Below are 144,179 nucleotides of genomic sequence, written 5' to 3' on the forward strand. Positions count from 1 at the left end.
CCCTCTTTCCCTCTGTTTGTTTGTTTTGAGACAGGGTTTCTCTGTGTTGCCCTGGCTGTCCTGGAACTCACTCTGTAGACCAGGCTGGCCTCAAACTCAGAGATCCACCTGCCTCTGCCTCCCAAGTACTGGAATTAAAGGCATGCTCTATTATTTTAAAAAATCAGTTACAAGCTCCATATTATTTTTAGAAAACAGAAGTTGGGTTTCATTTTATTTTTATATATATTTTAATTTAAAAATTTAATTAGCATACACAGCATTAGGTTTGATTACAGGCTTTTTAAATAAAATTTTTGTTGATTCTCCTCTCCCCATTCCTTCTCTTTTCTCTCCCCCCCGCCAACTTACTTATTTTATTTTATTTTTTAGCATTTTAAGGCAATAATCTCATTCTGGCTTCTAGGCTGGCCCTGAACTCTACACACTTATATGTAAGTCTTGCCTCAATCTCTCCAGCAGGTGTGACTACAGGAGGTGCATGCTACCACTTTCTGACTCAGAAAAACATTTTCTTTTTTTTTTGGTTTTTAATGAAAGGTGTCCACGTTCCTTATTGATACCGAAGATAGACACCATCTCTAAACCTTAAACTAAATATCGTCTCTTTTTAATTCTCATAGCTACTGTTGTGACGCTGGGCAAGTGAGACCTTGGCAGGTCAGGGTGAGGACAGAATATGCCCTGCAAGAGAGAGCTTGAGTGGAGTTTATTGAGGTTTATTGGGAGAGTAGCAGGGAGGGTGGGGAGGGAGAGGCAGAGGGGGGTGGGGGAGGGGAAATGGGAGTGGACGGAGCTTGTCTTTTAAAGGGACCTTTGCACCTGCATACAGTCAGTAAGTGTACTTGCCGTATGCAGAGAGGTGCCATGTTCCCAAGGGGCAGGCCAAGGTATGCCTGGATACTAACAACTACTGCCTTTGTAAAAAGTGCTCTTTACACTTGAAAATGTTTTCCATTGCCATGTGTGTGTTGCTCACCTGTAATCCAGCACTTAATAGGCACAGGTGAGTAAAGATTTAAGACCAGGCTGGGCAGTGGTGGTGCAAACCTTTAATCTAGCACTCGGGAGGCAGAGGCAGGTGGATTGCTGTGAGTTCGAAGCCAGCCTGGTCTACAAGAGCTAGTTCCAGGACAGGCTCCAAAGCTACAGAGAAACCCTGTCTCGAAAAGAAAAAAAGAGAGAGAGAGAGATTTAAGACCACCCTGGGCTACATAGAAGGGTCTTTGTCCAAAAGAAGGCAGTGCTGGTGTTGAGGTGTTCTCATACATGAGCCCAGCAGGTCACAGAACATCTTTCTTTTGTCGATTTTTAGCGTCCCTCAGACCCTCCCTGGAGATCTGTGAGGTTCTGGCTTTTCATAGTACACTATCATGGATTGTTTTGTCTCAGCCCTCAAATGCATATTTTTCAACATGTTGACAAAAGAAAAAACCACACACAGCACTTCTGCATGCGCGGTATTGCCCTGTGTCCAGGGGGCGCTCTTGGGTACCGTTGGGCTGAGGGTCTGTGCTCATCTGTTAAAAGCATTTGGCTGTGCTTACTCACCTGATGAAGTAGGATTTTACTTCATCTTGGGTTTTTTTTTTGCTGAAAGGAGACAAATCACTATGTAGCCCAAATTGGCACCCCAAAGCCCTAGTTGTCCCAGTTTAGCCTCCCGAGTGCTGAAGTTACAGCTGTGTGCCAGCAGGCCTGACAGTATTGAGAACAGAACAAAACTGCTAAGCCTCTCTATTGAAGGTAGCAGACCTTAAACAAGAGAAGGGTTACAATAGATGCTACATTTGATCTTAACCCAGAGGCCAAGAAATGATAGAATGAAATAAATGGATGTACGCTAGTTTAGGTACCAAGGACAAAGCTGAATCTGGGGCTGGAGATGGAAAATATAAAAGGGGGATATGATTTTAGAACAGGTGACCAGGGCTAGCCTTACACTGACAAGGTGACAAGTGCATCAAGGTGAACCTTGGAAGACGTGACAGTGTGCTCTCTCCAAACAGAGGACATCTCGGGTCAAGGAATGGTGCAAAGGCCTCCAGACAGCATCCTACTTAGGGTTGGAGCCAAGTGGACCTGAGGGAAAGTGGAGACATCACAGAGAAAGTGGGCCAGATACCGTAGGGTCACAGCTTCGATTTCTCTCCCGGGTTCAATGAGAAGGCTTGGAAGGGTGTTTTGTTGTTTTAAGTAACAATATAATCTAGGTTACGGGGAGGGGGGCTTTTCAAAAGCAGTCATAGGTTCAAAGCAGAACAGCGGAAAATACACAAAGCTGGACGGTCGGTCGGAACACTGGCAAGCTACGTGCTTTAGGTCCAGCCTCCAGCACTGGAAAGGGTCAGAGAATTGTTGTTCCTGCTCTGCCCCAGGTAGTCTTCTCATCTTCTGAATCCACCACACACACACACACACACACACACACACACACACACACGCAATGCTACATTGGTTGTGCCCCATGAACCTGCTAGTACACCTAGAAATCTGAACTCCATAGTCTATGGACTGTGACAAAGGCCAGTTAAATAACCCCCCCCCCACTCCCCTACCCTCCCCGCCCCCAGCCCCGGTGAATAGATAACTGAGTTTGTCAAAAGCCTCTTCTGGTTTACCTTTTCAACAGTTGGATGTTCACGCATGAATCAATAAATTGACCCTCTGGAGCATATCTGTGTGTCACAGCCTCTGCCCTGCTATGACCTGCTCTTGCCAGAGAAGACAGAGCCACCCTCCTCTCCCAGTGCCCCTCTACCCGTGTTGTAAGAGTTCAAGTTGGTTCCTTTCTCTGTCTCTTTGTCTTTGGTGCTGAGAATGAAATCCAGGGCTTTGCACAAGCTAGGCCGGTGTTCTGACATGGGACTCTGCTTAGCCCCTCCCACTTAAGTGAGATGACCCACTTGGTTCGGTGCTTGTTGCCATTTCTTTGGTGGAAGACTGGCCACACCCTGTTTCTTCCTAGAGAACTGAGGACATCTGTGTGACAGACTCCGGCAAGGATGGGACCAGATCCCCAAGAGGCGGAAGAGATTGCTTTGCCCCTGTGTTGGTGAAGACAGAGCACTCACTTCCTCCTGGGTTGGCTAGATCAGCAGTTCTTACCACAGTGGCGAAAAAGGAAATGGGTTTGTCCATTTGGCAGTTACACAGCTGTAAGTAAATCCGGATTAGCCAGCCAGTGGGTCTGCACTAGAAAGAGACGCTTGTGGGATAAGAAAATAAGATTGTGGCCGGCTTGGTGACAAGTACCTTTGATCCCAGAACTTGGAAGGTAGAGGTTCAAGGCCAACCTGGTCTACAGGTCAAGTTTCACAAGTTTCAGGCCAGACTATATAGTGAGACCCTGCCTACACACACACACACACACACACACACACACACACACACAGAGAGAGAGAGGGGGGGGGAAGGAGGGAGGAGAGAGAGAGAGGAGAGAGGAGAAAGAGTACAAAACAAAAAAGAAGATACGATTATTGAACAGCATTTCCTTGAAATAAAGTACCCTCAGAGGGCCTCACTTCGTGGGTGTGGGTGCTTGAGACATGTTTCTCAGTGCATGCTGGCCTCAGACTTGTTTTGCTTTAGCCCCAAGTTCTGGAGAGATGGGTGTGTCCCACCAGACCAGCATCATCCTTTTTCATTCATTTGTTTGTTTCTCTGTGTAGCCCTGACTGTACTAGAACTCTCTCTATAGACCAGGCTGGCCTCACGCTCACAGAGATCTGCCTGACTCTGCTTCCCAGCTAGCATCATCGTTTAAAAAGAAAATGTATTATTAGGACTTGTAGATTCTATCAGCAAATATTTCTCAGGTCATGATGCTTTTCTCTCTGCCAGCAGTAGCCTCAGAATTATCTGTTTCTACAGCCAAAAGTCTTGAGAATTCAAAGCCAACCTCCCCCTCCCCTCTTCCCCCTTTCCTTCCTCCCCCTCTGGCTTCTGGCAGGGGTGTTGGAGGGGAAGGGCTCAGTTTTAAGGGGCAGGCCACTGGAGTTTGACCATGCTCTGGCGAGTGGGCATAACCACTGTTTTTCATAAGGAAACCAAGCACAAGTTTAACTCATCCAGAGCCACACAGCAGCAAATGGTAGGTAAGGAAGGAGGCCTAGGCTGGGAACTCTGGCTACAGTTGTGTTTGTTTGTTTGTTTTGCTATAGTTGAGATAGATGGGGTCTCCCTAAGTACCTTAGCTAGCCTAGATCTTAGTATGTAGACCAAGCTGGCCTAAAAAATATCACAGAGATTCACCTGCCTCTGCAGGCACCAGGCATACATGTGATATACATACACACTACACACATGGAGACAAAACACACACATAAATTTAAATTTTTAATTTAAAAAATGTAAATATTTTTATTTATATTTTTGTCATGTGTATACAGGCTCCTGTGGAGGCTGAAAGCAGATGTCGAATCCTATGGAACTGGGCTACAAGCCGTTGAGTCCTTGGGGGCAGAAGCAAGTACACTTAGCTTCTGAGTTGTTTCTGTTGGCCCCGACTTGAAAAAGCTTTAGTCATTGCTGGGCGGTGGTGGCACACGCCTTTAATCCCAGCACCCGGGAGGCAGAGGCAGGCGGATCTCTGTGAGTTTGAGGCCAGCCTGATCTACAGAGTGAGTTCCAGAACAGACTACAAAGTTACAGAGAAACCCTGTCTCAAAAAAAACAAACTTTATAGACATCTATTTTTATGTGAGTTTATGATTAAAAACAGCTTCTCTATCAAGTTTCTGACTTCCTACGTGTATCATCTATTCTCACGAGAACAGTGCCTACTCTACAAGAAGACACAGTACAGGTTTTTGTTAGTTTGCTTCCTGGGTGACCTTGAACTCACTCTGTGAACCTACACGAGTGTAAAATGAAATGTATAACAGGTCTGAGTGACCAGCTTAACAGCCGTCCTTACCATTAAAAATGCTGTTCTGTGAAAGTGGTGGGCAAGTGACAGCCAAGACATGGCGATGCTTTGGCATGCAGAAGTGCTGTATGTGGACTTCCCTTTTATCAGACTGGAGCGATGGCTCAGTACTGGCTGCTCTTCCAGAGGACCTGGGTTCAGTTCTACAAGGTAGCCCACAGTTGTTTGTAACTCCAATTCCAGGTGATCCGACACCCTTACATAGATGTGAATGCAGGCAAAACACCAATGCACAAAAACAAAACAAACAAAAACATGTACTTGAGGGCTGGGATTTTCCTCAACTCAGTAGTTGTTGCTGCTGCACCAAGGAAGCAGGGAAAACGGACACTGGTGTTTTCTCCTGGCTTACTTGCAAATTATATAATGGTGACCACTGAGTTCAGTTCATCCAGGTTTCTCCCAAGGAGCCAGGAGTTTCACAAACCACTTCTTGCATGCTTTCATCTCAGATATTGGCACAATAAAAAAAAGCAGTTTATTTGTCTATACTGCTATGAAAATATATTTGACTTCACACAACCCCTGGTACCATCTTGAGGCCTCCAGGATTCCTCAAAATCCATAAGCTTTTTTTAGCACCTTAATTTTATGGTTTTGCCAGGCAGTAGATGCTCACGTCTTTAATCCTAGCTTTCAGGAAGCAGAGGCAGGTGCATCTCTGAGTTTGAGGCCAGCCTGCCTGGTCTACAAATCCAGTTTTAGAACAGCCAGGAGTGGTAAACAGAGAAACCCTGTCTTAAAAAATAAAATTATGATTAAAATAACATATTTTTGGGTTATTGAGACAGTGTCTTGCTGTGTAGCTCTGGGTAACCTGGACCTTATAATCCTCTTGCCCCAGCCTCGCCAATACTGGGGTTGCAAGTATATACCACCACACCAAGCTCCACTTCACAGGTTTGTGTATTTGAGTATGTCCTAGGCAGAAACAGATGAATCTTTGTGAGTCTGAGACCAGCTTGCTCTACAGAACAGTCAGGACTACTTTAAAGATCCTTTCTCAAAAAAAAAAAAAAAGAAAGAAAAGAAAGAAAGAAAGAAAAGAAAAGGCCAGGTGGTGACGCCCACCTTTAATCCCAGCACTCAGGAAGCAGAAGCAGGTTTGTCTCTGAGTTCGAGGTCAGCCTGGTCTATAGCATGAGTTCCAGGACAGTGTTGGGGAATATTATTTTCAGGTGAGTGACTTTTGTTTACGCTGTATTTGTTTAACTCTGTGAAGCTGTGATTCTTTGCCTGTCTAAAACACCTGATGGTCTAATAAAGAGCTGAACGGCCAATCGTGAGGCAGGAGCAAGGACAGGCAGGGCTGGCAGGCAGAGAGTGTAACCGAGAATGAGGGAAAGAAGAGCAACAAGAGAACAAGGAGAGGAGGACCTCAGGGGTCAGGCAGCCAGCCACACAGCAAACCACGGAGAAAGAAGAAAGGTGTACAAAATAACGAGAGATAAAAGCCCAGCGGCAAAAGGTAAACAGGTTAATGTAAGTTTAAGAAAAGCAGGCAAGAAACAAGCCAAGCTAAGACCGGGCATTCATAACTAAGAATAAGCCTCACCTCCATGTGTGATTTATTTGGGAGTTAGTTGGTGGACCCCTCAAAAAAGCAAAAGAGTAAAATGTCACACAATAGCCAGAGCTGCTGTACAGAGAAACCCTGTCTTTAAAAAAAAAAAAAGACAACCAATAAATATTTAATGTGAAATAATAGATATGGCTTGGTAATGGTGGAAAATTACAGCCTGCCCTAGAAGTGTTCCAATTGGCATAATAGCCTCAGAGATGCTATATAGACTCCCTTAGAGCAAGGAGCTGCTACATCATTGGGCCACAGCTATCAGCTTCTTCGGGACCTCAACATCAGGCAGCAGCTACACCCATCCATTAGGAGATGTATTGTGGAATGTTTGTACACGGTGCGAAGATATAGTGCTGTGATTGGTTTCACAAAGAGCTGAATGGCCAGTACCTAGGCAGGAGATATAGGTGGGATTTCCAGGCAGAGAGAGAGGAAATAGAAGATGAATCTAAGAAGAGGTCATGGAGGCGCAGAAATGAGTTGGACACAAATTGGGAAAGAGGTAAAAGCCACGTGGTAGAATGTAGATTAATAAAATTATGGGTTAATTCAAGTTATAAGAGCTAGTGGGGAAAGCCTAAACTATAAGCCAAGCTTTCATAGTAAGAAGTCTCCATGTCATTATTTGGGAGCTGGCTGGAAGCACAGAAGAAGACTCGTTACAGATACGGGCTCAGTGCTGAACAACAAGTGACTTGTTTGTTTTTGTTTTGTTTTTCAAGACAGGGTTTCTCCATGTAGCTCTGACTGTCCTGGAACTCTTTAGTTTGGCCTGTCTCTGCCTTCCAGTGCTGGGATTGAAGGTGTGCACCACTGTGCCCAGCAGGCTCCCAGTTTTTTGCTTCAGAACTTTCTGCTTGGGAGGTTCTCCTTTGGTCAAGCTTGTCATACATCTTTCCTCAGTTCATTTCCGTTTCTACCATCATCCAGTGGTGGTAAGCCCTCAATGTCTACTTTCAGAGAACTGAACCTTGGATGCTGTTTGATCATTTCAGTAGATCTTTGTTTTATAAGAGAAATCTAGATATTTGTGCTAAGGATTGATGCCAGGGTGTTGTGCACGCTAAACAAGTGCCCCTACACGTGCCCTCCTTAAGAGTTATTTATCATATTTATCAGTGTTTTCCCTACCTCTTACTTGCATGTATGCACATGTATGCCTGATGCCCACAGAGGTCCAAAAAAAGGCCCCAGATCCCTGAAACTGGAGTTAGAAATGATTGTGAGCCAGGAACCAAACTCTGCTCCCCCCGTAAGAGCAAGAAGTGCTCTTAACCACTGAGCCCCTCTCTATTTTTTATTTTAAGACAAGGTTTTACTCGATCTCTCAGGCTGGTCTTCTGACCCTCCTGGTATCACTGGATTCTGCCACTAAGCCTAAACAAAGATTTTTTTTTACATATTTTGATGGCGTATGTCTTATTTTTTAAAATTCTAACAAATTAATTACTATTAAAAATGTTTTATCCTTTTTAAACTAAACAATAGCATGCTTAATTTTTTAAAAATTTGAAATGTCTCTATTTTTCTTTCTCTTTTCTCTCTACAAATAGTATTTATTTTAATGAAACTGGTACAATGTCCCTAAACCCATATCCCAAGCCAAATAAAATTAAAAGATAGTGTTGTTTTTGTAGATACTTCTACATGAATAACAATTTTGTTTTGCTTTTCAAGACAGAGTTTCTCTAGGTAGCCTGGTTGTCCTCAAGCTCGCAGAGATTGACTTGCCTCTGCTCCCGAGTGCTGGGATTAAAGACGTGCGCCATCACCACCCAGCTTAAAACTTTTTAAACTGATAAAGATAGAACTTTGCTGGCATCTTCTGACAGGATTACATATCTGTGTCTGTGTGTGGGAATGTGCATGTGAGTATAGTGCCTCAAAAGTCCAGAAGAGGATGTCAGATCCCCAGGAGCTGGAGCTGTTAGCTGCCCGATGTAGGTGCTTGGTACCAAACTCAGGCCTCCTGCAAGAGCAGCAGTGTTCTTAACTGTCAAACCCAGCCCTTTGACAAGACTTAACTTTTACATGCTTCCTTGCCCTCTGGACCCCCTCCACTTTAGGCTAGATCATTGCAAAACCCTCATCAGAGAAGCTCTGTGTGCAGTAGATGATGACGAACACAGAACCCACAATTGGCCTAGATAAAGAGAATAAGAGAATTTGAAACGCTCCGTCCAGAATGGAACATGTACATCACACCCCTCCACCCAGAGACTCAGGGACCATTGCAGAAGAGCCAGAGAGGGTGGGTGTGTTCTGCACAGCAGAGAGAACAGTGTGTTCTGCACAGGGCAGCTGCACAGCATGCACAAGACCTCCACATCCCCAAGCAAGACCAAATCCCAACATGAAGAGGGACACTGGACAGACATTTCTACTTCTAGCAGAGGAACAATTGGTGACTGACAGCTGCTGATTCGGTGGGAAGGGAGGTGAAGAAGGGTAGATCTGGATGAGCTGGGGGAGGGAGGGCTAATGTGATCAAAACACAGTGTACTAAATTCTCAAAAAACTAGCAAAAGTATAGAAAATAAAACATTTTCAGTGAAGCTATCTTTGGAGTTAGTCATTTGTCTTAGCCATTGCTGGCATCATGGTGTCAAACTCTTTGGGTTCAGGCATTCAGGCTTTAAAAGCAGCTTCAGTTTGGGGAACATTCATTTTTTCCAGGGTTTGTTTCTATGGCATCTTCCATCTCCCACTGAAAATTATAGCCAAGGAGTGAAGCAGTTGTACTAGAACTCCAGGGCCAGTTAGAAGGTCCCTGCGAACACACTCCAGGGGACCTTCCTGCTCACCATGAACCTGGAAATTTACAATTTTGAAAACAGTGGCCTCTCTGTTGTAATTTTTCAAAGGAGAGGGAAGTATGGAGGAGACTGTGGTCTGACCACCAAACAGCAGCTCAGTAAGAAGAGAAGATAATTAATACTCAACCCTGAAATTCAAAGGACCAGATGTGTACAGTGCCAGTTTTGAGTTCCATTTTGAATATAACATTACAAAGAAACTATTTTCAACAGTAAAAATACAATTGAGAGGAAGGGGGAAGACTAAACAGTCGAATGACACCACCCATACACGTTAGTTCCTGATGAACTTCAATCGTATCTTTTCCCTCTATCCCTGGTTCTTTTAAAGTATCGTCAGCAATCCTCTGACCTTCAGAGAAACCCAAGTGAGTGAGCTGGAACCATCTGTCTTTAACAGTTGGGTTTGGGGTTTCTTGTCCTTGTCATTTCCTGTCCTGTTCAATGACCTTAATTTAATATAACCCCCCCCAAGTCTTTGGTGGAAGGTTTTCCCCTCCCAGACAGATATATTGAAGATGCTTCATGTGGGGTTTTCTGTACAGCAAAGGTCTCAAGTGATGATGTTTGTTTGCAAATATTCTTTTTGTTTGTTTGTTTGTTTGTTTGTTTTGTTTTTCAAGACAGGGTTTCCCTGTGTAACAGTCCTAGCTGTCCTGGAACTAGCACTTACAGACCAGGCTGGCCTCAAACTCACAGGGATTCACCTGCCTCTGCCTCCCGAGTGCTGGGATTAAAGGCGTGCGCCAAATATTGGCCCGGCTCAAATATTCTTTATTTAAACCCTTATGAAAACGTTGCCTGTCTTGTGAAACAGATATTTTTTGAGCTAACAAATATGGCAATGGTAAAAGTAAGCCACTTGTATTGTGAAATGAAATACTCAAATTATTGTTTTATTTATATGTTACATTTTTAGGTTTTTTTTTGTTGTTGTTGTTGTTGTTGTTTGCTTTTTAAGATAGGTTCTCTCTATGTAGTCCTGACTGTCCTGAAACTTACTGTGTAGATCAGGCTGGCCTCTAATTCACAGAGATCCACCTGTCTCTACCACTTGAGTGCTGGGTCTAAAATCATGTGCTCCCAAGCCTGGCTTCATTGGGGATTTGCTCTAGGGTGCCATGCATACCAAGCAGACAAGTCACACCCTACAGATACAATGTTGGTGTAGGAGGTCCTTCTGTTTGTGTGTTGTTTTCAATGGTTAATGAATGAAGAAACTGCCTTGGCCTTTTGATAGGACAGAACTTAGGTAGGCATGGAAAACAGAACTGAATGCTGGGAGGAAGAAAGGAGAGTCAGGGAGAAGCCATGGATTCTCTGCCTGAGATGAACACTGGTTAGAATCTTTCCCGGTAAGCCACTGCCACGTGGCAATATATAGATTAATAGAAATGGGTTAAATTAAAATGTAAGAATTAGCCAATAAGAAACTAGAGCTAGCCGGGCGATGGTGGTGCACGCCTTTAATCCCAGCACTCGGGAGGCAGAGGCAGCTGAATCCCTGTGAGTTCGAGACCAGCCTGGTCTACAGAGCTAGTTCCAGGACAGGCTCCAAAGCCACAGAGAAACCCTGTCTCGAAAAAGAAAAAAAAAAAACTAGAGCTAATGAGCCAAACAGTGTTTTAGTGAATACGATTTCTGTCTGGTTATTTTGGGGCTAAGCTAACCAGGCAGCCAGGACAAACAAGCAGGCCCCCTCCCTACAACACAATGTCAACATTGTATCTGTACTTACCTAGACTGAAGTTGATTACTAATATCATTTTATAAGATTTGTTTATGCTGGGCATAGTGGCATTCACCTGTAATTCCAGCAACTGGAGGATGGACACAAGAGGGTCACGTACGCCGGGGGGTGATGGCACACGCCTTTAATCCCAGCACTCGGGAGGCAGAGGCAGGCGGATCTCTGTGAGTTCGAGACCAGCCTGGTCTACAAGAGCTAGTTCCAGGACAGGCTACAAAACCACAGAGAAACCCTGTCTCGAAAAAAAAAAGGGTCACGTAGGCCAAGATGGCCTTGAATTCTTTTCCTGATCCTCTTGCCTCCACCTCCCAAGTGCTGGGATTATACCAGCATTTTGTGGGGGAGAGAAACAAAAATGGGTGAGGAAAAAGTTCACATTATTTTGTGTGAGAGAGTGTGTATGTGTGTGGGGGCACACATATGCTACCATATGCACATGGAGGTCAAAGGGCATCCACAGGAGTTAGAGGAGTCCTTTCCTTCCACCTTGCAGGTTTAGGGGATTGAATTCTGGTTATCAGACTTGGCAGTAAGCACCTTTCCTTCTAAGCCGTCTCTTGGCTCCTAGGCTGCCTTCTTTTAACTTCTTCACATCCAGCCTTTGTTAGTTGCTACCTACATAGTCCTAATTAAACATCCTTTTAGCAAAATTTTTCCTGCTTTAAGCCCCACCCACTTTTTAAAATCATGAACCTCAAGGTCAAACTATATGTTACAGCATGAATTCTAATTGGTCATAATAATAAAAACCCAGAGTCAGATATAGGGGTTTATGCTGAAGATCAGAGAAGCAGAGAGGCCAGTCACTAGAGAGTTTTTTACCTCTACCAATGCTCAGACAGAAGGGGCGATCCTGTTCTCAGACAGCATCTCCAGACTCCATCTGTCTCCACCAAGCCTCAGACTTCCCTGAGCTCCCCGTCTCCTTCCGCCTTATATTCCTCTCTCCACCCAGCCTTATCACTCCTGTAAAAACATAAACAAGAGATCACTATAGTACGTGCAAGCTGCATAAGTTTGGCCTGTGGATACAGGCGTGATGAAGTTTCACAATAAGAACCCAGAAGTGGCTTGTTGACACTTTCGAAATGTCCTAACGTGGGAATGTATCTTCAATGACGTCATACACAGACATCTTAATTCTCCTGTGTTGATGGATTGGTTCCCAGCTGGATCTGATCATTGAGAGTCAGTTGAGCAATAAGAGCTCCAGCCTAACCAATTGCTTGGTCTGCTGATGGATTTATAGCTTGAAGGTATTACTAAGGTTATGGGAACTCGATGTTTAGACCAAGGAGCTCTCTGGACACACATTTGTGAGGACTGCCCCTGGTCCTTCCTTTCCTTTCCTTGTTTGCTTCCACACCCTTCCACCAGAATGCTCTGCCTCATCGAGAAACAATAGAGCCAGCCAGCCGCCCACCAAGTAGAACCTTGAAAACCAAGAGTCAAACATAAACCTCTGCCCTTTGAAGTTGGTTGCTGGGTCTTTGTCACAGTGATAACTGGCTAACGCTGGGAATTTAGAGGATCTTTGCTAAGGACTTGTGATTTGTATCCCAGATGAAAGCAAAGATAAAAGCGTGTGTTCACAGTGCGTTCGGCCAAGTCAGTGTGGCCTCATCTGGACAGGGAGGTGAGCAGCAGGAAGGCTCTGTGCTGTTCCTGGAGAGGACGGAGGCCAAAGGGAACAACTCAGGACACTGCACTGAAGCTGGCTGTTCTGGGTACAGGGTGGGTTCTCTGTGCTATCACACTCTGTGGGAGCTGCTGCCAGCCCCACGCTAGCTGTGTCATCTCCACCCTGGGTTAGTGACTTTCCTATTGCTGTGGTAAAATACACTGTTAGCTGTCGACTTGGCATAATCTGGGATCGCCTGGGAGATGTGCTTCAGGGGCACACCTTTGAGCCGTTGATGTGGGAAGACTGAAAATGGACAGAATCATTCCCGGGCTTGGGGGCCTGCACTGATTAAAAGGAGAAATCGTGATGGCCGCATGCATTCGAGCTTTCTGCTTTCCAACGTGGATGCAATGTGTGACTGAATAGCTTCCTCAGGCTCCCTCTGCCGCAACTTCCCTGCCATGATAACGGTAGCCTAGAACTGGGAGCTACGTAAAGCCTTTCTCATGTGGCATCTTCAGTCGGGAAGCAGAGAGTGACAAACGCTTATGCCCTGCTGCCTTCCTCCTTTTGGTGCAATCCAGGAAACAGTGCTGCCCACTTGAGAGTAGTCGCCTCCCTTCAATAACCCTAATCACCATACTCAGCTAATCTAACCTAAAAGTTCCTTCACTGGTGTGCCTAGAGGCTTGTCTCCTAAGTGATGCCTATGCTGTCAGTTTGATCACAATACGATCACACTCCCCCATTGCTTCCCTGCACTCGGATACCTTACACTCATTGTCTCTTCAGAGTTTATAGATAGCGACCTCTCCAGGTTAGTAAACTGCCCGTGGTCTAGCTACAAAGCTAAAATATTTGGGCTCAGTTCACTTGAAAACCACCTGGGGAGTGGTTGGAAAAGTGGGGAAATCTTGAGGGCCCCGGTCTCTGTTGGGGAGATGCTGCATAAAGGTGGCTTTGATACTTTATTTTTAAACAATCTTTAAATAAGACTTTGTATGTACTAGATAATATTCCAAACAGTTATGCTTTATTTCCCTTTTATTCTCTCTCTCTCTCTCTCTCTCTCTCTCTCTCTCTCTCTCTCTCTCTCTCTCTCTCTCTGTGTGTGTGTGTGTGTGTGTGTGTGTGTGCCTGCAAAGGCTAAAAAAGAACATCTGATCCCCTGGAACTGAAGACACAGGCAGCTGTGAGTCTCCTGGTGTGGGTGCTGGGAACTGAACTTGGATCCTCTTGCAAGAGTCTTAGAGTCTCTTGAGTGGTCTCTCCCGCTCCTGTTATTTAATCTTCCAAAAGGCCAGGCAAATAGTGGCTGTCCTTATCCCCAAATTATAGATGAGGAAGCCATAGATTGGGAAGTTGAGGAGCTTGTACAAGGTCCCACAGCCTCTCAGAACAAACATCTCCCACTTACTGAGTGCCGTCATGTTAAACCTACGTCTTCTGAAGTGCTCACATTTAGAGATAAACTGCAGAGTCTTTCAGTGAGGTAAGGAATCCACTCCATTTTTTTATTTTTTATTTTTTTAAATATTTATTTATTTATTATGGATACAATATTCTGTTTGCATATATGCCTGCTAGAAGAGGACACTAGACCTCATTACAGATGGTTGTGAGCCACCATGTGGTTGCTGGGAATCGAACTCGGGTCCTTTGGAAGAGCACACAATGCTCTTAACCGCTGAGCCGTCTCTCCAGCCCCCTCCATTTTTTTTTAAAATGCAAGTGTAGAGTTGTTTAATTTGCCCTCAGCTTCTGAAGGCTAATTTTTGTGTTGAACACAACCACTTGGGCCAGTTTTTGTTTGTTTTGTTTTTTTTCTGTAAGGATAGAAGTGAGCAGTCAGGGAAGCAGGAATCCAAAGGCCTGCACTTTGATGGCTGGAGGAAGAAAGGTGCCACGGCCTGAGTATAGTTTGTTCCTTCTCAAACAGGAGATTTGGGACCAGGACCAGGGTCTGTGAGAAGTGACTATGGGACTGTCCTCATGAACAGACAAATCCACTCATGAGATTTTCAGACTAATATGTTGCTTTCAGAGTGAGTCTGCTATAAAAGCAGTTAGGGAGGGCCCATGAGACGGGTGCTGTCCTTGTCACCAAGTCTGTCCACTTGAGTTCCATGTCTGGGTCCTGTATGGCGGAGGGAGAAAACTGACTCCTGCAAGTTATCCTCTGACCGTCTCGTAAGTGAGCAAAATCACAATAAAGACATAACTCAGTGTGGGAGCACTTCACTTAGTGTGTGTTAGATCCTGGGTTTGATCCTCAACACGGAGAGAGAAGCCCAGGTCCCCTCAGTCGTCCCTGGATCTCATCTGAGGGTGCCTTGTGGTCGCACACTTCATGACTCTGCCAGCAAGAAAGCCATCACCAGATACAGCCCCTCCACTGCGGACAAGAACTACAAGCCAAAATAAACTTTTATAATTTATTGCATTGGTTTGGATGGTTTGTGTCCCTCCAAGTTTCTTGCGCTGGATGCTTGGTCTTCAGTGTGTGGTCGGAAGGAGTTGAATCGAGAGATCATTACGGGCAGTGCCCATGAAAGGGATTAATGTAGGTCTCCTGGACACCATTTCTTTCCAGGGTTGTTATAAAAGAGCCACGCCCTGGTCTCTTCCCACACTCTGGCTTCTTGGTGGTGTGATCTCTCTCTGTCCCCTAGTCCCCTAAGAAGCCTTTCTCCACTAGCCCTTTGTCAGAGCTGGCGCTTTGCTGTTTGGAGTTTCAGCCTCCAAAGTTGTGACCTAAGTAAATCTCATTACTTCATAAAGTGCCCAGCCTAGGGCATTTTGTTCTGACAATGGAAAATGGACTTACTGAGCCTGTGGTATTGTGTCCTTAGGAACAGAAAATTGACTAAGAGACATTGCTTTCAGATCCCTGAGCTGTCTCAAAGTGGGAGGTTTTTAGGGTCTCTACCTGGTTGTCAAGATGAGTTTCGGGGGGGGGGGGCTGGAGAGATGGCATAGTGGTTAAGAGCACTGGCTACTCTTCCAGAGGCCCTGAGTTTGATTCCTAGCACCTACATGGTGGCTCACATCTGGCACCAGGTACACCTGTAGGGCACAGACATACATGCAGGTAAAATACCATTACACATAAAAGTAAAATCTGTTAAAAAGAGAGATGGGAATTAAAAAAAAAGAAGAAAAAGAGAGATGGGTTTCGGGGACAGGTGATGAAACTGAGATAACTGGACAACAGCATCCCAAAAACCTAAGCTACAGGCTCACCCATGTTATTTACCATAATTTTGTGAGATACTTTCTTGAGCAAAGTTGACAATTATTTGTCACCTGAACAATCATCAAAGGCGGGGAGGGGCTGAGGAAAACTGGTAGATGGTTCTCTTTAGAAAGGTTCTCTTTATTGCCGGGCAGTGGTGGCGCACGCCTTTAATCCCCGCACTCGGGAGGCAGAGGCAGCCGGATCTCTCAGTTCTAGGCCAGCCTGGTCTACAAGAGCTAGTTCCAGGACAGGTTCCAAAGCTACAGAGAAACCCTGTCTCAAATAACAACAAAAACAAACAAACAAACAAAAAGGCACACAATATTGGATAACCAGACAATCTCTCAAAGGAGGTTCTGAACCCCTTTCCTCTTGCAAAAGGCGCAGATCCCTGTCAGACTCTCTCCCTTCACTGGGAAGTCTGGCGGCGTGTCCTCTGGATTGAAAAGGCGTGTCCTTGGAGTTTTTTGTCTGTTTGTACTAGACAGACCCTTGGTGTCTTCAGCGCAGTAGCGGCTCCCCCGGGCTGGGGAGTTCAAGATCCGCCCCTTAGAGGGCGGCTTCGGGTCAGGGCGGGGCAGGCTCCAGCCAGCCCAGTCGCTGGCGCCGAGTCCGCAGCCGCCGGTAACTAACCAGCCGTGGCCTCACCCGCTCGGCAACTCTCTTCAGCTTCAGCGACGGTGGCCTCTCCCTGGTGCCTGGCGCCGCGTCCCGGAGCGCGCACTCCTTTTCTCGGCGGAGGGAGCAGGCCTGGGGCGCGTCGTCCTACAAGACGCGCTGACGTCGCCCTGGGCCGGTAGTCGGCGCGGAGCGGCCGGCGCGCGCGCGTGCGTTAGGCGCTCCCGCGAAGCAGGCAGGCGCTGCCACCGCGGCTGTGCGGGTTCCAGGGCGGCGGCCGCCACACAGCAGCGCCGCGGACGCACCGAGCCGAGGCGGTCGCACCTGCGGGGATGGCGCGGCCCCTGCCCTGCACCTCTGCCAGGCGCGCGGGTAGCTCCGGGGACGCCCAGTGACGGCGGCGGTGCCCTCTGCCCGGCAGCGCCCAGGCCGCTTGGCCAGAGCCCCGCGGCCGACGGCGGCCCGGGCCATGAGGAGCGGTCGGGCCCAGGTCTCGCTGACCCCAGCTCCGCGCGGCGGCCTGCCCCGTTTCCGCTCGGGTCTCTCGGCATGAGCGTCAGTCCGGGCCCGGGGCCGTGGCTGCCCCCGTCCCGCCGCCCCTGGGCGCGCTCCGGGCCCTCGGGCCCGCGGTGCTGATCCCGGCTCTCCGCCACGCTGCCCACCCAAGCGCTCTATGTCCCGGGGGCGCGGCCATGGAGGTGGTGGGCGACTTCGAGTACAGCAAGCGGGACCTCGTGGGACACGGGGCCTTCGCTGTGGTCTTCCGGGGGCGGCACCGCCAGGTGAGCGCCGCTCGCCCGCTGTCTGGGGAAGGCCGGGGAGCCGACGCCCCGGTCCCGGCCGCAGGGCTGGGCACCCCGAGCCGGCCTGCCTTTGTGCTTGCTGTCACTATCTCAGGGTTTGTTTTGGAGGCCGGAGCCGCTAGGCTGAGCTCCACCTACCGACCGGCGGCGAGCCACTGCTGTGCTTCTCTGTCAGTGTGCTGGGTAACCGGAGTACGCCCAGGAAGAGCAAAGCCAGTGGTCCCGAGGCGACTAAGACCCGAGTGCTTGCATGGTGCAATGTGCTTGTTCGGGTTCATGCTTGGTGGACCTTTGTCCCCTCTCCCCCGCCACGGGCTTTCCGTAGCTTGTCACCTTTAAGGTGGATAATTGCACGCCCAGTGGAAAACGGGCGAGTTTCCCGTTAGCCTGCGACTTTCTCGGACTAGGATGGTATCGCTTTCCTCTGTGTCCGGGGTGCCCTGTACAGTCTCTCCCCTTCTTGAGTTAGACGAACTCCAAGTGGGAAAGATAGTTTGACTCTAATCTAATAATACAACGTGGATGCAAGCTCAAGCCTCAAACATGTTTTTTTCTATCCGCTGTTTCGCAAGTAGGGTCACACGAGGTTTTAGAATCTAAAGAATTTGAGAATGGCACATAGGGAGTGGAAATAATTTTTTTGTAAAAGGCCTTGGTTGTTTTGATTGTTGTCAAAGGGCCTGTTAAAACGTACTGTCTGTTTCTCATTCATTATGAAATAACTTAAAATTAAAGAAAAACAGAACAAACAAAAAGTGTAATCCAGCCAAGCTACTTTTCGTTGAACCCTATCACTTCCCAAGTTTATATACACATTTCTCCATAATGCCATATAGTTGTAAACTTTTTTCAACTAATGCTATATTGTTTTTACTACTTTTACTATGTTGTAGGACATTGCTTTGGTATTGTGTCATTTATCAAACCATTTTTTTGTTTGAGACTTGTGATCTTTATCATGTTTCCCTAGTACTGTATGTACATTGATTTGCTAAAAATATATTTACACTTAACACGTTTTTATTGTTTTTGAATCATTTCTGTATTATAATTTTCAGGCATAACACTGTTTTTCCTTTTCAGAAAACTGATTGGGAGGTAGCTATTAAAAGTATTAATAAAAAGAACTTGTCAAAATCACAAATTCTGCTTGGAAAGGAAATAAAAATCTTAAAGGTATGCTATTTTATAGTACAGTTACATACTAGGTTAAAAGTTAGCCCGAGTTAAATGAACATGAACATTTAAAGTTGGGTAAAAGTTTGGTAATTTTTAGTTGCTGCTCATTTTTGCATGCTCAGTTTTGTTTTTGAAATATTGAATAGTCTGAAGCTATTTTTCAAATATGTGTTTATTTATTTTGAGGCAGGGTCTTACTACATAGGCTTGGTTGACTTGGAACTAACTGGGTAGCCCAGGCTGGTCCCAAACTCACAGGGATATGCCAACTTCTGCCTCCTGGTGACTAGGAAAAGTTTGTTTTTGTTTACGTGTGCAAACATACATGTGAATTCAGTGGCCATTGGAGGCTTTTGGAATCCAGGGAACTGAATGTAAGCGCTAGGAACTGATCTTGAGTCTTCTGCAAGAGCATCAAGTGCACTCAGCCATTGGGTCTTTTTGCAGCCCCCTTTGAAGCTATTTTTAAGAATAGATATTTGTAACTCTTGGCCAAACAGAGGGATTCTGTAAAGAATGATTTTAACTTCTTATGATTTCTTCTAGTTATTGTTTGAATGCCACACAGGTACAATTGGTATCTCGTTATCTTCTGTTGTACCCTTAAGTGTTAGGGAGAAACAGGAGAACTTGGTGTGTTCACAGCCCCTTATAAATAGAAGAAAGTTATTTTTAATATTCATTATTATTTCAGACTTGTTAATTTTATTGCCTTATGTGTATAAGTATTTTTACCTACATGTAGGTATGTAAATGTACTGTGTAAGTGTCTGGTGCCCAAGAAGGCCAGAAGAGGTTTGTTGAATCTCCTGAAGTGGAGTTATAGGAAGTTGTGAGCTACCATGTTTGGTCTGGAAATTGAACTCAGGTCCTCTGTAAGAGAAGCCAGTGCTCTTAAGCACTGAGCCAGCTCCAGAAGGAAGTTAATTTTTAGATTTGCTCACAGCCTGTAGCATTATCAAAGTGAGGCACTTTCAGGGGAAAAGGAAAAAAAGAGTCCATAGTCAAATAGATTTGGTGAACTTTGTTTAGTGACTGTCTGTACAAACATTTGGCTCAAATTTTCTGCTGGTTTTGATATCCTCACCGCAGTGTTTCCAGACTAATTTGATCGTGTAAATTTCCTCCAGCATCTGCTTTCCTCAAAAGCATCCCGCGGAGAATTTTTGATAAGAATTACAGTTCGTGGGATGGGAGAAACGATGCAGAAGTCATGATTCCCAAGGAAAAGTTCTCTGAGTGATGAATTATATTTCAGGCAGATAGTGTTTTTTTTTTTATTTTTTATTTTTTTGGTTTTTCGAGACAGGGTTTCTCTGTGGCTTTGGAGCCTGTCCTAGAACTAGCTCTGTACACCAGGCTAGTCTCCAACTCACAGAGATCCGCCTGCCTCTGCCTCCAGAGTGCTGGGATTAAAGGCGTGCGCCACCATCGCCCGGCTCAGATAGTGTTTTTTAAAAGCACTTTGGAATTTATGTCTTTATTACTATTTGAAATGTTAAAAATTGAAGGCTAGTAGGCAGTCTGCCACCATACTAATTGTGGCCTTTTTTTGGAAAACAACACTTATTGGAAGTCTAAGAAATGAACAGTGATGGGCTGCAGAGATACTGCTTCTCAGAGGATCTTGGTTTAGTTCCTGCCACCCACTTGGCAGTTTGCAGCTGTACTTAACTCTAATTCCAGGGACACTGACACCTCTGGCCTCTGCACCACACGGTGCACAGACATACAAACAGGCAACAACTCCTATACATGTACAGGTAAATAGATAAATAAGACACATCATTAAAAAAGAACTGGTGGTAAAAACAAAATTTAGTTCTCAAGTAAAGTCTGATCAGATACACATATTTTTATTCTGTAATTTGTTCTAAGCTGTTAATAAAGGTATCATGTGCTACAAATAGTATAGGTGTATATAGAAATGAGTTGTATTTGTATACTAGAAATATATTAAGATTATCAGACTATGTAATAATATTTTAAATTCTTTATATCCTTACCAGGAACTTCAGCATGAAAATATCGTAGCACTCTATGATGTTCAGGTACTTTATTTTGGATATTTTTTAACTTAAAATTAAAAAAAATTCATGTGAATTTAAGTTAATTTTATTGGAAATTTAAGATTTCCTTAATTTGTTTTGAAAAAACATACAATCAGAGTTACAATAATTTTTTTTATTTTTAAAATTGGATTTATGTGGGGTAAAGAGACGGCTCAGTGGTTAAGAGCACTGTCTGCTTTCCTGAGGACACAGGTTGATTCTCAGCACCTACATGGAAGCTTACAACTGTCTGTAAACCGGGCGGTGGTGGCGCATGCCTTTAATCCCAGCACTCGGGAGGCAGAGGCAGGAGGATCTCTGTGAGTTCGAGGCCAGCCTGGTCTACAAAGGGAGTTCCAGGACAGGCTCCAAAGCCACAGAGAAACCCTGTCTCGAAAAAACAAAAAGCAAAACAAAACAACTGTCTGTAATTCCAGTCTCAAGGGATTCAGAGTTTTCTTCCTGCCTCTCTGTATGCCACCTGGCCACTAGGCAAAGACATGACACACAGGCATGCATACAGGCCAAACACCCATACACATAAAATGAATATAGGTATAGCAGACTTCCTTGTTGGACTATCTTTGGACCGCCAGCCTGCAAATAATGACCTGGAGACTTATTATTAATTATGAAAGTTTGATCTTAGCTTAGGCTAGTCTTAGTTAGCTCTTATAACTTGAATTAGCCCATTTATATTAATTTATGTTCTGCCATGTGGCATTACCTCTTTTCTATCTTGCACCTTTTCTTTCCTCTCCTTGTCTGACTGGCGACTGCCTTTCTTCTTCCCAGAGTTTTCTCTCTGTCTGAAAGTCCTACTGATACCTCCTGTCTAGCTATTGGCCATCCAGCTTTTTTATTATACCAGGAACAGCACTACATCTTCACACAGTGTACAAATACTCTGCAACATTTACGTTTTTAAAATTGTATTTGGTTTTTTGTGTGTGTGTGTGTGTGTGTGTGTGTGTGTGAATTCATGGTGTGGTGTACAAGAAACAGAAGTTAGATCTTTTTTTTTTTTTTTTTGGTTTTTTTGAGACAGGGTTTCTCTGTGGTTTTGGAGCCTGTCCTGGAACTAGCTCTTGTAGACCAGGCTGGTCTCGAACTCACAGAGATCCGCCTGCCTCAGCCTCCCGAGTGCTGGGATTGAAGGCGTGCGCCACCACCGCCCGGCCTGAAGTTAGATCTTGAGGTATGGTGGTCAGTACTGTTAGCATCAGAGCTATCTCACCAGCTCCAAGAATCTTTTAAAAATAACATAGACCCCTAGATTAAAATAAATAATGTGTTGCATGAATAAATACAAACACACTGTGGAGTAGTATTGCTTTAGGATAATTTGTGGTTTATAGCAAATCTAGCATTTGTGTACTTGGTTTTACAAAACAAGGTTTCTCTGTGTAGTCTTGGCTGTCCTGGAACTTACTTTGTAGACAAGGCTGATCTTGAACTCACAGAGACCCAACTGCGTCTGCCTCTGCCTCCCAAGTGCTGGGGTTAGCTACCACCAATGACTCTGAGCATTTCTTTAGTAAATGTAAAGACTGTTGTGGTCTACTTAAATTAGGTAAAAACCTTTTTCTTATGAAAGCAGAATTTTTAAGTCATAGTAGTAGGAAATAAAACTAAGAATGCGTGCATGTTTACCGTGTGTGTGTGTGTGTGTGTGTGTGTGTGTGTGTGTGTGTGTGTGTGTGTGTGTGTTTCAGCATGGCATATGCTAGAACTGTGTTTTATTTAGAGATGATATCTGGATTCTAAGGTCATATTTTTGTTTGCTTTTTAGAGACAGAGTCTAAAGTCATCTAAATCAAACTTTGTAGTCAGAATCATTCTTAGAAATCTTTGGAGAAAAGTAGTTTTCTGATGAAATTGTTGGCTTGCATTAGAGGGATTATGATGGTATTTTAAAAGTCATGGTTTATATACTAGAATCATGCGTGGCTAGTATGTTCAGTGTGAGAGTATCTTTAAAGGGACAGAATAGCATTTTCTTAAAATCTTTACTCCGGGGAAGACCGGTATTTAAAGTTTGCCTTTCTTCTTACTCTTTTGCTTCATCTGGACAGTTGAATTCCAGTAAAGTAAATGGATGGTTAGGGGATTTTATTTTATTTCTAGTTAACAACTTTTCTTCATTAATTTTTTAAAAATTATTCAGATGATTCATTTTGCAAACTTTTTGAGTGGTTGCCATATACCAGGCATTTTCTCAGTCTAGAAATAAAGTGATGGACAAAGTTCTTGACTTTGGTGTGGGATGATACAGAATGAGCTGTTATACATACATGCTTATCTAGTCATATCATATCACAAGATATTTAACTAAACTCATAAGATGTTTAAGTTTTTAACTTTTACAGAAGCAACAGAAATATATCCATTCTGAAAGTATCTTTGACTTTGGGGTTTGGAATGTCCAGCTCAAATACCATGAACAATGTTACAAATTTTGATTATACAGTATGATTGCTTTCCAAAAAAGTCTGCAATATAAACTCCAATATACAGAAAATATGAGTATCAGCTTGCATAGATATAATTCATTCCTTCATTTGTGAAATTCAAAGCAATATAGAAAGAAAAGACCAAAAGATTCTCAAGTCAAAACTAAATTCATATCCCCATCCCTAGCTGAAATGTCCATTCTCCTCGGGCTGTTTGTGTAACTTGTACTCTCTGTGGATAGAAGGCACTGGGCGGTGCAAGTTGGTGCCTAGTACAAAAATTGTTAAATGATATTGACTTCTAGTTTACCATTCTTAGAAGGGTTAGAAAACCCTGGGAATAGCAGAGCAGGTTTTGCTTTCAGAGTAGTTTTACTTATATGCTTTTTTTCTCAGAATGAAAAGCATTTTGTAGTAACAGTTTTGATTGTGGAATGAGCTATCATTAGAAATAATGTAAACAAAATCCAAGTTCTTAATCTTTGAATTCCAAGTGTCTGGATGAAAATGTTTAATCACCACTTTGTACTCCTAGAACTAAGATATGAAATAAACTTAAGAATAGTTTTGGCTACCAAGTAAACAATCTTTACCTAATAGTTTAGATTTGCTTCTTTGATTCTGTTAGTTCATAAAAGGGACTAGTATGTTTAGAGACTAGTATAAGACTTTATATAAACAGAAATGTCACTTTTATTGACCAGTTTTAGAGAGCTAAGTAAATTTTGTGTGTGTGTGCTGTTTCTGTTTAAAAAGTGTTTTTACATTTTTATTTATTTGTATGTGGGGGATGAGGTGTTATGGTGGGGGGTTGTAAGTCAAACTTTGAGAAGTTGGTTCACTTCTGCCATGTGGATCTCGGTTTACTTTACTCACTGAGCCATCTCATTGGCCTGTATATGCTTCCTCTGCCCCCGAGACAGGGCTTCTCTGTGTGGCCCTGGCTGTCCTGGAACTAGCTCTTGTAGACCAGGCTGGCTTCAAACTCACAGAGATCCACCTGCCTCTGCCTCCCGAGTGCCACCATGACCGACTATATTTGCTTTCATAAACTGCATAATTTCCTTGCTTCATTCAATTCATTGCACCCCATCTTTTTCTTATTCCTTGTTGTGCTGGTGTTCAAACATAGTAGGCTTGCCCATGCTGTGTGTATGATCTACCCCAGGTCCTAAAGAACTTCTGACATTGTTATAGTTTAGATGACACATAAAGAAAACACGAAAACACATTTTCCCTCTAGTTATGTTAGAACCATCAGACATTGTTAGAATAACAAATTAGAAAAATTCTCAGATGTAAATATTGTTTAGTTTTTTTTCTTAGAATTCTTATAGACTGGCAGTGGTAGCACGTGCCTTTAATACCAGTACTCAAGTTAGTTGGTGGATCTCTGTGAGTTCAAGGCCAGCCTGGTCTATAGAGTGAGAAAGATACACAGAGACCCTGTTTCAAAGGAAAAAAAAGATTTTTTTTTATAAATAACACATGTTAATCTTTAGTTTTTATGCTTTTGTTGTTGTGTTTTCATAGTACTGTTTACTAGTGATTTCATTAGGGTTAAACCTCTAGGAATGAGGGGGTCCTAGTTAGAAGCCGCCTCAGATGTCATATTGAACCATCAGCTCAAGTTCAGTAGTAGGATCACCGCCTTGTTCCAGGTACAGATTATTGTAAGGCTGCTTTGGTTCTACAGGTTGGCAGGGCATTGCCCCAACCTAGAACATGAAAACCATTAAGGCCATGAAGCCAAAGAGCTATTTGCACATGACTTCCCATGATTCTTGATAAACATGTTTAGGTTCCAGTGCATCAGTTCACCCTAGTTCAACCTCACATCCGGGTGGTCCCATTCATTCTATGGATACCTCTCATACCGTGAGCGGCCGGTCATGGAGCTTCCAGTAGTCACCATGCTCCATTAGTACATATTATACTTCTTGGCAGCTGCAGCCCATTCTTCGGGGACCAGCAGCATGCCTTGGTTGTGTGGAAGGCTGCCGTGCCCCCAGTGGCACCATGCTGCCTGTTATCATTTGCAGTCATTGGACTCCCAGGGCTCATCCTGCCCACAACCATCCTCATCTTCTGTCATTTTTTTTATACTTTTAACTGTGAGAAATTTATTAACAGTTTTTGTACAGAAATACAGTGTATGTTTGTTAAGTGTTGTCCTCCCTGTTTGGAGACAAGAACTCTCACCAAGCTCTCATGAGATAGGAAAGGCTCATTCCCTAGGTAGCAAACCCTCCCTGTTGTTGCTTTCTCTTTGCACTTGGGATTACCACGTCTGTGCTGTGTGGGTTCAGCAGCTCGGATTCAGGTTCTAGTACTTCTAAGGTACTTTAACAACTGAGCCACTCCCCAGCTCACTTTTTTTTTTTTTTGCTCTCACTGTGTAGCTCTGGTTAGCTTGAAACTCACTATGTAGACCAGATTTGTCTTGAAGTCCTAGAGACCCACCTTGCTTCTGTCCCCCTAGTGCTGGACTAAAGGTGTGCATTGATTACCATGTCTGATAGGGTTCCTAGCTTTCTTTATTTTGGTTTGGTTTGATTTGGTTTTTGAGACAGGGTTTCTCTGTAGCTTTGGAGCCTGTCCTGGAACTAGCTCTTGTAGACCAGGTTGGACTAACTCACTGAGATCCACCTGCCTCTGCCACCCGAGTGCTGGGATTAAAGGCGTGCGCCACCACCGCCCGGCTGCTTCCTATCTTTCTTGAAGTGAAATTAGTTGTTAAAAATTTTTATCATGTTGACTCTGCAAAGGCTATGTCAGTTTATTTCAAGCAAAAAGAGCCCCCATACTTAACAAATCTCATATGAGAAAAACTCCTGAAGTTTAAATTTTTTTTTTCATAAATCATTAGTAAATGAATCATCTTGTTATATTTGGTGATTGTTCGTTCTCTCTCCCTCTGCCTCTCCCTTCCTTCCTTCTCTCCCTCCTTTCTTTTTCTTTCTTTCGTTCTTTTGGGATTTTGAGACAGGGTTTCTCAGTGTAACAGCTCTTAGCTGTTCTGGAATTCCCTTTGTAGACCAGACTGGTCTCAAACGCACAGAGATCCACCTGCTTCCCAAGTGCTGGGATCAAAGCCCCGTGCTACCGCTGCCTGGCTGCCCTTTGTTATTTCTTTTCTGACTTTCTCGTTGCTGCCTCTGGTGTGTTTGTTGTGAATTGCTTTGTAATTAGTATTTTCTTGAGGCAGTTAAAGAAAGCAGTGGCGAGCAGAGAAGTGGTTCTTGTTTATGGTTTTTGTGTGGACGATGACATCAAGCAAATAGTTGTAATTTTAAGCATGCAAGGCTGTGTGCAGAGCTGCTGCAGAGCTTTGGAGGAAACAATAGAGGAGCCAGGATGGGACTGGGGGAAGGCTCCCTGAAGAAATTATTTGATAGGTGGGTGGGAAGGCTAGGCTAGGAGGTGGTGAGCGAGCAGCAAGCAAGTGTCCCAAGGACTTCCCTTGTGAGGGTCACAAAAAGGAAGAGTTATTGAGCTGTTCAGCTTGGTGGCCAAGGAGAAGGTTTTCCTGAGCAGAATACAGACACGAGAGCTGGTGGTGCTCGAGAGGTTAGAAGGAGCCTGGTGGTATGATCTTTATTCTTTAAAAAAAATCTGGTTATGTGACTTTGAAGAAGCAGCAGGCAGAGTGATAGGAATGAGGAAAATCAGGACAGTACTTGTTGGTAGGAGGTGATGGCAAAGAGATGTTAGGGAGTTTTATGGTAAATGGGAATGTTACATGTCTTGATCTCAAGGGGACACATTTGTCATAATTAATTGAACTGTAAGGCTGAATAAGACTATTTAATGTTAGTGCATATAAAGTATATGCCAGTTAAATGCAAAAGAAGGTGATTGGCATTCATACTTTGAAACAATACTTATAACAAAAGTAAATTTCTATTACTAAACCACCCAGACTATAATTGGTTGTTATAACAGCCAGAAATGACCAAACATGATAAGCCCTGAATGTAAGAAAACTTAAATTAGAGTGTTGTTTTTACGGCAAACTCATTTAGGATCTTGTCCAAGTTAGCACTATTACCCTTGTCACTATTCTGGGCATGACTGTACCCTATAGGGTACCCTGAAGTTGTCCAGTGCCAGTTAATCATAAGGGAAATGACACTACGGACTATAAGAATGACATTATTATTTCTTCTTTTCTGTGAGATATCTCATAGAAGTTACCTAAAGATTGAAGAATGAATTTAAAAATGTAGCAGAGCCAGATGTGGTGGTGCACATCTTTAATCCCAACACTAGAGGCAGAGGCAGAGGCAGAGGCAGAGGCAGGTAGATCTCAAGGAGTTTAAGAACGCCTGGCCACCGGGTGGTGGTGCACGCCTTTAATCCCAGCACTCGGGGGGGGGGGGGGGGCAGACAGGTGGATGTTTGTGAGTTCGAGGCTGACCTGGTCTACAAGAGTTAGTTCCAGGACAGGCACCAAAGCTACAGAGAAACCCTGTCTCGAAAAAAAGAAAAACAAAAAACAAAAACAACCAAACAAAAAAAGAGCGGCCTGGTCTACATAGCCAGATCCAGGATAGCCAGAGAACCTGTCTCAAGACAAGCAAGTGTAACAGAGAAATTGAAAGATTGGGTTTTAGGAACTATAAATTTTTCTTTTAATCTTCCTTTGTTAGTAAATAGGTTTCTGTTACTTTTGTATCCTACTATTGTTTTCTTTATTTCTGCTCTGAGTCATGTAAAGTCTGCCACAAAGAACCACTTGGTACTGCTGCTCAACTTGTAAAGACTCACTTTTTTAAAAGCTAAGTTAATAGATCCTTAGTGTAAAAACAAAACTATGTAACAATATATGAAGCAAAAATGAGATACTTTATTCTCGACTTATTTACTTCTAGAAGAAACCTCTGGTATATCTTATATATAACTTTCTATTTTTTATATTTATTTTACTTTATGCGTATGTTTGCTTGTAGTGCACATATATGCTCCACTTGTGTGTCAGGTGGTTGTGGAGGTCAGAAGAGGATGTCGGATCTCCTGGAACTGGAGTTATAGGTTTTTAAACCTCCATGTAGGTGCTGGGAACTAGACCCAGGTCCTCTACAAGAGCAATAAGTGCTATTAGTGAGCCATTTCTTTAGCCCCAGCTTTCAAACCCTTCTGCTGTCTTCTGTTGGCTCTTAATTGAAGCTATTTTTCCAAGTCAGGAGTACCTCATTAATTGTATATTACCTTCACATTCTTTCTACCAAAAGCTTCCCCTTAGAGGCTGAAAGAAGTGGAAAAGTCTTCTTGTGGTTTCTCCTTTCATTGAAATAGGTCTTGCAAAGGCATTCTATAAAATGCCTAGTTGGTAGGGTAAATATAGATCCTTCAGTAGACACTGCCAGTGAATCGCTTCACACTTCTACCAACAGTGTGTGAAGGTTCCTCTTGCTCCACCTTCTTGCTAAGGTTTGGCAATTTTAGTTATTCCGGTAATTGAGTTGGGTTAGGATTTTTTAATTTTATTTTTTTGAGATGGGCTTAAATAGTCCAGACTGGTTTCAGACTTGCTGTGTAGCTCAGGATGACCTTGAACTTCTGATCTTCTGCCTCTGTCTCCCAAGTCCTAGGATTACAGGGGTGGACAACTTTGCCTAACTTCTAATTATGATTTTAGTTAGTATTTTCCTGTTGTCTCTTGTTTGAATGTGATTTGTATGTTTATTAACAATTTAAATATCTTTTTGGAATTTCCATGAAAGTTTCTTTTTTTTTAAATATTTATTTATTATTTATTATGTATACAATAGTCTTTCTGTGTGTATGCCGAAGGCCAGAAGAAGGCACCAGACCTTATTACAGATGGTTGTGAGCCACCATGTGGTTGCTGGGAATTGAACTCAGGACCTTTGGAATAGCAGGCAATACTCTTACCCACTGAGCCATCTCTCCAGCCCTCCATGAAAGTTTCTTGCTTGTTTATCCACTGGGTTATCTTTTTGTTGTTTGTAAGAAGTCTTTTAAAAATTTTATTGGCGTTACTTGTGTGTGTGTGTGTGTGTGTGTGTACGTGAACACATGTGCATGCAAGTGTCTTAGGAGGCCAGAACAGGTCATAGGATCCCTTGGAGCTGTAGTCACAGGTGATTGTGACCTGCTTGGCATAAGTGCTGAGAAACAAACTCATGTCTTCTGGAAAGGAAGAAAGCACTCATTTTTTTTTTCAAGACAGGGTTTTTCTAACAGCTCTGTCTGTGCTGGAATTCCTCTGTTCATCAGGCTGGCCTCAAATTCTCAGAGATCCACCTGCCTGTCTCCCAAAAGGCATGTACCACCACTGCCTGGCTTCCATTCTTTTTGTCTTATTCTCTTAAGAAATAAGGGAAGCAACTCATCCTACGTCACGACTTTTTTTGTAGTTGTAACTTTACATTTAGGTCTAGCGTTGGAGTGGGCAGCCCCTTGGTAATGGTGGCAGAACAGCTGTGTAGCAGCCCCTTGTGGTACTCATGCCTAGGGCTAATGGTTACGTCTGGGGGAAGAGCTGCTTGACTTCCTGACCTGAAGCACCAGCTTTTATTTCTGATCTGGATAAACTGAAACTTAAATTTAATGACAAGTTACTATAAAAGGGAGTGAAAAAGGTCCTATAAATGGACATCCAAATTGAGGGAGGGGACCTATTTTATTATGTGGTGCTGGAGCCCGAACATGGGGCTCATGTATGTATTCTGGGCAAGTGTTTTGTGAGTGAGAAAGACCTCCAGGTCAAAGTTCACATTATTAAGTTCAGAAGTAAAAGTTGTTTTATAGATTTGCTTTAAGTTTTTTCAGATTCTTATAGTTAATTTCTCTAATTCTTTGTTATAGATATGTGGACAGTAGGAAACCGTTTTCTGACCAGAACGGGTTACTTCTTTTCTCTGATGCCCTTGTCTTTGAATTTTGGACCTTGTTGAGATTGTTGCCTGTCAAGTATTGTTTATTTTAACCTGTAGGACCAGTTCAAAATGAGTGCCATCTATTTAGTCTCTGAATGACTAACCCAACGTACTTTAAGCTACATAAGTGTTAAATTTGTTTCTCTGTGCTTTGGAGCCTGTCCTAGAACTAGCTCTTGTAGACCAGGCTGGCCTTGAACTCATAGAGATCTGCCTACTTCTGCTTGCTGAATGCTGGGATTAAAGGTGTGCACCACTGCCGCCTGGCAGTTTGCTTAAATCTTTAAACATCTTTGTGTAATGTAATGAGACACCAAAAATTGCTTGTCATTGTTGATGGGTTTCAGAAATGAGTTCCTTAGTGTTGGTAGGAAAGAGTAAGACCTTCGCTACCCAACTCACTTCCGTAAAGATCAAATGAAGCCTTTCTTCTCACAAGTGGTGAATACATCATGGTGCTGTTGGAGACAGGGTTTTGCTATGTTGATGAAGCCTTGAGTTTTAGTGCTCTTCCATGTGCCTGTTGACTGTGGCTGGTCAATATATTTTCATTTTACTGTTTGTCATTATCCATACCCTGAAGCTGATTTATCCTTTAGCACTCTAAGCAGAATGGAATGTTTTGATACCTACTGTAATGCATCAAAGTTCAATTTGGCTGTGCAGAATGGCTTGTAGTAATAGGGGGGCGGCGGGGCTGCGACCCCAAAAACCCCAGCCGCCTGCTCGGCTAGCTTATGCCCCGAAATAATTACACAGACACTGTATTCATTTAAACACTGCTCTGGCCCATTTCTACCTAGCCTCTTCTAGGCTAACTCTCGCTCCTGGACTAGCCCATTTCTTATCATCTGTGTAGCGCCCCTAGGTGCGCTTACCGGGAAGATTCTAGCCTAAGTCCATCCTGGGTCGGAGCTTCATAGCGTGCGTCTTCCCTGGAGCAGGTAGCATGGCGTCTCTCTGAAGGCGTCTGCTCTGGAGAGGAGAGCTGTGGAGTCTGACCTCACTTCCTCTTCCTCCCGGCATTCTGTTCTGTTTACTCCACCCACCTAAGGGTGGGCCTATCCAATGGGCCTAGCAGTTTCTTTATTGCTTAGCCAATGAAATCAACAGATTGATATATGACTCTCCCACATCAATGGCTGGCTGTTTAAAACATTGTGTTGAGAAGTTTAGAACTGGAGGCATAGCATAGAGGTTTTTCTCTAGGGTGGCCCAATCCTGGGTCCATCCTTAGCAGTGCAATGAAATAAAAAAAAAAAAGATTCCTCTTGCCTGAGAATTTTAATTTTACTTTCTGATGAATTTTGTGAGTTTATTTTATTAATTCAATAATGAATAAATATATTTTTATTAACTTACCATTTTTAAACTTGGTTTTTTTTGTGATATTTGTGTTTATTTTCTAGGAATTACCCAACTCTGTCTTTCTGGTGATGGAGGTAGGTATTCTACCAGTATTGACAAGTAAGTATTAATAAAGTTGATTGAATGATTTAGAGTCTGCTTCATAAAGAATGTAAAATTTAATTGTTTTAATTAAATAATTAAAATACTTTAAAATTAGATTTTATTTTCCAAATTACTTTTAAATTAAAATAAACAGAATGATTAAATTCATTTTGAATAAATGTCCATATTTTAATTTTTTAAATTAAATTCCATTTTATTGGCTGGGTATGGTGTCACTTGCATATAATTCCATTAGAGGCAGAGATAGGTGAATCTCTGTGAGTCAGAGGCTAGCCTAGTCTAAAAGACAAGAGTTCTTGCCAGGCAGTGGTGGCACACACCTTTAATCCCAGCACTCAGGAGGCAGAGGCAGGTGGATCTCTGTGAATTTGAGGCCAGCCTGGTCTACAAGAGCTAGTTCCAGGACAGGCTTCAAAGCTACAGAGAAACCCTGTGTCAAGAAACCAAAAAAAAATTTTTTTTTTAAAAATCAACATTATATCTATCTATCTATCTATCTATCTATCTATCTATCTATCTATCTATTTATTTATTTATCGCATGCATCTGTCAGGGAGAGGGTGGACACTGGCTTGGAGATCAAAGGAATTGAAGGCATTGGCTTTCTCTGTTCTCCATCCATCATGAGAGATTCTACTCAGGTCACACTTGGCACCCTTCCCTCCTGGGTCTCTTCAAACACCCTCTTTTTTCTTTCTTTCTAAGCCTAAAATGTTTTTGTTGTTGTTTTTCTTTGAGACAGGTCTCACACTATGTATCTTAGCTGACATAGAATTTACCTTATTATAGTCCAGGCTGTCCTTGAACTCACAGAGATTTGCCTACCTCTGCCTTCCAAGTGCTGGGATTAAAGAAGTACATTGCCTTGTCATGATATAAAATAGTTTATTTTAGTCACAATAGCAGTTTCTTTTGACATTGATTACTTTTTCTTTTACACTTCAGTATTGCAATGGTGGAGACCTGGCAGATTATTTGCAAGGTAATTTTATTACTGAATTTACTGTGTGTGTGTGTGTGTGTGTGTGTGAGAGAGAGAGAGAGAGAGAGAGAGAGAGAGAGAGAGAGAGAGAGAGAGAGAGAGAGAGAAAGAGAGGCCAAATAGAGACCAAGTCTCAAAATGGAAGTCAAGTTGTCATCATAGACATTTTTCTTTTCCCGCTGAAGCATCTCACTAACCCTGTAAAGTAAATTTATGTTTATCTGTCAATACTCAATAAAGAGTCTGTTTCATTCTAAGAGGTTTTTCTGAATCTTGTCCCAAACTTGTGTAGAAATACTCAATAAATATTTGTGTGCTTGTTTAACTAGTAGTCATTTTGCTGGTTTTCTAAATTTACACACATATTGAACTTTTTCTCTCTGACATTGAGGAAGGATATTAGAGAAGGGGCTTTCCCCAGGATGGAAGAAACCAAATAGATTTTTTTTCAAAAGGTACAGTTGGTTTGCCATCACTGACCCATTAATTCCTTTTATTTCTTTAAAAATAGATTTGTTATGTGGGCAGTGGTGTTGCACGTCTTTAATTCCAGCACTTGGGAGGCAGAGGTAGAGTTAGGCAGATCTCTGTGAGTTCAAGGTCAGCCTAATCTACAGAGTGAGCTCCAGGACAACCAAGGCTACACAGAGAAACCCTGTCTCAAAAAATACAAAAACAAAAAGCATTTTTTTAAAAACCATGAAAGTTGAAGGAGGAGTGAGTGGGAGAAGGGAAGTGGGAAGGTAATGAGGGTTATATGATTTATATGTACACATATACAAAACATCACTATTAGGTATAATTAATATATGTTAATAAGAAGCCAGAGACATGGCCTTGTGGGTGAAGTTATTTGCTGCCAAGCTTGACAGCCTGAGTTCAGTACTCAGGGTTCCAAATGGTGAAAGGAAAGAACATACCCTCTTAAGTTGTCTGCTGACCTCCATATGAGTGCTTCCTGCCCACTAAATGAATAAGTAAATATTACTTAAAATTTTAATATATGCTAATACAAACATTTGAAAAATTTAAATCATAGTCAGTGGGGCAGGAGAGATGACTCAGTGGTTAAGACCTGGGTTCAGTTCCCAGCATCCAAATGGTGGCTCACAACAATCACTAACTGTAGTTCCAGGGGATCTGATGCATTCTTATGGTCTTTCTTAGCACCAGGCTTGCATGTGGTACACATACATACATGCAAGCAAAATAACTATACACATAATAATTAAATTTAAAAACATAGTCAAAGGATATATTTATATGGACATTTCTTATAATTTAAAAAGCCAGTAATAAGGAATTAAAAATACTGAAATCAATTTGGGGTAGATTTTAGTACTAAATGATACTTGAAATTCTGAACCTCAAATGTGTGCAACATATGTGTGTGTGTATGTTTGTATGTGTGTGTGTCCCATATCAGATATCCTGCATATCAGGTATTTATATTACAATTCATAACAGCAAAATTGCAGTTACAAAATAACAAAATAATTTTATGGTTGGGGAGTCACCACAGCATATGAGAGGTCACAGCATTAGGAAGATGGAGGACTGCTGATATAGACACTGATTTGACTCACCCACTCACATTCAGTAAGAAAAATATATCTTGGTGGGTTTTGTTTGTTTGGTTAGTTAGTTTTGGTTTTTCGAGACAAAGTTTCTCTGTGTAACAGTTTTAGCTGTCCTGGAATTAGCTCTTGTAGACCAGGCTGGCATCCAACTCACAGAGACCTACCTGCCTCTACCTCCCAAGTGCTGTGATTAAAGGTGTGCGTCACCTCGGCCCGGCTCAGACTTTTTTCAATGATCTTAAGGATCAATGATGAACAAGTTATTAAAGTATTTTTAAACCATAAAGTATCAGTTGGCATATTATTAAAGTAATTTTAAAACTATAGGGTTTCACTTACTACAGATGTCAATGTATTTTTACCTTTTACACATTTGAAAATGCTATTCTAAGAATTGTATGGACAGAAATATTCTCACAAAGGATTTAGAGATTTAATGTGTATGTGTGTGTTTGTATGAATGTATGTCACATATGTGCAGTTGCCTGTGGGGGCCAGAAGAGCTCACTGGATGCTTCTGAAACTGGAGTGAGAGGTAGTTTTTAGTCACAAGATGTGGGTGCTAAGAACTAAACTTGGTATTCTTAATTGTGAGTCATCTCTCCAGCCCATCTTGAAGGATTTAAATCTTTCATGTATATTCAGGAGATTGTACTTGAGACATTTTAGATTCATTACTTTAGAAAATTTATATTTTTATACCTAACTATATGTGTACATTATATGCTAGGCTTTTTTGAAGTTTCCAATACTAAGTATGTTGTTTTGTATTATCACAACTACCTTATGAAGTCAGTCTCATCAAACTTATAAAGAAGAGGGATTGTCTTGTAGAATCACACATGGGGCAAGAACTGGTAATTTAAAAGCCTTACACCCTACACCACGCTGTTAGCCTCTAGCCTCTCCAAATGCTGTGAAAGTTACTGAATAACTATTACAGGAGTGGGAACATGACTGCTTAAAGGTCTCTTCACTTATCGTGTGTGGGGCAGGAGGACTGTGTCTTTGAGAGATAGGAGCAGAGACAATGCTACACAGAGCTAGCTCTCTGACAACAGGTTCCCCATAAGGATTTCATTGTCTTTAGTTTGTGCCCATGCGCTGCTTGGTACTAAACTTGAACATTTTTCCTAGGTATGACCCATGTAAAAGGGAACTTATTTTTTACCTATAAAGGACATTGTATTTGTTGAGCACCTTTTATGTTCAGAACTGTGCTATAGGAACCTTGACTAGTAAAAATGGGAAAGAAAAAAGACATCAAAAACAAAATCACAAATCAGTTCTCTTTAACAGATCAGGAACCATTTTTTGAGAAATCTGTTACCTCTTCATAGATTTTGGTTGTTGAATTAACAAAAGGAATATATATGAACCCCAGTTTCTTATTTATTTCATACCTCCTTAACAGATGAATTCTCTTAGTGGAATGAAAAGACATTTGATTTTGTGTGTTTAAATATTTATGTGACTCCTTTTCCACCAGCGAAAGGAACTCTCAGTGAAGACACCATCCGAGTGTTTCTTCACCAGATTGCAGCAGCCATGCGCATCCTGCACAGCAAAGGTGTCATCCACAGGGACCTCAAACCTCAGAATATCTTGTTGTCTTATGCCAATCGGAGGAAGTCGAATGTCAGTGGTATTCGTATCAAAATAGGTAAACATCCATATATTGCTTTGTGGAAAGGACATTTTTTCAGACAGTATTTTTAGATCATTTTAGTTCAGATTTGTTAGACTGATGGATTTTATTGATGCTATTTTGAAATTGTTACAGGGTTCATTGAGATCTGTTTAGATACATGAATCTTTTTTCTAACTCTAACAAGGGCCGGATGCTAAGCCTGCTTCTCCAGGCGGGGAGCTGATATAGTATACTTAGAGACAGTGGGTCCCTAACATGGCACAGATGTCTAGAGGGCCTCAGTCTTTGCTGGGGCTTTTAGTGCTTGAGAGAGTTCAAATTCTAAGTGTGGTATTGATGTTTGATGAGAGCTATGTTAATAATTTATTATAAATTATAAGTAGCATCTTCGCTTGCGAGGATCAAGGATCCTTGGTTAAATAGCTAGTAAAGTAGTGACTTACGTCGTTGACTGTTTTTAACTTCTTTAAATTGAGATAGCTACTTGTTTTCCTTTGGTGTACAGACTTTCAAGAAACACTTTATTTTTCACAGTTCTTTTGTTTCTTGTTTGTCTTACAAAATTATATATTTGTAAAGTGTGAGCAAAGTGTCATTTGTTCTTTTAATTTTTTTTAATTTTGTGAAACAGCTGATTTTGGTTTTGCACGTTATCTACATAGTAACACAATGGCAGCAACACTGTGTGGATCCCCAATGTACATGGTGAGTGAGAAGAACATCTGTATTTGATCTGAACAATGATTTATATTGTTGCTGTTAATTATGTTAGCACTGATTCGATCACACAGAGACCTTGCTTTAGCTTTGTGAACTTAAAAGTTGTTCTACATTTGTTTTTAGTATTTTGAGTCTTTTTAAATTGCATTTTTTCTATGTGGACGAATGTTTTCCAGTACCTATGTCTGTGCACCACATGAGTGCAGTGCCTGAGGAGGCCAAAAGATGGTATCAGATGCTCTGGAACTGGAGTTGCCACAATTGTAAGCTATGTGGTTGCTGGGAACTGAACCTGGATACTTTGAAGATCTGCTAGTGCTTTAACTGCTGAGCTATCTCGCCATCTCTTTATCCTCCTGTTCTGGCCTAGAACTCACTTTGTAGACCAGGTTGCCCTCAAATCCACAGAGATACACCTGTTTGTCCCCTAAGTCCTGGGATTAGAGGTGTGTGCTGCCATGCCTGGCCCTGTTTTTATTAAAGATCAGTTATGATAGAAATCCCTAAATACTGGCTATCCTATTGTTGCTGTGATAGAACACCATGAGCAGAAGCAGCTTGTGAAGGAAAATTTATTTTATTTTAACTATGATTCCAGAGGGATAGGGTCCACAATGGCAAGACAAACATGGTAGTAGATAGCTGGAGAAGGGGGATGGTTGATCACATGTTCACAAGCAGGAAGCCTGAAAGTTAGGGAAAACAGGAAGTGGGGTGAAGCTATAATCCCTCAGAGCCATACTTCCTTCAGCAAGGTTCTGCATCATAAAAGTTCCATAACCTCCACAAACAGCACCATGTTCTGGGGACCAGGGGCTCAAATACATGACCTGTAAGGACATTTCTCATTCAAACCACAACTGTTAGAGTCAACTGAAAATAAAAATTTATATAATACTGTCATAGTATACTTAATGTGTAATAATTAAGAATACTTACAGAAAGCTAGACAGCGGTGGCGCCTTGAATCACAGCACTCAGGAAGCTCTGTGAGTTCAAGGTCAGCCTGGTCTACAAAGTGAGTTCCAGGACAGCCAGAGGTACACAGACATCCTCTCTCAGAAAACAAACAAAAAAGTTTAGTTTTATTTAAATAGGATTTACTTTTTAAATATTTAAATATATTTAGATATATTGCTTATATATAATAACATCTAGACTTTAATAGCATTCTAAAAATTCTTAAGTATGAAGTTAGGTCAGGGCAGGACTTGGCATAATATGCCTCTAATCCCAGCATTTAGGAAGTGGAGGTAGGAAGATCAAGAGTTAAGAGCAACCTGTGCTATGTATAGCAAGACTATGCCTCCAAAAAGAAAAAGAAAAAAAGAAATTTTAGCCTGGAACAGAGTATTTTGGCTGATTATTAAAGAAAGTTGACTCTCTGGGGAATATAGCTTAGTGAGGCCCTGGGATCAATCATCTGAACTATGAGAAAGAGGGAAAAGACTGAATTGAGAGACATTTACTAGGGGAACAGAAATAACATGCAACAATTAAGAGCACTCATTTTTCTTGCAGAGCACTGGGTTCAATTCCTAGCACCCTTTCAGTGGTTCCCAACCACTTACAACTTCAGTTCCAGGGAAACGATTCCCTTTTCTGGCCTGTGAGGACACTGGACACATGTGACACAGACACACATGCAGGCAGAACATCTACAAATATAAAATGAAAAAAATGAAATACTGGGAACAAGTGTTATATATGGAAAATAGTTTCACATTAAGTATAGTTGACCTCTTTAATGTTTGTTTACTTAATTTTATTTATTTATTTATTTATTTATTTATTTATTTATTTATTTTGGTTTTTCGAGATAGGGTTTCTCTGTGGCTTTGGAGCCTGTCCTGGAACTAGCTCTGTAGACCAGGCTGGTCTCGAACTCACAGAGATCCGCCTACCTCTGCCTCCCGAGTGCTGGGATTAAAGGCGTGCGCCACCATCGCCCGGCAATTTTTTATATTTGGATGGGGGGTAGGTTTTATTTTGAGACAGGGTCTCTCTATGTAACTTTGGTTGGCCTGAAGCTTGCTCTATAGACCAGACTGGCCTCAGACTCAGAGATCTGCCTCCATAGTGCTGGGATTAGAAGTGTGCACTACCACCACCCGTCAGTATATATTTTCTTTATTACTATAATGCTCATTCTTGGTATCCATTATAATATATAGACATACTTGTTTCTTTTGTCATGCAGCATTGTATTGTAATTCTAAGTATCATTCTATCAGGGTAATATTACAATATGTTAACATTTTTATTTTGTAATATGATCAAATTATTATCAGTGAATCAATGTACGCACATTAAGACTGTAACTAACATAGTTCATGTCTCTTGAATTTTTGTGAACAGGCTCCTGAGGTTATTATGTCTCAACATTATGATGCTAAGGCAGATTTATGGAGCATAGGAACAGTGATCTATCAATGCCTAGTTGGAAAACCACCTTTTCAGGTAGCCTCACTTTTTCTTATGTTCTAGGTTCTAGTATCTTCTAATTTGCAGTTACCTTTGATTTATAAAATAAGGACTACTTTGAAATCAGTAGGCTTTAGGCTCTTCTGTGATTTGATTTTGTTACAGGTAATGCTGTGGGAACCAGGGTGTATGCTCTTCCTTTCTACCTGCTTGCCCTTTGTAGTTGGGCTGCCATGAAGTTTTCTCTGCTAGTAGCATAGAGTCAGGGCTAGCTAGCCCTAAGATGAATGGTAACCAAACCTCTTCCTGTTAGCCTGGTTTCAGGGTCAGGGAATCCAGATGAGGTGGGCACTGTTCTGATGGGTCATAGAAAACTTATCTGCTACATCTCCTGGCACTTTTTTTTTTTTTTATTTTTCTTCTTTTTGTTTTTTCTTTGTCATCTCCTGGCACTTTGTGGATGAGAGGGGGATAATTACTGAATTTTTGGTTCTTCTTCATCTCCTTTTCTTATTAAGAGCCTGACCTTCAGAGGATATGCCGGCATCTCTTGAGTTCATATTATAATGTTATAATTTTTAGTTTTATTATTTTTTTTCGAGACAGGGTTTCTCTGTAGCTTTGGACCCTGGCCAAAGTTCGAGTTGGAGGCTGGCCTCGAACTCACAGAGATCCATCTGCCTCTGCCTCCCAAGTACTGGGATTAGAGGCGTGCATGTGCTGCCCCCACCACCTAGCTGTTTTATTAATTTTTTAACCTGAAAATTCTTTACCTAGCATGGTATAAAGAGTGAAATTCTTTGCTCAGCATTGCATAAAAAGAAACCAGTAACTCAGTCAAGTTACTTGTTTTGCATTCCCAGTTTGGTTCCTAGGTAGAGGAAGTTTCACTGACCTAGCCACTCTTCCTGTAAGAGTGCTACTGTTAGGGAGAGACAGTATCGGCAATATACTTGTTTTTGTTTTTGTTTTTTCTTGAGTCCCTTGAAAGTCATACAGTAAAACATACCTAGGCTTTACACAGCAGTAATGTACTTACTGGGTAGGCTGTGTAACCTCCAGAGTAACAACTCTTCTCTGTTCAGGCTCCTTGGAGGGTCTGAATATATTGTACCAAGATACTCAGAATTTGCATATTATCTCAGATGGTTTTTAAGTCTTTTGTGCCCAGCAATCCATTCGTGGTCAGTCTATAGCTCTCAGGGTCAGTATCAATAACATTTTGCAGTAGGAACAGGTTTGAAAGTTTTGCTCCCCTCTATTTAGAAAGTTAACTTTTTTTGTTCTTAAATAGGCTAATAGTCCTCAAGACCTAAGGATGTTTTATGAAAAAAACAGGAGCTTAATGCCTAGGTATGTGATTAAAATTTATTCAAATTTTATTGGGTTTTATTTTTTAAAACAATTTATTTATGTACTTAAGTAGTAGTAGTCTTTCTCTGTAGCCCATTTAGCCTTAAGCCCACGATCTTCCTACTTTACCTTTATGAGTGTAATTACCATCATTCCTGTCTAGTCTGGGTTTACTATTCAGGAATGCAGTGTTATTTATTTAAACTTAATATTTTGTGAATTTCTGTTGATGGGTCTTTTTCAATTTATAGTAATGTTATAATAGGAAATTAGAAAGTTTCTAACACACCACAAATACATAGGCAGTACTGTGTCATTTGTTTTTTGTTTTTTAAAATGCAAATTTAAGAAAACCATCACAGAACTTCTATGTGTTAATTGTATAGAGGCAGATAGACACAGGTTCATAAAGCAAAAAGTAAATTCCTACCTAGGCTCTGGACATACTGTAGCAATAGTAAGAGTTATTATATATTTTTTCCAAATGCTCTTTGTGGGAGTTATTTACACATGCTTGAGAGCTTGTGTGTTTGTGTGTGTGTACATGCAGTGTGAGATAAATTACATTTTGAGTTGTATTTTCTTTCTTTTTTAAGATTGGTTCTCAGAATAGTCTTTCCTGTATGATGCAGCAGTGTAAACAGAGTGCCTTTTCCATAAAGGGAAGAAGACCAATTAGCTATTTTAACTTATATTAGTCTTTTCATTAATGAAGTTGGCTCATTTTTATTTACCCTAATAGCTTTTACTAGCTTGTATCCCATGGCATGCATGCGTGTGTGTGTGTGTGTATGTGTGTGTTTGTTTCTGTTCTGTTCCTCATTTTTATCAGCTGCTTTGCTATTTTAATACTGGCTTTTGGAAATTGGATTCCCTGTCAATTGTATTTGATTAAACTTTGCCCTTTTCTAGACAGATCTGGAGGAGGTGTTTTTTTTTTTCTTTAGAGACTCTTATAGCAACTATTAATACAAGTTGTGTTAAAACTCAGGCTCTCTGTTCTAGAAGAGTAAATAACAGTGTTTAGCACATTAATTGCTGATAATTATCAAAAGTTAGTATAGTGCCTTTTTTCTCACTTCAAGATATGAAGCTTTGTTGAGTCTTCTTGTTAGAGATGTAATATTTGTGAAAGTGTATATACATTTTTATTTACCAGGATGAAGGCAAAAGTAATGTAGTTAAGTACATAGAAACTCACCACTTACATTGTCTTTTACTTCAGTATTCCCAGAGAAACATCACCTTACTTGGCTAATCTCCTTTTGGGTTTGCTTCAGAGAAATCAAAAGGATAGAATGGATTTTGGTAAGTAATAGCTTCAAGCTTTGTGTATTTTCTAATTTTATATTTTCTGAGAAATGTATAGATTGCATAGAGTTATTTTAGAAAAATAAAAGTCCATTTTGCTTTTGGTTGTCTTTTTTCCTTTCACTGTTTTAATAAAGACTCATCAAGTGCTCATCATGTTCCAGGAACGTGGGATAGAGTAGTAAAGAAAACTGTCTTCAAGTAGTTAATAATCTGAGGAGAAAAGAGAGATGAGCTGTAAACTGTAATTGTAGTTGTGTTAGAAGGTGACAGCTACTGTGCAAAAATAGAACAAAGGAAGAGATAAAGAATGAGAAACTAAAATTTTAAATAAGGTAGTCCACAGCGCTGGCTGTCCTGGAATTCACTTGGTAGATCAGGTTGGCCTTGAACTCACAGAGGTCTACTGGCCTCTGCCACCACCACCTGACTAGAGTCTTAATATTAACATAAATATCTACTACTTCTGATATCCATATGGGTTTAAGTTACTATTCCATATCATTTCTTTGCTCTGATATGTTTCTATTTCTCTCTGCCTTTTGTGGTCTCATTGGTTTATTTATCTAGTTGTCAATATCGTTTAGTCATGAGTCTTAACATTTAATGGCTGAGACATCTCTCCAGCCCTAGCCAATGTCTTTTCTAAAGGTTGTGTTCTCATGTTTCATTACAGAAGCATTTTTCAACCATCCTTTTCTTGAGCAAGTTCCAGTTAAAAAATGTAAGTACCCATTTTTACTTAGAGTATGCAAGCTGAAAGAAAAAATTTAGTATTTTACAACACAAAATTAATTTTTTATTGTTTTTCAAAAATTCCTTGAGCATTGCCTATATACCTGTAGCCCAAATTCTAATTGGTATTAATAATAAAAACCCAGCCGGGTGATGGTGGCACACGCCTTTAATCCCAGCACTTGGGAGACAGAGGCAGGCGGATCTGTGAGTTCGAGGCCAGCCTGGTCTACAGAGCTAGTTCCAGGACAGGCTCCAAAGCCACAGAGAAACCCTGTCTCGAAAAACCAAAAATAAAAAATAAAATAAATAAAATAAAAACCCAGAGTCTGACATAGGGGTTAATGCTAAAGATCAGAGAAGCAGAGTGGTCAGCTACTAGAGAGTTCTTACCTCTACCAATGCTAAGACTGAAGGGGCAATCCTGTCCTCAGACTGTTTAGATCTGTCTCCACCAAACCTCAGACTGTCCTGAGCTCCTGTCTCCTCCTGCCTTATATTCCTCTCTCTGCCCAGGCATATCACTCCTGGAATTAATGGCATGGGATCCCAAGTGCTGGAATCACCTTTTAAACAGATTCAATCTTGTGTAGCTCAGGGTGGCATTGAACTAACAGAACCATCTGCCTCTGTCTCCTGAGTCCTGGAATTAAAGGTGTGAGCCACCACTGCTTGGCCTCTAGTTGCTTAGCTCTGCTCTCTGATCTTCAGGCAAGCTTTATTTGTTTAAAACAAAATATCACTACAATCTATAATTGTGTTTGTTCAACAACAGTTTTTTTCTTTCTGCATCCAAATTGAAAAGATTTAGTAACTGCTGCATTTTTATTTGAAATTTTTAAAATTATTTTTATGGTGTGTGTGCATGTGAGTGTGTGTGTATGTACACACACAGAGAACAACTTGCAGGAATCAAGTTGAGTTCTATCCATGTGGGTCCTGGTGATCAAACTCAGGTTGTCGGGTGTGGTGGCAAGCACATTCACCTGCTAAGTCATCATTCTAGTCCAAATTTTATATTTTTGTTAAATTAAAATCTAAAAACACTTATCTTTGTTATTTTTAAGCATATCTTCGTGTCTGTGTGTGGATATGTACACTTGAGGGCAGGTGCCCAAGAAATCCAAAAGGGTTATAGATGGTTGTAAGGCAGTTGATGTGGATGTTGGGAACCACACTAACACTCTTAACTCTCCTTACATTTATTTACCTAGTATGTGTGTTTGTGTATTCGTGTATGTGCACACATGTGGAAGTTAAAGAACAACTTGGTTGGGCTCCTTATACCATGGGTTCCAGGGATCAAACTCAAGTGGTCAGGTTGGCTGCCAGTACCTTTTCCTGCTGAGCCATCTGCCCAGCCATTCTTTTCTTTTTCCTTTCCTCCCCCCCCCCCCCCCCGAGACAGGGTTTCTCTATTTAATAGCCTGACTGTCCTGGAACTTCCTCTATAGACCAGGCTGACCTTTAACTCACAGAGATCTGCCTCTAAATATCGTGAGTGTTGGAATTAAAGGTGTATGCCATCACACCTGGCTCTTTTTTTCTTTCTTAAATAGTTTGTTGCATTTTTTGTTCCATCCTTGTAACAATTAATGAATAGATGAATACAAATTTTGGGTTAAAATAAGATTGTAGTTGGTTTAGAGCTTGTACTGTTAGGCAGATCTTACAACCCACTATAGAGAGATGCAGATTTTTGACTGTGCTTCTTCCCCAGCTTGCCCCGTCCCAGTGCCTGTGTATGCTGGCCCTATCCCTGGAAGCTCTTGCGGCAGCTCGCCATCTTGTCGCTTTGCCTCTCCACCAGTAAGTTGGGTTTTATTAAAAAATGATTTCAGAGTTAGGGCTTTTGTTCTCTTAGTGAGTACGTTTGCTATGGAGCTGAAGCCTAGAAGAAAGGACATCAGAGTTGGATCAAGTAGACCCGCCATTGGCCCTCTGCTTTGTTAACTGCATAATACCAGTAAAAAATGATGTGTCTGTAGACCATTTTTTTTCTGAACAGTGATTATTAACTACCACCTTGTTGTTCCACTTGGGAGTTTAGTGATACATGCAAACAAAGCATGCTCATTAGAGGTGGAAAAGCAATAAACAATACTGTACACTGTAAATGTTCAGATTCCATAGGATTTGATGAATGGGGGAATAACCTTGGAACTAGATGTTACTGATTTCACAGTGATTACTAGCCCTGCCACTCAATTCCCTTCAATCTCCTGAAGTTTTCCAGCTAATCCTTAAGGCTGTGTCCTCTCCAGTTTAAGTGCGGCTTCCTTATCCCTGAAGACTTCTGATTTTCTGCTTGTTTGTCCTTCCAGCTCTATTCTCTGTTTTACCTAGTTCTTTTCTACATGTTGTTAGGCTAATCTCCAGATCTTTGTTGCAGCCTTATGATCTTGGGACTTTTTACAGCTGAAGGCCCAGGGAGCTCTTGTGTCAGCTGTTGTATTTTACATATTAGCCAAGTAGACATGAAGTTTTTGGCTTCTGGCAGAAAGATAAGGGAGCCATAAAAGAAGGCGACTGTGTTATTAGCCAGTTGAGACAATGTAAAAGTTTACAAGGAAGCTTGAAAGCTCCTGTATCCCATATTGACATGGTAATGGGATGAGTGCCTTAATCTCTCTGAGTTTGTTTCTTCATATGTGAAATGAATGCAGTTTACCTCAAGGATAACCGAACATAAACCCTCACCATCTATCTGACACTCAGTAAATTTACAGTCAGTGACAGCTGCTATTAGTATTTTCATGAGAAACCAGGTAACCACAGACAAAATAGATGCAGAGCAAAGCTTATTGCTGAAAGATAAGTTTTAGTTTTAAAACCGTCAGATATGGGCTAGAAAGATGGTTCAGTGGTCAAAGTGTTGGCTGCGTAAGCATAAGGACCTCAGTTTAGATCTCCCACATCCATGTACAGTCTGGGCATGACGGCACATAAACCTATAAACCCAGCATGGTGCACTTTCAAAGTAGGTAGATCCCACAGGCTCCACAGAACAGCCGGACTAACCAAAGAGAACTTGTTTCAAAAAATAAGGTGAGAGAGGAAGGAATCCAAAGTCAACTCCAGATGCACACACACAGACAAGGGCACCTGTATCCATCCATATAGGTACATGCATACACACATACCAAAAATAACGTAGAAAAGGGTAAAATAAACAAAAACCAAAAAACTCTTTCTTTCACAACCCAACAAATATAAACCAAATTTTAAAAAAACGTGATGTGTTCATAAGGCTTACATTTCTGTAAATTTGACCATTTTTTTTCTTTTTTTTTTTTTTGTTTATTTTGGGGGGGTGGCGTTGAGACGGGATTTCTCTATAGCTTCAGAGCCGGTCCTGGAAACTACCTCTTGTAGACCAGGCTGGCCTTGAACTCACAGAGATCCACTTGCCTCTGCCTCCCGAGGGCTGGGATTAAAGGCCTGCGCTACCACCACCGCCTGGCTGAATTTGACAGTTTAAGAGGAAAGAAAGAATGCTTTTTCCCTGTATCTTTCTGGAATACTTAGGGTAACATATTAGTTACTTTTCTTGCTGCTGTGATAAGTGCCTTGGAAGAAGAAGGAGGGTTTACTTTTGCCCACAGTTGAAAGGTATATAGTTCATTATGATGGGGAAGATACGGTGGCAAGAGCTGCCTAAGGCTGTGGCAGCAGGAAAAAAACTTGTTCAAGGTTGTGTGGATCAGGAAGCAGAGAGGGCCTTGGGCCAAACTATAACTTATAAGAACACACCTATGGCCTACATTGTCAACTAGGCTCCATCTCTAAAAGGTTCCGCAACATCCAAAAACAGTGCCATCAGCTAGTGCCCAAGTGTTGAAACATCAGCCAGTGGGGGACATTTTGCATTCAAACCGTAACATTCTACCATTAGCTTATAGTCATCTCTTAATTCAAAATGCACTCTATCCAACTTTAAAAGTCTTCATCGTCTTAACATTCCAACATTGTTCTGAAGTCCAGAGTCTTTTAAGGATCAAGGCATTCTTTATTGTGAACCCATGTGAAATGAAAAAAAAGTTAGGTGCTTCCAACATATAATGACCAGGGTAAACATTCCCTTTTCAGAAAGGAGAAATGAAGATATCAAAGAACTAGGGGGCCAAAGCAAGGCTGAAGCAGACAGGACTTATATCAAACCCCACAGCTTCATTTCCTGCATCTAGGTCATGGTAGTATCATCTGGGCTCCATCAGAGCTTCACCTTCAAGGCTTCAATCACAGCCCACCAAAGAGCTCCATGCAGGGAGTCTGACCCTTTTGTATATTGCCTGGGCCTCAGCAGTTTCCTTAAACCTTGCCAAGTCCTCCTTTACCCACTCACTCTTGCATGGTCATGCCTGAAAAACCAGTGCCATGTGGGTAGTGCCAACTTCAGTGGAGCCTGTCCCCTTGGACCAGAGCTGTAGTGGCCTCTGAGTGTCTGACTGGCTGAACTTGGGAAAGTATTTCCCTAGAAGGCCCTCCTGGAACAGGATGGCCAGGAGGGTCTTGTGTTCACTTGTTCTCTTTAAAGTTTTTCAAAACGGTTTTGTATTGTTGCACCATTCACAGATAGGATTTTGCCCTCAAGTTACCTTTCTTATTTCCCAAGTTCAGAATGTGTGGGGTGAGGAATTTGAGTAAGTGAAGATTGATGATTTCAGGGAAAATTGTTAAAAGTGAGGAGGGGAAAAAACGTGAGGAGCATCCCAATGTTTGTGTGTGAGGCCCTTAATTCTGTCTCTACCCCTGCAAAAACAAAAGTAAAAATAAGTAAAGAGATAATTAAAAAAAAATCCAGGCACTCCAAAGCAACACAGAGAAACCCTGTCTTGAAAAAAAAAAATCAAGGCACTGTAGCACACACCTTTAATCCCAGTACTATGGAGATAGAGGTGGACAGATCTCTGCAAGTGTGAGGCCAGCCTGTTCTACTTAGTGAGTTCCAGGACAGCCAGGGCTACACTGTGAGTAGTAATCATAGGGAGGTGGGGATTTGAGATGAAAAAATGAAGCATGTTTATGTAAAAGCCACGATCTGCTCTATGCCATGAAAAGGTAGAGAAAATGGAATACAGAGCAGGCTAGACAGGTAAGCTCTGGATACAAGAAAAGCATCACTTTGAACAAGATAAGAAAGGACAGGTGGATGTGGATACAGGCGCTTTTGGATAGCAGAGAAAGAAATTCCAATGTTTCAGTCTAAGTCACTGGCAAGAAATTATAGAGTTAGGTAGTCAGTTTCACTGACTTTTAATTGTGTAATATTGGGGAAATGACCTAACCCTCTGAGCTTGTATATTCTAGTTTATGTACTTGTGAAATGAAGTGCAGAGCACAACTAGAATCAGAGCTGTGCCGCGTAGAGTGCCTGGGTCACAGTCAGTGCTTGGCAGTGGCAGTCCTTCACCTCCCTTCACTTCATTGCTTTCAGGCAGTCTTCAAAAGGGAGGTGAGGGAATTTTCATTACATATTGAGACACACAAAAAAGGACATGGGGCTAGGGAGATTTGCCACAGGTCCCGGCAAGAGACCTTGTTTCAGAAAAACACGGTGAGAGAGCTGGACAAAATGGTTTGGAGTTAAGAGCACTTGCTGCTCCTCCAGAGGACCTAAATTAGATTGCCAGCACCCACGCCAGGCAGCTTAAAACTGCCTGTAACTCTAATTCCAAAAGATCTGACACCCTCTTCTGGCCTCTGTGGCACATACACCTAAAATCAAAATAAGTAATTTTTTTTCTTAAAGAGTAAGATCAGGGCCAGAGCCAATGGTACATGCTTTTTTTTTTTTTTTAATCCTAGCACTTGTGAAGCAGAGACAGGTAAATTTCTGTATGCTCAAGGCCAGCCTGGTCTATATAGTTCCAGGACCATTGATGAATGGCTCTTGGAGAACAATATCAGAGTTTGACCTTTGATCTCTTGATACATGTGCACTTGCACACACAACTTTACACATGCCCAGATGTACACACATAAACACATACAAACATGTGGTAAAGTGCTTTCAGACTCATTTCATTCCAACTGTTAATTCAAAGTCTCAGCAGAAGTCGTATTTAAGGCATGGGTTTAAAGAACATGATGTAGAATTTTGTTGTTGTTGCTGTTTGTTTTTTCCTTCTCTGAAGTACAGGAACCATAGAGACTTAGCACAAGTTATAAAATTGATTTAGAATCATTGTACAATCAAGGCATTTCAGTAGAGTTATCACCAGAGTCTTTAAACTTGGCAAATGCCAAAAGATATGACTTATGCTTAAGTCATTTAAATGTAATTATATACTTCTCTTCCTTTCTTGTCCTGTCTCCCACAGAGAATCCACCTCCTCCTTAAAAAATAAAATAGAAAATAAAAAGAAAACACCCATGTTAGGTTATCTAAATCTTTCTGTGAGTGTAAACTTGTAGTCTAACAGACATTACACATGTTTGTATGTCTGTTCTTTTTCATAATATGGTCTTTTGCTTTTCTGTGTACAATGTTTTCTTTAATATGTCTAGAACTTTTTATGTCCAAAGTCACTAGACATTTTATGTTAAGTAAATAGTTAAATTGTGTCTGATTTGCAAGGCCATGATCTGGGACTGGGGAAATTGCAGTGACTGAAAAGTCAATTTTCTCTAAAGCTCCAAGCAAGTTTAATATTTACATGTGATAAATGCTGTGTTTTTAAGGATCATTTTTAGAATAATGTTTTGGAAGTCTTTCTGCAAACATTTTAAACTGCTTTTCTAAAAGAAAGATTTCTGAAGAGATTTTTTTTTTGAAATTTTAGATGGAAGTTTATTCCCATTTTTACAAAAGCAGTACTCTTCAGGCTATTCTGACTTGCATTTGATGATTAGGACAGTTTTAATTTTATGTTGTTAATTTTAGTCCCTTCCAGATATGCAGCATATTCAGGAAGAAAACTTATCCTCCCCACCATTGGGTCCTCCCAACTATCTACAGGTGTCCAAAGATTCTGCCAGTAATAGTAGCAAGAACTCTTCTTGTGACACGGATGACTTTGTTTTGGTTCCACACAACATCTCGTCAGACCACTCATGTGAGAATCTTTTCTACTTGTACACATTATATTTTTTTTATTTACTAAATTTAAACCTCTATATTTAAACTTGTTGTGTAGGGCACCTTTACAGATGAGCATTTATTTAGTTGTTTTGAATTCTCGGAATTATATACCTACTTTTCTAAAATATGCTTAGTGATTGATTTTCTGTAAGATAGTATTTTTGAATTCTGAAGGTAATGAAAATGTTTAAAGAAATGATCTCAAATTATGTTTACATCCAAACAGAAAGAGAGAAGCAAGGAGAATGGGCAAGTATCTTTAAAGAGATGAAGTAAAGGAAGAATCCATTTGAGGGGAAAAAAAAAATCTAAAAGTCAGTTGTTTGTTTAGAGACAGGATTTTCCCCATGCTGACAACAGACTTGCAATCTCCCTGTGTCAGCCTCTTGAGTCCTGGGATTATAATGGGTATGTACCACCATACTTAGCTTTACAAGACTCTTCAGCAGAGAGTCCAGATTAAATAAATTTAGCTAGGACTGATTAGAATGGTGAAGAGTGCCAGAAAACCCATAGAAAAGAGAAGTTTTGCAGAAATGTTGACAAGGTAGAGACCCATGATGTAGTTGTGCAGGGATTACGATCAGGGGAAGTCGAGATTTGGTACTTCCTGTATGCAGAAGAGATCTGCATTAGGTCTGTGTAGTTGCTTAAGTTACTAAGCACCCACTTAGTAACTGTGTGCTTCTTCTCAGCATTGTCCTTGCTTGTTTGTTTGCAAGATCATAATCCCCAGCATGAACAAAGAGAGGAAAACATGGACCACAGCAAGTGTGCAGTTTAGAATCAGTGCTGTGAAAACTAGGATTACCTTTAAATATCATCCTGTAGTACAGTAACTTGCTTTCTTTATTAAAAGAAATATTTCAAGCCTGTCAGTGGTGGCGCATGCCTTTAATCCCAGCGCGGGAGGCTGAGGCAGGCAGATCTCTAAGAGTTCAAGGCTAGCCTGGTCTACAAGAGTAGCTCCAAAGCTACAGATAAACCCTGTCTCGAAAAAAAAAAAAGAAATATTTCAAACAAAATAGTACAGCAGAAACTCAAGTCACCACTGTAACATGCTGCTTCTGCATGTGTCAGGATTTGCTCTATTTATTTGAAGTACTTTTCTAAAGATAGGCAAATACTACCAGTACATCTAAAGTGTCGTTCCTCTCAGTCCCCAGGTTATGTATTCTTCCTGTAGGTGTTTTGATCCTTTAACCTGTACCTGAATCCATATAAAACATGGTCTCTCTCTCTCTCTCTCTCTCTCTCTCTCTCTCTCTCTCTCTCTCTCTCTCTCTCTCTCTCTTTCATTGAAATAAATGTTATACAGTGTTTATTTCTATATTTTTTGTTCTATTTTTGTTATGCATCTGAATGCATGAGTAGTCATGTGACTAGTTCATTTTAATGCTTCAGTTTTACAGGACAGAACTAAAGCTCAGTTTGTCCGTTTCTCTACTGATTTACAATAAGTTATTTCTGAAATTTCAGTATTTAAAATGCATTAAAAGTCAGGCTGGAGAGATGGCTCAGCCATTAAAGACTAGGCTCAAAACCACAAGTAAGATGTATTATAGGTCACCCCAATACCATTGGCTTATCAGACTGAATTCTGACAACATGTCTGTGTACAGATACCAGAATTCCTTCAAAGTGGATACCTTATAAAATATGAGTGCAGAATTTGTCTCTGTGTATAGTGATACTAATGTTTTAATAAATAAAGCTTGCCTAAAGATCAGAAGGGCAAAGCTAAACCACCAGAGGTCAGGCAGTGGTGGCACACACCTTTAATCCCAGGATTTCAGAGACAAGCAGCAGACAGATCTCTGTGAATTCAAGGTTACGCTGGGCTACACAAGATCAATGCAGAAAAAAATCCAAGTGGTGGTGCCCCACACTTTTAATCCCAGTACTAGGGATTCTCACCTTTAATCCCAGCACTAGAGGAAATATAAGATAGGAGGGGAGAGAGAGGCTTAGTCGGTTTAGTCTGTGGTCACCCAGCCATGGAAGAGATACTTCTCTAGTGACTTGGCTGCTTTACTTTTCTGGTTTTCGGGTCGAACCCCAGTATCTGTCTCTGGGTTTTTATTATTCATGCAATATCTGTGTCAAGAGACTGTACCTCTAATTTCTCTTGTACTCCCCAATTTACAATCTTTTCTTTAAAAAATTCTTTTGCAATTTATTTATAGATCAAACAAATAAAAGAATCTGATAATTATTATTTAGTGTGTGTGCCTGCATGCCTGGAGGTCAGAAGACAACCCTCAGGAGTCATCTCCTTCCTCCTTTTAGTCATCAGGTTTAGCAGCAGGCCCAGTTTAAAAAGTCTTAATTGATGTGAGATAGTCGTGGTGGCATACACCTTTAATTCCTTTTGAACACTTTAAATTTTCTATTACTTTTTAAATGATTTGTTTATTTTTATTTCATGAATGGATGTTTTATCTTCACATATGTCTGTATGAGAGCATCAGATCCCCTGGTACTAGAGTTACAGACAGTTGTGCGTTGCCATGCAGGTGCTGGGAACTAAACTAGGGTCCTTAGGAAGGCTCTCATTAACTGTTGAGCCATCTCTCCAGCCCCAGTTAAATTCTCTATATTTTTAAAGGTTTATTTTTAAAGAGCAAGGGAAGGGAACCAGACCACTTAGAGCTGAAGTTATGAAAGTTATGAATGGCTGTGGCTGTGTGAGAGCTAGAGACAGAACCTGGGCCTCTGCAAGAGTGGCCAGTGCTCTTAACCACTGAGACAACTCTTCAACCTCATAAATCTCCTTAGTCATGAGTGTAAAGAAACGAAATACCACAGTGTAAAATAAGAGCTCCTATAATTGAAAATCTGGCAAATTAAGAAGAGTGTAAATATTATAGGAAGTCATTGCTTTACACTAACCTGTGGACTAGGGCTCAGGGGGTAATCAAAATGAAGTCGTTACACTGAAGTTTCACAGCATCATTCTGAACCTGATCTCTCATGAAATCAGAAGTATTACAATTACAGAGATAACAGCCATCATAACTAAGCTCACTTTCCTTAATCTTTGCACAGAAAGAGTTTAAGAAATATCCCAATGCTAAAGAATTAGTTATTACTTCCTATGGTCTGTCACTCTGTCCAAACCTTACAAGGAATATCACTTGTCCATAACCCATGGCTCCTTATTTTGTTTTTCCTTCTCCAGTCCTTTCTGACTTAAAACCAACCTCCACTAATTAGTCTATGGAACACTTACTCTGTTTCATAAATAAAGCAAAAGCGTTTACTAATTCTACAGTAGAAAATAAAGCCAATTAAGATTTCGTTTTGTTTTGTTTTTCAAGATAGAATTTCTGTGTAGTGCTGGCTGTCCTGGAATTTGCTTTTGTAGAACAGGGTAGTCTCAAACTCAGAGATCTGACTGCCTCTGTCTGCCAAGTGATGGGATTAAAGGTGTGCCTACAATGGAAGCTTGAAAACTGTGCTTTAGCCAGGTGTAGTGATGCACACCTTTAATCCCAATACTTGGGAGGCAAAGGCAGTCAGATCTCTTGAGTTCAAGGCCAGCCTGGTCTACATAGTGAGTTCTAGGACAACCAGAGCTATATAATGAGACTATATAAATAAATACATAAATATGTATAAAAATTTAAAAAACACAAAACACACACATAAGGAAGGAAGAAAGGAAGGAAAGAAGGAGAGAAAGAGAAGAAAAAAGAAAGTTGTGTCTTACCTCAGTGTCTCTACTGGGTTGTATATGTGGCTGTAGCATTACATTGGACTGTTTCCTTTGGGGAAGACTACTCTGACATGGTCTTCTGCCTAAAGAATATAATCCTGATAGTATTTTAGTGTATAATGAATGCCTATAGTTTCAAGAGTTAGTGTAAAATTTCACTTAATAACTTACTTTGTCAGTCATTTGAGCTGTAGTACTCTTGCCTTTAATTCTCTGTGGCATTCTGTAGTACAGGGACCAGTTTGATTCTGTCTCAAGTACTTATATCTAGTCTTGAGCTTAGTTGTGGATGAGCATTGCTGCCTATAGTAAATTGGAGAAGACTTCTATATCTGCTTTTTCCTCTGTATATTTTAAAATAAATTCTGTGGTTATATTTAAGGTATAGGATATTTTTATAGTAAGAATACCTAGTAATATGGTTATCATAATGAAACATAACCATATTCTCACAGTAACATAAAAGTTATAATCTGGTCATTTATCAAAAATCTAATATGCTATTATTTACTATGTTCTAACTTTAATTTTTGTTTTTTTTCCCAGACAGGGTTTCTCTGTGTAGCTCTGTCTGTCCTGGAAATAGCTTTGTAGACTGGACTGGCCTCAAACTCAGAGATCTGCTTGCCTCAGCCTCCCAAGTGCTGAATTAAAGTGTGTGCTATCACGCTCTTTTAAGTTTTTTTTATTGCATTTATGTATGTATATGTATTTGTAACGATTGGAGGACAACTTGAAGAACTCAGTTCTCTCCTTCTATGTGGGTCCTGGGGATTGAACTCAGGTCCTCAGGCTTAGTGGCAAGCGTCCTTACCAGCTGAGCCAAACTGCCAGCCTTTTTTTTTTCTTTTATTTATTTATTAAAGATTTCTGCCTCCTCCCCGCCACTGCCTCCCATTTCCCTCCTCCTCCCCTAATCAAGTCCCCCTCCCTCATCAGCCCAAAGAGCAATCAGGGTTCCCTGCCCTGTGGGAAGTCCAAGGACCACCCACCTCCTTCCAGGTCTAGTTAGGTGTGCATCCAAACTGCCTAGGCTCCCACAAAGCCAGTATGTGCAGTAGGATCAAAACCCAGTGCCATTGTTCTTGAGTTCTCAGTAGTCCTCATTGTTCGCTATGTTCAGCAAGTCCGGTTTTATCCCATGCTTTTTCAGACCCAGGCCAGCTGGCTTTGGTGAGTTCCCAATAGAACATCCCCATTGTCTCAGTGTGTGGGTTCACCCCTCGCAGTCCTGAGTTCCTTGCTCGTGCTCTCTCTCCATCTGCTCCTGATTTGGACCTTGGGATTTCAGTCTGGTGCTCCAATGTGGGTCTCTATCTCTGTCTCCTTTCATAGCCTGATGAAGGTTAATATCCAGGAGGATGACTATATGTTTTTCTTTGGGTTCACCTTCTTATTTAGCTTCTCTAGGATCACGAATTATAGGCTCAATATCCTATATAATCTATCTTTAGTCCCACTTTGAAAGGTATAGATATCTGGTATTGCTGGCTATTTGAAGCCTTTTTAGGGTTCTGTGATGTATAGTGATTTATAGATTTATAAATTTAGAATAGATTTACCATTCTATTTCCTTGGGTCAAGTAGATGAAAAAGAGCCTAAATTTACCCATCATCTTTCTAATTTACTTTCTTCGCTTCCTCCCTTTCTCCCTTCCTCCCTCAGTTTCTTTCTTGTTCTTTTCCCCTTTTTTTGAGGCATATTTTCAAGAGTTTTTTCTACCTTCCTGAGTGTGTGTATGTGCATGTGTGTGTTGGTAAAGGGGTGGTAAATACAAGAATATGGCACCAAAACCAGTCCTAACTTGAACATTTCTCTGGTAGTAAGCTTTTCTCTTCTCCTTGCCTGTGTAAGTACAGGTTCTTATTTTTCTCCTTCTGTCTTTGGGGTTTCAAAGTACTAGAATGGGATCATAATATAAATAATATATTTATATTATAACATAAATAGTATAATATATATAGAGAACTTAAATATAATCACTAAAAGCTATTGGAGATCTTTTTTGGAGGTTTTTGTCTTTAGGGATATACAAATTACCCAGACCTAAAGTCATTTGAGATATCTTCCCACTCTGTGTGGTTAAGTTACCAAGTTGATATGTACTTTTGGATTCTAGGGATTACTAATCTTTTTTATTTAATTTTGTTTTATAATTACATAGTTTCAAACTCAAAACAAAAAACAAAGTATATTGCCAGGCGGTGGTGGTGCACGCCTTTAATCCCAGCACTTGGGAGGCAGAGGCAGGCAGATATCTGTGAGTTCGAGGCCAACCTGGTCTACAAGAGCTAGTTTCAGGACAGGCCCCAGAGCTAAGGAGAGACCCTGTCTCGAAAATACAAACAAACAAACTATATTTATGAAACATATATATTTTTGTTTAGATTTTAGTTTTTAATTACTTGTGTATGTGGGAGAACGTTATGCACATGAATGCAGTGCCTGAGGAGGCCATCCTAGAGTATTGGGTCCCCTGGATCTAGTTTAACAGATGGTTGTAAGCTTCCTGATGTATGGGTGGGAACCAAGTTGGGTCCTCTGGAAGAATAGTAGATGTTCTTAATTGCTGAGCTGTCTTTCAAGGCTCGGGTGTACATTCCTGCCTCTTCCAGTTTCCTTACTCACAGGGTCTGTTTGTGGCTTTAAGTAGGTACCTGTCTTGCTCCACTACTCTTTGTTCATTGCCTTCATTTAGTTTCTCTAGACCTCCTATCACTACCTGACATTATTTCACTATATTCTAGAAGTTCTTTGACGTCTAGGTTATAAGTTCATCTGAGCTGGACCCAAAATGTGCCAAATAAATGCAGTGCTCAGTTTTTTATCAGGATCATTCACAGGAATTTTTGTAACTCTCCTTTCTTTTTGAGTATAAGTTATCAGCATGGTTTATTTAAGAAATATTTATTTGGTCAACTGTTACTCAGTATCACATGGAATGACATAGGATGCTGTGATGGAGTATAGCAGTGTTAGGACCTGAGTTCTGAACTGTGTGGAACTGATGTGTATAAAAGATAGATGAGAAGATGAAGATAGCCTGTGGTATCTGCTGCTGTATTTAAAAGAACAATGTCATATTCAACAAGCTTTCAAAATCTCACAGAGGTGTTACACAAGAGGATGGGCACTCCAGTATTCTGTTGAGCCACGCTTTGTTTTATAACCATTTCTGGTATAATGTAATGTATATATTTTATGCAAAACTGTGTGGTAAAAGTCACTAAACCATGAAGAGAATCTGTCTCAGAAAGCCAAGACTGTAGAAGCAAGTTCAGCATGGTGATGCGTACCTGAGTACCAGATACAACTGGAAGGAAAGGCAGCACAGATCATGATGTGGGAAGGATCCTTGAGTCTGTCACTTTCAGATTGGTCTGGGCAACATGGTGAGACACATCTCAACAACCAATAGGAACAACACACACAAACACACAAAATTACACAAGCCTAGGAAAGGAATAGTGAAGAAATACATAAACATAGCACAACTACAGAACTTTAACTCAAAAAAACGTCATGGGTTATGCTGGGTGGTGCCCAGCCACAGCCTAGAAACACCCAGACAGGACTGGCTTTCCCAGGCCTGCAGTTCAGATTCAACAGGAGAAATTAGTTCTTATAACTTTGAGTGGTGAATCTGTCAAAAACCATAAAGAAGACCAAGACCAGAAAGCCAAGCAGTGATGTCACATTCCCTTCATTCAAGCACTTTGGAAACAGAAGTGGTACATTGAGGGCAACCTGGTCTACAAAGTGAGACCCTATTTTCAAAATAAAGAAGGTTGTAGGTTTACTTATTGAGGGTCTACATAATGAGTTCATGGACAGTCAGATGTAGAAAGACCATGCATCAAGAAACTAAAACAAATGACAGCCCCCCCAAAAAAATTCAACAACAAAAAATGGATAAGTTCGTGTTGTATTCGGATTATTTCTAAATCATCATGTTGGAAGAGATTTCCATTCTTTAAAGCATGTAATATAACAGAATTGACTCTTTCTCTTCAGATGATGTGCCGATGGGGACTGCTGCCAGACGTGCTTCAAATGAATTCTTCATGTGTGGAGGGTATGTTAATATATTTTACCAGAAGAGTTTTTATATTTTGGGCCCAGGGAATGTGTTCAGTTGGTGGAATGCTTTTCTAGCTTGCACAGAGCCCTAGCTACCACTGCAGGACCATGTAAATAAATACTATGGCATGGTACACCATTGTAATCCTAGCACTTGGGAGATGGAGGCAGGGTGATCAGAAGCTCACTTTTTTTTTTTTAAAGATTTTATCTATTTAGGCAGTATCCTGCCTGTAGGCCAGAAGAGGGTACCATATCTTCTTATAGGTGGTTGTGAGCCACGATGTGGTTGCTGGGATTTGAACTCAGGACCTCTGGAAGAGCAGTCAGTGCTCTTAACCACTGAGCCATCTCTCCAGCCCTAGAAGTTCACATTTTAAAAAATATTTTTCATATTTTGTTATTTTTGTGACTTTATTTATTTTTTTATTTTTGGATTTTCGAGACAGGGTTTCTCTGAAGTTTTTGGTGCCTATCCTGGAACTCGCTCTTGTAGACCAGGCTGGCCTCATACTCACAGAAATCCGCCTGCCTCTGCCTCCCAAGTGCTAGGATTAAAGGTGTGCGCCACCACCGCCCGGCTTTTGTGACTTTATTAAATTTTGTTCTTGATTTACTTTTTGTTTCAGAATTTACACATTTATACATTTATGTGTTTAACATGCATACATACTGTTTGGGGGTTTTTTGGTTTTTGTTCTATTCATTTGTTTTGAGTATGGGGGTTGAACACGCTACCTAAGCATTCCTAAGGAATTGTGTATCCAACCCATCACCTTTTTTTCTTATTTTGAGATAGCATTTTGCTAAATTGCCTAGGCTGACCTTGAACTCACAGAAGCCCAAGCTGACCTTGAATTTGCAGTTCACCTATCTTAGTCTCTTGAACAGGCATGTTTTTTTTAATTTATTTATTAAAGATTTCTGCCTCCTCCCCGCCACTGCCTCCCATTTCCCTCCCCCCGATTACAATTTCTTTTTTAAAAGAAAAAAAATAATACTTTTACTTTATGTCAGGAGCCAACCTCGACAAAAAATACCTCTTGCCAGGATAGAGGCATGGGGATTTAGAAATATAATAAAGAACGTGAAGACGCATCCCAGGTGGTGGTGGTACACGCCTTTAATCCCAGCACTATGGGAGGCAGAGGCAGGTGGATGTTTGTGAGTTTGAGGCTGACCTGGTCTACAAGAGTTAGTTCCAGGACAGGCACCAAAAAACTACAGAGAAACCCTTTCTCAAAAATCCTAAATAAATAAATATGAATAATATGAAGACGCAAATGAAAATAATAAAACAGAGAAACATATAGGATTATATCAGGAGGGAATTCCAGTGAGTACTGAAAATTCGCCTGCTTTAATTTCCAACTGCTTAAAATACCCCTGAACTGAAAAGGTAGGAGTAAGACAAAAAACTACATTTACACTATATAAGGAAATGAACATACCAATTGAAGGTCATGGGCTACATTCATAGTTAAACATTGTACTGCTAGAACAAGTCACCCTCACACTAAAACATTCTGTAGGCAAACCACTCCCTGTGTGGAATCCAAAGTTACCTCCTTAAGGGAACTGGAACTTAGTTGGATCCTCAGACTTTCCTCTATTCCTGAAATGCAAGATCTGGCTATTCACCACACCTGTTGACAACAACCTTGAGAGAGCAGAACTCTCTGTTCTAAGTCTAGGTGGGACCTTTATTCCAGGTAACATAATAACTTTGAAGGACTAGAGTTAAGTTCGAACTCTCGGACCTTTGGTCAACGTGGAAATAGGCTCACATTTTTGGGCCTCCACAACTTTGTGTTTATGTATATATTTGCAGTGCTGGAGATTCAATCTGGAGCCTTGCACATGCTAGGTAAGTTCTGTGCCCCTGAGCTGTATTCCTAGCTTGTTTTCTGGGTTTCATTTCAAGACAGTTTCTACTTTACCCAGGCAGACCTTGAACTAGACATCTTGTCTCAGCTTCCTAAGTAGCTAGGATTACAGGCCTGTGTCACTAAACCCATTAAAATAAATTTCAATTATGATAACAAATCCATAAATTCTATTCAAAGCTTGTAGTGCAGTAAGTTGAGTATATTCTTCTTGTTATGCAGCCTGATTAGCCCTGGTGCTCAGTACAGTGACAGGTGTTGTAGCGATTTCCCCCATTTCCTGGGAGTTTACCTCTTTCTCCCCCTCCACTCTTTTTCTTCCAAGACAGGGTTTCTCTGTGTAGGTAGCCCTGGCAGTCCTGGAACTTGTAGACCAGGCTGGCCTCAAACTCACAGAGATCCACCTGCCTCTGCCTCCTGAGTTCTGGGATTAAAGGCGTGCACCACCACCACCCCCAGGCTGTCAGGAGTGTAGGAGTGTTCTTGACAGATGTGAGTTCTGGGTACATATGTTTTTTAAAACAGGATATTTCTTTTTTAAAAAAAAAAACTTTATTTAACTTTATTTCATGCACATTGGTATAGCGATGTCAGATTCTCTTGAACTGGAGCTACAGACAGCTGTGAGCTGCCATGTGGGTGCTGGGAATTGAACCCGGGTCCACTGGAGGAGCAGTCAGTGCTCTTAACCACTGAGCCATCTCTCCAGGCTCCAAAACAGGATATTTCTTATTCACATTTAAAAGTGATCGCTTAGCTTTCTAGAATTTTCTCTAAATATAGCTAATTAGGTCAACTGAAAGAAAATTAGTCTGACTACTCTTTCTTTCTTAAATTATGGTGGCAGGCAGTATCAACCTACTGTGTCACCTCACAGTGAAACAGCTCCAATTCCAGTTCCTACTCAAGTAAGGAATTATCAGCGCATAGAGCAGAATCTTATATCCACTGCCAGCTCTGGCACAAATCCACATGGTTCTCCAAGGTAAGCCAGTGTCTTTTTTCTTTTTATTTTTTTAATAGGTTTTGTTGTCGTTATTGAGACTCAAAGGTTATTTGTATTTAACATTACACACATGTATTTGCTAAGAATATAATTACTGAGAAAGAACTTGGGCTGGTAATGTATCTCAGTTACAGAATGTTTACCCACCACCATTCACATTCAATCCTTCATTCAATACCAAACACTGTATAAACCAGGCAAGAGGGTGCATTCCTGTAACCCTAGCCTTTGAGAGGTGAAAGCAGAAGATCAGAAATTCAAAGCTGTCCTATCTATAGTAATTTCAAGGCCATCCCAAGCTATATGAGCTCTTGTCTCAAAACACAAAACCGTCATAGACAACAATGAGGATCCCGAGAGAGACATACAAGGGTCTAATCTACAGGGGAAGTAGAAAAAGACAAGCTCTCCTGAGTAAATTGGGAGCACGGGACCAAGAAAGAGGCAAATGGAACTTTGAGTTCAAGGCCAGCCAGGGCTGTGTAGTAGGCTCCAGGCCAGCCAGGGCTACACAGTGAGACCCTATCTCAAAATAAAACCAGAGCTGCCGGGCGGTGGTGGCGCCCGCCTGTAATCCCAGCTCTTGGGAGGCAGAGGCAGGTGGATCTCTGTGAGTTCAAGGCCAGCCTGGTCTACAAAGGGAGTTCCAGGACAAGCTCCAAAGCTACAGAGAAACCCCGTCTCGAAAAAAACCAAAAAAAAAAAAAAAACAGAAAAAAGAAAGAACTTGTTTAATAAATAGTATTTCTGGTGTGTTGGCTCAGGACTGTAATCCCATCACATGAGAGACCAAAGCAGGAAGATTAACAATTTGAGGCTACTCTGGGGTACAGTGAATCTCTCTGTCTCGAAAGAGAATATAAGTAGGAAAGAAGACTTTCAGTTTCAGCCAATTTTTTTATGTCTTGTGTACTTGTTCTACATCTGATACCACACACACCCCCGAAGGTAATAGTAAAAAGACTAACTCCACGTAAAATAATAAAATGTTCCATAGTGACAGATGTCACTAAATTTCTAGAAAAGAAAGATGATGGAAGAATTCCTACTTCCTCACAGCAAAAGTGTGCATGAAATCAGGATTCTGACAACGGAAATCATTGCACCCTTAGAGGTCTAAATCTCAGAGAAATCAGGTTAGCATGGAAGGAGGAAATAACACTGTAATTCTGGCAACTTGTTATTAATGTATGTGTACATAGTCAGATACATATTCTCTGTAAACAGGCTTTGTATATGGCATAGCTTATTGTTATAATACCAAAAGGTAAGAAATAAGCTGTGTCCACCAGTGTTTCCATGCTGATTTATTGTAGACCCTCTATGACAATAGAAAGCTACGCACATTCTATTCCAGATGAGTAAGGAAGCTAAGTCTGACACAACAAAGTTTCCAAGTTTAATATAAAATGAAAAAAGTGTGATTTTTTTTTAATCCAGGCAGTGATGGTACAGGTTCTTAATCCCAGCAATCAGGAGGCAGAGGCAGTCAGATCTCTGTGAGTTCAAGGCCAGCCTGGTCTACAAAGTGAGTTTCAGAACAGCTAGGGCTGTTACACAAAGAAACTCTGTCTCCAAAAACAAAGAGTGTTGTTTTTAGATCTCTTCATAGAGCTCATAGTCAAAACTGCTTGATAATAAGTAAGCATAGAATATAGTTTGCTTTTCTCAGTGTGTTGGTGTATGCATTAATGGTGAAGAAAGCAAAAATGAACAAAACTGCTTATGTTTTAACATGAATAAGGTAATGACTTATAAGTGTAGTGTTAGTCTTTTTTTTTTTTTTTTTTTTGGTTTTTCGAGACAGGGTTTCTCTGTGGCTTTGGAGCCTGTCCTGGAACTAGCTCTGTAGACCAGGCTGGTCTCGAACTCACAGAGATCCACCTGCCTCTGCCTCCCGAGTGCTGGGATTAAAGGCGTGCTCCACCACCGCCCGGCCTGTAGTGTTAGTCTTTGTGATCCTTACAGCACATGAAGAATGTCCTCAACAACTCAGCAAAAGCTAGTCTTTGAAAAATCACAACCCTAGGGTTGGTAGGCTACTCATATGCTAATAAAGCACATTTGTAGTATATTAGATACTTACTTGCCTTAGGTTAAACATTGTATGATTGGACTGCCAGCTAAACTAGCCCCCTTTTCACTGAGCACTCTTTATTTTAAAGAATGACAAACTATGGTATGGGAGTAGAGCAGCCATTTTGTCAGAAATGAACTAAGTTTTTCTACTTGGAAGAAAACAATGAGGATAAAAACAATAATGAGTTTTCAAACAAAACCAAACCTCTGGAAAACATACTCACCACTGTAATGCTGACAGGTATTGTTAGTTTTTGCTCTGATATTTCTGTATGATTGATGGTGACATTTTTTAGATTTATTTTTATGCGTGTGAATGTTATGCCTGCATGTATGTTTGCGCCCCACTCATGTGCCTAGATATCCTTGGAGGTCAGGCGAGAGTGAAGGTGTTGGGTCCCCTACAACTGGAGTACAGATGGTTGTGAGCTTCCGTGAGGGTGCTTATACTTGAACTCCTGTCCTCAGCAAGAGCAAACAATGCACTAAACCACTGAGCTATCTTTTCAGCTCCATAGCAGTGACGTTTTGGTACGAATGTGGCCCTTGTTGTGTAATGTGTCAATATTTGGGTTATCTGCATAGTCAGTGGAACAATGTTGTCCAAATTGTGTTAAAAATGGTGCACATATTTATTCAAAGAGCCAATACTTTTCAGAAGAATGAACTTTAATGTTAGAGCACAATATTCATGGATAGTTTCACATTGTGGCTAATTCTTTAGATATCACTGCTTGCTTAGTATCAAAGAAGAATATCACTGTTATCTTGAAAAGGCTACCAAAATATTTTTGCTTTTTTAGGACATACCTGTGTCAATTTGTCTTCTTTATATACTTCATCCAAAATAACATAGTGAATAACAATTTGATTGCAGAAACAATATAAAAATCCAAATGTCTTCTATTAAGCAGGGTATTAGAGATTTTTCAGAAGTGTAAAATACCATGCTTCTCTTTAAAATACTTTCTTGGAAAATATATTTACCTTTTGTAATCTTAGGTTAAATATAATATGTTCATTACTTTTTAATTTAAAAAATTTGTTTATATATAATAAGTAACAATCTATAGAAGTTAATAAAAGCTGTCTGGAAACTAAGTAGTTTTTCAGAGGATAAAAGAAACTGGACCTGCCGGGCGGTGGTGGTGCACGCCTTTAATCCCAGCACTCGGGAGGCAGAGGCAGGCGGATCTCTGTGAGTTCGAGACCAGCCTGGTCTACAAGAGCTAGTTCCAGGACAGGCTCCAAAACCACAGAGAAACCCTGTCTCGAAAAACCAAAAAAAAAAAAAAAAAAGAAAAAAAAAGAAACTGGACCTGAGTCAGATTGACAGTGGTTAATATGTCACGTATTACTCAGTGGTTAAAAGCTGATAGTAATGTTATGAATTCAGGGCATTAGTGAACTCTGGAAGGATACACCAGAAACTAAGAATAGTGGAGAAGCATGAAGGATTTGGTGGAAGAATAGAGAGGAGAGGAAACTTTATCATTTTACTACTACTGTTTTTTTTTCTCCCGGAGACCAGATCTTGTCATGTAGTCCTGAAACTCACTATGTAGACCAGGCTGTCATGGAACTCATTCCACATGCCTCAGCCTCCCAAGTTTTAGAATTAAAGGCATGTGCTATCACACCTGGTTCATTTTACATTTTTTATTTTTGTTCCTTGTAACCATTATGTGTTATATGTTTAAAAACTATTCTACATGGAGTGCTGTTGGAAGTTGTCAAAAATAAAGTTCTGTTCTGGGTCCTATCAGATAGGAAATAATTCCCTTTTTTTCTTTTCAGATCTGCAGTGGTACGAAGGTCTAACACCAGCCCCATGGGCTTCCTCCGGGTCGGGTCCTGCTCTCCTGTACCAGCAGACACAGTGCAGACAGGAGGACGAAGACTCTCGACTGGCTCTTCCAGGCCTTACTCGCCATCCCCTTTGGGTGAGGAAAATTGAATGCAATCATCTTTAACCTGATTTTCTGTGTAATAAATTGGATAATGCACACTCTCAAGGAATACGGAGTCATGATAACAGTGCTTTTAAGCTGATTATACGACATACTCTAACCTTTGTACTGTATCCTACTCCCGACTTGATCTTAAAAATCTCTGTATTGGCCAGACCGTGTGATGCATACCTTTAATTCCAGCACTCAGGAGGCAGAGGCAGGTGGATCTTTGTGACTTTGAAGTCAACCTGGTGTACAGAGTGAGTCCCAGGACAGCCAAGGCTATACAGTGAAACTCTATCCTGAAAAATCAAAATAAATAAATAGATAAATAATATAAGCAAGTAAATAAACAAACAATCTGCATTGGAACCTGGGGGATGGCTCAACAGTTAAAGTGCTTGTCAGGTGAGCCTGCATACTGGAGTTCCGACCCCCAGAACCCACAAAAATGCTGGGTAGTTTTGGTGAGCTACCTGTAATCCCAGCCTTGGAAGGCGAAGGAAATTCCCCCCTGCTTCTCCCTAGCAAGCAGATAACTACTGGATCTGATTGAGAGACTGTGCCTTGAAGAATAAGGAGGAAAAGTGATCAAGAGAGACACACAGAGAAAAGAAAAAAATCTCTATAATCGGTATGATGACAGTTGGAAATATAAATTTATCTTTTATCTCAAAAGTATCCTCATCTTCTGGTTAGCCTAAGCCATGGATTAAATTACATCAAATGTTTCCCGATTTAACACTCAAATGAGCGAAAACTAGTTAAAATACAACAGTCCTGGATCACATTGACCAAAAGCTTTCTGGCTCAGAGTGGTAATATGTCAGCAGCTTTGTTACAGATCCTTCTACTTTCCCTTGGTTGTTTAAGAAAGCCTAAAACAAAGAAAATACCAGAAACTACAGCAAACAAAAAAATAAACTACATTTTATGTGAAATTAAGAAACACATTTCTGAGGCCGGGCATGGTGGCTCACACCTTTAATCCCAGCACTCAGGAGGCAGAGGCAGATGGATCTCTGTGAGTTCAAGGCTAACCTGGTCTACAAGAGCTAGTTCCAGGATAGGCTCTAAAACTACAGTGAAACCCTGTCTCAAAGAAAAAAGAAAGAAAGAAACACATTTCTGAAGTCAGAATACGTAAGGAAGGCCAAAGTACCTAGGTCTGTAGTATCTCCTGCTCAGAACACCAGGATGGTATGTGGTCATCTGTAGTCAGAATTCAGATACTCACTGACCCTGTTTTTAATTTGGGGACTGAGAAGATGGCTCAGTGGGTAAAGTGCTTTTCATGTAAGCATGAAGGTCTGAATCTGAATCCATGTAAAAGCAGTGTGCTTCTGTAACCCCAGCCCTGGGGGAAGGCAGGGCAAGTTGGCCAGCCAGTGAGCCCCAGGTTCAATAAGAGACCGTGTCTCAAAAAGCAAGGAAAAGAGTGATAGAAGACAGCCAGAATTAACCTTTGGCATCCACATTCATGCACCACACAAAACAAAAAAATTTAAGAGCCTCATCATCCATTCTGTTTTTAGTTAAAAAAAATTTCAAACCAAATCTTGGCCTCGTTTCACTCCTATAGGTGCCACTAGAACATGCCACGGTCTGCAAAGATAAGATCCAAACCTTACCTTTTTTTTACTGATATTTATTGAACTCTACATTTTTCTCTTCTCCCCTCCCCCTTCAACCTTCCCCCAAGGTCCCCATGCTCCTAATTTACTCAGGACATCTTGTCTTTTTATACTTTCTACTTCCCATGTTGATGATATCTATGTAAGTCTCTCTTAGCATCCACATTGTTGTCTAGGTTCTCTGGGATTGTGGTTTGTAGGCTGGCTTTCTTTGCTTTATGTTTAAAACCCACCTGTGAGTGAGTACATGTGATAATTGTCTTTCTGTGTCTGGGTTACCTCACTTAAAATAATGTCTTCTAGCTCCATCCATTTTCCTGCAAAATTCAAAATGTTATTTTTTTCTGCTGTGTAGTACTCCATTATGTAAATGTACCACTTTTCCTTATCCATTCTTCGGTCAAGGAGCATTTAGGTTGATTCCAGGTTGTGGCTATGACAAACACAGCAGCTATGAATGTAGTTGAGCACATGTCCTTGTGGCACAATTGAGCACCCTTTGGATATATACCCAAAAGTGGCATTACTGGGTCTTGAGGAAGGTTGTTTCCTAATTTTCTGAGAAATCGCCACACTGACATCCAGGGGTTGTACCAGTTTGCATTCCCACCAGCAATGCAGAAGTGTTCCCTTTTCTCTACAACCTTTCTATCATAAATTGTCGTCAGTGTTTTTGATCTTGACCATTCTTACAGGTGTAAGATGGAATCTCAGAGTTGTTTTGATTTGCATTTCTCTGATGACTAAAGATGTTGAACATTTCCTTAAGTGTCCTTCAGCCATTTTAGATTCCTCTGTTGAGAGTTCTCTGTTTAGGTCTGTACTCCATTTTTTTTATTAGATTATGTGTTCTTTTGGTGTCCAATTTCTTGAGTTCTTTATATATTTTGGAGATCAGATCTCTGTCTGATGTAGGGTTAGTGAAGATCTTTTCCCATTCTGTAGGCTGTCGTTTTGTCTTTTTGACCATGTCTTTTGCTTTACAGAGACTTTTCAGTTTCAGGAGGTCCAATTTATTGTTTCTTTCAGTGTCTGTGCTGCTGGGGTTATATTTAGGAAGTGGTCTCTGTGCCACCAAACCTTATATTTAAAGCTGAAAGAAATGGCTCAGAGGTTAAGAGCACTGGCTGCTCTTCCAGAGGTCCTGAGTTCAATTCCAAGCCCCACATGGTGGCTCACAACTATCTGTAATGAGATCTGGCACCCTCTTCTGGCCTGCAGGCATACATGCAGACAGAGCACTTTATACATAATAAATAAACTGGAAAAAAATCTGAAAGCACTCATTGCCTTACTACTTGGACAGAGCCCTTTCTCGTTGTAGACATGTCTTACGTCTGTATAAACACCCTGAAACTTCTTGCTCCTGGCAGTTTGTATTCATAGTAAGATAGATGAAAAGAAGGTATTGTATATCCAGTAGAGTGCTTGGAGAACCACCTGTAAAGGCTAAGGGGAAGGTCAAGAGGAAGCAGCGAATACTTTAGACCAAAGTACAGATTTGACACCTGGAAGAGGAGGGAAAAAAATCAGGAAAGAAGAGTCTCAGACTATAGCAAAGCCTAAAAATTTTTGTCCAGACTACAAGAATAGCCCTGAAGTACTGAGCTGTCAGATGAATTTCCATCACCTGTTCAACAGACCTAAATGTCAGGAACCTGACCTCAGCACCACTGTGATATGTAAGGACTGCAGCTGGAGCCTGCAACTCCACAAGCCACACATTTATCCAAATTCTGGTACTTACGCTACGACGACATACCTGTTGGGGGCATTTATTTGTTTTATGGTTATATAATACTTTTAAAATCTTACCCTTCCTGACACCTTTTAGATATATTAAACACTGATTAGATATATTAAATCTTTTACAATTAGAATTATGTAAACTGCTACAGATTAAGCAGTTGGTGTGTGTTGCCCATTTCTATCCTTTATTGTTTAAAATGAAAATTCTTCTTCTTTGTTTCATTTCTAGTCGGTACCATTCCTGAACAGTTTAGTCAGTGCTGTTGTGGGCATCCTCAGGGTCATGAAGCCAGGAGTAGACACTCCTCAGGTAGGAAAATATATTTATTATGAGTCAATTTGAGTTATACTTTGCAGTCTTATTCAAAGAACAGAATTGCTATGAAATATTCCTTATTCTATACTGTTTTTTTTAGAATTTTTGTCTAATGTTTCTAATATGTCATATATCTAGTATCTCCTTGTGATCATAAGATTTCTTTAAGGCCGGGTGGTGGTGGCACACGCCTTTAATCCCAGCACTCAGGAGGCAGAGGCAGGCGGATCTCTGTGAGTTCGAGGCCAGCCTGGTCCACAAGAGCTAGTGCCAGGACAGGCTCCAAAGCTACAGAGAAACCCTGTCTCTAAAAACTAAAAAAAAAAAAAAAAAAAAAAAAAAAAAAAGATTTCTTTATAATTAACCTTAAGAAACTAAGGGGGCTCGGTATGTAGCTCAGTTGATGAAGTATTTGCCTAGCATGTACAAAACCTTAGGTTCTGTCCTCAGCACCATATAAAGCCATGCCTATAATCCCAGAACTCTGTGTTATTAGAAGTTCAAGGACATCCTCAGTTAAATAGCAAGTTAGAGGCCAGCATGGGGTATTAACACTGTCTCAAAAAAAGAAAGGAGGGAAGAAGAAAAAATATATGTGTGCGTGTTTCTATTGTTGTATTAGATAATGCATATTCCTAGAAAGGTACATGTAAATCACACTTTTTATAAGTCACTTTACTGTGTGAACATGTAATGAGTTGAATAATTAAAGAAATCCCATATTATTAAAATTTTCACTCATTTTGTTTAATTTTTTAATTTTCTTTAAAGGAACATTTAAATAAATTTCCCTGATCATGACATTTACTACAAATTTTACTTTTCTATTTATTTAAGCTTATTTTTATAAAAAAAATAGAATAATGAGGGGCTGGTGTGATGTCTCTGGTTTAGAGCACCGTCTTCTCCTCCAGTGGTTCTGAGTTAGTATCCAATGCCCTCTTCTGGCATGAAGGTGTATTTGCAGATAGAACACTCATACATAAAATATATAATTTTTTTTAAGTAGAGTAATGTTCTTAATAATAAATGTCAGGTTTGGAATGAAAGCAAGCAGGAATGGTCAGTAGCAAAACTATAATTGTTTTTGTTTATTTATTTTTTGGGGGGGGGTTGTTTGTTTGTTTTTTGAGACAGGGTTTCTTTGTACCTTTGGAGCCTGTCCTGGAACTAGCACTTGTAGACCAGGCTGGCCTCGAACTCATAGAGATCCGCCTGCCTCTGCCTCCTGAGTGCTGGGATTAAAGGCGTGCGCCACCACCACCCAGCTGTTTATTTTGTTGTTGTTGTTTTGTTTTGTTTTATTTTTTTAAAAAACAGGGTTTCTCTATTTAGTGCAGGCTGTCTTGGAATTCTCACTGTGTAGACTAGGCTGACCTCAAACTCACAGAGTACTAGGATTAAAAGCATGCACCATCATGCTCAGCCTCCAATTGATATTTTTTATGTTGTTGTAGGTTTTATTATTTAATTGGGTTTTTTGTTTACTTGTTTGAGATAGGGTCTTGTTATATAGTACCAGGATGGCTTTAAGCTTGAGATCCTCCTACTTTAGCCTTCTGACTATGGGACAGCAAATGTGTACCACCAAACCTGGTTTGGTATCAGATTGGATACTGGGGATACTTGCATACTCTTAATGTTATTAGTAATAATTTGGTTTGCAAGAAACTCCAGAGAGTGTCTTAGTGGAACTTAAGTATTAGTGATCTTCGCTGGACAACAACATGATTTGTGTGGAAAAGGGATGCCTAGTCTCGTAGGTGTATGTCTCAATCAGCATGGAGGGCAAGGGCCCACACCTGAGGTTGTTCTCTGGCCTCCACATGTACTCCATGAGACACTCACTGTCCTTGGACACATGTGGATTGCCTTTTTCATTTCCTGTGTTTTATCTGTGCACTTCTCTGCAGGTTTTAATGTTGCCTTCATTTTGTTGATAGGTTCTCCAGTGCCACAGACCCAGTCACCACAGTCACTCTTGCTGGGTGCTAGACTACAGAGCGCCCCCACCCTCACTGATATCTATCAGAACAAGCAGAAGCTCAGAAAACAGCACTCTGACCCCGTGTGTCCATCGCATGCAGGAGCTGGGTATAGTTACTCACCTCAGCCTAGTCGGCCTGGCAGCCTTGGAACCTCTCCCACCAAGCACATGGGGTCCTCTCCACGGAGTTCTGACTGGTTCTTTAAAACTCCTTTACCAACAATCATTGGTTCTCCTACTAAGGTGTGTTTCTTAAGCTCTTTTATAAGAATAGTTATAATCGTAGTGAATAGTCACTGGGTTGAGTGCTTTCCTTTCAGAAAAGGAAGTTAGTCCTTAAAGAGCTTAAAGGAACAGCCCATATTATAAACATCATATAACACATCACTCATAAATACAAAGCCAGTATTTGAATCCACATCTAAGTCCCAAATCTATACTCATGTCCAGTGTACCATATATCCTGTTGGTTCTGAACATTTTATAATACATCGTATTAACTAGCTTTTATATGTTTCTTTAGACTACAGCTCCTTTCAAAATCCCTAAAACACAAGCATCTTCTAACCTCTTAGCCTTGGTTACTCGTCATGGGCCTGTTGAAAGCCAGTCCAAAGATGGAAATGACCCTCGTGCATGTACCCATTGCCTCTTAGTCCAAGGAAGTGAGAGGCAACGATCCGAGCTACAGAGCAAGGCAGTATTTGGCAGGTAAAAGACTAATGAAAACTAATTCATAAATCACTGTATTCTGTTGTAAAAGCAATTAGATACATTAGTAGGTGTTTTATGCCATGTGATTAATAATATGTACCGTATACATTTGGAATTAGTTGGAGAGAAAAGGGTTTATTTGGCTTACACTTCCATATTACTGTCCATCACTGAAGAAAGGACAGGAACTCAAACGGCAGAATCCTAGAGGCAGGAGCTGATGCAGAGGCCATAGAGGGTGCTGCTTACTGGCTTATTCCCCATGGCTTGCTCAGCCTGCTTTCTTATAGAACCCAGGAACCACCAGCATAGGGAAAGCCCCACCCACCATGTGCTGATCTCTACCTCCATTGATTACTAATTGGGAAAATCCCCTACAGCCAGATCTCATAGGAGCATTTCCTCAAATGGGGCTCCTTCCTGTCTGATGACTCTAGTTTATTATCAAGTTGATACCCAAACCAGCCAGTACAGAGCTCTTCCTGAGTTTCTTGAGTAAACCATTTCTTTTATTTTTGTTAGAGAAGTCAGTCTATATGCCGAAGTATTCTTTGTTTTTGTTTTTGTTTTTTTTGGTTTTTTGAGACAGGGTTTCTCTGTGGTTTTGGAGCCTGTCCTGGAACTAGCTCTTGTAGACCAGGCTGGTCTCCGAACTCACAGAGATCCGCCTGCCACTGCCTCCCGAGTGCTGGGATTAAAGGCGTGCGCCACCACCGCCCGGCTCTGCCGAAGTATTCTTTATCAGTTTTTAAAAGGTGCTTTCCTATTATTCACATCACTGTTCTTTTTAGATCTGTCAGTACTGGGAAGTTATCAGACCAGCAAGTAAAGGTGCCATTAGGTGGACACCAGGGCAGCACGGATAGTTTAAATACAGAACGACCAATGGATATAGGTAAGAAAATGTTCTTAATTTGTCAACAGGTAATTTGTTAGCCTATGCATCATTTATTACTTTATAATAAAGTGTCACAAGCTTGATGGCTTAAAACAACACAAATACATATTTTATATAGTTGTAGAGGTCATTCTTTCATCTCATTTGCCTTTTCAATACCCATCCAAACAAATCTTACTCAATAACTTGATGAGCAATACTCTATGATTCGAAGATTTGTGTCCAAAATGTTATTGTTGGTAGGATTTTCCTGGCTGAAGTTAGCCTAAATACAATACTCCCAAACTTTTTTTTTTTAAATAGCAGCTGAATCCCAGAAAGATACAGTTACTAAGGCCCCTGGACCTTTCAGAGTTGCTCCAGAATTTATATATATTGAGCACTCCTTTTGAGATTATCTGAACTGTTTATACAAAAATAAGAAAATAAAAAACAAACAAACAGAAAAACCACCACCAGTGAGATTTCATATCCTTACCCCAAGGTTGTTTGCAGTTAAAATTTCTGGAATGTATTCTAGGCATCCCTAAGTATTATATATACCCACATTTTGCAGTCAATCATAATCTTGTTTTCTCTAGGTTCTTTTGTTTGGATTGTTTTGTTTTGTTTTGTTTCTTTGAGACAGGATCTCTTTTCATAGCCCTGGCTGTCCTGAAATTCACTACATAGATGATGCTGGCCTAGAACTCAGAGATCCACTTGGCCTTTGTCTCCTGAATGTACTAAAATTAAAGGCATGTGCCACCATGCCCAGCTACCATGCCCAGCTCCCTATTGTCTTTATTACATTCTAAAAAATATCTGGGCAGGGCTAGAGAGATGGCTCAGCGATTAAAAGCACTGACTGTTCTTCCCGAGGACTCTGGTTCAATTCCCAGCACTCACATGGCAGCTCACAACTGTCTGAAAATCTAGTTCCAGGAAATCTGACACCTTCACACCAATGCACATAAAATAAAGTTAAATAAACTATAAAAAAATTTAAAAAATATCTGGGCCAACAAATTACCTCATTTGATTTGTTCTCTAGTCTGAAGAGAACTCCTAAAGACCATAGGCGTTAATATGTCACTTCATTCTGATCTTGCTATGCAGTTTCTGAAGAGAAGGACCATGGAATCTCAGAATAGTTGTTATGTTATCTTTTTCCTTTTAACTTAAGAATGTCTTTGGCACTAGAACATGTCCTGTGTAGATGTATAAAGTTGGATATTGAATTTTTTTTTGAGACAGACTGTCACTATGCAACCCTGCCTGACCTAGAACTTACTAGATAGGCCAGACTGGCCTCAAATTTGTGGTTATTCTCTGGCCTCTGCCTCTAGAGTTCTGGGATTGCATGTGTGCTACTACACTCTGCCCTTGTTCCATCTTTACTGCTTTCTTGTGATTAGTTTCATGTCACATTTTTGATTCCCTTAATGGTGTTTTTTAACTGTTTAGTTTTTAATGATTGCCTTAGGACTTACCATATATTTTCACCATCAACTTGAAATTTACACTAACTTGATTCTAGTAACGTATAGAAATATTACTCCTCTCGGGGATTGTACAAGCAAGGAGGGGGGTCAAGATCATGATCAGGAGCTTATGGACTCTGTACCAACAGCTAGAGAGCCTACATGGGACCGACCTAGTCCTTCTGTATGTAGATAACAATGTGTAACTGTAGGGATAAGTCCAAGTCCAGCCCATTGGGGGCGTGTTCACCTCAGGCTAATGTTTACCTATAAATCTGCCAGGCGTGGGCCCAGCCGCCCCTTCTGCTTCCTGTTCTCTGTGGAAACCATGGTACTGTAAGTCTATTTCTACATTAAAGCTGTATATATTTTTTACAATCTGTCTGCATTCATTTTACGCCACTACATGTAACTTGGTCTGTTTATGGGGGTCCCCAGCAGTAGGACCAGGATCTGTCCCTGGCTTTTTGGAATCTATTCCCCATGCAGGGATATCTCACCAAGCCTTGATGCAGGGGATGGAGCGTAGTCCTGCCTCAATGTAATATGAAATGCTTGACATGTTGACTCCCCTGGGAGGCCTGCCCCTTTCTGGATATAGAAGGAGTGGATGGGGGATAGATGGGAGGTAGGAGGAGGCAGTAGGAAGAGAGGAAGGAAGGGTAACTGTGGATGGTATGTAAAATAAATGAAAAAATTGCCAGGTGGTGGTGGCGCACCCCTTTAATCCCAGCACTCGGGAGGCAGAGGCAGGTGGATTCTGTGAGTTCGAGACCAGCCTGGTCTACAGAGCTAGTTCCAGGACAGGCTCCAAAGCCACAGAGAAACCCTGTCTCGAAAAACCAAAAAAAAAAAAAAATTAATAAAAAATTACTCCTCTTAAGTACTAATTTCCATTTCCTTTCTTAGTGCTATCATTGTTACTCTACACGTATAAGAAAATGTGATTTTTTTTTAGATTTTATTTTTATGAATATGAGTGTTTGCTTGTGTGTATATATGTGTACGACCTTTGCCAGGTGCCCGCAGAGGCCAGAAGAATACGTTAGAGCCTCTGGAACTGGACTTAAAGATGTTTAGTTCCCAGCCCCCCCATGGGGCCTGACAACCACCTATAACTCCAGATTCAAGGTATTTTCTGACCTTTTGGGGCTCTTGTCATGTGCACAGACAGATATACACATAATTGGAAATAATAAAATATTTTAAATTATAATTTTTAAATATTATAAAAAACAAGCTGTGTCCATCAAAATCCAAGCAAAATTCTTCAAAGACCTCGACAGAACGGTACTCAACTTCATTTGGAAAAGCAAAAACCCAGGAATAGCCAAAACAATCCTGTGCAATAAAAGAACTTCTGGAGGCATCACAATCCCTGACTTCAAACTCTACTACAGAGCTACAGTACTGAAAACAGCCTGGTACTGGCATAAGAACAAACAGGAGGACCAATGGAACTGAATAGAAGACCCGGATATCAATCCACACATCTTCGAACACCTGATATTTGATAAAGAAGCAAAAAAATATCAAATGGAAAAAAGAAAGCATATTTAACAAGTGGTGCTAGCATAACTGGAAATCAACATGTAGAAAAATGAAAATAGACCCATATCTATCACCATGCACAAAACTCAAGTCCAAATAGATCAAAGACCTCAAAGCCAGCCACACTGAACCTTATAGAAGAGAAAGTGGGAAGTACACTTGAACGCATTGGCACAGGGAACCACTTCCTAAATATAACCCCAGCAGCACAGACACTGAGAGAAACAATCAATTAATGGGACCTCCTGAAACTGAAAAGCTTCTGTAAAGCAAAGGACACGGTCAACAAGACAAAACGACAGCCTACAGAATGGGAAAAGATCTTCACTAACCCTACATCAGACAGAGATCTGATCTCCAAAATATATAAAGAACTCAAGAAATTGGACACCAAAAGAACACATAATCTAATAAAAAAAATGGAGTACAGACCTAAACAGAGAACTCTCAACAGAGGAATCTAAAATGGCTGAAGGACACTTAAGGAAATGTTCAACATCTTTAGTCATCAGAGAAATGCAAATCAAAACAACTCTGAGATTCCATCTTACACCTGTAAGAATGGCCAAGATCAAAAGCACTGAAGAGAACTTATGCTGGAGAGGTTGTAGGGAAAAGGGAATACTTCTGCATTGCTGGTGGGAATGCAAGCTGGTACTACAACCCCTTTGGATGTCAGTGTGGCGATTTCTCAGAAAATTAGGAAACAACCTTCCTCAAGACCCAGTAATACCACTTTTGGGTATATATCCAAAGGATGCTCAATCATGCCACAAGGACATGTGCTCTCAACCATGTTCATAGCAACTTTGTCATAGCCAGAACCTGGAAACAACCTAAATGCCCCTTGACCGAAAAATGAATAATTAAAAAAAATTGTGGTGCATTTATACAATGGAAAACTACACAGCAGAAAAAAATAACAACAGCTTGAATTTTGCAGGAAAATGGATGGAGCTAGAAGACATTATTTTAAGTGAGGTAACCCAGACACAGAAAGACAATTATCACATGTACTCACTCACAGGTGGGTTTTAAACATAAAGCAAAGAAAGCCAGCCTACAAACCACAATCCCAGAGAACCTAGACAACAATGCGGATGCTAAGAGAGACTTACATAGATATAATCAACATGGGAAGTAGAAAGTATAAAAAGACAAGATGTCCTGAGTAAATTGGGAGCATGGGGACCTTTGGGGAAGGTTGAAAGGGGAGGGGAGAAGAGAAAAATGTAGAACTCAATAAATATCAATTAAAAAAAGGAAAAAAAAGAAAAAAAACTCAGCACGTAGGAAGCACCACCTGCCCCCCAAAAAGTTGAGTTAATAAAAAGTTAATTTACATTAATATTTCAGTACATTATTTTCTTATTTACCATTTTTGGTTGTAAAGTTACTTCTGTGGATTTGAGTTTCCATCTAATGTTATTTTTTTACTCAGATATAGCTTTGTTCTCATCTCTATTCTTTATGTTATTAGGAAATAAATTACAACAACAGAATTATATGTTATTCTTCTTTTAGATTTATTTTGTTTTGTGTATATGAATGTTTTACCTTCATGTATTTATGTGCATTATGTTTGTGCGTGTTGCACATGGGATACAAATGGTTGTGAGTCACCATGTGAGTTTTGGAAACCAAACTCAGATTCTCTGCAAGAGCAGCAAATGCCCTTAACTGCTGAGGCATCTCTCTAGCTCCATGCATGTTATTTTTACAAAGTTACTTTTCAAATCATTTGAGAAAGGAGAAGGAGGGTGTAGTCACACTCTTTAATAATTACATATTTACCTTTACTTCATGCACTTTTATTTCCCCCTCACCTATATGGATTACTTTCTGGGGCCAGTTACTTAAGACTTGAAGAACTTTTCCTTGGTATTTCTTGTCAGAATATCAAATCTGGTAGTCTCAAGCTCTCTTAAGTATTTTTTTATTTAGGAATATTTTTTTTACCTTTTTTTTTAAATTTGTTCCAGGGAGTAGTGGTGCACACTTTTAATCCCAGCACTCAGGAGGCAGAGGCAGGCAGATATCTTGAGTTCAAGATCAGTTTGATCTACAGAATGAATTCCAGGATAGGCAGGATTACACAGAAACCATCTCAAAAAAAAAAAAACAAAGAAAAAGCTTTTAACAATCTGTGTGTATATTCATATTTGTGTGTGAAAGTAGAGGCATACATGTAACACTGTGTGTTTAAGTCAGGACACCCTCAGTGCCATTCTTCACCTTCTCCATGTTTGAGATAGTCTCAGGCCACCTAGGCCATGAATTTCCAGGGATTCTCGTGATTCCACCTCCCACTCACCGTAGAAGCATTGGAATAACAGGCATGCTCAGCTTCATGATTGTTCTAAGGATCCAAACTCAGAATAGTATAGCAAGTGCTCTACCCACTGACCCATTTCTCCAATAAGAAGTATATCAGTATAACCTCAGGTCAAAGATTTACTCTTTATTTTTATGCAAATACGGCAATAGCCCAACTCTTTGATTCATTTCTGAGTTTTCTATATAAAAAATGTTTTAATAACACAATTCTTTATTGAGTCTTTGGGAATTTCACATGTACCCCAATCTTGCTTACCTCCCAGAATCTCAATATCCACCTCTCACCCCTTCAGCACCCGAAGAAACCCCCCCAAATTAACTAAAAATAATACAAACAAAAACCCACCTCTCCTGCCTCTCCAACCCCTCTTCGTTCCTCCTAGTGGTACTGGGAGCTGCGGTTTGTCATGCAGTAAACCCTTTTGTCATTCAGCACTGCCCAGAAATGTTCATTGCAGTGAGTCACTGGTCTGGTTCAAGGCCTCTGGCCTTTGGCACACCATCATCACTGGACCCTCACAACTGTCAGTAACTCCAGTTCCAGGACTTCCAGTAACTCCTTCTGACCTCCAGCAGTTCCTATATGTTCATGTATACAGTCAGGCACACAGTCATGAAATAAAATATTTTTTAAATCTACACCTTAGGGAACTCAGTACAATTACTGTTCATATTGGGAAGGAAAAAGTTCAGAGTGCAGTGATTAGGAAATGATGTCAGTTTCCAAGTCTCACTACCTCTTCATTATAACACCCTTGTAGTCATAACCATGCTTTTCTAGGCCAGGCTCTGTAATAAACATGTTATTTTCTTGCAGATGATGCATGGTTCCAATTCTAGTTAAGGAACAGGATTAGGAGGTTGTGTCAGATGATGCACACTCTGGTATTATCTAAAGTTACTGCATGTTCTGTGCTCTGTAAATCAAGACAGAAAGCTTCTGATTAGTAAGCTGTGTGCTGTGTCTTTTTAGTTACTTTCTTAGAAATAGTTAACCTTGCAGTTTAAGATGCGGAATAAGGAAAGATGGCAACATAAAGCAGTAGCTGACATTGAATGGCATTCATTTCTTAGACATCTTCAGTTAGAGCTGTTGCTTGGCACTACAATTAATGGGAGACTAGTAACATATTGTTCAGCTTCCCCACCAGGATAGTGTTTTACTGTGTAGCTCCAACTGGCCTGGAACTTATTATGTAGACCAGATTGTAGTGTTAGGAATTGAACCTACAGCCTTGTCATACCAGGTAATATATTAATATATGTAATATATATACATATACATACCTTTGAGCTCTTTCCTAGTCTTTCAAAATTAATGATTTATAGGGGCTGGAGAGGTGGCTCAGTAGTTGAGTGTTTAATGTTCATACAGCGATACCTGGGGGCTCAAAACTATTCATAACTCTGGGAACAGGGCATCCAGCACCTCTTCTGGTTTCTTTGAGTACCACGCACATGTGCAGTGCACATACATAAGTTTGAGCAGAATACACCTACACTTAAATAACTTCAAAAAAGTAATATATGGACATTTGAAAGCAAGCAAAATGACAGTACTTATTTAGCTATTCCCTTAGTTTAAGATCTATTCTTTGATGTTTATGATTTATATGTAAATATTTTATTGTTTGGTCCCATAAAGATAATAATTTTTAAATGTCTGGCTGTGAAAAGGCTCTGAACTAATCTTGCTGGTTCTGCATGCTTTGGTGGATGGGGGAACTTTTCAGCTACCCTTCATTTAATCCAAACTAACCCACCAGCCCCAGCCTGACTAGTACCTGCTGAACCCCCCCCCCCATTCTTCCTGATAGAACAGAATGTCTAGTCTAAAGGCATAGATACACCTTGTTTAAACTTGGGTGTTTCCCATTTGTGTTGTGTTGTGTTTTGCCTGCATGTGTGTCTGTGTGAGTGCGCCATATCCCTCAGAACTGGACTTACAGATGCTTGTAAGCTGCCATGTGGGTGCTAGGAACTGGTTTTTGTTTTGTTTTTCAAGATATGGTCTCTCTTTGTAGTCTGGCTGTCCTGGAATTGACTCTGTAGACCAGGCTAGTCTCAAACTCACAGAAATTAATCTCTGCCTCTTCCTCCCAAATGCTGGGATTAAAGGCATGCGCCACCACCACCTGGCTGGGTACTAGGAACTGAACCCAAGTCCTCTGGAAGAGCAGCCAGTGCTCTTTAACCACTGGACCATTTCTTTTTTGTTGTTGGTTTTTGTTTTGTTTTGTTTGTTTTATTTTTTGTTTGTTCGTTTTTCAAGACAGGGTTTCTCTGTAGCTTTGGAGCCTGTCCTGGAACTAGCGTTTATAGACCAGGCTGTCCTCAAACTCACAGAGATCTGCCTGCCTCTGCCTCCCGAGTGCTGGGATTAAAGGTGTGTACCACCACTGCCGGGCTACAGATTCTTTTTTAATTTACTATGTAGCCCTGTCTGCCTGGAATTCACAATGTAGACCAGGCTCTTCAAACTCCTAGAGATCTGTCTGCCTCTGCCTCCCAAGTGCTGGGATTAAAAATATGACCTACCTAGATGGTGGTGGCACACACCTTTAATCCCAGCATTTAGGAAGCAGAGGCAGGTGGATCTCCAAATTTGAGGCCAGCTTGCTCTACAGAGTAAATTCCGGACCAGAGAAGGCTACACAGAGAAACCCTGTCTTGAAAAACCAAATAAATAAATGTGACCTACCACACCCTATTCTTTTTAATTACATTAAGCTTTTAATTTTGCATGTGTATATATGTATGTAGGCATGCACATGTCATTGCATGCATGTGGAAGTCAGAGGACAACTTGCCAGAGGCAGTTCTTCTACCTTCAGGATCTTAGGAGTCAAACTCAGGTCATCAGCTTTGAGGACAATTTCTCATGCTGGTTCAGTTTGATGACCCTTAAAATATTCTTACTGAAAATATATATTGAATGATCATTTTAGAATTAATGTTAGAATTGTAGAATTGATATTAAACAAGCCTGGAGAGGTGGCTCATCAGCTAAAGGACTTACTGCTCTTGCATTGGATATGAGTTTGCCTCCAAGCATCCACCTTAGGCAGCTCACAACTGCCTGTAACTCCAACTCCAAGGGGATCTGATGCTTAGCCTTAGTGGATACCTGTACCCACTTGCGTATACTCTATCACACACATACACATAATTTAAAATAATAAAAATAAACATTAAAATTAATATAAAAGCATAAGTTTCCTAGTTCCATATAGGATACTCTGAATGTAATCTAATATCTGGCCAACTTTTTGTTTTAGCTCCTGCAGGAGCCTGTAGTGTTATGCTGGCATTGCCGGCAGGAACCGCAGCAAGTGCCAGAGCTGTCCTCTTCACTGTGGGGTCTCCTCCACACAGTGCCACAGCCCCTACTTGTGCTCACATGGTCCTTCGAACAAGAACCACCTCAGGTAAGGAGCAGTGTTCTAGTGTATTACATGACTGTTCCGATAAGTGAAATCAAACAAATCACTTTACTTCTCTAGGCTTTGATTTCTGTTCCAGTAAAGTGATTGCAGCTGTTTACCCTCCTAAAGAGTTATATGTCAGAAGTAAATGAAGCAACATGAAAAGTAAAATTAATATATACTATAACCATACTTTACTATATGCTATATAGTATATGGGAGACTGGGGAGGGCTCAGAAGTTAAGAGCACTGGATGTTCTTCCAGAGGTCCTGAATTCAATTCCCAGCAACTACATGGTGACTCATAGCCATCTATGAGACCTGGTGCCTTCTTCTGGTAGGTAGGCATACATATGTATGTATATACATAAAGAGACCATGTTCATATATTCAATGAGGAGCCTGGGGATTTTCTTTAAATATTTTCTTTGTCAATTGAATAGGTTATGTTCAGTAAATGAGAAGTTAGTATGAAAGCCCCTTCTGACTACTTTGGACATGTGCTACATGTGTTGTTTTTTTGCAGTGGGGTCCAGCAGCTCAGGAGGCTCCTTGTGCTCTGCAAGTGGCCGTGTGTGTGTGGGCTCCCCACCTGGGCCAGGCTTGGGCTCTTCCCCACCAGGAGCAGAGGCAGCTCCCAGCCTGAGATATGTGCCTTATGGTGCTTCACCACCCAGCCTAGAGGGTCTCATCACCTTTGAAGCCCCTGAACTACCAGAGGAGACACTGATGGAGGTAAGGAAGAGATTGCAGGGTGTGTGAATATATTGTTGATCTGATGTGGTGTTCTAACAATGATGAAAGAACAAATTATATCAAATATTTCTGAAATTTCAAAATCCCTTTTTTGTTTTGTTTTGTTTGTTTGCTAGAGACAGGACCTTACTATATAGCCCTGGATGCCCCAAAACTGTGTAGGGGAGGCTGACCTTGAAGTTACCATTGCTAAGATTACAGTTATGCACCACCCATGCCCAGCTCGATCTGTAGGAACTTAAAAGATTTTCCCTAGAAACATAATGTTTTATCCTCAGTACTTTCTTTCCTTCGTTAGGTAAAAAGCATCTAAACATAGATTTAAAATGCCAGCCTGCGGACAGTTTGGCTTCTGAGAGGGAGAGGCAGTTTCCTTTAAGGATGTGGCCTCTGTAGCGCGAGTGGATGGCCCACACCCATAAGTATATAGGCAGCACAAATTGAACTTGGTGGGTTATTAAAAAATGTGGACCTGAAGATTATAAGGTAAGGAGGTCATAATAGATCTGGGAGGAGTTAGGGAGAGAATTAGGTAGTTAATATGGCCAAAGTACATTGTATGAACTTCTTTAAAAATTAATAAAAATACTAAATTATAAAGTTAAATAATAATTATGCCAACATGGTGGCACATACCCATAATTCTAGCTCTTAGAAGCTGAGGTAGAAGTGTTTTGAGTTTGAGGTCAACCTGAGCTGCTTAGTAAAACCCTATGTCAGTAATAATAGTAACAAGCCATACTACCAGGTTAGTCATTAACACAGAAATATTTCTGCTTAAGCAGACTAGATGCTATACTCATAGATCAGTACTTTCCCTCTGGGGATCCAGTTCTACAGGAAAAACCACAGTGTATGTCATCTGTCCTATGCTGAGCACAAATCTAGAACCAGAGATCATTTTATGATTTTGGAGTTGTATCTCTCAGTTCCTCACTCCAACTTAAGGACAACACTCTATGTATTGTGAATATAGTCTAATATGCTCTCACAAAACTGAGAGACATTTGGAAATTCTAGTGCTTTGTTCTTCTGTTTGAGAAAAACTTGGGGGTCTGGGGAAGTGACTCAGTAAAGTGCTTACCACGCATGTACAGAAAACTGAAAGTGGGTCCCAGAACCCACATAAAAAAAGACAGACATTGTTATTCTTTTTTAAAGATATAGTAGTGGGGGTCTCTGTGTGTGTTTTTTTAAGATATAAGTGGGGACAGGGGAAGGCCGGCCCCACAAGGGGTAGCAGTAGGTGACCCAAGGCCACGGCCAGTTCCCTGAGGCCTGGAGGGTCACCTTGGTAGGTGGGAGACAGATAACATCATGCAGAGAGAGTTTGGGTATAGAGTTTATTTAGTGGGTTATGGGGAAGAAAGGAAAAGTGGCGGGAGAGAAGGGAGGAGAGTGCAGAAGTTACCTCTTTAGGCTGGAGGAGGTGGATATCTGCTTCCCTTGGCAGTTTGGGGAGGGGAGGCTTGTCTCTTAAAGGACAGTGCACACAGGTGACAAACCAGGCCAGCAGATCATAACAGACATGGCATGGCTATAACCACAGCCCTGAAGGGAGTGGATTCCAGAAGCTTATTGCCAGCCAGTCTGTCTGAATCACAGTTTCACATTTAAGGGGAAACTCTGTCACAAAACATAAGGTATGGGCTGGGGAGAACACTCAGTGATTTAGGACATTTAATACACATTCTTGAGGAATAGAATTTGGAATCTAGCACCCAGGTAACAAGACAGGTGTCTCCATCCACCTGTAACTCCACAGTTTCTTAGGGGACAGGGACAGAGAAATCACTGGAGCTTGCTGGTGTCCAGCCCTGATGAAAAAATAGGAGCCCCAAGTTCAGGGGAAGACTCTACCTCAAAAGAATACACAGGGAGTGGTGGAGGACACCTGACATCATCATCTGACTGTCATATTCCTGCACAAGTATGCCCATACAACGCACACACACACATGCATTCACGTGTGTACACACACACACACACACACACTAATCAATACAAATAATTCTTTAAGAACAAGTGGAGACTGATCAAGGAAAGACACAAATACTAACACACATACAATTTAAATAAATGTTTAATCTTATTTGGAATTTTAAATTTCATTTATAATTAAAGAAGAAAATTTTAGAATTGAATTTTGAAATTGCCTTGAAAAGACATTCTTTAGAATGTCTCTCATGCTCTCCTCTGAAAATCAGAGCTTTATTGTGAATCACTCTCATCTAAAAACCACCCCAGACTTAAAACTCACTGAACTGTAAAGTATATAGCACTTGTTGGCAACAGCTATAATTGCAGCTATTCAGAGGGCGAAGCAGAAGGATAGAATTATAGACTAGCCTGTGTACATAGCAAGACCTTATCTCAGAAAAAGAGAAGAAAAAGGAAAAAAGTTTAATTTAGTGTTGAGTGTCCTTGTAATATTTTAATTTATGAGAGCATAGGTGCCACACTTATGCCGTATGGGGTAGAGAACAATTTTGGGGAGTTGGTTCTGGGACTCTGCTGAAGCAAGATCTCTCTTGTTTGTGTTGCAGTGTTTGCTTCAATAGCTAGCCCATGGGTTTCTGGATGATTTCCCCTTCTTCACCTCCCATCTCACTATAGCAGTTCTGAGATTACAGATGGGTTCTAGAGATTAACTCAGAATTTCAAGCTTGCATGGCAAGTGCTTCTACCTGCTGAGCATCTCTCCAAACCTATTTTTGTAATTTTTAAGTTTTTAAAAATTTATAGCTGGGCGATGGTAGCGCACGCCTTTAATCCCAGCACTCAGGAGGCAAAGGCAAGTGAATCTCTGTGAGTTCAAGGCCAGCCTGGTCTACAGAGCAAGTTCCAGGAGAGCCAAGGCTAAGCAGAGAAATCCTGTCTCAAAAGAAAAAAAAAGTGTATGTATATACACACACCACATATACAGTATTTAGACCTTTGCCTGCATTGTATCTGTGCACCATTTGTGTGCCTGTTGTCATGGTGGTCAGGAGAGGGTATCAGATCACCTGGATTTGGGGTTCCAAGTGTTTATGAGCCACCATGTGGGTGCTAGAAATTGAAGCCCTGTCCTCTGCAAGAGCAGTCAGTTTTTGTAACTGCTGAGCCATCTCTCCATATAACGGTAGTATATCCTACTGTTATACTCCTGATGCCTATTTTGTCATGTCTTTGTTTTACACATATTGATTCAGGATTCAGGTTTTGGTTTAGTTTGGTTTTATTTTTCTGGATAAAGCACAGCAATTTTTGTAGCCTACTTATGTGGATGCTGTAATAAATGCAGACATATCTGCATATAATATTTAGTTTGATTTGTATTTATTTTCTAACAGCTCTCTAAAATTTAAAAATACTGGTTTTCTTTGATCCTTCCAACGTTCATAAGTATGGGAAAACCTTGTATATACAATACATTTAAGTCCTTAATGTAAAATGTTATAAAACACCTTGCCTTTGCAGCGAGAACACACAGACACCTTACGCCATCTGAACGTGATGCTAATGTTTACTGAATGTGTGCTGGACCTAACAGCAGTGAGGGGTGGGAACCCTGAGCTGTGCACATCTGCTGTGTCCTTGTACCAGATTCAGGAGAGTGTAGTCGTGGACCAGATCAGCCAGCTAAGCAAAGATTGGGGGTAGGTGCCTCCTGTCATTCATTTCCAGTTTATTTACACTTCCTATAAATGTGTATTTAAATGTAAGCATTGTTATGTATTTTAAAAAATCATGTCTCATTTTTAAAAGCTGAAAGGAAATCTAAGTTGTTTAATTGTGTGAGATGTTACAAAAATTTATTATGTGACCTTAATATCACCTTTCTCTGAAAATTTACAACTGAAGATACTTGATGACCAAGGATGTTGTAATAAGTGTGGCAGGACTGCGTCCCCGGCACCCAGCCGCCCACATAGCTAGCTCTAGCTTATGCTCCGAAATAATTACGCGGAAACTGTATTCTTTTAAACACCGCTTGGCCCATTATATCTAGCCTTTTCCCAGTTAACTCTCGCACCTGGACTAGCCCATTTCTAATAATCTGTTTAGCCCACGAGCTGGCTTACCAGGAATGATCTTAACCTGCGTATGTCTGGAGTGGGAGGATAATGGCGACTCCTTGACTCAGCTTCTTTCTCCCAGCATTCTGTTCTGTTTACTCCACCCACCTATGTTTTAACCTATGAGGGCCAAGCAGTTTCTTTATTGCGTAACCAATGAAATCAACAGATTGATATATGACACTCCCACATCACTTTCCCTTTTTCTGTTTAAACAAAAAAAAGGAAGGCTTTAACTTTAACGTAGCAAAATTACATATAGCAAAGCAGTTATCAAGCAAGAATTACAGTTATATATTATATATATATAGATATTTATATCTATTTTATCTTTTATCATAACTAAGGAAAACTATAACTATCTATTCATTCTTCAACTCCATCAAAGACTCCAGAAGGATATAATACTACCTAAGTAAACAAGAAATAAGAAAACTCTAGAAATGACAGAGACATCTCGCTGCCTGGACAGTCACCCAAAGTTCTTTTGTACCGTTGGGGCATCCATCTTCAGCCTTCAGGCCCATAGTATCCAGCAGACATTTTCATCAAGCAGGAAATTCCAAAGACAGTTCAGTCACTTTCTGCTGTGTCCTGCAGAATGTCTCGCAGACTCTTTCATGAGTCAGGAACCCCGAAAGACCATCTCACCTTTAGGCAAGTTCAGCAGTCCTCTCTCTGTGGGTTCTCTTTGTCCAGTTTATGCAACAGTCCAGGCAAGAACAGTTTCTTGCCCAAATGGCTATCAAACTCCATAAGGAGCCTCTTCAATGCCCATCTTCCTCTTGAAGTAGATTGGTGCTGCCAGGAGCAGACGTGTCTCATTGTCATGAAAAGTCCTAAGTTATTAAAATATTTTAAATGCCATATTCTGCAGCCTTTGAGAGATATGAAGAATGCCTATCTGAAATATATATCTATATATCTAGAAAATCTAAGTAACATGACTACAAACTTGACTATTATTTATGATTATCCATCAACAACCTATATTTCCTAATTATACATTACATTTTTAAATGAACTACACAATCACAATACCTTAATCAAGATCAGAAATACATATACATATAACAAAATTGACCTTAAAATCCATACCAATGCAAATTATTCATACCTATATTATTTACCCCTTTAAATGTAAAAGAACATTTATAAACAATATTTTGGGAACATGAGCACAGTTTTTTCTCTCCAAACTGCTTCCTGCTGAATGGGGGCGTCGTTAATTAGGTCTTTCATGGTATAACCTGTGTGCCAGGGTCATCTCAGTTGGCAGTTGGGTGAAGTAATTTTTTGAGGGTGTTCACATCACCCTTTCAGGAGGGCGTGGTCTATCATACCAAACTGGGATAGAAGAAATCCATAGAGTCTCATCCTCTGTGAAAACAAAAGAAGACTCTCTCCAAAGCATCATATCCTTAGACCCAAATTCTGAAGTCATACCCTCATGATATCCGTTCTGGTTACACTTGGCAGTCCATATAATGAAATGTCTCTCTGTACTTAGCTCCTTCACAGTCAAAAATTTTAAAGAAAACACAATGTACATAATCCAGACTCTCTGTGAATTTTCCATTTTTACGTGAACTATCTGTACTCTGTCTCTTTAAAGACTTTACCTTTTTTTTCTTTTTTTTTCTTTTTCACTTTTTTTTCTGGCATTTTTTAAATTTATTTATTTATTAAAGATTTCTGTCTCTTCCCCGCCACCGCCTCCCATTTCCCTCCCCCTCCCCTAGTTAAGTCCCCCCCCCCCTCAGCCCGAAAAGCAATTAGGGTTCCCTGTCCTGTGGGAAGTCCAAGGAACCCCCACCTCCATCCAGGTCTAGTAAGTTGAGCATCCAAACTGCCTAGGCTCCCACAAAGCCAGTGCATGCAGTAGGATCAGAAACCCATTGCCATTGTTCTTGAGTTCTCAGTAGTCCTCATTGTCCACTATGTTCAGAGAGTCCGGTTTTATCCCAGGCTTTTTCAGACCCAGGCCAGCTGGTCTTGGTGAGTTCCCAGTAGAACATCCCCATTGTCTCAGTGTGTGGGTGCACCCCTCGCAATCCTGAGTTCCTTGCTCATGCTCTCTCTCCTTCTGCTCCTGATTTGGACCTTGAGTACCTTTTTTTTTAAGACATTAACTTTATTCTTTATATTCTTTTTCTTTTCTCTCCCAAGCCTATGTACATTCATCCAACACTGTGACTCATTTAGTGGTCTGAATCTGTCCTATTGTGAATCTGCAATTTTTTTTTTTTTTACTATCCAGGAGCACTTTGTTTTGTGCCTTTAAATCAGTAAGCGCTTAAGAATCTAAGCTGTGACATTCCTAGGTCAAAAACAGGTACTGCCAGCTTGCCCGCCCAGTCCAACATGGCAGAGCCGCTCGTGCCTCTGAGCCGCAGCAGGCAATGACTTTCTTTAAGGCACACAGCAAGTCTAGTTGCCATCAAACAAATCGTAGCACTTTACTCCAAATGCTCCATTCAAAAGCTCTGTCTCCCACAGGAGCCAGACAGAGATCGCAATGGCAGCACAGTCCAGAAAGCTGGCATTTTAAAACAGCCAGTTTTTTCCTGCTGCTGAGTCAGGAAAATTTCAAAATGGAGGACGTACCATTTTGTGCTAGCTCTGGGGCCGTCAGGTAGGAGCGGCACTCAGCACTTTAATTCTGAGACTGAGCGTGCAGCACAGAAATTCTTTTCATCCAAGTTACATCCAAATCTGACACGCACTCTGCGCAGTACTGACGGCAGGAATCCGCCATGCTCTTCCGCCTGCCTAAGCCTGATTCTGCAGTCTGCCCAGGTGCAGACGGGGAGTGCTGAGCCATTGGCACGGTCTCAGAACAGTCTCCTTCCGATCCCAAGCAGGAACAGAAACATCCAGTCCCATAAAATCCACTGAAACGCTTTAAAGCCAGAGTTCACGCTGGCAGCACAGCCCCAAGAAGCCGCGCTTTAAAATAACGCGTTTTTTTCTGCTGCTGATGCCGAATCAGGAAATCTCTCTACAGCACGCCACCAACAAACAGCAAAAATCTGTGTTAAACTCTCTCTCCCTTATTTTTAAGCCTTCTCAGGTTTTTAAGTGGATTTAGTCCATCACGTAGGGTGCCACTCTGTTGTAATAATTGGAGCGGCGGGGCTGCGTCCCTGGCACCCCCTCCGCCTGCACGGCTAGCTTTAGCTTATGCCCCGAAATAATTACACGGAAACTGTATTCTTTTAAACACTGCTTGGCCCCTTAGTTTCAGCCTCTTAACCCATTTCTATTAATCTATGTAGCACCACGAGGTGCACTTACCAGGGAGATTCTAGCTTACGTCTGTCTGGACGTGGATGAGTCATGGCGGCTCCTTGACTCAGCTTCTTTCTCCCGGCATTCTGTTCTGTTTATTCCACCCACCTATGTTTTAACCTATGAGGGCCAAGCAGTTTCTTTATTGCTTTACCAATGAAATCAACAGATTGATATATGACACTCCCACACAAGGAGGTCATATGGATTTTTGTTTCAGTGTTCCTGTAATATTCCAAGCCAATATCTTTCTCCTTACTAATTCTTCTCCATTTAGGAGTTAAATGTATATTTAAAAGTCAAGAGGGGAGCTGGAGAGATGACTCAGGATAAGAGCATTGACTGCTCTTTGAGAGATCCTGAGTTCAATTCCCAGCAACCACATGGTGGCTCAAAACTGTCTGTAATGAAATCTGGTGCTCTCTTCTGGCGTTCAGGCAAACATGCTGACAGAACACTGTATACATAATATATAAAATAAATCTTTTTTTTTAAAAAAAAAAGAAAGAAACCTCATAAGAGCTCTTTAAAAAAAATTAAATGAGTCAAGGTGGAGCCAGGTCTGGTATCACACATGCAGCACTTGGGATACTAAGACAGGAGGGTTAATAAATTTGACACCTGCCAGGGATACGTGGGAAAATCTTGTCTGGGGCATGCAGGGGAGAGGGTTGAGGATGAAGTCTTCTGTGGCCTGATATTTAGCATGCTGAATCTTGCGGTCAGTTCCCAGGATAATTCTCTGCTCCTGTCTTGCGGTGCAGGCGGGTGGAGCAGCTGGTGTTATACATGAAAGCAGCACAGCTGCTGGCAGCCTCCTTGCATCTCGCCAAAGCTCAGATCAAGTCCGGGAAGCTGAGCCCATCCACAGCTGTGAAACAAGGTATGGGAGCAGACCATAGTCTATGGCTCCAAGGGCCTTTGTGTCATGCCTTGTCCCAAGTCAGTCTCTGCTGATCTTTTGTTTCTAATTCTTTACTTGATACAGAAAAGTCAGAAGTACTTGATCTGTCTTTTCATACTGAAAGATCGGAGAACCTGACTTTGTCTTTTCCTTCGGTGGCCACGTAGTAGTGTCACTTTCTTTGCAAAAGCAGGAAAGGTACATGTCACTGTTATTTCTGGAAGGATATTAAAACTAATTCCAATTTCAACTTTGTTTCAGTTGTTAAAAATCTGAATGACCGATATAAATTCTGCATCACCATGTGCAAGAAACTTACAGAAAAGCTGAATCGCTTCTTCTCTGATAAACAGAGATTTATTGATGAAATCAACAGTGTGACTGCAGAGAAACTCATCTACAATTGTGCTGTGGAAATGGTAACCTTTTCAAGGCTATTAAACACCTGTTTACAATGATCTGCCCTTTAAGAGTTTATATCCTGCCCTTTCTCAAGTCCCAAGTGTTGTGATTACCTAGTGAAGTAATTAGATTTAACTGACATTTGAGTACTTAATATAGTGTCACTTTTTGCGAGACAGGGTTTCTCTGTAGCTTTGGAACCTGTCCTGGAACTAGCTCTTGTAGATCAGGCTGGCCTTGAACTTACAAAGATCTGCCTGCCTCTGCTTCCCAAGTATAGTGTAACTTATTTAATAAAATTACTATAGTCCATAATCTCAGTTGTTAACACTTGATAAGTTTTACTGTATTTTCTTTTAAACTTCATTTACATAGACATGTTCTCATCCTTTTATAGTTTTATCTAAAATTTGGATTAATGTTTAGCATTTTTCTGCTAATGAGAAATTCTGGCTCTGTAAAACTTAGAAAAAAATAGTGCTTTGTTAATCCACAAAAAAATAGGTGCTTGAGTTTGACTGAGTGACTTTATATAGACACTAAGGAAAAGCTGCTTTCCATTTGTCTGAGTATATATTGGAGTTTTCTCTATTTACCGGGGGAAAATGACTGAGGAATATAGAACATTTAGTTATTAAGTATCTCAATTTCAAAATTTATGAACTAATGTTATTTTACCTGTTCAACATAATATATCTTTCCCATTTAGAGAAATTACAGTTGTACTATTGCTATACTCTTAGATTTACCTTAATAGCTAAAAAATAGTTTTATGAAATAACTTTGGAATGTAAGCTGACAAGAGTATGTCCTATTGCTCTAGACTATTGATTGGAATGGCAGGTAGTATATAACACTATACTACATTAAGACAATAAGAATTTTATGCTAGGAATTATATTGCTTCTTTCCTTTCTGGATTTAACCATAACATTACAAGTCTTTCTTCCTTTCATCAAAATATATTGATTTTAATATTTTTTAAGCTGCACTGTTCATAAGGACTTATATACCTTTGGAGCTGCAAATCTTCTCATTTTGTTTACTGGTTCCAGGTTCAGTCTGCAGCCCTGGATGAGATGTTTCAGCAGACTGAAGACATTGTATATCGGTACCACAAGGCAGCCCTTCTTTTGGAAGGCCTAACTAAGATCCTGCAGGACCCTACTGATGTTGAAAATGTGCATAAATGTAAGTCGTGGTACAATAGTGCACAGTAGTGCTCCCTCATCTCCAGTCCAGCTTTCTACAGCTGGGCTCAAAACTATTCAATGAAAACACTCAGAAATAAAACACCATAAATGTTTTTGTTTGTTTGTGTTTTTTGAGACAGGGTTTCTCTGTATAGCCCAGGCTGTAGTGGAACTTGCTCTGTAGACCAAGGTGGCCTTGAACTCGCCTACCTCTGTCTCCTAAGTGTTGGGATTAAATGTGTTGTCACCACTGCCTGGTTCATAGTTTGTTTGTTTTTAAGTCTTTTTGTTTAGTTTTTAAATAATTGAGTATCATTATGGCATTTAAATTTTTTTATTATTTTTTTTCTATTTCATGTGCTTGGGTGTTTGCCTACATGTATGTGTAAGTGTACCGCATGCATGCCTGGTGCCTTTGGAGGCTAGGAAAAGGTATCAGATCCCCTGGATCTGGAGATACAGAGAGTTGTGAGTGGTTAGTGGATCTGGGACTTGAATCCAGTCCTCTGGAAGAGCAGCAAGTGCTCTTAACCATTGAGCCTTCTTTTCAGCCTTCATTATGGGTTTTTTCAAACAAAATTTGTTTCTGTTGTTTCCCCTTGCCTCTCTTCTTCCTCATCCACATTTTGCATTGTTCTCTGAGTTGTCCTCTGCTACCTGGGACATGACCCATGCACCCCCTTGTCCAATATATACTGTATATACTTGCTGTGTTTGTTCTCTATACCTATTGGTCACTTAGTCACTGTGGTTACGAGGTATAATGTATTGATAGTGCTATGCTTGTAGATAGAATTTGATACTATTTATAATCTCAGGCATAAATTGAGGGTCTTAGAACGTGACTTTGTGGGTAAAGAAGAATACTGAATTTAACTAATTGTAGTTTGTTTTATTTTTTTATTTTTTTTTTTTGGTTTTTCGAGACAGGGTTTCTCTGTGGTTTTGGAGCCTGTCCTGGAACTAGCTCTTGTAGACCAGGCTGGTCTCGAACTCACAGAGATCCGCCTGCCTCTGCCTCCCGAGTGCTGGGATTAAAGGCGTGCGCCACCACTGCCCGGTTAACTAATTGTAGTTTGTACTCTAAGTTGTAAGTTTGGGATCACATTCTTGAGGTGAATCTTGGCTTTAAAACCTTATACAAATTATTAATCTTTTTGTGGTCTCAGTATCTTTTCTCTAAAAAGTTGAGAGCAGTGTTAACCTTATGCTGTAAGGATTAGAGAGGCTGCATATAAAATATAGATTATGCTAGGCATTGGTGGTGCACACCTTTAATCCCAGCACTCAGGAGGCAGAGTCAGGCAGATCTCTGTGAGTTCGAAGCCAGCCTGGTCTACAAGAGTTAGTTCCAGGACAGGCACCAAAGCTACACAGAGAAACCTTGACTTGAAAAACCAAAAATAAATAAATAAACAAACAAAATACAGATCACTTTTATTCTTCAGGTCTTTTCATTACATTATATTGTCTTCAAGTTCCTGTTTAAGAATGTAGGAAGATGTTTATTACTTAATAGAACTCTTTTAAAATTTCTAGGCTTAGAGACCAAAGAATATTATAAAGATCTCTGTACTACAGATTTGATAAAACTAACTGAACATAGAGTGACAGAGTACCAGTATGATACATATTTCCCTAGTATCTGGTGTATGAGGAGCAGCTGTTCTTGTGTATGTGGTCATACACAGTTTAATAAAAGAGGACAGCAGTCCCTACGTCACTTACACCTCAAAGCAAGTGAGTTGTTAGAGCTGAACCTTTTCTTAACGGTATGTTAGTCCCAATTTTACCACTGAAGCATTAAACTACAGGTCCTATCTGAATTGTTGCTGGACAGAGAAAAGAAAGTGTATTCATTCTGTTAACTCTGGGGCAAAGACAGAGCAGCGGAACATGGTGGGAGAGTTGTAATTTCCCCCCTTAGTCCCTCTGTCCTTTAGTTAGAAAACACAAATAGTTTTTTTGTTAATATAATTTTAAATTTTATTTCTAGATAAATGTAGTATTGAAAGAAGATTGGCAGCACTCTGCAGTAGCTCTGGAGCTGTATGAGCAGCAGACTTGTCTGTGGACCAGCATGGGAACATGAGGTGGCATGTTTGGGATTATAGTTTGGTTCTGTCACCCACCCAAGAAACCATGGTGACTACCAAAGAACAAGCAGCAACTTAAGAAGGAAAAACAATATAAAACTACATGTTTGTAGAAAACCTGCCTTATTGGAGAAGTCACTCCCCTTTTCCTTTTTCTTTATAGAAGCAGAAGCAAAAGAGTATCCACACATTGAACCTGGCAAATAAATACCTTAGAACTAGAATCATAAGTACAATTATTCTTGTGGATAATTAAACAGGAAAGAAAGTGAGTGACACTTTACTCAACTCTGAGTAATATATGAAATTCCATGCTTTGTTAAGGCATATACAAGCAAAGAGTCTACAGCTCATCCAGACAGTTTGAGATTTGGGGTAAGTTTGTCTGAATCTGAGCATGCATCTTTAAACAGCTCAGAAGGAAGTGTTTTAAGAAGAAGCAAAAGGTGACTCTTGGATGAATTGTGACATCTTCAAGTTGATCTAATGTGGACATAAGTTGATCTTCCAAAATCTTTCATATTGCACTAATTTATTAAAATAACTGTGTATTGAATTTTGCAATTTAAAACTAACTGAGGCACAATGGACTTGTTTAGAATATTTTACTTGATTCCATACATAGGCTCTTTTCAGAATTCATGTGTATACTCCATTGAAGTTTTAAATGGTCAAAACTTGCATTCATGTGAACCTTTGCATTTTTCTCACCTGTAATCTTCACCAACAGATCTTCTCAGTGGTATTTTGAGTTGCTGGTTGTTGCATTTTTTTGTTGTGCATGCAGAATGTGCATTGATACCTGTGACCATAGGTTTATTAAAGGCTAAGTTTATTTGGGCAGTATTAGAAAGCTATCATGAATCAAGAGATACTCTTGAGAATTTTAATAGGGCCAAATCGAAGTGATGAATAAAGGCTTGTTAGTGATGTGGAGTTTCTACATGAAATTAGTAGGAAGTGAGGTTTGTTTTCCTTAGAAAACTGGGCAGCTCTCTCCAGACTAATGTGCACTTTTCAGTGTTAGTCCTGACAGTTCACCAAATAGCTAGTCACAGTGAATTAACATCTCTCCAAGAACGGTTCCTGTGCTGTATATTGTTTGGTTTCTTTTACTTACCTGCTTGAATACTTGAATAAAGCATTCACCCGTCTTAACCCTTTCATTCAACCCTTCACATAAATGACCTGCACTCTGATAGCTGCGCAGAAGCTCTTGGGCATCGCACTTAACAGAGACAGTGTGGTTTCCATTTACTTGGTGGACAAAGTAATGTAATTTTTACATTATTTATCTGTGTGAAATTCCAGAAGTTAATTTGAACATTTATTTATAAGATGTTTGTATTTTTAGGTCTTTACTACAGTGTTTCTACCTCTCATTTGTAACTGCATGCATTATTCTCCAAACTAGGTAAAACTCACTGAATCATTGTGTAATAGCCTTTTTTAAATTGCTTGTACAAATGTATATTAAGGATAAATAAAACTGACAGTGTTTTTAGGTTATAGTTGGGTTGATATTAAGTGGCTTGTCAAGCCAAATGCTTCTTTAGTGAGTAGGTTGGAAACTTGGTCATTAATGGCCTTTGTCCTGTTCCAGGATTTAAGACTCTTGGTGGCTGACATGCAGGCTCCTGAAAACAGACTATACCCCCTCCTTATATTAGTGATAACTGTTTGAGATAATTTTTTTAAGATTTTACACTGAATTCTTTCATGTTCTCTTAATTACCATGTTATCTCAGTTGATTTTCCAAGTAAGTAGATTTAGTTGGCCTCTTATGCCACTTTTCAAAACCACAATATGAAAAGATTGAGAGAGGGTAAAGTTGGTGTGAAGTCAGGAACTGCAAATGTTGAAACCGCACTGTAACTCAAGCTCTTCTCACGTCAGAGGTCTTATAGGTGCTGTGTATAAAGCAGCAGAGTCTCACAGTGGAGAACAAACTGTAAACTCACGAGTAATGGTTTTGATTATACTACCGTTATCAAGGCTAATTGTTTAAAAAGATTTTTGCCTTGATTATAGCAATAATAAATAAATGTTTTATGTTTCTGTATTTTTATTTCATATCTGTATTTCATACAATGGAAATAGACAAGTTCACACATTCGTGGGTCCGCACCAGTATTCAAATCATAACCTGGAGAATTATTTACCATACATAGAAGAATTATCAGGGAGCCTGCTGATTGGCCTTTCTTGCTATGTGAATTTTCTTTAACTGTCATCTATTGAAGACCTGTTCTTGACATAATGATTTCCTGCAGCCCCCATGTGCTCTTTCTTCTGCTAGAAGAGAGTGCTGGCCTCACAAATGAGGTATAGGAGCTTGTGAAGAAGCTCTTGTTAGTTGACACTTCACTGTCTAGGGATGAAAAGGAGAAAGTTGAGTTGAATGAAGAAGAGATAAGGGCATAGAACAGGTCCCTCAGAATGATGCATCTGACATGTCTAGGTCCCTATACCTCCCTCTGCATGGAGCAGGTGCTTGGTGTCCACTTCCTGAAGCACTTCAGGTCAGACATGATGGCATCCCTCCTTCCAACTCATCCCTTTGCTGCTTCCTCCTCTACCCAGCTGGTCCTATGAAGTAGCATCTCTTTCTTGGGGATATTGTGCTTAAAACTGCTGATACCCAGTTTCATTATTTTTTTGAGAACATTCAATGAATGAATGAATGACTTATTTTCCATAACATAGTGCCCCTCCCCCCAGTTCTCACAAGAGATGCTGTTCTACAGTCCAGCATAAGAACCAGGAAGTACTGTGATTATGGATGCCCTGTCTCAGTCTCTAAGAACAAGGAAGAGGAACCTGAATTGGGGCAAATTAGGCATGAGCGTATGGACTCAAATATTAAAAAACCCTGAGGAGAGCACAAACTTCACTTTTAATTGCCCTTCCTTGTAGTCTTTGTGAGCCATCCTAATTGGTATTTCTGTAGGACAGTAACTTGGCAGGGAGCCGTTACTGCCCAGTCTCTCATACTGACCCTGCTCTAGATGGCATTTGGCTTTGTGGGTTCTGAATCATTGAATCAGCAGCTGTGCAGACTACTAAGTCCTTCGCAAGTCCCTTTCATGCTTTACAAAGACCTGGTGAGAACATTATCTTTGAATGAAGAATCAAAAGGTCAAGGCAGCATTTTTGTCAAATAAGTCAGGAAATTGGACCCGAAATGATGGCCCTAAAAATACAGTGCAGCCGGGTGTGTGGTGCCCACCTTTAATCCCAGCAATGGGGAGGCAGATGCAGGTGGATCTCTGTGCATTTGAGGCCAGCCTGGTCTACAGGATGAGTTCCAGGACAGCCAAAGCTACATGGTAGAGAGAACCTATCTCAAAAATAAAAAATAAATTTATAAAGCAGTGCCTATAGGAGATGTATGATAATCCATGATTAAAATGACAGCATTTGCACAAGAGATGAAACCAAACTGGCAAAGGATCAAGAGGAAAAAGCAACAAGACTCTGACCTCGCTGCCAGGGTGACCACACAGCACTCGGTCAGACTGCACAGGAGACCAGGCCACAGAGAGCTGCTATGGTGCTGAAGGAGAATAGTGTGGGGAGCAAGTGGAATTGCCTGTAGGCATTTTGTGGGTTGGTTTTGTTTGTTGTTCTTAAGGTTTATCCCTACAAGTGTTTTGCCTGCATGTATGTCTGATGCCCCTGGAGACCAAAAGAGGTTAATGATTCTCTGGAACTGGAGGTATGGGCTGTTGTGAGCCACCATGGGAGTGCTGAGAACCAAACCTGGATGGGTCCTCTGCAAGAGCAGTATTTAACCACAACTGTCTCTCCAGCTGTGGGCTTTGCTTTGCTTTTCCTTGGTTCAATTTTAAAGTTTTATGAAGACCATTGTTGCTGAACAAGTATTAGCAGATTTCCCAGGAGTTCCATGGGCTGGGCTGTCCTGGAGACTGTTGAGCAGTAGATAGCTATGTGAAGTTGCCCAGCCTCTCCAAGATGAGCTACGTGAGCACCCCTTCCAGGCCCTGCCCCATGCAGCATGCTGCATCTAAAACAGTCCTGTGCGCACACCATGGGTAGATGTTAACTTAAACATTATCTATTGAAAACTCTATTCTACATCTCCTCCAGGGTCTCTGCAGCTTAACTTAGGGGTCCACCTGGTCACAAACCAGCTCTGTTGTGTTCAGCTGTGTGTCCTTGGGCATCTATCATAAATCTCTCAATTTGCCAAGTATGGGAAGAGTTTAACCCTTCTAGGGTTGAAGGAGGATTGACTGAAATTGCCCTGCAGTCGTTTGAGCACCACCTGGCACAGGTGAGAACTCTGATAACTGTGTTGTGATTACTCAGAAGCTCTTTTATGATAGTTTATTTTGTTTTAGGACAGGGTAAAAAAATAACTTGGTTTTGTATTTGTTTGAAGCAAAGCCTAGATTTAGGGCTCAGTGAAGCCACATGCATTATGGCCAGTTAGCTGCTGGAGAGGTCTCATTATTGCAAAAAACAAAAGAAGCTACCTTTCTACAACTTACCCACCAGGGCTTGGCTTTGGGCATTCTTTATGTTGTCCTTTAAGCCTTTTGACTCCTTTAATGAAAAGTGTGTATCAATCTAACATTTGTTATTTCATTTGTTCCCTAATGACCTGCAACATTTCAGAACCACAGATAGTTTACAATCCAAAGAATGGTGCTGGCTCAAGGGTAGATATCTAAAATCAATGGGATAAAGTCCAATTTACAAAACTAGAGATGAACATTGTGACCATTTGAGTTTGATAAGTCAAAACTCTTCGAAACAGAACACATTACACATTAAAGAACTAGAAAAAAATTAGTTTGCCCAAATGTTATTGGGAATAATGGATATCCATATGCAAAATTCAGCCAGACCCTGTCATACTGTAAATATAACCTGAAATGTTAGGGTGCATTGTAGGAAGCGCATGTGCATTGCAGTAAAGAAGAGCTCCTATAACTCCATAGAACACCAACCAAAGTAGAGAACTGCTTGGGGCTGGAGAGATGGTCAAGCAGTTAGGATCACTTACTGAGAGCCAGGCTTCAGATCCCAGCACCCACAGAACAAGGTGGGCATCCTATATAAGCCTGTAACTCTGGCTCTAAAAGGGGAAAAAAGATAGGATTACTAGAGCTTGCTGGCTTCCAGCCCAGCCAGGAAAATGCAAGCCTCAGGTTCATAGAGAAACCCTGCTTCAGAGGAATAGACAGAGGATACCCAGCATTCTTTTGGCCCCTATATGTGCAAACAGAAGTGGGTGCACCCCTGTATGTCATTGGCACACACTGATTTACAGCAGTTTTCATTGTTTTTTGAGACAGGGTTTCTCTGTAACAGCCCTGGCTCTCCTGAAACTTGCATTGTAGACCAGGCTGACTTCAAACTGCCTCCCTCCCCTTCCCCCAGTGCTGGGATTAAAGGCATGTGTCACCACCACCTGGCTGATTCACATCATTTTTTAAAGTGTGTGTGCACACACATATATTAATTTTTTTTTTTTTTGGTTTTTTCGAGACAGGGTTAGAGTGATAGTTCAGCAATTAAGGGCACTCTCACTGCTCTTATAGAGGGCTTGGGTTCACAATAGTCTTGTAACGCCAGTTTTGGGGGTTCTGATTTCCTCTCCCAGCCTCTAGCTCAAAACAGACATCTTCAGAGGCAACTCATTGGCTGTGCAGAAACCCTCAGCCAAACACACTGTGGCTGGTTAATGAGGCCCCTTCTAGCTGAGAGGTGGTGAAGACCAGGGACGGCTGACCTTAATCGTCCCTGAAATCTACTGGAATAATGTGCAGTAACATTTAGCAGGTTTACAAGTCTTCAGCCACCTCCTGCCTTCATTTCCCACAGCCCTAGCCTGTGTGACTCCTTTCCCCTTTATAGAACCATCCTCAGACTTTGGCTGGGAAGCGACCCACAAGGCACAGGTGGCATGAAGTTTTTTATTGGTGGTAGTGGTGTATGTTATCATTTGGATACATGTGTCCCCCAAAGGCTCATGTGTTGAATTTGGCCCCTAGCTGATGGTGCTGTTGGGGACAGGTGAGAAGAAGTTAGGTCATTGGGATGTAGGTACGGCCCTTCTTTCTTTCCAGCCACCATGATGTAAGTAACTTTGTTCCACCACATACTCTAGCTATGACTGCTTCACCACAAGCCCTGAAACCATGGACTGAAATCTCTGAAACCATGAGCCAGAATACATCCTTCTTCCTTTAGGTTATCTTGTCACAGAAGCAGAAAGCTGACTAGTACACGGTGAGCCAACACACTGGGACTTATTTGTTAGTGCAGCTGAACTCAGCCCATCCTGACCAGTTAGTGTATGTTTATTGTCTTCCACAGTACTGGCTGTTGAGGCAGCCCAGACCTGAATGGAGGCCTCCTTTCAGTCTCTGCATTGGCCCCAGCAGCTTCTCCGTATGGAAATCCCTCTTCAGGCCCGCATTTCTGGCAAAGTGCTTTTGGCACTAGGCTCAGGCTCAGATTTGTGACTGTTTAAAAAGGCCTCTTAACCACTGAGCCATCTCTCCAGCCCCGGCCTCACTGATTTTTATTTATATAGCCTTACTCATGCTAAGCCAGCAGCCTAACCTGGGTTATATCCCCAGGCTGTAAATACTATATATAAATTCACTTATTTTGAGACCTCATAATTTTTAATTAATTCTTTACCTTTTATAAAAGCTGTAGAATCAAAAATCAGAAATGTTGGGCTGGAGAGATGGCTCAGCAGTTAAAAGCACTGACTTCTTCCAGAGGTCCTGAGTTCAATTCCCAGCAACCACATGGTTACTCACCATCACCTGTAATGAGGTCTGGCGCCCTCTTCTGGCCTGCAGGCATCCATGCAGACAGAACATTGTATACAGAAATGTTGCATTAATTACCCACAAAATGTAATGTTATAGTCAGTCTACTGAACATTTTTGAAGGTTTCAGGGCAGCAGAAACATTGGCTTTCTCACTGTAAGAAACCCCACAGTGGATGGCAAGCTGAGTGAGTCATTTATGGGCAAACTCAGGAGAGAAACCATCTGCACAGCAGAGGGCTAGCTATTCTGCAGATATGGTCACTTTATGTATGTGACAGGAATAGACCAGAAGTCCAAAAGCTCAGCTTGAAGGAAAGCCTTGCTGTGTCTGGGAACCTCTGTAAACAATGTGTGGGAGCTGAGTATGATCCTCCTCCAATATCCACTCCCTCCCCATCCTTAGAAAAAGCTCAAGAACAGACACTCCCAGCATATGACTCCCAATTGCAGCACAGCACCTTCTGCAAACCTATCAGAATCCTCATCCTTACACTTGGCCCCAGTCTCATGGAGCCAGGAACTTGAGCCCAGCATCCTGTTCCATTAATCCATGATTACAATCTCTGCTGAACTCAGCCTATCCTGCACTTAGGGATGTAGCTCAGTGGTAGAGCCCTCTCCTAGATTTACAAGGCCATCTTCAGCACCAGGCACGTGTACACACACACACACACACACACACACACACACACACACACACACATACACACACTGTGGAGCAACAATGACCACATCATGATACTTCCATCCACAGGATGCAAGCACAAAAGTTTTAAAGGGTAGCTGAGGCCCGACATCAGGTGGCTCATAACTGTAGCTCACTAACATGGATGTAAGCCTTCACAACTACCGGAGAGAAAAGGGGGAGACTGCGGGGAACCCGGAGACCACGTGTACATTCTCTGGGGGGCAGTTAAAATAGACTGTGGGAGTAGTCCTGACCTTCCCTGGAGAGGGGTTACTATTTGGTGGGCTTTCTTGACCCTCCCTGGGGAGGGGTCACCGTTTGGCAGGCTTTCTTGGAGGTGGAGTTTGGACTGAGGCAACTCCCAGGGGAGGGAGCTGGGGTGAAGCCCCCAGGCAAACAATCCAGGCTTTTTGTATCAAGGGGTGCCAGGGGGCTGAGGTGACGCTTCCGACCAAATAATACCAATCAGAATTTTATGAGTGTGGAGAGCTGGAATGCTGGAAAACCAGAAAGAAATCATCTTGGGCTTTATTGAGTCTCCTTCACAACACCCTTGTAACTACCAGGGAAAACCTTTTGGAATGCACTAAACTCTGCTTCCTCAAGCCAAAGGTAAGAATGTCATCAGACAGCCATTTGCGACCCTACAAGAGCACAGAGCTCTCCTCTCAGCGGTAACCTGCTTACCTGGTGATCTCGCCATTACAATTTGCCTGGTAAATGCTTGGATTTATGACTTTCCTTTGTTCTGCAACTATAAAAACGTCATGAAACTCTTTCTACATCCATGTTAGTGAGGGCAATATGAATCCCTGTTCCTGTGCCCTAGTAACTCACGTTCAGTTGAGAATAAGCTATCCATTTTCTTTGTTTTTTTATATTGGCAAAAGATGTGTGGCTGGCATTTCTGGGTACTGTGAAGCAGTGATTAGCAAAAGAGACAAAGAATCTATTCTCTTGAGGCTTAGAGAGGTTTGGGTAGGGCTATTTATCCTATTCTTGTCTAAATACAGACTGAGCCCCCCAATCCCAAAATCCAAAATGGAAAATGCTCCTGTTATGCCCAGATCACAGAGTCCCTCAAAAAACCAACTAGGAGACCAAATCCTGTATGTAAAAGCAAAGAGCCTTTAATCCTTACACAAGTTTGCAAACTCGGACTCTCCATGTGGCCAACAGGGTTGTGTGAAAAGAGAGCCCCAAGCTCTCTAGAGTGAGTTCTTATGTCAGTGGGTAACTAGGCAGCTATCATGAAATATGTTTCAGAGATTACAGCGAAAGTCACTAATTGCAAGAAAACAGATGTCTTTAGCAATTAGTCAGAAAAGGGACTGCTAGTCATATCAGACAGTCAGTATCTGAGTTTTACCTTGAGATAGTATAAAAAGCTTTCTGCTAACTCCTGAAAGACCTGGATAAATCCAGACCTCCCCAGCAGGAAGAAAATAGCCAAAAATCCAAGCAGGAAGAGAAGAATCAAAAATCTAGGATTAGCTGGTTCAGTGAGTGTGTTTTAGGAACTAGCTGATTATGACCTTGGGTGTGGTCCTGAGAGGCAAGGAGTTGCCCCCTTGTGATCTTCACTGGTATTTTCGGAATTTTCTGTGACACACTCCCTGCCAATTCCGGATCACTGGGCTGTGGTTTCTTCCCTTAAAAATCCGCTTCTCAGCTGGGCGCTGGTGGAGCATTCCTTTAATCCCAGCACTTGGGAGGCAGAGGCAGACAGATCTCTGTGAGTTCGAGACCAGCCTGGTCTACAGAGCTAGTTCCAGGACAGGCTTCAAAGCCACAGAGAAACCCTGTCTCGAAAAACAAAAACAAAAAAACAAACAAACAAACAAAAAATCTGCTTCTCCCGGTCACTGGGGTCGAACTCCTCCCCTGCGTAGTTATGAGTCTCGGCCCCAGTGCACTGGTTCCCGTCTCATCTCATCAATTAAAGCCTCGTGTGATTGCAGCAAGGACGGTCTCTAGTGAGTTACTGGGGGGGTCGTGTTATCCCGAGACTTGAGCGAGAGTCTCCCCAGCACTGGGGGTCTTTCACTCCTAGGTTCTCAGCCTAAGAACCAGTTAATTCTAATTTATTAACCTTCTGGTATTACTAGAACTCACTCCCCTCTTGAGGGTCTCCATTGACTGACCCACAGGTCAGAGCAAGATCGTAAAAATTCATTTGTTCAGAGCTAATGCTTGGTGCCCTACTATAAAAAGTGGATTCAGAAACCGGCCTTTTGCCACAGCCTAACAAACACCATCTCTGGCTGTGGTCTCAGCTAGCTGATAAGCTTCAGTGCCCTGTGGTGTTTTTCTTTTTTTTTTTAAAGTTTGCTTCTGGTTTTCCTAGGATCTGGTTTCTGGAATAAAGTTTGCTTCTGGTTTATTAGACTTAGTGGTGTTCTCATCTTTGCGCGACCCCCCTGGATCCAACATCAACATGTAGAAGAATGAAAATAGACCCATATCTATCATCATGCACAAAACTCAAATCCAAATGGATCAAAGACCTCAGCATAAAGCCAGCCACACTGAACCTCATAGAAGAGAAAGTGAGAAGCACACTTGAACACATTGGCACAGGGAACCACTTTCTAAATATAACTCCAGCAGCACAGACACTGAAACAATTGATAAATAGGACCTCCTGGAACTAAAAAGCTTCTGTAAAGCAAAGGACACGGTCAACAAGACAAAGCGACAGCCTACAGAATGGGAAAAGATCTTCACTAACTCCACATCAGACAGAGGAGAGGTCTGATCTCCAAAATATACAAAGAACTCAAGAAATTGGACACCAAAAGAACACATAATCTAATAAAAAAAATGGAGTACAGACCTAAACAGAGAACTCTTGTAAGACTTTAAGACAATCCTGAAGCCATTTTTGACAATTCTGAATCCTCTCAGCCTCTGTGCCATAGTGCTTCCCCTCCTCCCCTGGGAACCATGGACCTAACAGCTACACATGCATGTACTCAGTTCCTGAACAATTACCCATCTACGTATGTTTTGGTTTGGTCCCCTGGGAAACGGGGTCAAAATGACCTCTTACCTCATCTGATCTGGCAGCAGCTCTCCAGTCAATTATTGGTAATAGCCCTTTCAAATGACCCAATCAGAATAGTCAAATAACAACCCCCCTTGCTTCTGTGGCCCCTTTAAAAGTAGACTGTACCAGCTATTCGAGGTCTCTTGACTTCCCGATTGCTGGAGGACCCTGTCATGAGAGAATTAATAAAATCCTCATGCTTTTGCATTGGCTGTGGTGTGTGAGGTGGTCTCTGGGGGCGACTCCTCCTCCGTGTTTGGACGCTAGAGTCCAACACTCTCAACAGAGAAATCTAAAATGGCTGAAAGACACTTAAGGAAATGTTCAACATCCTTAGTCATCAGAGAAATGCAAATCAAAACAACTCTGAGATTCCATCTTACACCTGAAAGAATGGCCAAGATCAAAAACACTGATGACAGTTTTTGCTGGAGAGGTTGTGGGGAAAAGGGAACACTTCTGCATTGCTGGTGGGAATGCAAGCTGGTACAACCCCTTTGGATGTCAGTGTGACGATTTCTCAGAAAATTAGAAAACAACCTTTTTCTAGACCCAGTAATGCCACTTTTGGGTATATATCCAAAGGGAGCTCAATCGTGCCACAAGGACATGTGTTGTGCTTTCCTGTCGCTTTAAGGGACAAGCCACGCCCACTTTCATTACCTCTGACCTGCCTGCCACCATCTTGGGCCCTTCCTTTTCTGCTTCCTTGACATGCCTGCTTTTTATTATAAGGAAGACCTGGGAATGTTATGGTTTTGGTCCCTTTAAGAGACAAGCCACACCCATTCCCCCTCCCCATCCGCTGAGGCAGGCTGATCCTCAGCTTCCGGCCTGAGCTCGTTCTCTTTTCCATCTTCCTCTCAGAGAGGCAGCTTCGCTTCTGCCTCTCTCCCCACTTCTCTGTCTCCCCCCTTCTCTGTCTCTTTCTCCTCTTCTCTCTCTCTCTCTCTCTCTCTCTCTCTCTCTCTCTCTCTCTCTCTCTCTCTCCCTCTCTCTCTCTCTCCCTCCCTCTCTCCCTCTCTCTCTGTCCCCCCCTTCACCCTTCCTCCTCCATAACCCCTGGAATAAACACTCAACCTAATCCCTGCATGTCCTGTCTATCCATGTTTCTGTCTTCTGCCCACCTGCCATGTGTCTCCCTGCCTGGGACCAGTCATTGCTCAGGGACCAGCAGCCGTCTCTGCCTGGGGCCCACTGCCTGCTGCCACATGGCCCGCCACCACTGCTCTGAGACCAGCTGTCTCTGCCTGGGACTGGCTGCTCCCAGGGCCCCCTGTCTGCCGCCACCGCTTGGGCCACCGCTCTGGGACTGGCAGCCATTTCTGCCTGGGACTGGCTGCTCCCAGAGCCCGCTGCCTGCCACCACATGGCCCGCCGCCACCATTTGGGGACCCACAGCATTTCTGCTGCCTACTGCCGTGGGGATCTTGCAGCATTTTTTAAAAAAGAATAACAACATGTGCTCAACTATGTTCATAGCTGCTTTGTTTGTCACAGTCAGAACCTGGAATCAACCTAAATGCCCCTCGACCGAAGAATGGATAAGGAAAATGTGTTACATTTACACAATGGAATACTACACAGCAGAAAAAAAATGACAGCTTGAATTTTGCAGGAAAATGGATAGAGCTAGAAGACGTTATATTGAGTGAGGTAACCCAGACACAGAAAGACAATTATCACATGTGCTCACTCATAGGTGGTTTTTAAACATAAAGCAAAGAAAGCCAGCCTACAAACCACAATCCCAGAGAACTTAGACAATAATGAGGACACTAAGAGAGACTTGCATAGATCTAATCTACATGGGAAGTAGAAAGTATAAAAAGACAAGATGTCCTCAGTAAATTGGGAGCATGGGGACCTTGGGGGAGGATTGAAGGGGAGAGGCAGGGAGGGGAACAGAGAAAAATGTAGAGCTCAATAAATATCAATAAAAATAAATATTATTTGTGGGGGAAAAAACTTTGTCTCATACACAAAGTTACATTTGAAATATGGTATAAAAGTAAATTCTGAGTTTAGACTTAAGCCTGATCTTAAGGTGTCTCACTATGTAAATACGGATCCTTCAAAACAAAAACCCAGAAGTCCCAAACATTTGCCACAAGGGATTATTGAGAACGTGAACGATTTGCATGTGGGTGTGGCTCCAGGCCGAGACTGATTTATTTGTGATGGACTTGGTTTAAAGGACTCAAAGGGAACTGTTGTGCGGAAATAAAGTGGTAGGGACCCGGGCGATGGTGGTGCACGCCTTTAATCCCAGCACTCGGGAGGCAGAGGCAGGCGGATCTCTGCGAGTTCGAGACCAGCCTGGTCTAGAGAGCTAGTTCCAGGACAGGCTCCAAAGCCACAGAGAAACTCTGTCTCGAAAAACCAAAAAAAAAAAAAATAATAATAATAATAAAGTGGTAGGGAGAGTTGGGGGCGGGCGGAGTGGACAGCAGAAGGAAGTGAGCGTCTTTAGGGCAGGAATGGAAGATCAGGCTTCAGGCTGCGTGTCCACAGGGGTGAAAACCAACCCTGGCTTCGGAGCAGTCCCGGGCGGGCTGATCTCAGAGTTCTGTGTCAGCTCTACTGAGCACCATCTGTATACCCACTTCCTCTTCTGTCTTCCTCTGAGGGTTTCCTCCGGTGAAGACTCGGTGGTGGCTCCAGAATGTAAACTGGAAAGGAGGAGCCTTCGCTGAAGGGCCAAAACAAGGGCTCCTGCGTTGCGATTGGCTTAACCCGCTGCCCACGCTTAGGAAGGAGCAATCCACCGTGCTGAAAGGGATGACTTGCCTTGATTGGCCAGTTCCATCCACACCCCAACAAATGCAAGTAAACAAATGCGGGAAGGAGTAAAATCTGCCACTCCCCAAGGGTGTGTCCTAAGCGGAAGACAAAAAATCCTGCAGTGGAAAGATCATAAATTGAAGGACATCCTTGGCTACAAGAGAGTCTTGACACGTGAGAGCCTGTTTCCGTCAGTCAATCACCAATCAATCAAAAATCCTGTATAAGTTGTCTTTATGTTTTTAGGAACACACACAGACAGACACACACACACACACACACACACACACACACACACACACACGAAGGACAAGTAAGAACAAAAGAGGTCATGAAACTGAAAGAGCGAGGCAGGGTACACGGGAGGGTGTGGAGGGAGAAGAGTAAAGAGGGAAATGCTATCATTTATATCAATCTCAACAGTTAAAAAACAATTTAAAATTAGTTAATGTTTTTTTTTTTTTTTTTTTTGGTTTTTCGAGACAGGGTTTCTCTGTGGTTTTGGAGCCTGTCCTGGAACTAGCTCTTGTAGACCAGGCTGGTCTCGAACTCACAGAGATCCGCCTGCCTCTGCCTCCCGAGTGCTGGGATTAAAGGCGTGCGCCACCACCGCCCGGCAATTAGTTAATGTTTAATTAATAAAAGTGTCCTGTAGAAGAGGCGTCAGTGAATCCTGCAAATGTGGACCTCTCAGGCCTTGCTGAAGGCCAAGCATGGCAAACATGGCGCTGACAGGTTTTGCCTTTACCCTTCCCCTTGCTAAGAACTGTTAGGTTACAGTCCTAAAGGTAATCACCAAGATCCTATTCCCTTACTTGGCCACTTCCTCCTCTTGACGTTGACTACCAAGAAAGGTCCAGCTATCAAAAGTCCAGCAACTAAAAACCCCCTTTTCACTACCCTAATTTGCATGCCCAATCAAAAAAAAAAACAGCTCACCCTAACCCAAGGGTCTCCCCTTTCCCCTTTATAAACTTCCATTTGCCTGTGGGTCACGTCTGTCTCCTCCCTATCCAGAGACAGTGAGACAGTCCTTTGTATCCCTGGGGTAAATACCCCTTCCCCTCCCCCTTGTTCCTTTTCCCTTCTTCTTCACCCTCTGCCTTTGTCTTTTATTTCCTGCCCTCTGTCCCTCTAGGACAAACCCATCTCCTTTGTGCTGAGAACTTGGTCTTGGTGTGTCCCGTGCCAACACTGGTCCTTCCAGTGTGTCTCGTGTGTCTCGTGAAAATTGTCGAGCCAAGAAGACCATTAAACAACCTCGCCTGTGAAGTAGTGCCTGCACCTCATTTAGAATGCAGAGTTTGAAATGCTTATGCTCTTTGCCTGTAAAACAAAATGTTAGTCTAAGACGACTTGATTCTCCAGCTCCATGTGCAATCTAGGTCCAATGAATTCTAGCTTCTCTACTCCCCTGCCTTCTGTCAACACAGAAACCATAGCTCTCTTACTCTGAAGCCATTCTGAGTGATCATGGCCCAGGAACATAGGTGTAGGTTTCCCTAAATTCCATTTTCTAGGTTTTATGAAGTTTCTATAGTTTTACAGAACAAAGAAAGTGATGAAGTCAAGTTTAAAATATATTGGCGGGTGCATCAGAGAGGCCGCTGCAGCAGGATGGCAGAGGCTTTTCTGAATTTATCAGACCCTTCCTCCCACCAGCCCAAAGCTAAGAACGCCAGCAGATGAATTACAGATTCCAAAAGGTTTCTTTCTATTAAGTCACAAGGTGTTAGCTCAGACACAAAGGTGGGCAGGAAATGGCTGTTTCGGGGGGCTAGAGCTAGCCTGAGATGAGGTAACTAGCCTCTGGATCTATAACATCCCAGTCTCTCTCCACAGGACTGAAATCCTAGTCAGGCAGGCAGGCAGGCGGCAGGCAGGCACAGCTTCTTGTCAGGAGTTTCCATTCACACTGTCAATGAATTCTAGCTACCCACGTGCCCCCGCAGTGAACTCTAACCATCGTTGGCCTTCTGATAATTATATTCCAGCCACCTAGGCACCCTCCAATAAATGTCTGCTTGTCTCGCTTGTGAACTGGAGGTGGTACGGTGGGCGGCTTGTGAACTGGAGGTGGTATGGTGGGTGGCATGGGAGTCACTAGTGTTGATGTGGAGCCAGGCAGCGTGGGTGGTGTCTGTCCGTGGCTTTTCACCAGAAGCTTAGTTCCCACAGTTGTTAAAATAGAGATAAGTCTTACCTCATCTCTCGAAGTTACTTTTATACTCACTTATGTAAATTATATATAAATGTATGTAAATGGTCTGATGCCTGGCGTGTGTTACCTGTTTGTTACTATGTTATAAATGATAAGGGATCACCATCAATGATATTGTATCGACAACAATCAATTTGCTGAGGGCGGTGGCCACACTTCTAGCACCAGGGAGGCAGAGACAGGTGAGTCTCTAAGTTCCAGGCTAGTCAGGACAGCCTAAACAAATTCTTTTTGAAAAAAAAAATTGTTATTTTTAATTATGCGTATGTATGTCTCTGTGTGGGTACATACAAGTGAATGCAAGTGTCTGAGGAGGTCAGAGACATCAGATCCTCTTGGAGCTAGAGTTACAGGCAGTTGAGAACTGCCTGATATTGGTGCTGGGAACCAAACGCAGGTCCTCTGGAAAAGCAGTCTACATACCAAACACCGAACCAATTCTTCTATAATAAAGGAAGAAAGGGGCAACGAAGAGGATAACAATAACAACAATGATAACTTAGTATCGACTATATGACAAGAACCATGCTGAAAGGTTTGCGGATTTCTTAATCCTCACAACCCCACGAGATGCGGGTATTGCTGTCATCCCTTTCTCAGAAGAGGAAAGAGCACCAAAGAGGCGACTTGGTTCAAGTTTGCAGACCAGAAAAGACTTGAACCCAGCCAGAATCTATAAATCTAAACCTTCATACTCACGAGGTCCACACTTAGAATCCGTGCAACCAGTGGCCAACTTACTTTCACCTCCCACCACATTTCTCTGGTCAGCTAGATCGCCTTACTTCTGACCACGCCCACTCTCATTCTCCCTTCCCTCCCCCCCCTCTCTTTCTTACCCCTCCTGGGCGGGCCACGCCCACAGTCCCAGCCAAACTCTAGGTCTGAGAGCCTGCTCTGGGCCCCGCCTCCTTTCCCGTCCTGAGTCTGGTCACGCCCACTCAACCCCTCCCCTCACTCGCTGAGCCACGCCCACAACACGTTTCCCCTCCCACTCCGGTGGGCCACGCCCACAGCATCAAGTGTCGCGCCTACTTCTACCCACACCTCCCGCCCCTCCCCTCTCCCTTCTGACCACGCCCCTAAGGCCCCGCCCTCTCCAGCCAGTTGCCCCCAGGCCCCGCCCCTGGCCTCGCAGCCTCGGACGCCTTTCTCGCGCTTGGGTCGCCATTTTGCTGTAGGACGGCGTGCGGAGCGCTGTCTTCTCTTCCTTCGGCAGCCGAGGCTGCGGCGGGCCGGGCTGGGGTCGGGACCAGGTAGGCGGGCGGGAGCCGCGGCGGGCGGACTGCGGCCCGGTGAGCCCGGAGCATCGTGTTCTGCTCGACCGACCTTAGTGGCCGGGAAAAGAATAATTGTACTTCACTCAAACGTAGGAGAAGCGAGGAGTGGTTTAAGATATTCTACCCGAAAATGTTTTTTTTATTGTTGATAAGGATTTTTCTTATTTTGATGTTGCCGCAATTTGGGTGTTTAGCTTTTGTGAGGGATATGAAAATACTGAGCCGGGCTTTGAGGCCTGAGGAAGTGTAAATTCTAGTATCTTACGGTTTTTTTCTTTTTTTTTTCCCCATACGGTGCTGGGGCCGAACGCAAGGTGCTGCAAGCTATGCAAGCGGCCTGCCTTTGAGCCAGCCCTGTCCTAGTGCTGAAAAATTTTAATGCACAAATAAAAATAATCAGTGCATGCTATTGAGCCCCACTGTAGGACACCCGTCTTGTCCTTTTCCTGTAACCGCGCTGGTTTGTACCATTGTCACCCAGTATTTGCGTAGATACGAACATTATATTTATTAGCTATCCTGAGATTTAAAATAGAGCCAGTGTTTCTGCTCTTAAATAATCTTGCGGTTTGTGAGACCTGGTGGCAAACACCCCTTAATTCCTGAGGCAAGTGGAAGATCGTGACTGGTCTGCGTAGTGAGTTCCAGGCCAGACAGGGCTACAGAAAAAAAAAAAAAACCTTGCAGTTTCTATTATCTTTACTTGGGATAAATTCCAAAAATTGACAACCCCCCCCCCAAAAAAAAACCATGTTCTTTCTTTAGCACTTAAAATGAGTCTTTTCTGAGTAAGGTATGTTTGCAGTAGACATTGCAAAATCTAGGTATTTGTCTGATTCTGTTGATTGCGGAGGTCAGGTTGCCAGGTCATGTTTGTGTGACCCAGTGTCATGCAACCTATTATTGTATGCAAAGAACTGTAGTACAAGGCAGACTGACTGAGCTCTGTCCTTTTGAGGCCAGTGTCCTGAGTAAGAGGCTGAAAAGTCGGAGAAGCTTTTACGTACTGTGATTTTGTTAAAGAGTATGGAAAGTAATGACAAACCCATCTTTTTGGGGTTTTTTTTAGTTGATTTTATTGAGCTCTACATTTTTTCTCTGCTCCCCTCCCTGCCTCTCCCCTCCCACTTCAACCCTCTCCCATGGTCCCCATGCTCTCAATTTACTCAGGAGATCTTACCCTTTTCTATTTCCCATGTAAATTAGATCCATGTATGTCTCTCTTAGGGCCCTCATTCAAACCCATCTTCTTATTAAAACTACCTCCTCAGATGTGGGGCTGGAGATGTGTGTGGCTGACTCAGTGTTAAGAGTTAGTTGTTCAGGACTGGACTTTGAGTCCCAGCACCCACCCACGTGGCAGCCCATAACCACCTCTAATGCCAGTCTCACAGAATCTGACACCCTCTTCTGGCCTCCAAGGGTACCAGGCTCACGTGTACAGACAAACATGCACATTAAATAAGATTTAAACGTTTACTTCCCCAGGTTTAAAATAATTTTAAATCTAGTTCCTGTTTCTTCAAGTTGTCCCCAAGAAATAGAAACTCAGAAATACATAGCATCGGCCATATAAAAGCGTTCTCATGATAGGTGCACAAAACGCCAGGCACTGCAGAAGAAGAATTTAAGCTCTGCCCTCCAGTTTTTCAGAATTTCATTTTGTACTTTTGAATTTTGGTGTTGGTTGAAGCCGGGCCTGCTGCACAAGCACCCACTATTCACTAAGGTCCGCCATCAGTCTGTCTCATTGTTGTCAGCGTTTTCTCCATGCTGGAGTTGAACCTAGGCAAACGCTCTAGCACTGCAGCAGATTCGTTTGGAGCGAGGTATATCACTAATAAAAGTAACTTCCGTATACTTTTTGTTAACATGTGACTTTCAGTTCTGTTTACTAATTATTGTCTCCGAAGTGAGGCTTTATTCAGCGTGCATTGGTTGACCCTCTGCTGCCTTAACTTTCAGTGTTGGTGGGGAGGCTGTTACCAAGCCTCTATCTTTATTGTCTTGGAGTCCAGTGAGCCCAAGATGTGGCCCAGGCCTCTTGGATTACAAGGTCTCTTTAGAAGGTTGGTTACATAGTGGATGCTTCAGAGAGGACATAGCACGCACTGCGTGAGGCTTCCAAATTCTAGCCTGAGTGTTGATGCTGGCTTTGAAATAGTAAATCCATCTAAACAAGGGCTCTCCTTCAGGAGACCTGACGGATTATCTCATTCAGAGAGATGGCTGTGATTTGCTCCTTAAAAGGTGCTGAGATTTTCTGGAAAAGATGTGTTTTCACCCATGCATAAATAATTTTCACATATTCTAGAGTAAGCTTAGGTTAAACACAACAGTAATTATGGCATATGGGGGGAGGGTGAGAACGTTCTCTGTCCTCTTATTCACACTGACACTTTGTGCTAATGGGGACCTTCCAGCCCTTTGCTGGGGACCCCAAGCCCGATAAAAAGCATTTCACAGATGGAGGCTGCTCTTGGTGCATGCACACCTTCAATCCCAGCATTTGGGGGGCTGTGGCAGGTTGGTATCTGTGAGTCTAAGGCATACCTTCATAGTGAGTTCCAGGCCAGCCGGGGCTACATAGAGCCTGTCTGTCTCAAAACCAAAAACCACATAATTTCTAACAGAGTGAGGGAGAATGGAACCAGTGGTTGCCCTCAGAGGTGAAGAGCTTGTGAGTTGGGCAGTCATAGTGATTCTTCTGCCCTTCCAGGTGCATGCCCTGCCCATCCCCGCTGTTCAAGGGTGGGCATACATAGGGATTTGACATGGAGCCCAAGCTCATCATAGGCAAGCCTTATACCATTAAGCTACACCCCAGCCCTTATGTCACAGTTTGACTTTAGAAGCTTTGGAGACCAGACTGGCTGCTGTGTGCATTTGAAACACAGAAAAAAAGGCTTCAGGAGAGGTCCTGGGGGGACACATGGGTAAGAGAGGCTGGGCTGTTGTGTGAATGAAGACTAGGGTGTTTCCTGTAAATCTTCAAGGAAAGAACGAGGCAACAAGGAGAGGAAGACCAGTTCTAAGGCAGAATTTGGGGTGATTGGTCTCAGAGATGTGGGCTTCAGACCCAAGGACTGGAATCCTATAGATCTAGCAGAGAGAGGCCGAAGTACTTCTCAGAGCTGGTCCAGATCCTCTCAGGATCTCTTGTGTTGTTTTTTAGGAGCTTCTTACTGAAGTAGAGGGGTGTAGAAAGGTAGCCCTCCTGTGCGTATTACTGAGTTTAGTAGGTAACCAGGACTGGTGTGAGCTGCCATGTGCCTGCTGGGAGCCCAGTAACCTCAGCCATCCCTTCAGCCTTGCCAATGTTAGGGCTTCTTTCCCACGACCCAGTGTTTTGAAGCTGAGCTGCATTCTCTGAAAGCCAGGATCGAAATACTTTTTACACAAGGGACAATTCAGGCTTTGTGGCTGTGCTCAGCGTATCTAGAACAGTTGGTAAGCAAGTGAGTTGGCTGTGTTTTATGGAAGCAGGCTTTGGGAGGACTGGTCTTAACGGAGCACTATTAGGGGAGCCCTGGTCGACAGCCGCTTTCCGCAGTTTTCTCCAGTGGACTCCTTACCAGTACTAGTTGATTGACTGCAGACATTTCTGTTTGTGACTTGTCAGTTTAAGGGAAATTGCCCTGTAGCCTGCGATGGAACCTTCGGCTTCCCATTAGAATGTCTCCTAAAGGGTGCTCTGCTACAGAGTGCTCCTAGCCTGCTGGTAGAGCTGCTCTGAGCTGCCTAGGTCCAGGTGGTTCCACTGCTTGTGTGTGAAGCCTGTCTCAGATAATGGCATTCTGACAACAGCAGAGCCACACTCAAGTCCAGGCAGCAGTTAGGAAGACTGTGACTCAAGTTTAGTGAACAAGCAACTTAGAGCTATTCACAATGATCCTTTTTTTGTATTAGAAACACTGAAAGTGTTTTTCCATATTTTTGTAGAGTTCAAGTGTCTGAATGTGTGGAGAATGCCTGAGGCAATGTGCTCGTTAAGCTGAAGAACCCTAACTGCTAGGGGAGGAGTCCTGGAAGAGCCAGGGTGGTGCTGGTGAATTCCTCCGGTTTTTACTAGGAAGAGGTATTTATGGTTTATTGCATAATAAATATTTTAATTTGCATAATAAAAATTTAAAAACTAAAACAAAACAAGAAAACAGCTGCCCCAGTCCCCCAAGAGCTAGCTAAGCTGAGTAAACAAAGGAAGAGGAGAAAAGGACGTGTGGGCTTGGATGTCTTGTGTGGGCTTGGACGTCTTCCACCCAGTCTCGCACTTGCTGTGAGAGGAGGACTCAGGCCAAAGAGGGTTAAGGTCACCTTTAGACTAGGCCCTATTCTTGTTCTGACATCTGTCACTTGGGGGCCCCACTATGTACATTTCCTACAAACACTATTATCTGGTCAGCCTTGTTGCAGTTGAGAAGGAACAGAACAAATTTATTTATTTATTTAAGCAGAGTCTCATTGTAGCCCTGGCCATCATAGAACTGGTTCTGTGAACCAGGGTGATCTCAAACTCACAGAGATTGTCCTGCCTCTGCCTCCCAAGTGCTAAGATTAAAGGTGTTCCCTGCTATGCCCAGTGATTCTTTTTTTTTTAATTTATTTATTATGTGTATAGCATTTCTTCCCTGTGTGCCCGCATGCCAGAAGGGGGCGCCAGGTCTCATTACAGATGGTTATGAGCCACAATGTGGTTGCTGGGAATTGAACTCAGGACCTCTGGAAGAGCAGTCAGTGCTCTTAACCACTGAGCCATCTCTCCAGCCCTGCCCAGTGATTCTTATATTTATTATTATTATTATTAAAATTTTATTTATATCTGCACCTTATGCATGCCTGGTGCCGAGGGTATTGGATCCCTAGAACTGGAGTTACAGACAGCTATGAGTCTCTGTGTGGGTGCTAGGAATTTAATGAAGGTCCTCTGGAAGAGCAGCCAGTGCTCTTAATCACAAAACCACCTCCATCGTCAACAAGTTAAATTTTGGATGTGACACAGAGCAGCTGCAGGGTGGGAGTGTGGGGAGCAGGTGTTATTGAAGATCTGGGCCATTTATTCTTTGTTTAAGGATCAGCTAGTCCATGTCCTTGCTAATGGCTCTGCCATGTTTCTGTGTTAATCCAGGAGGAATTTGGTTGTCACAGAATAACAGGAGGTTGTCCATAATTGACTTTAAGCAGCAAACAGTAAAGCACTGAGCTCTTCAGCTCCACCTTTCTTGTAAGTTTATCGTTTATTCCCAGTGGGCATGAAAAGTAATGAAACTGTGGTGCCTTTTGCAGTCTTAAACTCCAAGGGCTGTTCTTGCCCACAGTATATCCCCCTTAAGATAAAAGCCACCGTTATGGCGGCAGCTGTTTGCCCTCTGCTGAAGCCATTCTTTGTATACAGACAAAATCTGCTCCGGTGTGTTTATATGTGGTGATCTTTATCTGTACTCTTTTCTTCCAGGCTCTGAGACGTGGAAAGCTAAGAAGGTTTTGATGTTTTGTGTGGCGCCTCCTGAATTAGAAACCAAGATGAACATAACCAAAGGAGGTCTGGTGTTGTTTTCAGCAAATTCCAATTCCTCCTGTATGGAGCTTTCAAAGAAAATTGCTGAGTGAGTTCCAGTTTTACCAGTCAAATCCATATGCACTGTGATATTTTAAATTTGATAATCAGACTGTCACTGATTGTCAAGCTCAAAAGCAGGCATAACTAACCTGCATATCATCTGAATATACTTATGTGAGTGACCATAACTCCCGGGAGTGTGGTAGGCACCACTGTAGGCAAATTCTTGGAGTCTAGCAGACAGGAGTGAATGCAGTGTACGAGAATAGTTAGCTTATATTTTAGTGTTATTTTTACAAACTGATTTAACACATATCAAATCTCTACTATACATAAAATCTTGATCTGGCCTGGTCTATAGAGCTAGTTCCAGGATAGGCTCCAAAGCTATAGAGAAACCCTGTCTTGAAAAACCAAAACCAAACCAAACCAAAAAACCTTGATCTGGATGTTGTGAGCTGTGAGCAGGCCAGTCAAACACTTTCTTTTCATGTAATTTACGTTTTAGTATGGGAGTCAGACAAGCAAGCTAAGACAACCAAATAGGTAATTTCAGCCGGGCGATGGTGGCGCACGCCTTTAATCCCAGCACTTGGGAGGCAGAGGCAGGCGGATCTCTGTGAGTTCGAGACCAGCCTGGTCTACAAGAGCTAGTTCCAGGATAGGCTCCAAAGCCACAGAGAAACCCTGTCTCGAAAAACCAAAAAAAGAAAAAAAAAAAAGAAACAAATAGGTAATTTCAGGTGGTAACAAATGCCAGGAAGAAGGCAATGAGGGCATACGAATGGGGTAGAATAGTCTAATTTAGCTTTTAAACCAAGGGATGTCTAGCAATTGAGAGATCCCAATAAGCCATCAGATGAAGGTTGGAGTGGAGCCCACCCCTCTGTGCAGAGAGAGCAACAGGTTCCAAGTCCTGTGGCATGTAGGAGGTATTGGTATCTATGGGGAACATGGGCTGTGGGGCCGGAGCACTAAGAAGATGGCCTGTGAAGCAGGAGAGCCAGATTGCATAGGCCATGGGTGGTCATGGGGTGAGATCGGGTAGGCAACAAACAGATATGATATAATATTTACTTTAGTTCATAATTAGAATAACTTTTACTTTTGTCAACTTATAAGTCATCTCTAGTAGTAAAGATGTTGGGTCTATTCTGTTGCCTTCTCAGCTTTTCCCCCTTTCTCTTCTCTAGGCGGCTGGGGGTGGAGATGGGCAAAGTGCAGGTTTACCAGGAACCTAACAGAGGTGAGCTTCCTTGGACATATATATTGTGGATCTTACAGGATGTGGTGTAATGGGTCATCAAGTTATCCTTGACTACCAGACAGTTAGATCCAGTTATCTAGTCAGTTCTGATAGCAGGAAGTCAGGCAGGCAAGGTGGAGAATCTGGTTTTTAATCTTTACTAATACTATATAGAAATATCCCTGGTGCAAGTCACATGTAGGATTGAGTGCTGGTTCTTAGATGTCATTCAATAAATACTGCAGAAGGATGTAACCAGCTAGTCAGCTGGGTGGAAATGTTAGTTAGCTGTTGTCAGTAACGTGATTAAGTACTGTGTGCCTATACTTTTAGTTTGTAGGTATGTGGGCATGTGCACAATTACATGTACACCCATGCTCATATGTGCTGCATTATTAAACCCAGGACCTCGTGCATCCTACCTACTGGTTATTTAATTCGTGTAAAGCAAAGAGTTAATGCCTTAAAGTGTTTCTAGAAAATAGTTGCAAGAAATGTTATTTAATCTTTTTTTTTTAAGGCTTATTTCTTTATTATGTGTATAGTATTCTGCCTGCATATATGCTGGCAGGCCAGAAGAGGGCATCAGATCTCACTGTAGAGGTTGTGAGCCACCATGTGGTTGCTGGGAATTGAACTCAGGACCTCTGGAAGAGCAGGCAGTGCTCTTAACTGCTGAGCCATCTCCCAGCCCCCTTGGCATTTCTTTAGAATGGTGGGCATTCTTAGTGAAATTCTTCTAGCAAGGGTAGTGGTCGACTTATATGGACATGAGAATCTTACTCCTTATCCTTGTCTAGTCATAAATGGGATAATCTCTGTACTTGACATAATCTTCTGACACATAGTAGGTGCTCAGTAAACACTCATTCTCTCTCTGTCCGCACTACAGGATTTTGTCTGGTATTTAAGTCTTAGAAAGCTCTCAACCAGTACTGCTGCTGTCCTCCTCTAAGATGGTGGTTACAGAGCAGAGCATGATTGAAATCTGGGGGGTTCTCTTTAGGGAGACTGGATGAGGGAGTGCTGTGGGAGGATGGGGCTATGGAACAAGGCAGGTTGGTTCACTCCCCAGCTTAGGAGTAATGAGATGGGAAAGCCTTAGTTTATTCCGAGAAACTAACTTCTATATTCCTTACTGTTCATAGATTCTGAAAACCTGGGTCAGGGATAGGTATAAAGTCTCACAAGTACCAGTGTCAGGGTTTAGATCTAGATACCTTGACTCTAAAGCCCATTTGTAGCAGCACACCACAATCTTTTGTAAGCACACTCATTTTTTTTTTCTAATGATCTTGCTACTTTGGCACCAATGGACTTACTATGTAGCCCAAGGTGGCCTTGAACTCACCTTATAGCCCAGGTTAGCTTCAAACTTGAGATTCTCTTGCCTAAGTCTCCTGAATGCTGGCATTACAAGTGGGCATCACCACACCCAGTTGTTTTGTTTTGTTTTTTGTTTGTTTGTTTTTTTCTGTTAGTGAAATGGAGCACAGAGTCGTGAGCAAATTATTCTACCACTGAGTTACATCTCCAGTTTGCCAGCATTCTAATGAAAACTTTCCAACAGGAGATAATTGAAAGAACAGTACCATGACTGGCCTTATTGACATCTACCACATGGGTTTGGTGTTTTACTATCTGAATATGTTACTTAATTCTAGATACCTGGTCACATCTCCTACATAAAAGTTCTTGCTCATAAATAGAATACTTTTGTCACATTTTAAGACATTAGCTATAATTATGATTTTTGTCGTTGTTGCTATTTTTATGTTTCCTAGCTTCAAGTGATTGGATTTTTCCATGTTTAAAATTTTTTTGTTTTGTTTTGTTTGCTGGTCTTTGTGGCCCAGTCTAGCTTCCAACTCTGTATCCTCCTGTCTCAGCTTCTTGAGTGTTGGAATTCTAGGCAAGCACCACTCTGCACAGAAGGTTGATGTGGTTCTTGTTGATATAGAGCTGGACCACAAATTGCCTTTTTCCTCCAGTGTTGATGTTACAGACCTTCCCCTGTGGAGTGTTCTGTCCTGGATTTGTCCTTTGTTGCTAATAACAGGTGTTTAAGAGCAGGTATATTCTCTGATCCTCTTTTATCCCACAGTATACTGTTTGTGCCTCAGTTTTCATTTGATGCTGGATGACTGAGTACATCATCACTGCTTTCCTGTGATGGGAGAAGCCTAAATTTGATTTAGAAGTGTGACTAATGGCGATATGCTAATGTCAGTGAGTTTTGTTGTTTGGTAGTAGTCTTGGTTTCTGTAGTTTACAAGGTTGGAAATTAATGCAGACTTGGTGTATATCTTAAAAATTTGAACTATATCTTTCCTTCCTTTTCCCTTTAGAAACAAGAGTCCAAATTCAAGAGTCTGTGAGAGGAAAAGATGTATTTATCATCCAGACCATTTCAAAGTAAGTGGTTTCTCACTGCCTGTTGGGTACGCCTATCAGTCTGAAGACCTGACCACACGGGAAGATAGTTTTAAACTGATGTGCTTTTGCTAGTCTTTAGTTTCATTTTACGTGAGGTTCTTGCCTACATGTTTATTTGCATACTATGTATGTGCCAAGTACCTGCAGAGGTCAGAAGAGGGCATCAGATCCCCTGGGACTGGAGTTCAAGATGGTCATGAGCTTCTATGTAGCAGCCTCCAGATCCAGTGGAACTGAGCCTGAGAGCAGTACCACATGCTCCTGGACACCAGGAGAGCCTGCACTCTTCACCACTGAGCCATCTCTGCAGCCGCCTTTTTGCTAGGTTTTCTGCCAGAACCACTGACTTTCTTACCCCTTGCCCCCTCAATCCTTCTTTTGTTTTGTTTTCAACTCTTTTTTTTTTTTTTTTTTGGTTTTTCGAGACAGGGTTTCTCTGTGGCTTTGGAGCCTGTCCTGGAACTAGCTCTGTAGACCAGAACTCTTGATGTGTTTCCAGGCCAGCCCCAGACTCTTGGTCTCAAGAGATCTCTCTGCCTTAGCCTTCCCAGGCAAATATCACCGTGACTGCCCTTCTCTGGATTTGTGTGTTTGAGTGTTTGGTATTGTTTGCTTTGACAGTTGTCAAGAATGGCAAATTGCTGATCCTTCTGCCTCTACTTCGTGAGTTCTGAGACTACAGGCACATGTCCCTGTGCTCAGTTTTATGCACTGCTGAGGATTTAACCCAGGGTGTTGTGCATACTTAGCAAGCACTCTACCGACTGAGCTGTGTCTCCTTTCTGTATTCTTAGATGTATTTTTTATCTTATGTGTATGCATATTTTGTGTGTATGTATGTAAATGTACTGCATGTCATCCTGGTTTGTATGGAAATCAAAAGGGTGTTGAATCTCCTAGAATTGGAGTTAGGGACAGTTCTAGCCATCTCTCTCTCTCTCTCTTTTTTTTTTAAGATTTATATATTTAGGGCCTGGAGAGAGGGCTCAGTAATTAGGAGCACTGTCTACTCTTCCAGAGGTCTTGAGTTCAATTCCCAACAACCATATGGCTCACAACCATCTGTAATGAAGTCTGGTGTTCTCTTCTGGCCAGCAGGCATACATGTAGGCAGAACACTGTATATAAGATTTATTTATTTAATTTTATTTGTATGGCTATTTTGCCCACATGTGTGATCAAATCTTTCTTTCTCCACATGTTCTCAGTCTTGACCAGGTTACAGAAAGCCTGTACACCAGGATCTTCTTTATGAGATGCCAAGAGATAGACTAAGAATTGGATAGTGTCACATTCAGTGTCTGCTGCACTGTGTTGGTCGGTTAACTTGCTGATGGATTAATAGCAGTAGTAGGGATCAGACTAAGTTCCTCCTATTGCTGGGCAAGCATCGTACTATTAAGTTGTACTGCACCCCTTCTTTTAAGTACAGACTAGTTTAAGCTACTAAAAACCTAGGACAGATTTTAAATGAAGGCAATCCTTCCATTAACTGATGTTTTCTTGTCATCCATTTGCTTATCTGAGTTAGTGGTAGTATTGGCCTCAGGGTGACTGTCTCCTTGTTACGGTTCCCCTGCTTACTATTCCTTACAGAATGCTTTTCTGAAAGTATTTTTAATTCATCTGGGATCAGGTTTGTTCAATAGTAATACAGCCTTCTCATCCTAATGTTGGCATTCTATTATTAACAATATTTGTTGAATAATTTTAATAATTGGGGTTCTCTTACATGTGCAAAATGCTTTTGTGCTTGGGACAGTAGTGAGGGAAGACACACAGAGAACATGAAAACCAGACAAGGTAGTGCATGCCTGCAATCCCAGCACTCAGAGACTAAAGTGGATCATTAGTTTCAGAGTAGCAACATGGACAAGGTGTATTTGTCCTATAGGCCATAGGTTGTATGCATCCGTGGCCCAACACATTTGTAGACCTCAGTATTATGTCACAGTGTCAAAAAGTTGGCAGTCCCTGCCTGCATAGTTAACCTTTCTCTCAAAGAAAGCAAAACAAAAAGTAGAATTTGATAGATATCAGATAGACCATAGAATAAGTGCTTTGTGACATATAGCACAGAATGGGGAGTGCTAAAGCTATTACTCACTGGTAGAAGAGTTGTCTTGCATTTAAGAGCCCCTAAGTTCAATCCTAAAATTGCCAAAGTTTTTTTTTTTTTTTTTAATGATCGGAGAGAGTTGGGATGATGCTAGTCGGAGGGTAAAGGGACAGACAAGGCAGGCCTCAGTGAAGAGGAGAGTTGGTGTCTAAGAAGGCACATGGAGCAGGTGTCAAGGTGGAGACTGTGAGAGCAGATCTTAGAGGGCCCTGGGAGGCACTGTGCAGCTGTGGGTAGAGGGGGAACCATTTCAGGGCTTTAAAGACAAGCTGCTCTGTTTGGAGTGTAAACTGAGGGCTTCAGGGGGAGCAGCAGCAGGCCACTGTCACCCAGTGGGGGTAGTAGTGGAGCGGTGAAGGCAAAACCATGTGAAGAGAGGCATCTAGTCACCTCTAACTGTCCAGAGTAGCCTGAGGAGCAGTGTGGCCAGTGAGGTGGTTGGCACAGGTTTTATAAAGATGTAGGCATTTTCAGAGAAAAGCAGTTCATTTAATGTGGGTTAGATTTCCACATTCAGATGGAAACGCCTAGCACCAGTTAGTTAGATTGCTTTCAGAAGGGGATCTTGGGCGAGAGATGGGGCTGTGAGAGTGGCCAGCATTTACAGAACTGAGAGATGGTGAAAGGAGGAGGAGAAGACAAATTACTGTGGCAAGAGCCGTCGTAACCAAGAAAAGAACCACAGGAAGCAGTAGTGACTTAGTTGGGATTTCTATTACTGTGAAGAGACACCATGACCACAGCAAGTCTTATCAAAGGAAATATTTAATTGGGGTGCCTTACAGTTCAGAGGTTTAGTCCATTTTCATAACTCTGGAAGCATAGTGGCACGCAGGCAGACATGGTGCTGGAAAAGAAGCTGAAAGTTCTACATCTGGATCTACAGGCCACAGGAAGAAACGGAGACCTCAGAGCCCACCCCCAGTGACAGACACACTTCCTCTAACAATGCCAAACCTACTCCACCTAGGCCACATCTCCCAATAGTGCTAGTCCCTATGAGCCTATCGGCCATTTTCATTCAAATTATCATAAGGAGGCAGAGGAACCTTGTGCATCTAATGTCGGCACAGGCGAACAGCTGCCTTAGAGGCAGCAGAAAGGGAAAGACTGACTAGCCAATGGATTTAGCCAAATGTTGGAGACTCTTTTTTTTTTTTTCGAGACAGGGTTTCTCTGTGGTTTTGGAGCCTGTCCTGGAACTAGCTCTTGTAGACCAGGCTGGTCTTGAACTCACAGAGATCCGCCTGCCTCTGCCTCCCGAGTGCTGGGATTAAAGGCGTGCGCCACCACCGCCCGGCAGTGTTGGAGACTCTTGGTGGAAGCTGGGGAGCGTTTCAGATACTAAAGCTTCTTTGGCATATTTATGGGAGAGAGAGAGTGAAGAGTAGGAGAAGGCAACTGTAGACTTCTCTCTTGGGGTGCCCTCCAGAGAGGGGCAGAGGACTGAGATGATGAGGAAGAGGTTCACAGGAATGGGGGCAGGAGAAGGGGTGAATGATGGTGGCACTGAGCAGTGAGAAAACAGAGGGCGTGTGCTCTGAGAGAAAAGGGATTTGTCCTTTTTGTGTCTAATGCTTTGTCTATTATAGTTATAAGTAACATACTAAGTGTCTGACACTGTCCATGGCTTTCAGGGACGTGAACACCACTATCATGGAGCTCCTGATCATGGTGTATGCATGTAAGACCTCATGTGCCAAGAGCATCATCGGTGTGATCCCCTACTTTCCTTATAGCAAGCAGTGCAAGATGAGAAAAAGGGGCTCGATTGTTTCAAAATTGCTGGCTTCCATGATGTGCAAAGCTGGTAAGAATGGCAGATTGACTTTGTTTGTTTTTTGAGACCTTCTCTTTATGTCTGGCTGTCTTGGGACTTACTATGTAGACCAGGCTGGCCTCAAACTCAGAAATTTGCCTGTCTCTACCTCCAGAGGAGGAAACTAAAGATGTGTACCACCATGGCGGATTTGTCTTTTACCTTAGGAATTCCAAAGCATTATCTTGACTAGAGTTCTGGACAGAGAGCAAACAGTGGAACAGCTTTTGAAGACATTTAAAGACAGATAGCTTATACAGTGGGCCCCCTTCCCAGGAGAGGTGTGCTGGCCTGCAGTACTGCATGGTTACATTCACATTCCAGCTGGGTGGCAATCACATCACCAGTACCCTGTCCTGGGGGAGGAGAAGACCATCACAAGACTGGTCACATCGCTGGTGACCTGAGGTTTAAACTTATCAATTGTTTCTTTTTGGAACTTGTCATTAAGTGTTTTGGGACCATGGGTATCTGAAATCATGAAAAACATACCACAGTAAACTGGGGTCTGGTTTAATTAGAAAACTGCAGAGAATTCTGCTTCCAACACCCTAAGACACAGAAGTAATGAGAAGAACTTCTGTTTCATTTGTTTCCTGAATTACTTGTTTAACATTTGTGTTGACAGTTTTAGTCATATTCAAGTTTTGAAAGAGAAAAAGTCCTCTCTGCACCCCCTGGTAGTCCAGTTTGTAATTTTGTGAGAAACCGTCACTTTTGAACCTTATTGCTAGACTCTAGTACAGGAACCATCTTCTGTTAAATATTCCCAGGTTGTAACAGCCTAAATATTTTTGAAAAACATTTTTGTGTTTTCTAAATTAGTGTACAGATTATTAGTTTTCATCTTTTTTTATTTTTGCTCCATGGAGTTAGGATCATCATTCATTTTAAAGATGTGTGTGTGTGCGTGCACGAGTGTGTGCAAGTGCATAGGCATGTGTGCATGTGTGTGTGTGCATGTGTGTGTGTGCATGTGTGTGTGTGCATGTGTGTGTGTGCATGGGCGTGTGTGCGTGGGTGTGTGTACGTGGGTGTGTGCATGTGTGTGTGTGCATGGGCGTGTGTGCATGTGTGTGTGTGCATGGGCGTGTGTGCATGGGCGTGTGTGCATGGGCGTGTGTGCGTGGGTGTGTGTACGTGGGTGTGTGCGTGTGTGCATGTGTGTGTGTGCATGTGTGTGTGTGCATGGGCGTGTGTGCATGGGCGTGTGTGCATGGGCGTGTGTGCATGGGTGTGTGTGCATGGGCGTGTGTGCATGTGTGTGTGTGCGTGGGCGCGTGTGCGTGGGCGCGTGTGCGTGGGTGTGTGTGCATGCTCTTGCCAGAGGGCAGCTGTGGCTCTTGTTCCTCAGCTGAAATTTACCTTTCTTCTGAGACAGGATTTCTCATTGTCTTGGAGCTCCTCAAGTAGGCTGTGCTATTTTACCCCCCTTCCTGTTTCTCAGTACCTTTCTTTTCTTTCTAGTTTCATAATCCATACCATACACTAACATATATATATTCATACATATAACATTAAAAGGTAGGATCCACATATGAGAGGACATGCATATTTGTCTTTCTGAGTCTGGATTACTTTGTTTAATATGATCTTCAAATCCATTTTCCTACAAATTTAATTTTTTTTTACAGTTGAATAAAATTCCATTGTTTATATGTACCACAATTTTATTATCTAGTCATCTTTTGTACTTCTAGGCCGGTGGCCGATTCTATTTTCTCATGGTTGTGAATAGAGCAGCACTATATATATATGGGTTTTTTGGTTGGGTTTGTTGTTGTTGTTATTGTTTTTTGTTTTGTTTTTGTTTGTTTGTTTTTGTAGCTTTGGAGCCTGTAGCTCTTGTAGACCAGGCTGGCCCCAAACTCACAGAGATCCGCCTGCCTCTGCCTCCTGAGTGCTGGGATTTTAGGCTTGCGCCACCACCGTCTGGCACCGCATTATATATGAATATGCAAGTGTTTGTGTGGCAGAGCATATCTGCAAAAGAGTGGTTTAACTGCAATATATGGTAGCCTTTTGTTTTTTAATATTTATCTGTGTTTTGACTTCGCTGTGTCTGTGTGCTACATGTCTGCAGTGCCCTTGAGGTAAAAAGAGTACATTGGATCCTCTGGAACTGGAGTTGCAGGCCTTTGTCAGCTGCTGTGTGGGTGCTGGGAACGGAACCAACTCTTTTGGAAGAGCAGCCAGTGCCCTTAACACCTAAGTCATCTCTGCAGCCCCTGGTAGTTCTATGTGTGATTTTGTGAGAACTCTCCACGTTGATTTTTGTGGCGACTGCATCAGTTTGTACTCCCAGTAGCAGTGAATAGTGTTTCTATTCCACAGCTTTGACAACAATTATTGTTACTCGTTTTCCATTCCATTCTGACTAGGGTGAGATTGAATCTCAAAGTTAACTTTTTTTTATGATAGGAGGATTTTTTTGTTTGGTTGGGTTTTTTGAGACATGGTCTCAAGGGACTTAAGGTGTGCATCACCACACCTAGTTGAAAGTAGTTATTTATGTTTCCCTGATCGCTCAAGGTGTCAAACACTAAAATATTTGTTGTCCATATTATGACTTCTTTTGAGAACTGTCCATTCGGTCGGTTCATTAGCCTGCTGTTTGATTGGCAGTTTGGGGGTTTGTGTTTTGGGGATTTTTGGTATTTATTTTGTGCATTTCTTTATATTCTAGATAACACCTCCCCTGATATGTTTGATATGTAGCTGGCAAAGATTTTCTCCTATCCTGTGGGTTGTCTATTCATTCCACAGCCTAAGTATTTCTATGTGTTTGTAGATTCTTACATAACTCTCACTGTATGTGTCAGCCTTCTGTGCTTGTGAGAGTATATGATGATAGGAGGTACAGATCACAGAAATTTGTGCAAACAAAGGAATGAACCTTCCCCAGGTCGCTGCTTCTTACACTTATTATGGAATATATTTTCCAAGTAGTTTTGCAAAGAAGGCAAAAGCAAAACACGGCTTTAAAAAAATGTGAATTCCAGAACCCTCAGCCATGTTAGTTAATGCCGTGACAGCCCTGACAAGAGCAACTTAAGAAGGAAGGTCTATCGGACTCCCAGGCTGAGACGCAGCCTTCTCAGCACAGAAGTTAAAATAGCAGGACCTTGATGCAGCGCCTCACACTTCGTTTGCAGTCAGGAAGGAAAGCAGTGAGTGCTGGACTCCTTATGCTGCTGCAGACACCAGCCCAGGGAGTGGTGTGGCCTCTGTGTAATCAAAATAACCCTCACAAGCACGCCAAAGGCTTATCTCCTAGGTGATTGCAAATCCTATCAGGTTGACAGTATTAGCCACTGGACCCTACAAAATGCTGACACGGTGAGGGCGAGAGCAGCTGGTCTTGGTATTACTATCGGGTTTTGTCATCCCTGCTAAGGAAACTTCCGGCAGATGCCGTCTGCTGCGACAGCACTTCCATAAGCACTTCTTTGTTATGATTCCAGGCTTAGCACGTGTGCTGCCAGGGCGAGCACCGCTTCTTTGATATGTCTAAGGGCTTATTTTTATTTTTGCGTATGTGTGTGCATATATGTAACATATGTGTAGGCTTCTAGAGGCCAAAAGAGGACCTCAGCCTCTGGAACTGGAGTTATAGCTGGTTGTGAGTCTCCTGGCGTGTGCTGGGGACCAAACTTACATCCTCTGCAAGTTACTTGTTGAGCCATCTCTCCAGCCACTACCTCTGTACTTGAAATGGAAGTGAAAATTATGCATCTCATATTACTAAAACTAGGAGGAGTAGAGGTGCCAGGTTTTCGAGTGTTTGCCCAATCATTGTTGTAGTATTGTGGTACTGCTGACGTGTTTAACCTGTTTACGTTTGAAGGTCTAACTCATCTCATCACTATGGATTTACACCAGAAGGAAATCCAGGGCTTCTTCAATATTCCAGTGGATAACTTAAGAGCCTCCCCCTTCCTGTTACAGTATATTCAAGAGGAGGTAAGCTAGATCTAATTTTTATGGTAATATTCTGGGATGGTACAATTCTATTTCTTCGGGTTTTCTCTAAAAGATCAAAACTTTATGTATTTGATTTAAAGAGCTATTATACTTTGTATGTGCACATCTCTAAAATTTCATGTCTGTATTTTTTTCCACTTAACTCCCCTCCCCCCAATTTTTATATGTATGGCTATTTTGCTTGTATATATGTCTGTCCATCATGTATATGCCTAGTGCCCATCAAGGCCAGAAGAGGGCATCAGATCCCCTAGAGATGGAGTTACAGATGGTCTGAGCCACTATGTGGTGCTGGGAATTAACCCCAAGTCCTAGAAGAACAACCAGTACTCTTCACTGCTGAACTTTTCTTTTCTTTTTTTTTTTTGTTCTGAGACAAGGTTTCTCTGTGTAACAGTCCTAGTTCTTGTAGACCAGGCTGGCCTTAAACTCAGTGATCTGCTTGCCTCTGCCTCCTAAGTGCTGTGATTAAAGGCATGCGCCACCACCACCTGGCTTGCTGAGGTGTTCACCCCACCCTCCTTATATTTATTGACTTGTGAGTTCCACATGGCTGACTTTTTCTTGTTCACCCCACCCTCCTTATATTTATTGACTTGTGAGTTCCACATAGCTGACTTTTTCATCCGGTTTTCATATTTTGCACATTTTGCTTGCCTTTCCCCCGTCCTGCGTCTCATTTCATCAGTTCCCTTTTGTTGTTAATTTCTGAAGGAAAACTCTGTCTCTTTAAAATAGTATCTGTTTTTTTCTTGACCTGACCCTTTGTTGGATCACACAGGGGAAGATTCTATCCCATGATCTTGCCAAAATGCTTTCAGAATTTGTTTAATCTTATAAATATATGTAATCTGCTAATTCAGAAGCCTTTTACATTTTTGGTTTATGGTACTCTGGTGTTTTGCTTTTAGGAGCTGTTGTTAGCACATACAGTGTTTCTCTGTAGCAACTCTTCCAGAGAGCTTCATTCTTGGTGTTGCATTTGAAGGCAACACTTTGGATAATTCTAAAGTATGTTTTCTGGTTGATGGTCCAGGACTTCCTCCTGAGCCTGTTTTAGAGTCCTTTTGTTTTGCCATTGGTTTTGTTTGGTTGGCTCTTCTATCTCTCCGGCAGGGTTTGATGTTGTTGGATGATAAAGGCATAGTATCAGTGACTTCCTTGTTTGCTGTGATAAGATCTGACAGAGCAGCTGTTCACTCACAGAGTTAGGGCACAGTCCTGTGGTGGGGAGTCACTGCAGCAGGACCCTGGGGCACTGTCTGTCACAGCATCTCTTCAGGAAGCAGAGCTTGCTTTCTCTATTGAGTCCAGGTCCTAGTCCATCTGTGCCACCCATATTCAGGGTGACTCTTCCCTCCATAGTCAAACCTTCCTGAAAACACACTTGTAGACATTCTGAAAGGTTTACAGTGGAGATTAGTCATCACACCCATTCATAGTGAAATGAATTAGAAGTGTGTTCTTTAAAGTTCTTTAGAGTTATATGTAAGACCACCAATAAGCTAAAAAATAGTGTAGACTATTCACTAATTCAGTTCGTTTTGCTTACTGATTTATTTTGAGATCGGCTTCTGTTCTGTTACCAGGCTGATCTTGAACTCTGGGGGTCAGGTAATCCTCCTGTTTCAACCTCCTGAGTGTTCACATTGTACCTGGCCGTAACTTCCTATTTTTGTGAGGCCAGGTTGGAGTTCCTGCACTTGTTGGTCTAACTCTTACCTGCAGCATCCCAGGGAGTCGGCTCTCTCCTCCCAGATTTGCTCATTAGCGTGTTTCTACTGAGCTCCTTATTTGGACTAAGAGCTTCTTCCTCCTAGGCTTTTTTCTTGGTTCTTTCTCATCAAACCTTGATATTGATTTATAAGATTTCCTGTTTTACCTTCTCCTGTTTTTATTAGAGTCCTTTGGTTTCACTAATGGCTTTGTTGGCTGTTTTACTGTCTCTTGACAGGGTGTGGTATTATGAGGCAGTGAAGTGCACGGGATGGTTCAAAAAGACTTCTGACTGGAACAGAACACCTAAATGGATATCTTTTTCTGCCTTCTTGCCTGAGAACAGTGGATGGGTGTGTCTTTCCTCTAATGCAAGTCCAGCCAGCATTTTTGTTCACTTACTGTATACTTGCTATCTAGCAGGGCTTTGGATGGTACAGCCACCTTTGTTAAAATTTAGTGTTGGGGTAGAGAGAGGGCTTAACTGTTAATGAACTGGATGCTCTACTAGAGAACCAGTTTGCAACATCCACAAGGTGACTCACAACAGTACCTCCGGTTCGAGGAATCTGGTTCTTTCTGGCCTCTGCAGTACCAGGCATAAAACGATGGTCCATAGACAAACATATAGGAAAAAAACAACTGCCATGTTATTGTGAGGTAACAGCAATGGAAATGGTCTTCAGTGGAACAATGGCACTTGATGAGTTGGTTATGTTTTAAGACTATAGTTTGAAAATACTGCCAAGATGAAGTCAGAAACAGCAGATTGCTGTTCAGCTTAAAAATGGTTCCGCTCTGTGTATACAGACACAATAACATCTTCCCTAATCATCATTAGCATTAAGTACTTAGTTTTTCAACAGTGAAAAGGTTCCCGAAGTTGCTGATTATTTGTTTGCTTTTTTGGTTTATTTGTTTGGTTTTTTGAGACAATCTCATGTAACATAGACTGGCATCAAACTACATAGCCAAGAGTGAATGGGCTTGAACTCCTGATCTCCTGCCTCTACCTCCTGAGTGCTTGGCTTATGGTTATATACCACCTCACTTTGCTCTAGTTAACTTGGTTTTGCTTGTAAGTCATGTGTTGGTTGGTTGATTGGTTTGTTTGTTTGGAGACAAATCTTACTATGTAGACCAGGCTATTTTCAACGCACAGAGGTCTTTCTGCCTCTGCCCACTGAACGCTAGGATTAAAGGTGCCGCCACACTTGTCTGTTGCTTGCATTGTTTGTTTGGAGGGACTTTTATCGTATCTTTTTTCTTTCTCTTTTTTTTGGTTTTTCGAGACAGGGTTTCTCTGTGGCTTTGGAGCCTGTCCTGGAACTAGCTCTTGTAGACCAGGCTGGTCTCGAACTCACAAAGATCCGCCTGCCTCTGCCTCCCAAGTGCTGGGATTAAAGGCGTGCGCCACCACCTCCCGGTTTATCGTATTTTTTTTAAGTAGCACTAGGTTGACTGTTCTTTCACAAATGGCTTTCCTTAGCATGGAGTGACTATGACTACATTGTGTTTGTCACCTGTTTAAACCACAGTATTTTGGAATATGACATGAATTTGGATTCAGGCTCAGTGAATGTCATCCTTGTATTGTGAAATTACGTTCAATGTGGGATTCGTGAAAATACTTTATTTATTGAGACAGGTTCACACCATGCAGCTCTTAAAACCCAGCCTCCTGGGTAATTGGGATCATAGACCCACACCACTACACCTGGTTTGCTTCTGTTAATTGTTTTTGTTTTGTTGTAGGGCGTGGGTGTGAAGTATGCATTTTTGCATGTGCACATGTTGATGTGGGTGCACATGTATGTGGAGGCCAGAGGTCAGTGTTCAGTGTCTTCTTGAGTTCACCTGCTTTGTGAGGGCCTCTCACTGAACATGGAGTTCATTAATTAGCTAGATTAGGCCAGTGTGCTTAGAGATCTGCCTACTCCCCCACTCCCAGCGCTGGGGTTACAACACAGGCTGCCATACCCAGCTTTTATGAGGGTGCTGGGGAGCCAAGCTTGGCTCTTCACTCTTGTACAGCAGTCAGTTTACTGACGGAGCAAGCTCTGTGAACTTTTGAAGAGCACATTTGTACTATGGTACTGGGTTTTTATATAGGTAAATTTATATTGAGAACATTTTTATCTTTGTTTCCCAAAGGGAGATTTTACTTTGAACTTTTCTTTTTTGGTGAAACTTCAAAGTGACCAAATGACAGTTTTGAGTCTGCTGGAATGTTCATGTTTGTTGGTTGTTGGAATAGCCTCTTAGCGACAAGGTAGTAATCCCTGGCCTCTTGTCTGCCACAGATTCCGGATTATAGGAACGCAGTCATCGTGGCCAAGTCTCCAGCTTCAGCCAAGAGGTAGGTGGGACTGCATGGCCTCTCTTGCCATGTCTTTAGGATGTCTCCATTGAATCCCATTGTCCAGGTCAGGCTGCAGTGGTTCCCCTAGTCCCCCTTATTTTTCTTCCATTGGTTAATTTAGTATTATGCTGCCACCTACCTGTTATGTAGATATTTTAGTATCTGCCAGCCATATTTCTTAACCAAAGTCATCCCGTCTGAGGAATATTGACCTAGTGCATCTACTCTTAGTCTCCAGTAAGATGTCTCAGAAGTAAAGGCATCTGCTGCCAAGCCTGATGCTTAACCTGAGTTCAGTCCCTGGGACCTATATGGTACAAAGAGAAAACCAATTCCCATTAATTGTTCTCTGACCTCCATACATCCCTAACCCATTTTAAATAAATAAGTGTTTTGGTTCTTTTTTTGTAGGGGGCGGGGGTTGTTTTGTTTTTCTGAGAGAAGATTTCTCTGTGTAACAGCCTTAGCTGTCCTGGACCACACAGAGATCCGCCTGCCTCTGCCTCCCAAGTGCCAAGATTAAAGGCGTGCACCACCATGCCTGGCAATAAATGTAATTTTAAAAAATCTGACTTAACCTACTTTGTTTATTGCCTCATCTTCAAAGAACTCAGTGACTTATTAGCAGACTTGTATCCAGCTGACAGGCCACGTGTTTGTGTGTGCAGAAAAATGACATTTACAAAACGGAAGCACTCTAAGGCATCTCAGAGTCTATAGCGCGAGCCAGGTTTTGCCAAGGATACGGTAGCTTGATGATAAACTACAGCAAACTGGTTTTGGTTGAAAGGTTTTCCACATACCAATAACTATGCCTTTCTAGAAAAACACTGCCCCAGAGAGGGAAAACACGAAATCACACAGGATTCAAACTCTGTAAAAATTATTTGCCAAGAAGAAAAAGAAAGAAACTAAAATCATTTTCCAGTCAAATGCCTTAGTTCACTGGATTTCTAGAATACATACATACACACATATCCTAATACAGTATAATAAATAATATAGTCCTTTTACTAAAATGACAAACAAGGTGGTGTGAAAAAACCAGGTACTATCATTAGTATGGAAGGACGATATATTTTTTCCATGTAACTTATGGAACATCCACTTGGGACAGGATCTCGCTATGTAGACCAGGCTGGCCTCAAACTCACAGAGATTCTTCTGACTCTGCCTCTAAGTGCTAGGACTAAAGACATACTACCACACCCAGCTCTCCACCTATGGTTTTTTTTTTTAAGATTCATTTTATTTTAATGTATATGAGTGTTTTGTCTGCATGTGTGTGTGTGTGCCCACCACCACATATATGGCTGATGTCCATGAAGGCCAGAAGAGGCATCAGATTCGGAACTGTAGTTATAGCCGATTTTGAACTTTAGTGTGTGCTGGCAACTGAAGCTGGATCCTCTGCAAGCGCAGCAAGTGCTCTTTATTGCTGAGTCATCATCTCTCCAGCCCTGCTCCTATGACCTTTAAATCATCTCTAAATTATATAATTCCTAGTGCAAAGTAATAAATAGGTCTTTTTGCTGAAACTAGGTAAGAAGCAAAGTATCTCCATATTCAATACAGAAATAAGTGGTTTTCTGATGCTTTCAGTATCTGGTAAAGTTGAATCTGCGATGCAAACCCCAAGAGTCTGGAAGGACTGGAGTCTTTTCACAGTTCATAGCTTTTATAGTGCATTTACAGTAATGACAAATGCCACCTGTTACTCTTCAAGACTTTAGTAACGTAGAAAATCACCCTGTGGCCATTAAGAAATGAAGCCATCCTTCTCCTCAGACTGCCCTGAGCAGACACGCTTGTCTGTCTGCTGTTGTGGATTTGCCATCGCAAGGAAATGACCTATGGCATGCTTTCTTCACCCAGCGCCAGTCCTGGAGGTTCATCTGTGTATGTTGTGTGGTGCTTATGACATCTGGGACAGTGACTACAGCTGACGTGATGTCAGACAGCTTTTTAATTTATTACTGCTGCTGTTATTTTGGTGTTGGGAATGGAACTCAGCATCAGACAGGTCAGAAAGTGCTCTGCCATTGAGCCACACCCTAACCCCCCCCCCCCCATACCAAATCATAAATATTAGGGTATTCGGTAATTCCTAATAAGATTCTCCCTATGTGACTCAGCCCTTTTCTCTGAGCTCAGACAGATGTACACGTACAGATCACCTTTTAAGTTTAACTGTCTGGCACAGGTTCTTCATATTTCCCTTAGAAATATGAATTTACTTCTCGATAGGTCCAAGCCAACAGGTGACTTAGCTGTCTCAGGACAATTAAGATGCGTGTGTTACAGTGATATCACACTTTCTACTGAAGGAGTCATTATGTCTCTATAAAAATGTACCTTGACAGTGACTGAGCCTGAGTCTAGATGTCCTAGAGTGATTACTAGCCTTGTAGCAGCACTTCTCTCAACTGGGGAGCGGTGCGAAAGCTGTACTAGGGAGGTTCTGCCTCCCCTCCCCTCCCCACCCCGGGGGACCTGTTTCCTAGCCTGGCTCCTGATGTCCTCTAAGTGTTATCCCTGAGACTGAGAAAGTTTCTCCCTCCCTCTTGTTTCCCTCTAGCTATTGTGAGCTTGTGGATAAAGCCTGTTTTTAATTGTTATTGGTGCTGAAAAAGTAAGACTAGAATTGCTGGGTCCTATGTAATTAGGATCTGGCCCAGTGGGGAGGGAGGATGTGGTATAATGTATGGTCAGGGACCTACTGAGTCGGGTGCACAGCAGTGAGTGGAAGATAACATGACTGTGCAAGGTAATTTTTGTTAATTTGACAAACTATAGATACCTGAGGAGAGGGGACCTTAGTTGAGGAATTGCCCCCTTAAATTGGCCTGTGGGTTATTGTGGGGCAGTTTCTTGCTTAGTGAGAGAGTTCAGTTCATTTTAGGTGGTACTACTACTAGGCGGGTAGTCCTGAGTTGTATAAGAAAGTGGACTGAGCCAGGTGGTGGTGGCGCACGCCTTTAATCCCAGCACTTGGGAGGCAGAGGCAGAGGCAGGCGGATCTCTGTGAGTTCGAGACCAGCCTGGTCTACAGAGCTAGTTCCAGGACAGGCTCCAAAACCACAGAGAAACCCTGTCTCGAAAAACCAAAAAAAAAAAAGAAAGAAAATGGACTGAGCAAGCTCTGAGGAGCAGACTAGCAAACAGCGTTCCTCTGAGGTCTCTGCTTGAGTTTCTGTCTTGGCCCTCAGTGTAGACTGTGATCAGGAAGTTGAGTTAGGTTGTAGTCTGTCACTGCAGCAGAAAGCAGACCAGGACAGTGACAGACCATGGGAAAGTGAGCAAATGAAAGCCGAGTGGCTGTGCTGACCCCTGACAGCCGGGGAGACGAGCACTCCCAGAAATAAGGGCAGTCTTTCATGATGAGAAAAGGTTATTCCTTTTTTTTCCTACAGTGTGTTTCCTGGGATGGTTCCCAGTCATCTTGAGTCGTGTGCTTGCGGTGCTGCTCCTCCTGAAGGAGCATCCTTCCATCAGCCAGGCCTTCTCGCCTGTGGGCTGACAGTACAGTGAGGCAGTCGTGGGGATTTTATATTTTATAGCATTCCAGGCATTTCACATCCATAAAGTAGGAACTGGGGCTCTGCAGCAAGTGCCTTTTCTGTTTCCTTTCCTCTGTGGAGAGGCCTGCTCTCATGGGAAGGTCATCACCCTCAAAAGCATGAAAGGTCACTTCTTCAGGAGGGTGTGAGCTAAGTAGCAGGGTTTCTTTCAAAAAACAGTAACTGTAAGGAGAAGTGGGTGTGTCCGCAGGGATGGGCGGCAGTCTCACCCTCCCTGTCAGCCACCAGCAGAACACACAGGCTGCTAAGCCCAGGTCAGCTAGGGACTCCACCAGGAGACGACAGAATGGACATTCTGAGCTGTAAAGAAGGTCTGAGTTTAAAATTATTAAAGTTGGAGCTGGAGAGATAGATGGCTCAGTTAAAAACACTGGCTGCTCTTCTAGAGGACCTGGTTTTTATTCACAGCGGAAGCTCACTGGCCTCTTTGAGCACCAAGCACACCTGTGCACATGCATACTTATAGGCAAAGCACTCACACATGTAAAATTAAATAAATATATATTTTTTACAAAAAAAATACAGGGGCTGGAGAGATGGCTCAGAGGTTAAGAGCATTGCCTGCTCTTCCAAAGGTCCTGAGTTCAATTCCCAGCAACCACATGGTGGCTCACAACCATCTGTAATGGGATCTGGTGCCCTCTTCTGGCCTGCAGCATACACACAGACAGAATATTGTATACATAATTAATAAATAAATAAATAAATATTTTAAAAAAATACAGAGGAGGTAGCCAAGAATTATCTCAAATTCCAGTTCCAGGGAATCCAACACCCTCTTCTGGCCTCCGTAGGCACTGCATACATATGACATATCAAAACAATATTTTTTTTAACGATTAAAGTCATGCAAACTATATCTTTTTTTTTTTTGACAAGGTCTTTCTCTGTAGCTCATATTGGCCTTGAATTTAAAGCATTCCTCCTGCTTTAGTCTCTGTGGGATTGCCCCCATGAACCACCACACCCAGTGAGGTCCAGATGTTAATGGTGGATTCTGTGACACATTTATGGGAGAGTGAATGCTAACTTTATAAACATTTCCAGAAAGATGGTCAGTGGTCAGTAGATGCTCTCACCTAATTCTGAGGCTTCATTGCTGACAGCTGATTTAAGTGAACCAAGAGGGTAAGTTCTAAAACACCATGGTAGCAAACTGAATAACAGTGTACAAAAGATGAACGCATCATGCCCTTTGAGTTTGTCTCAGGAGCCTGAGGTTGGTGTGGCAGCTATTAAAGGTCTGTGAGTGTCATGTTAAAAGAACAAAAAAAGAGAAGCCACATAATTATCTCAGACTCAAAGATTTGACAATCTAGCTTAAGCAAACTAAGAATAGAAGAGAACTTTTTCTTCATGTAAAGATCTGTAAAAACCTTAGAGCTGACATCTCTGTTGAAAACTGATGCTACCCCCCAGTTCTAGAACAAGACGGAAGTGTCTGTTCTTTCATTTGTATTCAGATGGTGCTGAGGTTCTAGGTTGTGCAGGTAAACAGTCAAAATGTGTGTGGACGCAGCAGTGACTTCTTCACTCACATAGGAAACCTGATGGACTTTGGAAAATGATATCAGGACTAACAGTCACATTAGTAAATTTGTAAAAGGTCCATATATATGCTGGGCGCACGCCTTTAATCTCAGCACTTGGGAGGCAGAGGCAGGAGGATCGCTTTGAATTTCAGGACAGCCTGCTCTGCATAGTGAGACTCTGTCCAAACCCAGCAGCCATGTCAGGTAACTCACAACCGGGTACAGAGGATAGTTCCAGGGATCCAAAACCCTCTTCTAACCTCCACAGGCAACTGCACTCATGTGCATATATCCATGGCAGACACATCTGTACATATGATTAAAAGTAAAATAGGCAGTGGTGGCACGCACACCTTTAATCCCAGCACTTGGGAGACAGAGGCAGGTAGATCTCTAAGTTTAAGGCTACCCTAGTTACAGAGTGAGTTCCAGGACAGGCTCCAAAACTAAACACAAACCCTGTCTCAACCCCCCCTCCAAAAAAAAAGTAAAATAAATTTTTTTTCTTTTTTTCTTTTTTTTTTGGTTTTTCGAGACAGGGTTTCTCTGTGGCTTTGGAGCCTGTCCTGGAACTAGCTCTGTAGACCAGGCTGGTCTCGAGCTCACAGAGATCCGCCTGCCTCTGCCTCCCAAGTGCTGGGATTAAAGGCGTGCGCCACCATCGCCCGGCTAAAATAAAAATTTTAAATGAGAAATGGAACTAATTCCATTTCCTGTGAATAAGTAAATAGATAAGCAGCAATACACAGATCTCTCAGAGGTTGTGAAGTGTGTGCTTGGAGTATGTAGTTTCTTGTGTTCTCATTGTACCTTCATAAAGCTTTAAAAAATTAATATGTAGTGCTTTAAAGACTGTTTAATGGACTTTGTTTCATATGATTGATTCTCAGAGAAGTCTCGCAGATAGTATTAGCAATTGCAAGAAAAGAAACTTGAGGCTTCAAGGTGGTTCCTTGACTCTCAGCTTCTCATTGCCTGATGAAAGCAGCTCATTTGTAGGTTCTACGCTCATCCTTCCTGAGTCTTGAGTAGCTATTCTTTTTTGTTTTGTTTGATTGGTTAGTTTTAGTTTGGGGTTTTTGTTTTTCCAGACAGGGTTTCTCTGTGTAGCCCTGACTGTCCTTGAACTCACTCTGTAGACCAAGCTGGCCCCGAACTCAGGGATCTAACAGCCTCTTCCTCCCAAGTGCTGTAATTAAAGGTGTGTACCACCACCTGACAGTCATTTTCTTTTGTAATTACTCCTTTGGGAGAGACATTTTGCTTATGTCCTTTAGTGTCTTGCCCAGACCTTAACAGGCCGAGTTCTTGTGTGGTTTTTTGATCTGCTGTTCTTTGCAGGGCACAATCTTTTGCAGAGCGTCTGCGACTGGGAATTGCAGTGATTCATGGAGAAGCACAGGATGCTGAGTCTGACTTGGTGGATGGCCGGCACTCCCCACCCATGGTCAGGAGTGTAGCTGCCATCCACCCCAGCCTGGAGATCCCAAGTAAGTGTCCACAAGTACTTTTTTGTCACTTTTCTCTGAGCTGCTTGAATTTGTAGAATGGATATTTTAATATAAATTCTCTTTTTAGAATTATTACTAGTTTTTTATATTTATTTTTGGTTTTTATGTGTATGCCATATGTGTACAAGTACAGAAAGTGGCATCAGATGTCACATAGTAGATATCTGTTATTTGGTAGAAATTTAGGCTGTGCCTGTCATTTTTGTGTCTGCCACTGTTGTGTGCACTCATGGCTGAATTTCTCTGTGGACATCAGGTTTCCTTTCTTTTGGCTGTATACCTAGGGACTGCTTGCCAACCTGTTGATCATGTTTAACTTTTTGAAAACTACCTGTTTTGCACTGCAGATGTACCATTGCATCACTTCTTAAAAAAAAAACAACAACAACAACAAAACCCACTTGCAGGCCTGTTAACCCCAGAGGCCAGAAGAGGGCATCAGACTCCCTGGAACTAGAGTTAGCAGATGCTTGTGAACTGCCATGTAGATGCTGGGAACAAAACCCAGGTCTTCTTGAAGACAGCAAGGCACCAGCTGTTCCATTCTGTATCAGCAATACATGAGGACTCCAATCTCTCCAAAATTAAACTTTCTTAAAAATCCAGCCATTTTTCTGTGGGTGTGAATGGCCTTTCGCTGTGGTTGTGTTTCTCCAATGACTAGTACTGTCAGGTAGTGTCTGTGTCAGGCTGTTTGTCTCTGCTGCTTAGAGAAATGTCTATTCACATCTTTTGCCAATTTTTAATTGGTTGCTCGGCTTTTGTTATCAAGTTGAATGATACCAGACTCTCACCAAAGAGACAGTGTTTAAATACTGTCTCATTCCGGGAGTTCTTTTTTCTGTCTTGATAAGTGTCCTTTGGTGTACAAAAAGTTTAATTTAATGAAGTCCAGTTTATATTTTCATTTGTTGTTTGGTATTTGATGTAATGTCAAAGAATCTTGTTTTCTTTCATTTCTTGAAGCCACCTTTTAGTTTTCAGATGTTCTTAGTTCCTTGGTTAAGGTTATCCCCATATGTTTTATTGCTTGAATACTTATACATGCAAGATTGCCTTTTCTCCCTTATTTGTGTGTGTGTATGAGAGAGATGTGCATATGTATATTGTTTCCCCTTTATTTTGTAGATATATGTGATATTGTGTATGTTGTATATTGCTTCCCTCCCCCTTATTTTGTAGATACATGTGATATGTGTATATATGAGAGAGTATGTGTGTGTGTGTGCATGTTTCTGTGTTCATGTAGAGCCCAAAGGTTAACATTCAAAGTCTTCCTCATTAGCTCTCCATATTATGTATTAAGTTGGGGTATCTCTTCCTTGAACCAGAGCTCACCAGTACAGATAGTCTAGCCAGCTAGCTTGGTCCAGGGAATCCCTGTCTTTACCTTCCAATTTCTGGAATTACACATGGGCTGCCATCCCCACCGAATGTTTATGTGAGTTCTAGGGACCTGAATTCCAGTTCTCATGTTTTCCACTTACACAGCAAGTGTTTTAACTGCTGAGCCATATCCACAGCCTGGGGTTTGTAATTCACCTTTGGAGTAGTCGCTGCTCACCATCAGAAGAAGAAACACCAGGCTCTTTGCGTGGATTTATCCCTTTTATTGTCATGACAGAGGCAACTTAAGGGTGGGAAGGTTTGGTTTTGGTTTACAATGTCAGAGAGTTCATTGTACAATATAGGGAATGCATGGTGGAGTGAGTCTTAATCAGTGACATCAGGTAGTGACAGTTCGCATAGCTGCAGCCTGGGAAGCAGAAAGTACTAGACCATAATCAGGGTTGGGTATAGCCCTTAGAGGTCTGCTCCTGCTGACATATTTCTGTCAGCCAGGCCTCACTTTCCAAATGTTCCACCAGCTTTAGTGTGCCACAGCTAGGGACAGTCATTCAAACCACAAGCCTATGAGGGACAATTGAGATTTGAACTGGAACCCTGCAGATGGCAGAGTCCTGTGCTAGCTTGGGCTGTGCTTCAGGATTTCTTGGGGTGTTCTGTAACAGAGGCGCACCATCTGTTAGAGGTGTTTCAGGACTCCCCTCTGATCCGGATGCCTTTTGTTCTTTCCTTGTCTCACATATCCAACGTAATCCTGGGCAGCAATGGTGCATGGGATGTCCTTGATTTGTTCCCTTTTTTAGGCAATATTATTGGGCTTCATGCTACCTGGGAATTTTATAGTCCACCATCAATTGAGGGAGTTCCTTTCCCTCCTAAGTACTGGGAATTTTTCATAAAACATTAATTTGTTTTTGTTTTTTTGTTTTTTTTTTTTTTGGTTTTTTTTCGAGACAGGGTTTCTCTGTGGTTTTGGAGCCTCTCCTGGAACTAACTCTTGTAGACCAGGCTGGTCTCGAACTCACAGAGATCCACCTGCCTCTGCCTCCCGAGTGCTGGGATTAAAGGCGTGCGCCACCACCGCCCGGCTTGTTTTTGTTTTTTGAGACAAGATTTTTCTGTGTATCCCTGGCTGTCCTGGAACTCTTATCTGTAGACCAGGCTGGCTTCAAATTCAGAGATCAACCTGCCTCTGCTTCCTGAGTGCTGGGATTAAAGGCATGCACCACCATGACCTTTGACATTAACTACTTAAAACCTTTTAAGTCTTTGTTCTACCTTTGAGCATAGGCACTGAGGTGTGTGTTTCATTCTAACCAGTGCTGATTCCTAAAGAAAAGCCCCCAATCACAGTTGTTGGTGACGTCGGAGGAAGGATTGCCATCATTGTGGTACGTAGTTCTCTTTTATTGTTACCATCGTCACTCTGTTGTCTTACTTGTAATTGTGTGGCCAAGTAAGTATCATGCTGGTTGCTGCTTTGTGCTGTATGTTAGCTTGGGCCCCAAAGAGAAAAATGGTAATAGTTTAAGGAAAAACACAGGAACCAGGCAGTGGTGGTGTACACCTTTAATTCCACACTCAGGAAGCAAAGGCAAGAGGATCTCTGTGAGGCCAGCCTGGTCTGCAGAGCAAGTCCCAGGATGAACAGAGCTACACAGAGAAACCTTGTGTTGGAAAACCAAAAGAGGGGGGGCAGGGATAGACAGTCTGTATAGTTACCTGAATATGGCACAGCTGTTTATTTCCATAATTTGAGAGTTGTTATTTTTATGGTTAAAGTAAGGGACCAAATTGATTAACGTTTTAAACACAGATGGGCAGTAAGGGTTGTAGTTCATTAAGGCCTTGGTTTTGGTACCTAACCCAAAATTCAAACATCATTTTATACACACATATAAATGGTAGACTGAGGAATGGATCAGACACCTGCAGCTCACTGCTCCCTGAGTAGAGTGTGGGACCAGGGGCCAAGAGCATTCCTAGGCTTTTCCTGGTCTCTTCTCTCCCCAGAGTTCTCATTAGCCTGAGGGCCTCCCATTCATGACATTACTGAACTTTACAGTATACCAAGAGTACTGTTCCTAAATGTGAAAGACCTGGACCCTGGGGCTGCAGAAGCGGCTCAGTGGTTAGTACATTTGCTCTTCCTACAGAGGACCCGGGTTCATTTCCCAGCACCCACATGGCAGCTCACAGTTGTCTGTAACTCTAGTTCCAGGGGATCCAAAACACACAGGCAAAACACTCTTATACATTTTTTTTTAAATGAAGGCTTGCGTGTTCCTATAAATAGTGTGTGTGTTCACATGATGACTTGGTCCATGCTGTGGTTGACTACCTGGTTAGTGGTACTTCAGTCTTCGCTGCTGAATGTTGTGCTGTTACAGCACAGCGGATGCATCTGTTTCTGCATTGGACAGCTTTCTTTTTTCCTTATGTTTATCTGGGAGTATATGTATGTAGACATATGTGCATGTGAAGGTTAAAGAGCAGTTTGTGGGAGTCATTTATCCTCTGCCACCATATGGGTCTCGAGGATCACACTTGGTGTCAGACTCGTTTGCAGTTGAGTCACCTGCTGGCCCATCTCCCTGGTTTCTAGACAGTTTTTTCTCATTCCCAATAACATTGCTTTGAGCATCCTTGCATCCGTTTCCTGGTACGTCATCCAAGAGCTTTTAGTGGGGATGACTGGAGTCACTGGGTTTGAAAGTGCTATAACAGGCTCCTATACCCCATCATGGGTGCCTTGTACCTTTTCCTGTTTGGTGGTTTCGTTTGTACCCTTTTCAGGTACATCTCCCATGTCATCCCAAGATTGTTTCATGGACACAAAGGTAGTGGTGGAAGGTGCAGATCAAGCATGGCAGCTGCCATAGCAAATCTGTTTTTCTTTTTCCTCTAGTACTAAGGGTTGAACCTATGGCTCTGTTTGTGCTAGACAAATGTCTACCATTGAACTATATCCCCAGCCCTGTTTTTATTCTGAAGCAGAATTGCTGAGGCTGGCCTTGAACTAGTTCTTCATTTCAGTCAGGACTCCAGCTCAGAGTCTTCCTGCCTCGGCCTTTCTAGAAGCTGGAATTACAAGTTTGTACTGTAAGCCTCAACTCAGCTGTGCTTTTTAAAAGATTTATTATGTATACAGTGTTCTGTCTGCTTGTGTGTCTACAGACCAGAAGAGGGCGCCAGCTCTCGTTATAGATGGTTGTGAGCCACCATGTGGTTGCTGGGAATTGAACTCAGGACCTCTGGAAGAATAGTCAGTGCTCTTAACCTCTGAGCCATCTCTCCAGCCCTGTGCTTTTAAAAAACAAACAAGGACCAGCCAAGGTATCTCAGCAAGTAAAGCCTGATGGCCTGAGTCCAATCCCTAGAGCACGTACAGTTGTTGAAAGACAGAACTGATGACCATAGGTTGTCCTCCAACTTCCACGTGCATGCCATGGCATGTGTACACATATGTTCACACATGCTCACATGCACACTATCAATAAATGGTTCAAAGTGCTTACCTCATGACATGAGCACCTGAACTTGAATCTCCAGAGCCCTCATAAAGCCAGGTCATACATTTTTAACCTCAGTGCTTCTGTGGGGAGTGGCAGGCAAAGACAGAATTCCCTTCCAGAAGTTCCTGAGTCAGCATATATACCAGCAAATAGAAACCCTGTCTCAGACAAAGTGGAAAGTGGGTAACAGCAGTACCTGGGGCTTTCATAAGTCCTCTGACTTGCACAAAGGCTGCCTGCATTCAAGTACATGGAACATATTCACATATGCACAAACCCCAAATTTAAAAACCGGCACTTTATTTTGAGGTAATTATAGGTTCACAAAAAGAATGAAAACCTTCAGGGAGGTCCTGTAGGCTCTTGACCATGCTTCCTCCATATGCTGGCTAGTTTTTATGTCCTCTTAACACAGGCTAGAGTCATTTTGGAAGAGGAACCCTCAGCTGAGAAAATGCTTCTACTACACTGGTCTGTGTGCAAGCCTGTGGTGCATTTTTCTTAATTTGTGATTGATGGGGGCCGATTGTGGGTAGTTCCATCCCTAGGCTGGTGGTCCTAGGTTCTATAAAAAAAAAAAAGCAGGCTGAGGAAACAGTAAGCACAGTAAGCAGCACCCCTCCGTGACCTCTGCACCAGCTCCGGCCTCCAGGTTCCTGCCTTGACTCCCTTGCTGGTGGACTATGTTGTGAAACTGTAAGCTGAAATAAACCCTTTTCTCCCCAAGTTGCTTTGGTCATGATGTTCATCCCAGCAGTAGACACCCTCGCTAAGACTCTGCATCTTGCCCAACAGTGGTTGAGTAATAGGTGCATGCTACGGCATGCGCTCCCGCACAGTATATACACAAATACAGGAACAAATCCACAAAAAGTGTAATACAAAAGCTAGCTGACATCCATTATACTCTTAAAAATGTTTTTTCTAAAGACAGGTCTTTCTACATAGTCTTGACTGTCCTGAAACTCACTCTGTAGACCAGACTGGCTTTGAACATATTTTAATCTCTGACCTCCACATGTGTGATACATGGTACTCATGCACCCATACATATATACAAATAAGTAAATATACTTGAGTTTTTCAGAGAAATTGCTTAGCTGGGCACAGTGGTGTGGGCTTGTATGTACTCCCAGCTAAGGTGGGAGAATCTCTTGAGCCCAGGCCTTTGGAACACCCTAAACCACATAAGACCCCAAGTCAGACAAACCCACCATGTCACATTTTCCCATACAGGGAGTAAGAAAGTATAAGAAAGTGCTTGGGGAAGCCTTTAAAGTAAGTAGTTCCATTAGTCAGAGTTGAAAGCATCTAAAAAAAAAAAAAAAGCTTTCCTGTGTATTTCAGTCATCCCACAGACCTCCCCGCCTCCCAGGGCCTTGAGCGTGCTAGGAGCTCCCTGGCAAGTGGCAGGTGCTGTGGGGGAGGTGACTTGTGTGAGAAGCCTAGGAGGGCTGTGGGGGTGCAGGCACAGGAACATGCCACCATTCTGTCGAGACTGAACCGTAGGTGCCCTGGCTCTTCTTTCTTCTTCCTGCTTGTCCAGCCTGTCTTTACAAGTGTTGATGTGCCTTTTGCTCCATCTTTGATTGACAGGATGACATCATTGATGACGTGGACAGCTTTCTTGCTGCAGCAGAGACCCTGAAGGAAAGAGGCGCATATAAGATCTTTGTGATGGCAACTCACGGCTTGTTATCCTCTGATGCCCCCCGGCTGATTGAAGAGTCTGCCATTGATGAGGTAGTAGTGCTGGCCGTCACTGGGCTGCCTGGGTGCTGACTGCCCGAATCGTTAACAGAGATAACAAGTACTAGCTCATTTTCAGTAAGAAGAGAAGATGCAAACCAATAGGGT

The 144,179-nt window shown here is 41.9% G+C and overlaps 2 protein-coding genes and 1 pseudogene across 13 annotated transcripts in view; 2 read left to right on the top strand and 1 right to left on the bottom strand.

Moving 5' to 3' along the window:
- Window positions 1-16,810: 16,810 nt before the first annotated feature.
- Ulk2 (unc-51 like autophagy activating kinase 2) lies at window positions 16,811-94,819 on the top strand. Of its 5 annotated transcripts, XM_075992251.1 has the most exons (29): window positions 16,811-17,334; window positions 18,439-18,531; window positions 20,544-20,585; window positions 31,353-31,385; window positions 32,362-32,398; window positions 35,468-35,641; window positions 36,261-36,334; window positions 38,708-38,809; window positions 40,068-40,126; window positions 41,352-41,434; window positions 42,114-42,161; window positions 43,893-43,981; window positions 49,059-49,230; window positions 56,990-57,050; window positions 58,887-58,922; window positions 59,789-59,926; window positions 63,824-63,969; window positions 67,591-67,671; window positions 69,621-69,907; window positions 70,188-70,375; window positions 71,170-71,273; window positions 79,906-80,055; window positions 80,580-80,788; window positions 84,272-84,450; window positions 88,926-89,044; window positions 89,327-89,484; window positions 90,523-90,658; window positions 92,657-92,753; window positions 92,920-94,819. In XM_075992251.1, exons 1-28 carry the CDS (start codon window positions 17,245-17,247, stop codon window positions 92,713-92,715), a joined length of 3,147 nt encoding a protein of 1,048 aa, XP_075848366.1. In that variant the 5' UTR covers window positions 16,811-17,244; the 3' UTR covers window positions 92,716-92,753; window positions 92,920-94,819. The 5 variants fall into 5 exon arrangements, with proteins under 5 accessions (XP_075848366.1, XP_075848365.1, XP_075848367.1 ...); XM_075992250.1 differs by having other exon boundaries at window positions 92,657-94,819; XM_075992252.1 differs by lacking the exon at window positions 58,887-58,922 and having other exon boundaries at window positions 92,657-94,819.
- LOC142859572 (NADH dehydrogenase [ubiquinone] 1 beta subcomplex subunit 8, mitochondrial pseudogene) lies at window positions 24,637-25,541 on the bottom strand (annotated as a pseudogene).
- Window positions 94,820-109,453: 14,634 nt separating the features above from the next.
- Window positions 109,454-144,179, top strand: part of Prpsap2 (phosphoribosyl pyrophosphate synthetase associated protein 2) — a 36,378-nt gene continuing 1,652 nt past the window's right edge. The window contains exons 1-12 of one of the 8 annotated variants that reach the window (XM_075992256.1): window positions 109,465-109,573; window positions 113,540-113,675; window positions 114,723-114,818; window positions 115,050-115,200; window positions 116,348-116,400; window positions 118,749-118,815; window positions 122,593-122,765; window positions 126,622-126,737; window positions 130,778-130,833; window positions 137,291-137,439; window positions 140,128-140,198; window positions 143,919-144,065. In XM_075992256.1, the coding sequence (XP_075848371.1) occupies window positions 115,082-115,200; window positions 116,348-116,400; window positions 118,749-118,815; window positions 122,593-122,765; window positions 126,622-126,737; window positions 130,778-130,833; window positions 137,291-137,439; window positions 140,128-140,198; window positions 143,919-144,065 (951 nt within the window). In that variant the 5' untranslated portion in view covers window positions 109,465-109,573; window positions 113,540-113,675; window positions 114,723-114,818; window positions 115,050-115,081. Of the gene's footprint in view, window positions 109,574-113,539; window positions 113,676-114,722; window positions 114,819-115,049; window positions 115,201-116,347; window positions 116,401-118,748; window positions 118,816-122,592; window positions 122,766-126,621; window positions 126,738-130,777; window positions 130,834-137,290; window positions 137,440-140,127; window positions 140,199-143,918; window positions 144,066-144,179 lie in introns of all 8 variants that reach the window. The other 7 variants (XM_075992259.1, XM_075992258.1, XM_075992257.1 and 4 more) reach the window with 7 other exon arrangements.

Source organism: Microtus pennsylvanicus, chromosome 11, assembly GCF_037038515.1.
Source record: "Microtus pennsylvanicus isolate mMicPen1 chromosome 11, mMicPen1.hap1, whole genome shotgun sequence".
Classification (NCBI taxonomy): domain Eukaryota; kingdom Metazoa; phylum Chordata; class Mammalia; order Rodentia; family Cricetidae; genus Microtus; species Microtus pennsylvanicus.

Bases quoted from the DNA above. Each gene is read 5' to 3' on its own strand.
- Ulk2 (XM_075992250.1), top strand. From the start codon at position 17,245: ATGGAGGTGGTGGGCGACTTCGAGTACAGCAAGCGGGACCTCGTGGGA. The intron at 42,162-43,892 runs GTAAGTACCCAT...CTTCTTCCCCAG, and splicing joins GCAAGTTCCAGTTAAAAAAT to CTTGCCCCGTCCCAGTGCCT. The intron at 89,045-89,326 runs GTATGGGAGCAG...ACTTTGTTTCAG, and splicing joins ATCCACAGCTGTGAAACAAG to TTGTTAAAAATCTGAATGAC.